General features: G+C 42.2%; 5 protein-coding genes and 1 long non-coding RNA gene across 10 annotated transcripts; 3 read left to right on the forward strand and 3 right to left on the reverse strand.

Moving 5' to 3' along the window:
• Window positions 1-3,343: 3,343 nt before the first annotated feature.
• On the reverse strand, window positions 3,344-7,640 carry GAR1 (GAR1 ribonucleoprotein). Of its 2 annotated transcripts, XM_010118546.2 has the most exons (6): window positions 7,433-7,640; window positions 7,198-7,352; window positions 5,548-5,607; window positions 5,012-5,147; window positions 4,345-4,440; window positions 3,344-3,989 (listed from the first exon to the last, which is right to left on the reverse strand). In XM_010118546.2, exons 1-6 carry the CDS (start codon window positions 7,629-7,631, stop codon window positions 3,976-3,978), a joined length of 660 nt encoding a protein of 219 aa, XP_010116848.1. In that variant the 5' UTR covers window positions 7,632-7,640; the 3' UTR covers window positions 3,344-3,975. The 2 variants fall into 2 exon arrangements, with proteins under 2 accessions (XP_010116848.1, XP_086603635.1); XM_086747509.1 differs by lacking the exons at window positions 3,344-3,989; window positions 4,345-4,440 and adding an exon at window positions 4,455-4,518.
• A 1,423-nt stretch (window positions 7,641-9,063) lies between these two features.
• On the forward strand, window positions 9,064-23,650 carry CFI (complement factor I). The gene is made up of 12 exons (XM_010121651.2): window positions 9,064-9,125; window positions 10,633-10,951; window positions 12,275-12,419; window positions 13,755-13,933; window positions 14,908-15,018; window positions 16,589-16,705; window positions 17,591-17,629; window positions 18,130-18,233; window positions 18,862-18,977; window positions 19,742-20,016; window positions 21,133-21,234; window positions 23,178-23,650. Exons 1-12 carry the CDS (start codon window positions 9,066-9,068, stop codon window positions 23,393-23,395), a joined length of 1,785 nt encoding a protein of 594 aa, XP_010119953.1. The 5' UTR covers window positions 9,064-9,065; the 3' UTR covers window positions 23,396-23,650.
• LOC147600860 (uncharacterized) lies at window positions 20,601-25,287 on the reverse strand. The gene is made up of 3 exons (XR_015258409.1): window positions 24,478-25,287; window positions 24,100-24,297; window positions 20,601-20,841 (listed from the first exon to the last, which is right to left on the reverse strand). It is a non-coding gene; the product is annotated as an uncharacterized LOC147600860 (long non-coding RNA).
• Window positions 25,288-25,421: 134 nt separating this feature from the next.
• Window positions 25,422-30,458, forward strand: PLA2G12A (phospholipase A2 group XIIA). 2 transcript variants are annotated; one of them, XM_086747361.1, is made up of 4 exons: window positions 25,422-25,732; window positions 26,879-26,955; window positions 28,107-28,272; window positions 29,121-30,458. In XM_086747361.1, exons 1-4 carry the CDS (start codon window positions 25,489-25,491, stop codon window positions 29,237-29,239), a joined length of 606 nt encoding a protein of 201 aa, XP_086603487.1. In that variant the 5' UTR covers window positions 25,422-25,488; the 3' UTR covers window positions 29,240-30,458. The 2 variants fall into 2 exon arrangements, with proteins under 2 accessions (XP_086603487.1, XP_086603488.1); XM_086747362.1 differs by having other exon boundaries at window positions 30,213-30,458.
• Window positions 30,459-31,309: 851 nt separating this feature from the next.
• CASP6 (caspase 6) lies at window positions 31,310-42,671 on the forward strand. Of its 2 annotated transcripts, none has more exons than XM_086747403.1 (8): window positions 31,310-31,455; window positions 34,981-35,022; window positions 35,749-35,791; window positions 37,766-37,912; window positions 38,359-38,435; window positions 38,885-39,060; window positions 41,257-41,413; window positions 42,030-42,671. In XM_086747403.1, the coding sequence occupies exons 4-8, from the start codon at window positions 37,797-37,799 to the stop codon at window positions 42,266-42,268; spliced, it is 765 nt and encodes a 254-aa protein (XP_086603529.1). In that variant the 5' UTR covers window positions 31,310-31,455; window positions 34,981-35,022; window positions 35,749-35,791; window positions 37,766-37,796; the 3' UTR covers window positions 42,269-42,671. The 2 variants fall into 2 exon arrangements, with proteins under 2 accessions (XP_086603529.1, XP_086603527.1); XM_086747401.1 differs by lacking the exon at window positions 31,310-31,455 and adding an exon at window positions 32,866-33,091.
• Window positions 42,672-48,172: 5,501 nt separating this feature from the next.
• On the reverse strand, window positions 48,173-104,570 carry MCUB (mitochondrial calcium uniporter dominant negative subunit beta). Of its 2 annotated transcripts, none has more exons than XM_086746610.1 (8): window positions 104,382-104,570; window positions 58,828-58,906; window positions 57,979-58,149; window positions 52,220-52,324; window positions 51,856-52,016; window positions 50,857-51,060; window positions 49,341-49,457; window positions 48,173-48,375 (listed from the first exon to the last, which is right to left on the reverse strand). In XM_086746610.1, exons 1-8 carry the CDS (start codon window positions 104,490-104,492, stop codon window positions 48,298-48,300), a joined length of 1,026 nt encoding a protein of 341 aa, XP_086602736.1. In that variant the 5' UTR covers window positions 104,493-104,570; the 3' UTR covers window positions 48,173-48,297. The 2 variants fall into 2 exon arrangements, with proteins under 2 accessions (XP_086602736.1, XP_086602738.1); XM_086746612.1 differs by lacking the exon at window positions 104,382-104,570 and adding an exon at window positions 62,679-62,781.
• Window positions 104,571-116,235: the final 11,665 nt, after the last annotated feature.

The raw sequence follows: 116,235 nt of genomic DNA on the forward strand, positions 1-116,235 counted from the left end.
GAAAAAAAAAATTACTTTTTTTCCTCCCTCACAGAGACTTCTACTAATTTAAAACTGTTGATTAGAAAAGTTTGACTCTAAAGAGATTTTCAGCTGACTGAAGAAAATGCCTTGAAAAATATGTGACTCCACAAAGCTTTTTACTTGCCATACTTCGTGCAGTAGCTGTTTTCTTTTAAAGGAAACATTGTTTCTTGCCAAGACAATGCACTGCACAACTGCAAATAACTTTGCACCAGCATATCTGTGACTATTCAGCATTGCTTTAGCCAAACATCCATAACTTTGTGTCACTGTCCCCATTATTTTCTGTACTTCATCAAATTTCTTGGTCAAACAGCAAATCTATGAACTATATTGAACCATCCTTTCCCAATAACTACAGAAAACACAAGGAGAAAAAAAAACATCCGTCCAAGAAGGAATGCAGGAGCACTAAAGCCATTCTCAGTGGGTAACAATTTAAGCTTTACAATACACCTCCATGTATTACCCTCTGTTTAGCGAGGATTTAGATCCCACATAAAAAAAAAATATAGAACCAGAATTTTAGTGTGGCAAGGACAAAAGGCTCAAGGTCTTCTAAATACCTTTAAGCAATCCCATCCTAGTGATTTACCAGCTGTCATTTTCAAAATCAGCTGAAATGACCCTATGTCTAGGTCAAATACTGCACTGGCTAACACATGCACTTGCAACTGTATTTTGAAAAAGGGACTTGGTCGTTAAATGCTCTGCCTCAGACAACAGTGAGCACATGCAGACACTGACAACTGGACAAGGACACAGGCAGGCGTCACCACTACTGCTGTGTCCTGTGTGGGAAGCCAAGCACTGTGGGGTGCACTGAAGCCTACCTTCTTCCTGCGCTTCAGAGGAATATGAGGGACAGCAACCCTCTTCGCACTGCTGGAGTGGGTAGCAGGTGAGAAGTTCTTTAGGTGGCCCAGCCATCTGCCTCAAAGGCTGCCACTGAGGGGAAACCGAGGGAACACCAAACTGTCATTGAGAGCCTACACCTTCCCCCCAACTCCCCTCACTTCAGACTGCACCATGACTTTTCCTCCGACACTGCAGCTACTTGAAACTTCCCATTTCTGACAACACACCTATTTCCATCAGGGTGCTGGTAAGCCCACCTTTCCTATTCTCTGCAGAAAAAGGCTAGGATATATGTAAGCATATATGTAAAACTCTTCACTTACAAGGATCAGGAACATGGAGACAGAATCACAAACAGCATTTGAATAAAATGTCAACGAAAGAGGCAAAGGTGTCATATAAAATTAGAGAACCTGTTCATTGCAGCATTACACTGCAGACAAGACACGTTGTCTTAATTTTTTTAAGACATTGAATTTTCATCTATTACAGTTAGCGACTACTTGCATTAGGAGGGCAGTCATGCCATAGCACAGAGAAGACAAGGCAGAACAGTGACTGGGTTGGCCTTGCCACAACCAAACACCAACCTTCCCCAGAATGGGGTAGGGGGGGGTGGAAAAAAAAAAAGCATCACCGCATGGCAGACATGTCCAGACACTGCTTCCTCGTTCGTTTCACACCCCATCACTAAGGACATTCTTCGATCAGCATCTAAATGATCTACAATTTCCACAACAACCTAAGATTATAAATTTTGTCTGGATATTTGTGTTAATCTCATCCAACATTGTTTGGACACGTAGGACATGTCATAATGCTCCTTGTGCACTTGTCAGCTGGGACTGCAATCCAGTTTCCTATAACCAAGAGGCCGATCTTCCCTTTAGAACTGCAATGGATATTGTTCTTCAACCTCTCCGCACACAGATGTAAAACTCTTTGCTTTGGCCTTGTAATGGATTCAGGCTGACTCATTGCTCCATCTGCTGTGAGATTCAAAGCATACGCTTCTTGTCCTAGGCTGCAGGACAGCAGGTACTTCATGCAATTGAAACACCTGCTGTCACATCACGCAATTTAAAGGTGATGGCAGTACAGTCTTCTGATATCCTGGGGAAAAGTACATCCCTAAAGCATGCAATGAGAATAGCAGAGCAGAGCATGAATTTGGGTGTAAGAGCGGGAACTGTGTTATGTTAGTCTTCCAAAGTCAGAAGAATAAGGAAAGATCTAAGTCAGCTGCCCACAACCAGCTACTGAAGCATCCGTGAAGAAATACAGCACAGCAGAGGATGCAATTACAAGCATGACAAAAGCAATGACAATTCCAGCTTCACTGCAGGTTGATATTGTTCAACTGCAATGTGGTACACCAGAGATATGTCTCGCATGGGATTTTGTCTAGATTAAGTGCAATTCTACAATGCCCCAAGTTGGAGGCCTAAATCACTTAGGCCTAGCAATATACAGCAAGAAAAGTCTAAATATTTTTAGAGGTCTGGATTTAACTGACCTGGTTAAGGCTAAGTCTGTAGCAATATCAGAAAAATAATCGGTATCCCTCAATTCCTGATTGTGCTGCGGTTGAACAGTAGACTCAGTTTCTTCTCACCTAAGCAGATCCAGCAGACATTCCAATGTTTTATGGTTTGTTTTTTTAACTTGAAGAACATTTTTATCTATTATCCTATGCAGCATCTGTTCAGACTTAAATTAATTCTTGAACATTTGCTTTGCTACCTTGTTTCAAGTTTTGCTCCAGAGACTATTCAAACTAACAGTCACATTTGTTAAAATGACCAGTAACTGTCCAATCCCGGTGATGACAAATTACCCATTTCTTTTTGTTAAGCAGAAGGGTAATATAACTCATTTGCCTGTTACTGCATTAATTAATGAAACAGTGTAACAGTAAGATCAATTCTGAAATGTACCTCTTTCCACATTGAACAAGATGTTCAAAATATCTTCACATAGATTATTCTACAGATCCCTTTTCAGAAGTGCTTGGTATGAGAGTCTGTGAATGGACTCCTGGCTCCGGATGAAATCCAGAGAGATCCTACTTTTCTACTCTAATTTTACTTCCAGAGTTAGAGAATCATTCTGTTCTCCTCGATCCTTAAAAATAGTTAGCTTTTTAACAACCCTCAGAATGCATCCCATTAAAGAGACCAAAGACTTGTGCATATTCTTCCATGTCTTTTTTAAGCAATACTTACCTGAAAGCACGGTGCGCAGAGGAGCCCTATGAAGGGCTAGCCTGAATCTTAGCCCTATGCAAGCTCAGAGCACCACAAAGGTGCAGTGCCAGGACATCAAAACCTCAAGAGAAACAGGCTAAAAGGGAGGTGCAGTCAGTTAAAAGCTCTTAGTGTCAGTGTAATCAGATACAATTAGGTGACTTAAGAATAGTATTAACTTTGACTTATTCATTAGACAGCAGCTTCTAAGAAGATGCCTTAATGCCTTTGGCTTTCATTGAGATTTACACAAAAGAAATCCACAAAATATCCTTTGCTATCTTTCTTTCCTTTTACACATTATTACATATAAAAAAAATACAACACAGAATTTTGAAGTTTAGTTTGTAAAAACAGGTTCACAAAGGTTGTTTAAACGCTATGTCCACTTTAGAGCAACCCAGAAGATTCAATACAAAGAGAGGATGAGAACTAGGGATCAGTCACACATAGGTAACGGGTTCGTACTGACAAATGGGCATGTAGTGAAACCCGTAGGGTTTTTGAAAAAAAAAAAAAAAAAAAACATTTCTATTGATTGTTTACTCCAAACTCCAACAGGAAGTCAAGTATTGACTACGCCACTTGTCAGAAATAGTTTAAAAATAACATTGAATCCTGACTTTTTAAAAAAGTTCAAAGTATACTCTGAGTAGTCTTCAGTTGTTCGCCTGGGGCTATGCTCTCTTCACATGTTGAGTCATTAAATGTAAAAATAACTTCATTATACAGCTTCAAGTTCTTCATAAAAAGAACTTTTTCAGGGTCCTTTACAAAAATTATTCCTTGTTCTTCATTTCTGAAGATGATATGGTAAGACAGCAGGGAGATACTGATGGCTCCATTTTTAATGTCCTCTTCCTATTCAAAGAGTGAAGAAAAACACACCGAACAATTCACATCTTAGATGCATTTAAAGCAAATAAATTGTATATATAACACTAAATGAGTTGACAGAATAAAATAATTTATCATCATTGTCTGTTCTCACAGTCCTTTTTGAATGCAAAAAACTAGCATGGTCTTACACAAGCATAAAGAAAATGCAGAATACTGCACTTCAGCTTAAGCTAGCTACTGTGATGCACAGAAACTTTTTGCATGAAACTATAAACATCTATAAGAGATTAAAAAAATAAAGCATTCTGTTTAACATTTAAAAACTTCAGATATCAGAAGCCATTCTTATTAATAAATGTAAAAACCGCACACTCACCCCGAAAGCCGCCTCCACCACCTCTTCCTCCTCTGAATCCTCCTCCTCCACCTCTTCCTCCTCTGAATCCTCCTCCTCTTCCTCCTCCAAAACCTCCTGAATATAGAAAAGAAATTACACTTGAGGAGATACAAATTCTTTGTTATGCATGACAACTTTTTTCATTGGCCGTTTCTGAAACAAAAAGAACAACAATAAACCAGAAACTGTCACTTGCTGGACAGTTACTAGGTCAATTATTACACTAGTGCCTTGTCTCTTCTAGGGATCATCTACAGCATTTTAAGTATTTTTTCATATCTGATACACAATGTCCAAAATTCTAAAGACACTAACAAAACTCTACAATAACCTTCTTTCATGAGAAAAATCAGCGTACTCTCCTCCCTATGCTTTGGAGCTATTGCTTAGCTAGCTACAGAAGCCTAGGTCTTGCCATTGGAAAGATATCCCTGTCTCTTCCATTGAGTCATCAAACAGAAACACGCATAACATTTTTCTTTCCAAGACAACTGTTGATATTCAAGTACTCAACTGCAGCTTTACAAAAAAAAAAAAAAAACAAAACACCAAACACAAATCCAAAACACAAACAAAAAAAACCCCAAACAACCCACCTCACACCGAAAAACCCAACATTCTGCATCTTTCATTTCTGAGATCTTACCTCTGCCACCGCCTCTTCCTCCTCCACGTCCACCACCACGTCCTCCTCGACCACCTCCTCTAGGAGCACCTTTTTCTCCAGGAGGCCTTGGCAAAAATCTCTGAAGGGGTAGCAGCTTTGCTGGATCAATGTAAAACTGCAGGAAGAGAGCTCCATTAGGCTTTGAAAATACCAAGGCTGAAGTGCACATTAGTATCTCCGTTTAACAAATATCCATAATTTGGTCTTAACCCTTTATATCAAATTGTCCTGTGCAAATAGCCAAATAAAGAAATACATGACTGTGTTACAAAGTTATTAAAATACAGATTATATTTGCATGAGTTTGATTTGTTACACCTTTTTTGTGGGGTGGGGAGAAGGAAGAACAAGGCAGATACAAAAAAGTGAAAAGGAAGAGGAAATTATGTTTACAAAGGTCAACTTACTTTTAAAAGTTAATAAAAACTTAATAAAGCTTTTATTATCTGATAACATAGAGTAGATTTACCTAACTGATGATATATAGTTGAATTCTATTATTGAGATTGGCTAACCTTTTGCATTTTTTTAAACGAAGAGGCTCTCATGTTCTCAGACAGTTTCACTGAAAAATACTGTTAGTTTCTTTAAGGAACATAGCAGGGATAAAACATTAGAAATAGTAATTTTGTTACTGTATGAAAGGCACATTCGGATATTTTCTAAATTAGTATTTTTATACTGAATTAGTATTTTTATATGTCAGGCTGGATGAGGCTCTGAGCAACCTGATCTAGTCGGGGATGTCCCTGCTCCTTGCAGGGGGGTTGGACTAGATGACCTTTATAGGTGCCTTCCAACTCTAACCATTCTATGATTCTACAATTTTATAAATGAAGCTAAACATAATCAGCACAAATTAAAAAATACAATTAAAAGATCAATTTTTCTCGGGGTTTTTTTCATAGTTAAAAATATGGTATTTTGTGGTAACATCGTTTTTCCTTCCATGTATTAAGGCATAAGGAAGAATATACCACTGGAAAGAGTACATAAAAAAGTAATTGTAAACAAACAAACTCACTATTTGTATAGCAAGTGTCTACCCCTTTGGCCCCAGGGTGACATCAAGGCATAGATGTTGCAGGGGGTCTGCTACTGCTGCTGCTGGGTAGTACAACTCCCTGGCTGTGAAAAGATAAGAGTCAGCAGGGGCTGCTGGGCCAACCACACGCCCATCCTCATCCTACAGTGAAGAGACAGACACTCTCTGTTTCCCCACATGCGGTCTTGTATGAATCCTTTAGCTCTCCAGCGTGCAAGGACTTTGGTATGCAGTTCCTAAGATCAAATAGAGCTGCTGGCCAACTCTTGCTTAATTAAAATTCAAGATTAAAATGGGGAAGCACGGAGCTACAAAATGCAGTAGCACATTTTCTTAATATGTTATTGTAAGAAAAAAAAAACAAGTTTCTGAAATTCAAATAATTCTGATACAAAAAGAAAATCTGTACATGAATATATTCAGAGCATGAGAGTGATTTAAAGTTGCACGTTTTACTTTACATTTAATGTGGGAGAGGAGAATGCATGCAGCTAGTTACAGATGCTCAACCAACCAACACAGGCTAAGTTGTACGGTCATGTTAAACGGTTACTCCCTGAGTTGTCCTGTTTTTGTCATGCATTCTGTCAATCTGGTAGCGACAACAGAACAGACTCAGCACCTCTGTCTCAACAAGCTTACTTTGCAAGAGGACAGTCTAGCATAAGCTCACTTTTATTGGCAGTTTAAGTAATAAGCTGGACAATGAGCAATATGACGTCCAAGCACTAACTCACTTTTATAATTAAGTCAGAGCATGAGCAAGGTCACCTAACGCACAAAAAAAGCCCCTCTCCCTTGATCCAACTTTGCTATAGGTGAGTAACTTACAGCAGAAAATTTGGTCAAGTAGCTAGAAAAACATCTGCTAGCACTGCTACTGACTGAAGACCTCTGCCTGACATAAGATACTGTGTCACGCTGAAAAAGCTTTAAGGTAGGCACTCAGCATGAATGAGGCACCTACTGACACCAGGAGTTGCAGCTACACTTATGACTGTTCACACCTAACTGGTAGTCAAGCCTTGAACTATTTTGAAATCCTAGAGAAATTACATTTAAAAACCAGTCAGCCTCTTAAAAACAAATATGGAACATCACACATTTTTTTGAAGGATACAAAATCTCTCAGCTGCCCGAAGATTTCATCCACTTTGCCAATCTGTTCCTTATTATCCAAGTAGACTGGGGCATTGAAATAAGGCACCTTGTTTTCTTCTGTTTTACATTTACAAACAAGGTCATCTTCACACGGATGCATGAACTCTCCCAATACTAAAATAAAGAACAAACAAGCTAAAGATCTGGAGCAGCCATTCTAAATTAAATAAACATAAACTTTTCATGTAACTTACAAACTACCCTTTCTGGAGGCCCCTGGTCATATCCGCCTCTGTTGAAGCCTCCTCTTCCACCTCCCCGTCCAAAGCCACCTCGTCCACCACGATTAAAGCCACCTCTGTCACCGCCACCTCCTCCACGATTGAAGCCACCTCCTCCACGATTGAAGCCACCTCCTCTTCCTCCTCCACCTCCTCGTCCACGAAAAGACATTGTCTACAACCTCCTAAATTGTGGGCAAAAATCACATGGAAAAGATATTTCACATTGGATTTGGTGTACGAGTTAAGGTGTCCTGACAGCCTTGTTTGTGAATTTAACGCTTAGCCGTTTCACTCCTCACTAAAAACATGCGGGCGCACGAAAAACCAAGTTTACACCTAAAAAGTCACCCACTGCAACGCCTGCCTGTAACAAGTGACTTAGCAGGGACGGCGCGTTTTTCACTCACATCTGGGGGGGCTGAACGTGGCGCTCTCCAGCCCCAGCCCCGCGAAGGAGCGGCACAAAGCGAGAGCACACCCGGCACCCCACGGGGCACCAGGGGGATCCCCGCGAAGGCCGCCCGCCCGCCCGCAGCCCCCGGCCCTCCCGCATGGCTGCCACCAGCCCTCGGGGCTGCGGGGCGGGAGGGGCGGCGCGGCCCCGCCGGCACCCGGGCGCTCAGGAACGGCCGCCAACGGCTCTGACCCCTTCCCGCCTCTCGAGCCCGACCTCCACGCGCACGCCGTCCCTGCCGCCGCCACACTGCCGCTGCCGGAAACGAAGCTGCCTGCCGTAAACGAGGCGGCACCTCCGCCCGGCACTGTCGCAAAAGGGGCCCAAGGGAGGCCGTCCCCCCGCCACGGCGCGATGCGGGCCGCCCGCAGGGACGGATTCCCCGTGGGAAAGGGGGTGCTGCCGCAGGGAGCCGGGGCTCCTGACCCCTGACCAGAGACCTGGTTCCGGTCCGAGCGCAGGGGGGTGATACCCAGAGCGAGTGCCTCTGCCTGCACTCCCCCCGCCCGGGTGTCGGGGAGCAGCTCTGCTGCCGCCCTCCGCACTGACCGGCGGTTTGGGGGGTAGGGGTAGCTCTGCTGGCTGTAATTAAAGGTTTCCTGGAAACCCACTTTGAGAAGAGTACTTCAAGCGTTTGTCAAATACTTGAAAATTCTCTATACAAATGGTGTGATACGAGCGTCTAATCCAGCTGAGTACATAATGGACATTACATGGATATGAGTGTTCCTCTCTCTCCATATACAGCATGACATATATATCTCATATAAAAACAGATTTATCTTTTACAGTAATCCGGCAAAGATAAATGGCTACAAGCAGAAGAACCAGTGTGATGATTCAATCAGTCTCCTCTGCAAAAGAAAGGATATGTGTACCCTTAATAAGTGCTTCCTTTTAATCATTTACTTTAAGGGCTCTAATTCTGTTATCTCATCTTGCATTTACAGTAAAACCAGTTAAATTAAGGCGGGATCCTTTTGGAGAGACCAGATTTATCAGTTAATAGTTGAGGCTCCTGAACTTTATTTCTAAACACACTTTAAAATATTTTACTAATGGTTAAAAATTAAACACAAATCTAACAACTGACATTCAAAAGAATCCCAGCCAGAGGAATTTGTCTACAAAGAGAGATAACATTTCATCATGCGAGTGGTCCCAGTTTTCTTGGTTTTCTTGTCTCTTTTATGTTTTTGTGGATTACAGGTAAGAATTTATTTTACTGTGGTAGCAGTAATTTATTTTTTTAAAAAGACAGTTTAAAAAGCAGTTTATTTTTACAGAAGTAAAGCCAGTTGATTTTTTTAAGTTTCCTTTCATGGTATTTGTGTTTCATACATTTGTTTTAGCCCAGGTTGAACATTAGAAGCGTGCTACTTCTCTTTAATGTATTGAATCTATATGGGGTTTATGCTAACAAGCTTCTGGAAAAGATTTTAGTCATGATCCTATCCTAAACCCAGTCTGCATGTGTGGTTGACCACAGAAAGGTGCTGCAATTTTCCTTGCCCCCCTTTTCTGAGAAATGAGATTACCATCTTCTAACATGGCAACATGGTATATTGTACTGCCTGAAGTTTTGCTGCGGAATCTGTTCTGGCAGAAGTGTCCCAGAAATCCCAGAAAACCCACCTCGGCTAAGCGTTCAGCATGCCCCAAGTCTTTTAGAGAAACCCTTAGATAAAAATCAGCACTTTTGTTCCGATTCAGGAGAAACTCCTAGCACAATACTGGAGTTACGCCAAGACGGATCTGGCTCCCAGTTTGGATTCTACTAACCTGAGAACAGCAGAAAGACTTTAGTAAGATTATACAACCATTAAAAGGGGTTTTGTTGGATTAAATTCTGCCCCAACATCACCCCCACTGACTTTACTGTGGCCAGGATTTCTTCCCAAGAACTTTAAACTTCAGCTCTATAGATTTAGTGGACACAGTCAAAGCTGATAAATCATATTTGAGGACTAACTTTTCTCTCCCATTTTTTTGTACAAAGTCTATCCATATATATTTTTTTTTATGTTTCAACATTCTTCCTACCCATATTTCTCAGTGAGCAAAAGCGTTCAGCCAGCAACAAAGTCACCACAGCGCTGCACGAACACAGGCGCAGAGTCACTGACCTAGACGGTCAGAATCTGTACTTGCAGTCCAGTGACAACCAGCAACCACACTGCAAATCCACTGCTATGCAAGATAGAGGAAAAAAGCTGATAAGGAAGTGCAATTAATTGCCAGATTTCTTTAAGATACTTATACGTGTTACTTCAGCAGTCACACAGTGAAACAAATAATTAATTTTAGATTTCTTTATTTTTCTGGTGTTTAAGTCCCCTTATGTTTTCATTTGTTTACAATCTCATTGCTGTGGTGTGTTACCATTGGCTTAAAAAAAAAAAAAGTTTATAATCTGCTGTGCACTTCAGCTGATGTTTGAAGAGTAAAAAGTATAGTTTGTGGGAGACCAGTAAGAGTGAAGATCACAGCAGGTGAATGATCTGAAAAGAAAAAAAAGTCCAGAACTGAGAAAGACGAGGTGACCCAAGACAAGGGAATAAAGACTATAAACGATATTCAGCACTTTTGTGCTCGTAAGATAGGAAAAGGCTTAAGAACAAACACTTTGTTAAGGTCAGTAAAGTGATCTGCAGTACTCTTGGTGCAATTCCTAATCTTGCTCCCTTTTTAAAAAAAAAAATTTTGTGCCTTGCAGAATGCAGCATCTAATGCTGAAGAAAACCAGTTTCAGCAGGTTGAGTCTGCCCAGCCAGCTAAGCAAGACACATACCTCATGGGAGAATGCTTAAGCAACCAATACACACACAAGTCCTGTGAGAAAGTTTTTTGTCACCCATGGGAACGATGTGTGGAGGGAAAATGCCTTTGTAAGCTTCCCTACCAGTGCCCAAAAAATGGCTCTTCAGTTTGTTCTACCAATGGAAAGTACTTCCATACTTACTGTCACCTAAAGAGCTATGAGTGTCAACGTCCTGAAGCAAAGTTTCTGCACAAGGGAAAATGCGTGCTTACAGGTATTAACACCTCCTTTTCCAAAATATATCAGTCAGTCATTTGTGGCCAAGGAGATGCTTACTATTTACAGCTCAGGAAGTCTGTTTATTTCCTTGTGCTAGTAAAAACATGAAACAGAAAATGAGAAGTCATTGAGAGTGGGCAGTATCTGTTGATTTTCGTAAAATTAAAGTGATTGACAGGGCCAGGACGCCCTGCTGCTGGTAGGTTGCTCAAATCATCAGGTAGAAAGGGAAGAAATAGACACAGGAAAGAGCCCAAAGGTTACCAAGCAGTGTTGATTACGGTGGGAGGCTCAGTGGGAGACAACAGTAGCAGAGAGGCTATCTTTCGGAGGGGGACAGACCTCACAAGAGCAAGAGTCCAAGAAATGAAGTCAAGCTGCTGAGGTGTGTCTGGGAGTGCATGGGGAGAAGGTGTGCCATGTTCACCTCAACTGTCTTGCACGCTGTGGCTTTCATCAAAATAGAACGCTATTGCCCTGCAAACCAGTGACAGTTTGTGCACTGACAAGGAGATGTTTGTTCTCGCCTGCTTTTCAGGCTGAACCAAGCTGCTTTGTCGGCTCAACCTCTGTCTGAGTGCGGGGAGAAATGGCTCCTAACTAGGCAGGTGGCCTCTCTTAGCAATAGGAGTGGCTATTCCTACCCGTCCACCAGTCCCACCTCCACCAAATGCAGCAGGAGCAGCAAGCTGGGCCCAGGGCTCCCCTGGCCAGTCTCTGTCCCAGTACCATCCCTCTCTTTCCCCACAGAAGCAGCAGTTCAGCTCATGACCCTCAAGGTGGCAAAATTCAGTTCTGCCTATCACACTGAAAGGGATCAGAGCCTCCATGTGTTCCTAGTGCACTCTCTATGCAGCTTCACTAAGTTAAGCTGAGAACCTTAGCTCCACCATAAACAGTGGAAGTTTTGCTGCACGGGTACCAGAAGCAGGATCTGGCTGTCACACTTGAAGTGTTACTGGTTGGTTATCAAAAGTCCTCTAGTGAAAGACATTATACTAAGATGCAACATTTCCTTGGTAGGCCTCCAGGTACTCTTAGCTGGTAGGAACCATCACCCTCATTTGTCCCGAAAGCGGTATATTTTGAAAAAGTGGCAGGCTCAAAGCCACAAAGTTAATCCTTAGAAAAATCAGGAATAATACCTGAAGCTTCAGATTCCCAATCTACTCTTCTTTTAATTTGAACTTTAGCTCTGTGGTAATTCGAGCTAAACCATCACAAGCTGTCAAATCCTGATTTGTTTCTGTGCTATCTTTCCACTAGACACATCTCTATAATATGATTTTATTTGGGATTTTTTTTTTTTTTTTTTTAGAAACGTTTGCAATCTCCGTGGGCCAAGGAAATTCAAGTTTGCTTCAAGTAAAACCTGTGAATCAAATGAACTATTTTTTTGTATGTGATAGTGAGTGGACTATGAATGAAGCAAACGTGGCTTGCAAGCACCTTGGCTTTGAATTGTAAGTTGTGGGTATTTATCTCTGCATAACTGCAAGGGATCTGAAAAAGTAGCGATGCTTCCATAAGCGTCAGTCACAGTCAGCCAACAGCTAAGACAGAAAACTAATGAACAATGTATTTGCTACAATATTCTGATAAAGCTTCTTAAATTTACATCCAATAGTGAACGCCAAAACATTGATTTCTGTGTTGTATAACAGATTACAACTATACAAATCATAATTGTTTTACTTTTAAAATAAAGCTGAAGACCAATGCACAGGTTTTCTCTCAGGTCTATGTAAGGGAAAGTGCATAGATGGACCACTCCCAGGTAGCTCTGAGCAATAACCTGCATGCAGAGAAAAGTTTCTTACGCTACCTGACAACAAGGTACAGCTCCGTTTTGCCACTGACACCAGGCAGACTAACATGAACCGGAACACAGCTGTTTGTTCTTCACCCATTGCCCCTGCTGCCATTGCTTGCTTTGTTCCCCAGGAACAGCTGAAGCCATGCAGAGCTTGTTCTTTTTTCTGTGACCACACTGATGACCTGAGTGGCACACCCAGCTCGCCCCAGAGTCAGCTCTATGTCCTGTACATAATAATTTTACACATACACAACTAATTCAACCTAGTCAGGTAGGGCTCCCTCCCAAACCCCACCTGAAGACTAAAAATGCTAGTGCAGTGCCCTCAGTTGTCCCCTCTAGATAAGAAGCAAGTATTTCCTAGTCTTGATCAGTATCTCTTTAGATAGCAGAGAAGGGTTTGTCCTGGGACAGAGCATTCAGCCCCGGAGTCCCATTGTAAGCCTCTCTAGTTACTTATTTACTTGATCTGTGTTTCTTTAAGGTAGGGTACACATACACTGTTAGGAGGATACCGCTCAGGTAAAACCAAGGGAGATAAAATTTATTCATTCCAACCTTGCAGTGGCCTGAGCTTCCTCAATATGCATTGGCTTTGACGACACCAAGGGTACTCAACCCTATGCAGGATGGTTTCCAAATTATGGCTCACGCAGAGAGAGATCTGAGCTTACAAGTTTTGCTACATAAGGAGACTTTTCTGTCCATCATGATACACAGTGACTGTCATAGAGCTACATATGGATTTAGAAACAGTTCTATGCAGCAACCTGCAAAAATCAGCATTTTGTTTTACTTTTCCTTGCAAAGCAAACATCTCCTACTTACCCCTAGACCATTCCATGGGAAGTTTGCTCTTTCTCTTAGCCATGACGAAAATCCTTTAACACTGAGGAAAATCATATAAATTCTAAACAATAGAAGCAGTAGACAATCCATTGTGAAATTATATAATTTGTTATTATTATTTATATCTTCACAGAGGTGCTGAACATTACCAAGCCAAGTCCAGCATTACTGATTCTGCCTTAAATTTGTTGCACTGTCTGCAAATAACTTGCAGGGGCCTAGAGACAAGTCTTGCTGAATGTCACATAGAGATGAAATCAAGATATAGTAATGTGGGATTTGTTAACCTCCAGTGCCAGGAAAAGCTCCGAGGTTAGTAGCTTTTTTTTAGTTTTATATCTGTTTGGAGTTCCTACATTTTAAGATTACCTTAAATAATTGTGACGTAGTTTGCTGAAATCTCCATCACAGCAAACCTGCACTGAAACCTTTTGATTTTTTTAAATAATCCTTTTGCAAACTTTAAGACAATGGAGGCACTCTTGAGTCAAGACAGTCTTGAGTTTATGAGTTTGGAAAATCACAGATTTTTACAGATATTTACTAAAAGCAAATATATTTCACCCACAGTTCTGTTTGTTCCCCCATTCCTTCCAAGGGTACTGAGGTATATTGTATCCCACAAGTCTTGTCTCTCACAGGTTAACTGGTGAGGAGACAGGTGACAAACTCCCACTAACCACTTTGTCTGTGAGGGAGATCAATTGGGACACTAGTAGCACTGTAGTCAGACAAGCATGACTATGGTGGAACTGCTCGTGTCTTCTGAAGAGTTTTGTGACTCCCCAATTTCTCACTGATATAAGGGGAATCAAGTCCTTGTTTTGACTTCTAATAGCTTTATTTTCTCTGTAGTGGGCTTTCTTTGGCACTGATAAACATCAGCCTGAGGCTAGGAGAGCTATGAATCATCTCAGGTTTTTCTTATGCCACAGACTCTTGATGACCTCCTTCTAGAGGGGGAACTTCCATCATCTTAATCACTTGAACCATTTACACTGGGTTTGAACTGATGTTTTCTGGTTTAGTCCTTGTCTGGAAAAAATTAAGTTCCCTTTTGCCAGGCTACTGCAAGTTGGAGGAGGAAAATAAGTGGTTACATAGCTTGATGAGAAGGCGATTAAGACAATAAAAGAGACTCCTATTTACATTACTGGGCCCCAGAATGCCTACTGTTGCTAGGCCAAACTGCTGATAGAATAAAATGCACAAGCAGAATATTTCTGTGGGCTGCTAGGAAGCTATAGACATTTCCACACTAACTGCATTTTCATCATGCTGCACAGCTTGTTCAGATGGTGAGTTTCATTGTGTCAACAAGAAATGCATTTCTCTGAATAAAACCTGTGATGGAATCAATGATTGTGGAGACCTAAGTGATGAACTGTGCTGTAGAGGTAATAATTTCCTTTCTCAGCTCTTTCAAAATAATTTCAGCAGAAAGCCACCCCAAAGAATTTTTATAGTAATGTAACAGCTAAAGTCCTAAAGTATCTCTTTTCCAGTAAGTGACTATATTAAAGCAATCAAACCATAGTCTATGTATACACAAGTGCAAAAGAAGTAGGCAAAATACAATTTTTTGAAGCAGGCAAGTGATCTCTGAGAATCTGGACTTCCTCAGAGGATGATGAAATACAATGAGATTATTTAGGAGGCTGTTAAACATTGATACAAAAAAAAAAGAGACATGTTAGAATAAAAATTTATTTTGAGCTGGGAAAAATCAATAGTAATTAAACAAAGGGACTGTTTTTCCAATGAACTATCTTTAAACCAAAATAAGATCTCTCTTAAATTTAATACTAATGCAAGATTATCCATAGAATATCTGTGAACAGTTCCCGTCACATTGCTTGTTCATGAGCAGTCATTCTTTCAGCATCTGCAATTTCAGCTGTAACAATTTTGATTAGAAACAAGGAAAGGATCTAGCATGACCTGAATGCAGAATACTTTCAGAAGTTGGGCTTCAGGTGCCAAATGGTAACATGGGTTACAAATCTCATCATTACCCCTAAATAACCTTAATTTCGTAGTTTTACAATTGTCAGTAAATTTAATCTGATAATAGTGGAAATACATTCACAGGCATTTTAGAAAAAAAATAATAAATACCCGTGGCTTCATACATTTTGAGGACATTTATTTAGATTTCACTCGACCAAAATAGTGCTGTTTCAGCTGTATGGGCTGAAAACAATGCTTCCTGGAATCAAAATAAGTCTTTCAACTGAGCTCATTGGTCTTTGGATCATATTGGGACATCTGGATACTTTTAGAGAACTATCTTATTTTCTATTAAAGACATGTCCTTAAATAGTAGATTGACATAAGATTATAAAGTAGCTCAAAAAACTCTGCCATAAATTCAAGCACTGCTTTGCTTTTAATAACAAACAAAGTGATCACAGGAATTGAAAGGAAGGAGGTTCTCAGGTTTATAATAATGTTTCATAGAATCGAGAATTTTAGAAGAACTTACTAAATCCAGTATCTTCAAAATAGGGCTCTTGATTCCTAACAATGCATTTAGGCATTTAGTTCATTCAACCAAAAGCCAGCTTGGACTCTGATTTTGAAGGGGAAATTGGACCCGAGCATCAAAAATTCCTCATTTAAGATGATCAGTAATGCTGGCAAAACTGGAGGTGCTTTAGCTGAGGTTAAATGTGTTGTAGATTAAACTGGTAAGGAGTGATACCAGGTCTAAAAGTACAGAACTGAACTGGTAACAGATCCAAATTTTTTAAGTCTTAAAATTTCAAGATTGTAAAATGAGGAGAGCCAAGTATTAATTTCGTGTTATACTTACAGAGCCTGCTTTTGTGATCTATTTGTGAACAGCCAAGTCCCATATAACACGGATATTATATTGTGTTTATATTTTAAAAAGCTCTCTGACTGTGTGAAGTTGCTGAATCATATGATCCTGTGATTTACACTTGTAATTTTGCTGTATTACAGAATGCAGAGACAACAGTTTCCACTGCCGGTCAAATATCTGTATTCCAAATAAGAATGTCTGTAACAAAGAAATTGACTGCCTCACAGGAGAGGATGAAGCTCGAGTTCTCTGTGCAGGTTTCCTTCTCAAAGATGTTTTTGTTTCTTTCCTTTCGTTCTGCTCTATTATAACCAGTGACTACACAATGCATATTATTAAAATATTTAACAGATTAGCAAAACCAAAATGCATGCAATAGTCTTCCCAATGTTATGTTATGCATAGTAGGAAGAAAAAGTTATGTAATTTTCCTCCTTTTCCTTCTAGAAAAGAATAGCAAGAAAACTAAAGGAAGGAAGAAACAGATGATGTTTTAGGAGGCTTAAGGCAGATTATGTCTTTTGCATACATGGCCATCTGTCAAACTGGTATCTCCTGTTTGTGAAGAAAGTGTAGACAGAGCAGGCAGGAATATTTCATTCACAGACGAGGAATTCAACTAGTTTGTCAAAATAATATTTCTTCTGTGCTGCTCCCCTCACTGTTGAAAATATTTTGCTTTGTTTTGAAATCAGAATGTTTTTTCTTGCTCAGATAAGAGACAAAGTCTAAAGCCAGAAAGTAAACACTATTGGTAAAAGGTAATTGGTAAAGGTAAACTGAACTCTAAAGGTAAACATTACTGTCAGTAACATGCAAACAGATCCAATCCTCAACCTCCATTTAGGAACTGAATTCAATGGGCATTTTTTTTTTAATAAAAGTTGACAAACCAGATTCAGGAAGCATTTAATTTACCTCTCATGTTTAATACCCTCTCTTACCCTGTTAAAGGAGGCACACACGACACAACAGCAGCATCTAAATTGGAAAAAAAAAAAATCCTGTTACTTAATGCTCCTTTGGGCTTTAGAAAGCTCCAAAAGGTTGATGGGGCAGGAGGAGGAATTTCTGTTTTTTCCTAGTGGAGGAGAATGGGATATATTTGCCAACATTTTTAGTATTTTGTTATTCTACTACAGGCAAAGACAAAGGTGCTGAAAATCACAGTATGGATGAAGGTAAGTGTAACTAACCCTCCAAAAACAACAGCATACCCTCTTATTAGTGACTTTCTAGCTACCAGCCAGCTGGCCAGATCCAGAGCACTCAGATATTTGGACTTAGTGATTTAGTAATATGCACACTGGGGCTTACTATTTGTCTCGCTTTCCAGTAATTTCAAGAATGCCAGAATAATTCATCCTAGCTGAGGACCCACATCTGCATGTTTTGGCAACTGGTGGACATAAACTCTCAGCAAAACTAGAGGAAGTGCTTTAAAATAATTTGCTTGAACGCAAGCAGCAGTGAAAAATGAAGAGAAGTAAAGTGGTGCTAAGACACAACCCATCTTGCAAAAAGCGAAAACAGATAGCAAAATTTTTGGTCTTTGCTTTCCTGCTACTTCAGCTACTGGCATATTCACAGCTCTCAGATTTTCAAGATAAAGATAAACCTGTCTCCAAATAGAGAGAATGGATACCTGAATTCTGAGGCACATTTTTCCTTTTTGTTAAAGAAAGAAAAAAGATAAAGACACTTCTTCCCCAAGTACACTGCGGTCTTACAAATCATACATTAATTCGACGGAAAAGAATCATAGGTGGAGAGATTGCAAGAAAGGTAAAAAAAAACCACCTTATGAGATATGAGTTAATTCAGCATCAATTTAAATGGGCATTATTGTCCTTCTGTTAAAATGTATGGGAATTACAAAATCAGCTACAAAACTGATTTCATGTTTTGCAGCAGTAGTGGCATTGCACTGAACAAAAATAAAAAGAAGCACAATTTATAAAGTAAAATATGGAGTTGCAAAATTGAGCGTTACAGTACAAGTACACATTGAAAATGATTCAGCAAAATAATTAATACTATATCTTTAAAATAACAATTCTGACAAAATGGAATTGAAAATGCGCCTTTGAAACAGAATACAGTCAAAAATGCTATACTTGATTATACCAGGTCAGATTCTATGGCTGTTCCTCTGGCTACAAGGGATTTCATGACAGAAAGCTGGAGGACCTCGCACACAGTCAGAAGATTGAACAAAACTACTGCATTTTAGAATAGATATCCTTTATATCAAATGGAGCCCAATTCACAATTTCTGGATAGCAGATTTTTTATTTTCAATCAGATCTAGTCAAGGAGTTGAGGTGATACCAAGAAGTGTGTTTCCCTTTATGCAGTAAGAATAGTACAATTATATAATTTCACATTATTTGCATGTTTGTTGTTTGAATAGGGTGAATTCCCTTGGCAAGTGGCAATTCGAGATACTAGCAGTGAAGGTGCAACAGTGTACTGTGGAGGAGTTTATATCGGTGGCTGTTGGGTTCTGACTGCTGCGCACTGTGTCAGGTAAAAACAACAAAATGGGAAATTATTTTTGTCTTGCAAGGCAGAAAGATTGATTTGGATATTATTGCCCTTCTTAGCTACCTGTTTGCTAATTCCTATTTGTCTATTGAATAAAGCAATTTAAAACACTAACTCACCCACATTAACGACAAGGAAGATTCAGAGAAAGTAGAATATTTTGTCAGTGAATAGAAAGCTGAAAAAGTAATGTTGAGTTTGAAAAGACGGGGGCATTCTTCAGTCAGATAGTAGGCAGGCAGCAAGGGTTCACCATAAACACTTTGCCTGAAAGGGAAGATCCAAGGGACCTCCTCTCTTCTCCATCTCTACCTTGGGGAAGTCCAGGATCTATTCCCTGAGAATGTCCCTGGGGTCATATGTTCTCCAGAACAAGCAAGAGCAGACAGGGAAGATTTGCCAGTCCCAGCATCCCATCCACATCTGCTCGCTCCTCTTTCTTTCACTTGAAATCGGAGAGGCATAAATGCCTGCTTTCTCTTTGCCACAGCACTAAACACAGAGGCTGGCCTTCAATTTTTTTTTTTTTTAATTAGTTGCAGTACTCAGCAGTGAGTTTCATCTGGCTTGTATTTGCTACGCTTCAGAAAAACCTGGACATCAACTCCAGAAAGAAACTATATGGATATAATATGATTTTTTTTTCTAGAGATACTTTGATAAAATGCAAAAGTTTACAGCTAGTTAAAATATACAGTGCTTGTGTTAAGTACCAAAACATATTTCATTTCACTATTTTTTTCCAGGGCAAATCGAGTTCATCTGTACCGTGTCTGGATTGGAATGCTGGATACAATACTGCACAACAAAGAGACAGATACTTTCAGACTAAAACAACTGATAATCCATGAAAATTATAATGCATCAACTTATGAAAATGACATTGCTCTGCTGGAACTAAGAGGTTCTGTGACAGGAGAATGCTCACTGCAATACAGCACACCTGCCTGTATCCCCTGGTCAAAGTATATGTTCAAAGATGGTGACAGATGTAAGGTTTCTGGATGGGGACTAGAGAAAGGTATTTACTTTACTGCTTACTGCAAGAATGTATTATTTGTATCACTCATTGTCTAATTGTGGTGAGCTTTCATTTTGAAAAGGCTAAACAGTAGTTGCGCACAAAGCACTCAGAAGAGGCTGAGTACAGAAAACACAGGCTGTGGTTTGGCATTCGGCTAGCACTACTGGTTCTCTGTACTGTTTCCTCTGCTGTTTCAGTCACTTAGTAAATTGATCTGGAGGACACCCCTGGCTGAAAACTACCCTGACAATAAGAAATGTTCTTTTTGCCAGTCTTAAGATTTATATTAGTTGTGGAGATACAGTAATGATATTTAGCAAGTGGAAGTGAGTAGCTCACAGTGGCCCATAGTCACAGCCCGTCCTCTGTCCCCTGCCCAAGAGGATCTGAGCTGCAGCCAACAGTTACAAAACTCAGCATGTCTTGTCTCACCTGCATTTGAGTTTAGCCTAGAGAAGGTTGCACACAGACAGATAAGACAAATGGAATCACGCTTTCAAAGATTTAGGAAGCATTTGTTTTGTACCATAGTGATTACAGTGTGGCATTGGAGCTACCGCATACTGGTTGTGAGGCTTCTCCTGTCCATACTCAGTAGCAGCTCATAAAGCAAATGCAAAGTTGGGAATTACTATCAAATGGACAGAAAACAAAACAGAGAATCTCCTTAGCATTGTGAATACATAGTTCACTTGTATCTTCACTATCTGGTCCACTTACCCCCAAAAAAATAGTAGAATTGGAAAAAAGGTAACAAAGATGAGCAGGGCCACATGTCCATTTCATAGAAAACAATATAACAGTTTCCCAGTGTCTGAAAACCTTGATATGGAAAACACAGAAAAAAAATGAGGAAAGCAAGGAAAGGGAAAGGGTGAAAATGTCACAACATGAAAGTACTATATTTAACACTCCAATTAACCACTCTGCTTTTATGGGCAATGTACTGCAATTCATATGGAGTGTTAGTAGAGTTTAAGGTATCTTGCTTATAATACTGAAAATTATATTCTGTAGATAAGCAAATACATAACTTTAACTTTATAATATTAAAAGTGTCTAATATGTACTTACCATTTTTAATTTAGAAAAGTTTATTCTTTTCTTTTCTAGGTTATACCAAACAATATGTCCTCAAGTGGGGCAATGTTAATTTATTTCAGAATTGTTCTGTATTGTATCCAGGACGATTTTTTAAAAAAATGGCATGTGCAGGTAAGCATCAGTTTTCTTACTATAACTTCTCTACCATCAAACACACTCTTTATAGGACATACTGGCTGGGAATCTTTTAGACTTGCGAAAGACATTAAACCAATTGCCAAAGTATCACCATTACCAAAATGCTAGCCATTGGAGCTTAGATGCATGCACCATCATATATCAATTTATAAACAGAATTAAGATGGCAGTATGCCAAGTTCCTATGATTATGTGGGCAAATTTCAGCATGCAATTTGATTTGTTTTCTAAATACATGTGCACTTTACAGCCCACTGAACTTCCTACCTTTACTATATTTGATTCTGATTTAGCAAGATATTTAAGCAAATGCCTGTCTTAGAGCACAGTAGTAGTGACTATTCATCTGCTTAGACATTTGCTACTACCACACTGCACCACAGGAAAAATACTATTAACTTTTCAAACTAAGATTAGTCTGGCCAGGAAACCAGTTGTCACTCCTAGTATGAAAATAAGGATTTTTAATACCCATTTTTTGCTTCTCAAGTAACAAAAGCTATCACCAAATACACAACTAAAAAAAAAAAAAAGAGTATTCAACTTACAGGGCTGATAGTTTCAACTGTTCTTTAAATAAAAAATTAAAGGTACTATTTAAATAAACTACTTAATGAGAAAAATAATAACTGACTACAAAAGCCAAATCATTTGTGATAAATTCAACATGACACCTGTAAGATACTGGGTTTGTCTACTGTGCATTTTCCATAACTTATCTTCTTATCTTCAATGTATTTCAACTGATGATACTTTACCATTAAGGAACAAAGACAGTATCACATGGGACAACATCAGAAAAGGGGTATCTGGGGTTAGCTTCCCCTCCCTGATGTAAATACAAACTTTGGAATTAAGGGCTAGTATCCATGTGAGTTAGTTATAGAAGCAAATATTAATTAAATGGAGTACAGGCAATAAAATCTTGTTTTACAGGATCAGTAATTCCAACTCTGAAAAGTTCACAAAACTCTCAGTAATGCAGAGATTCAAGAAAGACATTACATTTTGAAAAACTTGGAGACTCCTGCTTAGTATGGGTTCCTTCATGCTAGGTCAATCAACCGAGCAGAAAAATGTAGAGAGGGTGTTGTTAGAAATTAATAAACTTTTACTGACGATATAGGACAAAGCATAAACCATATTCTAGCTCTGTACCTGTGTTTCTATCACATCCATCACTCCATTTTTTCATTAGCATTCTATTTGCTGAACTGCAAACAAGTAGTTCTGTGAGCACTGAAAGAGCTCTGGATCCTACACACTTGTGCCGCAGGGCCGCTATCTGATGTTGCAGAAGTTTCACACTGTGAGCGAGATCTTGCAGTGAGGGCACTTACAGACAGTTGCTCTCCCTCCCATCCCAGCATTCACATGCTCTCCTTCTTGTACCTGCCCACCTATTTTCACAAAGCTGGTAGGGAAATTAATTTTGAGGCCTGTGCCTCTCTGTACAGCTCTGATGAAACTGGCCAGTGAATCACTGGGTAGAGAGGACATCAAAGGCAGACATGTAGGGATACACATATTATGATATGTCATTTCCATAGGAATCAGCCTACAAATCTTTTTACCTTTTTCATCCCACTTTTGTTAACTTTTTATGAGCTACTTCTAATTATATAGGCAATATGGCTGAATTATTCTCTGTTGCACAGGGCAAAACAAGACTTACATCACTGACATCAAAGCAAATGAGGAGAATTTGGGCCAGCCACAAATGCAAAGAGAGGCCCTGCACTTAAAAAGAAATGAGAAGTAATAGACTGAAGAGGTTAGGAACCTCCCTTACTGGTGACCATTAGGCAAACATCTGTCAGGAAGTGACATGGACCTTAAAAACCTCCTGAGCTCTGTTTTGTGTGCTAGCTTGTATATGAACTTGGTTTTGCTTTTTATTTCCTCTTCTGCTTCAGGTACTTACGATGGCTCCATAGACAGTTGCAAAGGTGATTCAGGAGGACCCCTGGTCTGTTTTGATGCAGAAAATGTGGCATACGTCTGGGGTATTGTGAGTTGGGGCGAGAACTGTGGGGAGGCTGGTCACCCTGGCGTGTATACCAAAGTTGCCAGCTATTATGATTGGATTAGCCATCACGTGACAAGGGGTCTCATTTCACGGTATAATATCTGAAGCTCAGAAAATTAAATACTTCCTTCATATCAACCGTGCAAAAATGAACACTAATCCTTTTCTACAATCAGCAGCCATGTAACTTAGCAACTATCAGTACAAATCTTTAAATAATATATTCTGAAAATTCTTAACACTCTATGAATACCACAGTTTTGCAGAAGCCTGTAGGAAGAGAATTTTACAGTCACAAGAGTCCGCAGCAAAAGTCTCTAATAAAAGCAGGTAAATTAAAATACCTTTTTGGTTTTGTTACTTTGGGGTTGTTTTTTTTCCCCACCTTTCACATTGTATTTCAGTTGTGGTTGTTTTTTCATTTGAAATGGACAACCATACTGAAAGCAGTGGTTGGAAAATGACTGCACTGGCAATATGTGAACTTCACAGAAGACAGCAACCAGAGTACTTTAAACTTCCATCATCTCAAGGTGTGGGTCACTAGAAACCCTCAGGATGCTACCTTGCTGAATCCCCACCGCCAAGATTTGCTATTTAGGAACGCATTTAAGCATATTCCTACACGGGAATTACTTTGCTGAATTAGGGCCTTTGTAATCCTAGGGAAAAGCTGGACAGGCTAGGAAGAGCTCCCTCTTTTGTTTGACTTAATTAGCTTCTGTAAAGAACTTTTCCCACCTATTTCTTCAGTTAACTACACGTAATTAAATTCTGAGGCTGAAAAGAAAAAACAGTAGAATATTTACCATGTATCTTTCTGCTCTGCCTGTTGATCTGGAGATCTCCCAGTTTTCTTTCCATTTCCTGCTCTTCTTTTCAGTTAACTTTATCCTGAAGCCTAATATTACTATGTCCTGAGGGATTCCACGTCTTAAAGCAAAGATTTCATTACAAAAATTAAAACAAATTCCACAGGGTTCCACTTCAGCTCATCCATGAAGCACCTAGAATTTAAACACAAAATTAATATATTTAAAAGAAAAAAACAACAGGGTGTTTTAGTAAGTGAGTTCATTTTGGTCAGATTTTTTTTTCCAGTGAATTAAGACTGAGCTTTTACTGTTTAACAGATATACTTTAATTCTGCCTTTTTTTACAACCCTATCTTGCACATTTGATGTTACCTGAAACTGAATCATTCACGTGTGTAAAGGTCACTGGATCAGTTTCCTTCACAGTGATCATCGTAAAATTAGGTTAAAATTTTAACACTTCAAGTACATATTCCCTACTGCACTTTTTTGGTGTCTAAACAAGCGTGCTTTCCAAAAGGTCGTGTTTTTTCTAGCTGTATTTATTAATACAAGCTCTGCCCCAGTGTGGTTTGGGGCACACTCCTCCCATAGAGCCACCGCGCTAAGCAAGCGGCTGGCACTAACCCTGCCGTGCCTTCCGCTCAGCCCCACGGCCGCAGTATCTCAGTGGCTGGCTAGAAAACTAGCCTTTCTGTCCTTCCTCCAAAATGCTATTGCCTTCACATTTAGCAATGCCAAGTTCACCACATCTAACGCAGTCATCAAATAGAGCTTTTCCAAATAAAAAAAGGCCTGGGGTTTCATATTATCGGATAGCACCGGCACCTGCCATGGCCCTGCGCGGCCAGCACCACCGGGCTCGTTCCCTACCTTACTGGCAGACAGTTGTTCTCCCGGTTTGTATCTGGACAGGTTTGGAAACGGTCCCCCGTGGAACCAGGGGCGCCGTGACCTGCTGGAGATGGCGGCATGGCTCTGACCAAACAGCCCGTGTTGTAACAGGGCAGGTGCTAGGCCGCGTCTTGCAATGCCTCCTCTCGCCGTCTGTGGGCGGGGGTGAAAGGCTCTGCTTCATTGTGCCCCCCTCAGAGCCATCACTGATCCTTCTCTCTCTAACCCACCCCCATCCTGTCTCTGACAGGTGACTCTCAGCATTAGCCCAGGGAAAGGCAGCCGGGATCCCCTTCGCCCCCAGGGCCCCTGCGGGACGGACGGACGGAGGCGCGGCAACGGAAGGCCCCTCCCCGCCGGGCGGCCGGGGGCGGTGCCCGCAGGGACGATGGCGACGGAGACGGCGGGCCAGGCTGGGCTGGCGAGGCGCCGAGGGAGCGGGCGGCCGGCGGGGGCTTAGCGGGGCGGCCGGCGGGGGCGCCGCTCGGCATGGCCCGCGCCCCGCTCCTGCCGCCGCCGCCGCCGCTGCTGCTGGTGGTGGTGCTGGTGCTGGTGGCTTGCGCCGGGCAGGGCCCGCGGGTGGCGGGGTGCCAGGAGGCGCCGCAGACGCCCGACTGGCGGATGACGCTGAAGACCATCCGCAACGGAGTGCACAAGATCGACGTGTACCTCAACGCGGCTCTCGACCTCCTCGGCGGCGAGGACGGCCTCTGCCAGTACAAGTGCAGCGACGGTGAGGCGGGCGACGGGGCGGGGGGCCGGCCGGCCCGCGGCGACCCTTGCCCTCCCTCCCGCCGGTCGGCCGGCTTCGGGCGGCCCGGTCCGGTCAGACCGGCCGGGGCTGCGAGGGCGGGTGGCCGGCCCGAGGCACCGCTCCCAGGGAAGCGGGGCGCAGCCGCAAAGGAAACCTCAGTGACAAGGTGTTACACCTATGTGTAAATATATATATATATGTGTGTGTGTGTACATAAAAGCCACCTGCCTGGAGGCGGCTCCCCTGTCGTCCCCGGCCACCGCAGAGGGGTGTCGGGGGAGCCGTGCTGTGGCAGGGGGTGGCTTCTTGCCCGGCTTTTCACCGGCGCTTCGGGAGCGCCCCAAAACGGAAGATTCACGTCGATCCTCTTGGTCTCTGTCTTACTGGGCTGGATTATTTCTTGAGTGTGGCGGTGGCACTCTGACTGGCTCCACAGGAGTGGCCGGGGCACGGTGACATTTCCGGTCTCTACCAGAATGTGCACTTTTCAAACACGTTTTTTCTTTACTGTTACTTTTAATTGTGGCCTCAGTTTGTTTCCAATACCGAAACAAGGTGAAGGGTCACTTTTCAAATTAACTCCTCAACCTTCTTCAACTTGGGATGCGGATTTCCCTGTCTTGCTGCACTAGTAAGTGTTCAAGGAGAGGCGACTTTGGCAGTCTCTACTAATTTAAATGTTATTAATGCAGTTATGTAATGTGTTATTAATGTCATGTATTAAAATCAGAGCACTACTCTTGCTTGCATATAAAGCATAGAAGTTTTAATGAACTTACTCTAAGTACTAAGTTCTCTAAAGTACTCTGTTTTTTAATGTAATCCTACATACTGCACACTTAAATGACACATCAATTTTAGTAACTCAAAACTTTTTTTTTTTTTAAACTTGGGAAACTAACATCAACCCTTGCCCAGATGTCCCCATTTAAAAAAAAAAAAATGCTTAATACTCCTAAGTTGTAATTCAGTAAGAATTATTGATACTCATGCCTGAATGTATGTTTAAGTTAAAAATAAAACTGACACTGTCTTAAGCCCAACAGATGCCTGTGGTAAGTTTTGACAGTACTAAAATTCTGTGAAAAAAAATCTATTTGAGGCATGATAAATTACCTTTTTCAGGATCAAAGCCCTTTCCTCGCTACGGATATAAACCTTCACCACCAAATGGCTGTGGATCCCCTCTATTTGGAGTTCAGGTAAGTATTTGCATTTTGGGGCTTGTGTGTCTTTCACACATCAGCTTTCCTCGATGTGGGCATGTTTTTCCCTCCCCCATTCTAAGGCTGAGGCAGCATGCATGTATAGCGTCCTTGCTTTTATCAGCTCCAACACATGCTTTGGTAACAACAGAGGGAAAATGTCAGTATTATAAACAAACATAGCATAAACATTTTCGTCATTGACATAAAATATTATAGGGATAAAATTGAATGTCAATGATTAATTTCCCGTTTTTTAATGTCTTGTTTTAGTGTTTTGTTCTCAGTCTTGAAAGTGATGAACAACCCAGCTGTAGCCCTGTGAGAGTGGAGGGTTTGGCTCTGACTCTTCCTGTCCTTACAGATGCTAATCCATTTTCCTCACTGCTAGAAAGAAAATATGGGTTAGCTTATGTACTGGATCTGGCTGGGATGGAGTTAACTTTCTTCATAGCAGGCTGCATGACACTGTGTTTGGGAATTTGAGCTAAAATAGTGTTGGTGGTTTTGGCTCTTGCTGAACAGTGATTGCACAGTTTTGTGACTTTATCTTTTTTTCCCACTCTGCCTGTCTGCCACCCCAGAGCATAGGCTGGAGCTGGGCAAAAGATGGGGAGGGGACACAGCTGACCCAAAGTGGCCAGAGGGATATTCTGTTCCACATACAGTCATGCTCAGTAATAAAAACTGGAGTAGTGGAAGGCGGCAGGGGGGTCATAGTGCGTGTGTTTGGCTTCCAAGGTGGCTGTTGCAGAGAGACTGGCTGGGCATCCATCTGCTTGTTGGATCTGGTGAATGATTGCTTTTGCACTGCTTATTTTGGGACACTTTTTTTTTTTTCCCTTTCATTCGTCTATTAAACTGCCTTTATCTCAACCCACATGTTTTCTTGCTTTTGCTCTTCCTATTTCTCCTCCATTCCAGGGAGGGGGGTGGAGGGTGAGCAAGCAGCTCTGTGGGTGCTTGGCTGCTGGCCAAGGCCAAACCACCACAGCTCACTAGAGGTGAACAGCAAAATAGGTAGTAAGTGAGTGACAGCTGGATTGATTGCATTAGTTTTTAATTTCAAACTGTCACAGTCCATTCATAGGCTATACCCTTCTTAACTTGAATACCAATGGAGTGTTGGGGGGGGGGTTTCTTCACAGTTTGACATCGGTATCCCTTCAATGACAAAGTGCTGCAATTACCACGACAGATGTTATGATACTTGTGGCAATAAAAAAAATGATTGTGATGAGCAGTTTCAGTCCTGCCTCTCCAAAATTTGCAGAGATGTGCAGAAAACACTTGGAATCTCAGAGAGTGTCTCAGGTAAATGTGAAAAGGCCTCTTTTTTTTTTTCCAAGTTTAACTGAGCTTATTTGGCAAAGAATCTTTGTGCAGTGCACTAATGACACATTTTCGTAAGCTGATGCTATTGCTGAAAGATGTCTTGTTTTGTCCCTGTGCAGCCCAGACACTTGTACAGCAGGGCAATGACACACCATAGGAAAATAATCAGGGTTAAAACTAACCTTGAGGGGAAAAAATAATACTTCCCATTTAGGAGTATAAATATGGGAATACAACTTGATCAAAATGCATGTATAATTCTTGCATTTATTGTAGTATAGCTGAGTATTCACTGTTCTGCTGGGTGATTTCTCAATGTCTATCTACTATGTGTGACTGCTAGTAAACTGTAGGAAAATACTGACTTGTTTCCTTTTATGAAATAAGATGTTAGAGTAATATATTGTCATAGTGGAAGTAGTTAATCCTATCCCTTAGTGAATACATTTTAAGTTCTTAAGTAACAGGCTGTATGATACTACTCCTGGTTGTTGGCCTGCATCTGATGGATATATGACATAACCACACTTTTTAACTTGGACAATGTCATTCTTACAGTAAGCAGTCCCACTGAGAGCAATACATTTTCAGAACAAGCCTGTGTTTGAACTTCTCAAATTAATTTAGTTTTGTTCAGCATATGAAAAATCTTTACTCACAATTTAAATAATTCTGTATTGGTTCAGTTTTTAATTTGACAATCTATTTGTTATGCCCAGTGAAGATTGCTTCTTTCTTAGAATCATTCTCAGTTTGCCAGAGTAATTTTTGGTAGTTTCATATTCCACTCAAAGAGTACTTTTAACTGAACTCTTCTTTGCTTGCAGCTTGTGAATCAACTGTTCAACTGTTGTTTGATGCGGTTATACATTTAGGATGTAAACCATACCTGGATAGCCAGAGAGCTGCATGTATGTGTCAATATGAGGATAAGACAGATCTCTGAAAGAAGATACTGAGATCTCATGGTGTAGAATAAAGTCAAAGACTCAGCTGAAGTGAAGCAAGTGTTTGGTTACAAAGCTTTACACTCTTCAGACAGTAATATATTGAACACCGACATGAACATACGGGTTTGAAAGTCACTATGATATTCTTCCCAATGTAAAAAAGAAAGCAAGTCTTCCTTCTCCTCCCCTTTATGCCAGAAGCTTGGAAACTGAAATTAGTTTCCTTTGATGTATGTACAATCAGGGCATGCTACTGTAAAACACTAGTGCCATTTTAAAGTTTTTAAGAAAACTCCATAATGGGGAAATCAGAGGCACAAAGAGTTGTATTGAATTATTTCTGATTTTTAATATAGGTCAAATTTTAGGTTTACTAGCAGTTGATGCATCTGATGGATCCAACAAGGAAGAACATTTTATGTGTATTAATACAGCATCTTAAATAGCCTGTACTTTCATGCGTGTTATTTTATAAATGAATCAAATGTTTATTTTTCAAATAAAACAGTTTGTGTTGTGTATTATATGCCCAGAAAGGATATATTGTTCAAAGAAGTTGATCTATATTTGTCTTATAGTAGAACTTGGTTACTGTACTCATCTTTGCTTTCATTTAGTCCATTCTGATGAAAACTAAGAGAAAGTTCCACAGTTAGGGTCAGTATGCCCAAAAACCTTTTTATTTAAAATGCCCTCTGTGAGGCTGGCAGATATTTGCACCTGTATTTCTGTCATCTGTTCCCATGACCTCTGTGAGGCTGAGAAACATCTGAGTTTGCACTTCTGTCATCTGTTCCCTCTCTGACTTCTCTAGCTGAAATCCCCTGATGTCTGAATTATTTGGGGTTTGTTCTCTTTACTGATTTTTCATTGCTTATCTGCAGTTGTCAGTCCTTAGTTAACTTTTACATTAGGTCCTCTGTCATAAAGATTTTTATTTGCTCTCCTGCTGTCCTGATTCTGCCTTAGAAGTCCACAGGAGGAGAGGACTGAAAATCAAAATACTCCATCTGTGAACAGGGAGCGGAAACCATGCTAAAAGCCTAAAGTTTACCAGACTTGTGGACTATAATGTAATTATCCCCTGGAAGTACTTTTATATGTTTTTTTTCTTTAACAGTTATTTGTGGTACTTTTGTTTTCTTTTTCACTGGAGCTTACTGTACCTGACAGTGAATGTGAGTGCCTCATAGAATAAAGTTCCTGCTAAAGTTCTTTGGCCATGCTCCGTGGTTTCTTTTTGTATTTCTGGATATGAAGTAGCACTGCAAGAGAAGTATTACTAATAGAGTTTTACAAAACTGTCCTTGAAGAACTTGTGGTTCCTCTAAATCTGGAGAAATTCATTTTCTGCCATAGAATTGGAACAACTCTGAATTACCCTGGAATTCCATGGTTGGAACCCTAAAAGTTTTTTAGTACCAAAGCAGGGAATGGTAATGGTGTTGCTTGTTTAAAGTTAAAAAAAAAAATAACACAATGAGTCCAAAATACTAGATGGCTGTTGAGTTGCATTGAAACAAGCTTAAACTAGATGCTTAAATGAAAAATTTTCACTGTTGGAAGGAGTTGGGTATTGTTCCTTCTGTACTGACTTGTAAGTACACCACAAACGCCTTCCAGAGTTTCCTTCAAACCATTTAACACCAAAAAGAGCTTTAATGCTTCTAGATAGTACAACAAATGACACTTTGATTAGTTCTGCTTGCAAAGCAGAGGAAGCATTTGACTTCTTCCAGGGAAACTTGACTTTGCAAAAGCAAAAGGATTTCTGTAGCAGAAATCCTTGATTATAGTTACCTGCAAACTATACAAAATGCATTTTACAGGCCACAGCCTCAAAATGAAGGCTAGCTGTCGCCCCCAGGATTTATCATACCATTTAACAACTTACATATTTTTAGATATATCTACATTAAAAAATAATACTATATACAGCAGCTCTTGGCATTTGACTCAGTACTGCATGCTTTTATGTAGTCAGTAATACTCTTTAAATATTGCAGTGAATTTTCTCTTTTTTACAGGTTAAAGTCTTAATACAATTGCCTTCCTTAGGTTATTTTGCTTTTCTGGATGATCTGAATAACAGCAGTGTGTCCACAATCAAACTTCCTTCTTTGAACTGCAGTTCTGATACATCTATAATGCTTTTTCCAAAAATATCCACTTATAGTGGAGCTACTGATGATCTGAAAGTGATTCAAAACAAGTACGTGCATGTATTACGAAAACTTTCATGTACTAAAATAAGCCGGAAATGCACAGCCGTCAAGCACTACCTTAGGCTTCACGCATGTGATCATGTTACTGGTTACTCATCTGAACACAGTGGCTGAGTATGTTCTTAACCTACAGCAAAACCAAGTGGAAAAGAGGTTTGATTGTCTTATTAGGACCTAAGCTAACTGTTAGACTGAGGAACATGGCTGATACAAGTTTAAACTGCTGAACAGAAAGCTGTTCCAGTCCTAGACTTAGGTTCTACAGCTGCCACCTCACGCAGGATTCTTGCTGCCACTGGTTTTAGTGGCAGCTCTAGTGTGAGCTGAGAGATCTGGGATTTGCAGTTTGCAAAAAAAAAAAAAGAATCTGCTTGATAAGAATCTAAATGTTTCACAGTGGAAGACACAAAACTCTTATAATAGTATCATATTCTAACTAAAGGGTATACAAAGACAATTTAAATGACAGTTTCATCTTGATCTAGCTGCCTACTGGCAGTCTGAGAATAACAAGTCCAAACAAGGGAAAAACAAGCAAAGACAATTAGAAATACCTATAGCTCCTCTAACCAAAAGAGAGACGTCTTGTCTAAAAGATGTAGTCACACCAGAAGCCTGTGTCAAAACAGGTCAAACAGACTGGGTAAAAATTCCTAAAAATCCCACTCTAAAGCCACCTCCTTTTGTGCTTGTAACAACAATCTCTGAAAGCATAGTCACACTTTAGTTTATCCTAGAGCCTTCCTAGAAATAGGCTGGATAGGAAATTCAGATCCATCCACTGTACAAATCTGCAAAGCTCTTCTCCAGAATGATGGTTTTAGTCACTGGCTTTGGTTTACAAACTGTTGTTTTTTATGCTGTCAGTGAACGGTAAGTGCCATATAATGAAAAGGCTGGGAATATCAGCATTTGTTAAGATAACCTGGCACTCTCTTCAATACCTTGGTGCTTTCTTCACAGTTCTAAGATAATAAAAAAGAACTGATGCAAGAATAGAACAAAGTTGTAAAATTATCTACATCCAGACCTCTCAGGGGTTTATTGTTGGGATGAATGAAGATGCATTTTGAGTAACAGTAATCTTACAGCAAAGGCAACAGTATGTGCTTTTAGGGGGACTTCTAGTACAGTTTTGAAAAATCTCAGTTCCATAAACACAGCAGCTTCTCATTATATTTCAGGATGATGCCTTTATATATGACAGTTCAGTTAATGAAACATGGTCACTAGAGCACCCATCACAGGAACACAGATAACTCCTGACAAACTTAAAAAGCAACAGGAGACGCCTACAGCCCCCGCAGCGGGCCGTCCCCCTGAGCGGCGGCGGCGGCCACCTCTCCGCTCGGTGCTGCTGCCGCCGCTGTCTCCCGCCTCGAGCACCAAGACCCCCGCGGCCCTCACGGCCCCGCAGCGTTTCCCCCCAGAGTCTGCCGCCCCGTTTTTGCAGAGGAGACGAAAAGGCGACAAGTTCTCTGTCCCCGAGGGAGTGCCTGGGCCGGGCCGGGCCGAGGAGGCGGGCCGACAGCGGGAAGGCTGGGCGCGCACGCACGGTGCGGCGCGGAGCCGGGTTGCCTCTGTCTGCGGTCATGTCGGGGTCGGAGCGGCGGCGGCCGGCAGGTAGGTGGGTGGGTGGGCAGGTGGGCGAGAACCGAGGGCGGCAGTGGGTAATGGCAGCCGCCCGCGCCGATGGGGGCGAGCCTCCGTTGTTGGGCGCGTGCCGGAGCTGAAGGGCGCGGCCTCTGTTAACGTGCGGAGCCGTTAACGGCCTCGGCGGCCCGCAGCCCCCTTCCCTCCCCCCACCCCCCCCCGCCGCGAGCTCTGGCGCCTGGGGCAGGCACGGTGCCGATCGACCTCGTAGGGGAAGAGCGGGGCAGGACGGGGGGTTGTCTTTGCGAAGGTAGCGCAGGGAGAAGGGCCTCCCCCCGCGGCTTGACCGAAGCGACGGAGCAGGGGCCGTGCCTGGAGGAGCGCTGCCCGGAGGCGGCTGCCGGCCCTTGAGAGAAGGAAGGGGAGCGGGGAAAGGCGTCAGGCCGGGAGGAGGCCGGCGCGGCGGCCGAGGCAGCCGACGCGGAAGTAGATTTGTAGATTTGCGCGGAAAATCCAGCGCGGGCCACTGAGGGGGAAAGTCCCCCGGCGTCCCGCCACAGCTGCGGGAAATGAGAGAGGGGGGTTAGCGACGGGGAGCCCGACCGCCCGGCCCCGCCGCCCCGGGACAGCGCGGCGGCTGGGGAGGGGGTGAGAGCGGGGAAACGGGGTTGCGTTGTCAACACAGAAGAGAAGCGGCTAGCATCATAAAAAGAGGGGGAAACACCGTGGATAGCCAGGGTTCACGTGCCCAGGAAGAACAGTGATGTGTAACAGAAGAACAAGAGAAGAGAGGAACAGCAAAACTCTGTGGGTTTGGTTCCCGAAGATGCTGTTACGCTTAAGTATACTACTTTTTTTTTTTTTCCCATTTGGTTACTGGTATTTTCTAAATGCCATGGCCTTTGGCCCAAATTATAGACCTATTGAGATTAAAATGTATCTAGGGAAACATGCTAGCAGGTCACAGTGTGATCCAGTGCATACCTGATCTTTGATTACTTTGAAAGGATCCATCTCCACACGATTTAAGACAAGTAGGTAGTCCCACTGAGAACAATCAGTTTTTAGAACAAGCCTCTGTAAGACAAGCAGAACGCTTTTCATAAATCATAATAATTTAAGTAGTGTTTACTTGAATGAAGCTGCAGTATGACGGTGGCAATGAAAAGTGAAAAACTGGGAACTGACTAAACAGGATTAAAAGAACAGGGAAACCATCTTTCCCTAGTTTCCTTTGGCCCAGGAATTCTATTCTTCTGGTGTCTACACAACACCATTTTGTGTCTAAAAGTTTGATGACTATAACGTCTTTATGGTCTGTTGGTTTTTTGGGAGGTAGATTTCCCCCTCCCCTCTTTAAGTTGAAACAAAAGCATCAGCCACATCTCACGTACACAAGCAAAAAAACACAGTGTAAATTTAAACATACACATGCACTCTTAAAGATGTTTCATATTATGAAGCCAGAGCCATAGGTATTGTTGCTGTATTTAATCTACACTGATTTTTCAGCATTTCTGTCATTAGTCTGACCTATATGTTATGTTTCATGCAAACTGAAATAGCTTTTTGGTGCATTCAGGTTAATAGTGGTAATTGTAAGACCCAACACCTGGAAAGCATGATCAGTATTCGCCAGTGGGAAGTTTATGTGTAAATAGTGACATGTGACTTCCTTTGAGCCACCTCCTCCTGTGTTATGGTGTTCAACATAAAAACTTCTAAAGCCAATTCTAGTTTTCTGCAAGTTTATTCTAATGTCTTTGTGAACTTTTCTCCTTTATCAGCACATAGCTATGTTAGTTTGTTTGCCAAAAGCCTTTAATGAGATGTGAAAAACAGATAGGAAAAGGTAATATCATATATACAAAATAGTTTCTAAAATATCTGTGTATGTGACCCATCTCTTGTAATTGCAGGCCACGTCCAGCTGGATAGCAGACCTACATTAGCCACCACAGGTATAGTATAGTACATAGTTTTCATAATGTGGTAGTTAGTCTCCACCAGTAGCAGCAGGAGCTGTGATTTTGTAGCCCTTTGAGATGTTTAAGCAAAAAGAATTAATATTTTGGCCTAACTCTCTTCAAGTCTTTAGTTCTGCACATTCCTAAGATGTGCGTGTTCCCTGTTATTCCCACAACCTTTGTGTGCGTTCTGTTACTGGAGAGACTTATTTCTATATAGTTTATCAGAAGACAATCTTGCACCTTCGCAGCTGTCCTTAGCTATACATACTGTTATACTGCCTGCTATGATTCATATGCTGCATCCAACCTCAAAGAGAACACTCAACTTTGCATTAGCAGCATTACTAAATAAAAGAAACACCAGTGTATTTTTAGATTATGTAAAATCGTTAAGACAGCTAGCTAATTAGTTATATAAAATGATGATCTCTGAATATGTCTATATAGATACAGATACACAGGCAGATATAAAATATGCCTGTCTTGACCACCTAAAATTCAGATTGTTGGAGTCAGAACGTTAAGAACAGCCTCCAGAAGCTATGGGTGCAGACAAATGCTAATAAAGCTGTTTAACTGCATGCTTACTTACCTAACGTGTGAATGAGCTTTTGGTTCACATTAACAGCTAAATTTTAAGGCTGGATGCAGAAGTTCAAATTGTTTCTTTTTAATGAATGATTTAATGGCTAAATCACTTTCTGATCTCTCTAACAGATGGAAATCAGAACATCACAGAAGTAGATGCACTTGATACAAGGTAAAGTTCTGATGGCAGTGACAGAGAGATGGCCCGTGGCACTGAGGTCAGTGCAGGGTTTTCTGATTTTTAAGAATGTGACTGGATTATTCAACTCAACTCCACCCACTTACAGAACATGTTTCTAGTTTTAGCTATACCAGATGTAGAGCCGCCCTTCTTATGAAGGCATGCAGAAGGGACTCTAATGAGTGGACTCCTTTGATGTTAGGCAATGTGCAGAGACTGTGGCAAAACTAACATCCCAATCTAAGGGACCACTGGGCAAAGTGGTAGAGTGTTGCACAGGAATATATTCCTCTAGAAGGAGAGTAAAGGAACCGTGGGACAGTGATTCCATGAATTTTTCCTTCTCGACCTTACAACATCATCTAGCCCTGGAAAAGGTAAACTACCTGCTCGATAACTTCCTTTGCCTCACCCAGGGAACCATCCTTTAATGGTCGTTCACAGGATCCAGGGACCTAACTGTCCAGAGTCCCTACTAGCCCTGTGTCTTGCCAAACCCTAAGCAAGATAAATTGCCAAAATCCAAATAAACTCTGGTACTGGTACAGGTGAAATATTATTCATAATTACAGGGCTAAAGTTTATAATCTTTGCATTTTATCATGCTAAGTACTCAAATTGGGGAGAGGGTAATAAAGCACCCCACTTCACTTTTCTTACTGGTTATCTAGCCAACATCATAGAAACCCCCAGACTTTGAACAGTTTGAATTCTTATGCAGACATTACAAAAAGATGTTTTATTAAGGAGCTGCCCATAATAAAGTGGAGAAGCAGCAATGGTTTATAGATAACTTTGGTCATTTTGTAGCGAAGCAAAAGCATTTTGCTGATTAAACTGTGATCTTTGAGTAACGAATGCAGGCAAATATTCTAAGCAACTTTTTCCACCAATTACACCAAAACTTAACATTCTATAGCAGGAAAAAAAACCAGTAACATGCCAAAAAATATGGTTCTGACTAGACCCAATCCCAGGGCAGCATGACCTGGACTGTCATTCTCTACATCTATAGCACTGGCCTTGGCTATTGCCAGAAGTGCTTTAGTTTCTATTCCCTGCACTGATACCTCTGTCTACAAAAGCAGTAAGATTGCTTTATCTCTTGAAGTACAGCCATGCCAACACTTGGAAACAATCTTTTGGGTCCAAGAGTGCAGCCCATAGTGTGCTATCACAGACTTCTCTGCTGTGTTTTGATCATAAAACAGTAAAATTGCTGAATGCTACCCCAAACACACAGGTGCTCCATACATTTGTTGCCATGATAGTTTAAAGTCCTCTACTTAGAAGCTGGGTCAGTCATTTGTTCTGTCCTTTAGACCAACATTGTCCTTCAGCTTTAGGATTTTGGTGGCTGGTTGCTAAAAACTTAGATGAATGGTTGTATTGTCACAGCTTTCATTTTGTTAGGATAAATAATACAAATTAGTTCTCCTTTTGCCACATACACTATGCATACCACCTCATCACCAGTTTATAGTCTACTGGTTATGATGCAGTGCTTGGTTTAGTTAGAAGAACTTGAAGCAAATCTCAGACAGCTACAATTCCAAATAAGTATATATGCACTATCCAATTATGTTACAATATTTAGCTAAACACATGACAGAATTGGAGCCAAGTCTAAAGTGCACTGTTAACATGCCCTACTGTTACTGAGACAGCCTTCTGGCAAGAGAAAACACAAATATGTTGTAGAAAAACTGTTCAACCTACCTAATAGAGCCTAGTACACACTAAATGCTTGTTTTTACCGAATTGCTTAACATGCCTAAGCTTTTCAAAAAGACAGCAATTTAGGCTCTTTCTAAAATATTGCATATTTTGAGGTCTTGTCTTCTGAAATTGGATCCTCAAGTCTCTAGTCAATTTAAAAAAAATCTCAGCTAGCAGCAATACAGGAAGGGAACTCAATTAGCCATTAACTCATTTATCATGAATGTTTTCTGTCTCTGGCAACAGACAAACACTTGATCCTGCATTGCAATACAAAATGAACCATCAAAGAAGAGGAGTTGCGTTAATCTTCAATCACGAGCACTTTTTTTGGCATTTGAGGCTGCCAGACAGACGTGGGACTCTTGCAGACAGAAACAATCTGAAATGCAGGTAAGAAACTTGGTTTCGCTACTCAAGCTGAAAAAGCTAAACTTCAAAAATCATGGTCAAATAAGCAGTTACCTAAATCTTACATGTAAATGTAAGAAGAACCTTTTGTAGAACAAAAGATTTTGCATGCATCAGCATTTATGCAACCTTGACAAAGAAAGCCGTAATAAAAAAGCTTCAAGGCATAGTCCTTTGAGTCACAGAAATGGCTGGCACAAGTCCTATAATTTCATTGTGTCCAGACCTCTCTTAGGACAAACTCTTTTAAATAACCTCAGGTATTACACCTGCACTTGACACCAGTTCAAAATCAAGTTTAGTAGTTTTTTCATAAATAATGCATAAACATGAATATTCATTCTCTCACAGGAAAAAAGAAATGAGTTGGTAGCAACTGACATAATTTGAGCAAGATTTTTACTGATACTGATGTGTTTTAACAATAGCTTGACAGACCTTGGATTTGAAGTCAGACATTTTGATGATCTGAAAGCAGAAGATGTGCTGCAGAAAATTTATGAAGGTAGGAGACTACCTATTGGTTATGTCTAACTATTTGTAACAAATTTCCATATATCTTTTCTTCCATTCTCTCTGTTCATCTACCTTAAAATAATTTTTGTGCACAAGGGAGTTGTTCAACATTAGAAGGACTTAAGGGTTAGACTTCACATTATTTTATTGCAATGTAAGTGAAGTTTCTGTGGAGAGAACTTATGAAGTCGCTAAGAGCTGAAAGAAAGTACCTGTAGCTGTGAGAAGTTAATAACCTTCTTTTTACTTGTCGTGGCCCTTATCTTATGCAGTGCTGAATCATTGCACCTTCAAATCTGTGCAGTGTTACGCTACCTGAAAATAGGGTTCATCTGAAAAAGAACTGATTGGAGATTAAATTATACAATACAAATGTGCAATGTTTTTTAAACCTGACAATCACTGTTTGCTCATCTAAACACCACATGACTATTTCAGCCTCTAAGGATGACCACAGCAGTGCTGACTGCTTTGTTTGTGTGTTCCTGAGTCATGGCGAGAATGACCATGTTTATGCATATGATGCCCAAATCAAAATTGAGACAATCACAGACATGTTCAGAGGAGACAAGTGCCAGAGTCTGGTAGGAAAACCAAAGATATTTATCATTCAGGTAAGATGTCTGTTTCTGAATTCAGTGGAGTTAACATCGACCTATGTCTTTTTTAATACAGAAGTCAGTTTTCCTGATACAGTTTTACACAAGGGGATGTTTTTGCATCTTTGGGAAAGAAAGTATGGAAAACTGTTATTTAAAGGCATTTCAGACAAGAATTCTTGTATTTTTTTAAAAAAATCTTTATGTACATAAGTTAATATTATTATTCTAACTGTATTTAATAAGAAGTAATTTTATGAAAAGCAACCCAAACTGTCAGTGTATATTTAATGAGAGACAAGACAGTATCAGTTGTTGTTTTTTTTTTTGAGAAAGTTGTGTACAGCCTCAGATCAGTTCCTGCTGTTCGCACCTCAGAGCCTTAGGCTAGGCTGTAGAAGGCTATGAAACCTCCTTACTTTCACTGTTTCCTTTCAGGGAAGTCCCTTTACTTGAACCTTACAGAAGTTGTTTTTTGTGGGAGTTTTTTGTGGTTTTTTTTGTTTGGTCAGTTTTGGTGGTGGTGGTGAAGTTTTTTCTGTTTTTCTTTTTTTTGTTCTGTTTCTTTTCTGTCCATGACCACTACTTGGCACCTCTGTAGAATTAAGAATCAATTTAAGGTTTTACTGTCTCAGAAATTCTGCTTGTGCTAAGTGGTCAGATAAAGCTTCTGCTTCACTTCTTGGTTCACTGGATAATGGAAGTTGGAAGGAACCTAAGGAGGTCTGTGGTCCAGCCTCCTGTTCAAAGCAGGGTCAGTTACAGGGTCAAACTAAGTTACACGGGGCTTTATCCCATCTTTGTCCAGATTACAGTTAGCAAATTCAAATGAGAACCTGGCCTTCAGTAGATTGTTACTGTAGTAGTTTATAGAGTAATTCTAAGAGTTACCTTTTTTTTTCAAATGAAAGCTTCCTTAGGCACAAGGCCACTGCAAGAATCAGCGCATTGTTAATTCATCTTTCATTAGGCCTCATTCAGGTTTGATTTTTTTTTTTTTTAAATCAGGTGCCAAAGATGGAAAAATATTTACATATTTCAATTTTAAGTTCTAAGTAATATTTGCAAATATTTACAATACATACTCATCAAAAAACAAATTAACTTGGTTCAGTTCATCAACTGAGTTCTTTTACAGCACAATTGGCATAGCATTTATCTTTGGAAATCAGAGGAAACACCAAGTATGGAACTTCATCACAATGAATGAAAGAAGATTTTCACATTTCTTTCTTTAGTTCTTAACCAATTCTCCTTACCTACTTTGTATCTTTTGAGTATGTTCTTACCTTTTTATTGTCCATGTGTAGCCTTTCTGCAACATTGACAATACTGGGCTCACTTACTGGCTTGTCACAAAAAAAAACCCCTCCCTCAACTAACACATTTGAGACTGAACTAAGAGCAGAAGTGTAACAGCATATAATGATGGCTGTGCTTCGGAGCATTTATTCAATGCTGCCTTGCCAACAGGTCTGAGGAATGTGATTCTTCCTCTCTACTCAGCACTGGCAAGGCTGCATCTGAAGTATTGTGTGCAGTTCTGGGTTCCCCAGTACAAGAAAGATATGGACTTACTGCAGTGAGTCCTGCAAAGGGCCACAATGATGGGGACTGAAGCATCTCCCAGATGAGGAAAGGCTGGGACTGTTCAGCTTGGAGGAGATGGCTCAGGGAAATCTTACCGATGTTAGAAACGCCTGGTGGAAGGGAATAAAGAAGAGGGAGCCAGGCTTTTTTCAGTGGTGCCCAGTGACAGGACGAGAGGCAACTAGCACAAATTAAAACACATGAAATTCCATCTCAACACAGAACAGGAAAACACCTTTTTACTGTGAGAGTGGTCAAACACTGGAAGAGGTCACCCAGAGAGGTTGTGTAATCTCTGTCTATGAAAATACTCCAAAGCTGATTGGACATAGTCCTGGACAACTGCTCTAGCTAACCTTGCTTGAGCCAGGGGGATTGGACTAGGTGATCTCTAGAGGTCCCTTCCAATCAGCAATTCTGTGATCATCTCAGAGCTTTCATTGGACTTTATCACCAATATTTTAATTGACAGAGAAGTAAATGGGTCTTTGTGAATCCAGACTCATAGTAATACGGAACACCTAGCCGAACAGAAGTCACCTCTGGTTAGTGTCAGAAGTATCATATTAACGTAGGTGAGCTTGGCAGAGATGAAAGCATAACAATACTTCTCACCAACAGGCATGTCGAGGTGATAAACATGACGATCCAGTTATTGCTCAGGATTCAATAGATGGTAGCAATGAATCCATTGTCAATGAGACTGAAGTGGATGCAGCTGGTGTCTATACCCTGCCTGCTGGTGCAGACTTTATCATGTGCTACTCTGTGGCACAAGGTAAGTTCTAACATTTTACATCTGGTGTCTGATACTTCACTGTAACAAGCTTGAACAATTCTTCACTTTGCAGTCAAAATAATGAGTACAGTTCCAGGTCATCTCGACATGTCTGATAAGTAACATCTCATCTGGGAAAGAGCCTCACATGTTATGGAAAAAGTGAAAGTAAACCATCAAGGTTGCAGTTAAGTTGTCAAGCAGAAACATTCTCATCATAATCTTGCTGCTGAGCTGTCTACTGACAGCAAGCATTCCCCTCTTTTCCAGTATTGTAGGATTCTGGTGACTTACAAATTTTCTTGCGCTACGTGGCTGTTCTCTCTAGTCCTCCACGTATCTTCTTCTCAGTCCCATCTGCTCTCTTGTAATGTGCAGATACAATCCTGTAAGCTATCGGTCCCTGAACCATGCTTCTCTTGGCTGAGGACTATAAGTGATCTCAAAGCCATTTCCCATCTACAGTTTCCAGCGAAATTATGTAATTGAGGAATAAGAGTTATACCCATTAGTAATCCCTTACGGATATAGCTAGCAAGCAGTAACTAATGAATATTTTTGAAGTGGCATCACTACTTACATTTGGATATAATTTTATGTTCCTGTTCTACAACAGGTTACTTTTCTCATCGTGAAACTGTAAATGGCTCCTGGTACATTCAAGATTTGTGTGAGGCGCTTAGGAAGCACGGCTCTTCCTTGGAGTTCACAGAACTTCTTACTGTCGTTAACAGGAAAGTATCTCATCGCAAAGTGGATATGTGCAGAGACATTAATGCTATAGGAAAAAAACAGATTCCCTGTTTTGCCTCAATGTTAACTAAAAAATTGTATTTTTACCCAAAATCTAAGTAGATTGTTATTTAACAGTGACAACCATTAACTAATACTCCATGCAGAAGTGAAAACTACACCACCTTAGTTCAGGAGACTAATATTCTACAAGATTGTTTGCAAAAAAGCTGAGATCAAACGTTATCGTTTGTATATATAATAGTTTCTAAAATCTTAAAGCAGTTTTAAAGCTCGTATTACAGCTCTGTTCATCTCAGGGAACTTGGGAAAATGTGACTCATGCAAAACTATTAAGAGGTGCTCAGATTTTATTGCAAGTAGTACTCTAGATTCCTTTTTTTCTTTTAAGTTTTTTGCTTGATTCCTAACTATGGCACATTTTACTATTTCCAAGACATTTCAAATGTTGCATTAGATTAGCTTTTCTTGCTTCAAGAGCATGGTTTACAGGGAATATGTTTGCAGGACACAGAATCATAGAATCATAGAATGGTTAGGGTTGGAAGGGACCTTCAAAGGTCATCTAGTCCAACCCCCCTGCAAGGAGCAGGGACATCCCTGACTAGGTCAGGTTGCTCAGAGCCTCATCCAACCTGCCCTTGAACGTTTCCAGGGATGGGGCCTCCACCACCTTTCTGGGCAACCTGTTCCAGTGTTCTATAACTCGCATCGTATAAAATTTTTTCCTAATTTCTAATCTAAATCTACGCCCCTCTATTTTAAAACCATTACCCCTCGTCCTATTGCAACAGGCCCTACTAAACAGCCTCTCCCCATCTTTCTTGTAGGCCCCCTTGAGGTACTGGAAGACCGCTATCAGGTCTCCCCGGAGCCTTCTCTTCTCCAGGCTGAACAGCCCCAACTCTCTCAGCCTGTCCTCATAAGAGAGGTGCTCCATCCCTTTTATCATCTTCGTGGCCCTCCTCTGGACCTTCTCCAACTGGTCCATGTCCTTCTCACGTTGGGGGCTCCAGAACTGGACACAGTACTCCAGATGGGGTCTCACCAGGGCAGAGTAGAGGGGGAGAATCACCTCGACCTGCTGGCCATGCTCCTCTTGATGCAGCCCAGGATGCGGTTGGCCTTCTGGGCCGCAAGGGCGCATTGCCTGCTCATGTTAAGCTTCTCATCCACCAGCACTCCCAAGTCCTTCTCCTCAGGGCTGCTCTCAATCCATTCCCCGCCCAGCCTGTATTTGTGCCTGGGATTGCCATGACCCAGGTGCAGGACCTTGCACTTGGCCTGGTTGAACTTCATGAGGTTGGCACAGGCCCACCTCTCCAGCCTGTCAAGGTCCCTCTGGATGGCATCCCTCCCTTCCAGCATGTTGACGGCACCACACAGCTTGGTGCTGTCGGCAAACTTGCTGAGGGTGCACTCTATCCCACTGTCCATGTTGCCGACAAAGATGTTGAACAGGGCCAGGCCCAACACGGACCCCTGCGGGATGCCACTGGTGACCGGTCTCCACATGGACATTGAGCCGTTGATCACCACTCTCTGAGTGCGGCCATCCAGCCAACTCCTTATCCACCAAGTGGTCCGTCCATCAAACCCGTGTCTCTCTAGTTTAGAGAGAAGGATGTCATGTGGGACAGTGTCAAAAGCTTTGCACAAGTCCAGGTAGATGATGTCAGTTGCTCGTCCCTTGTCCACCGATGCCATCACCCCGTCACAGAAGGCCTCCAAATTGGTCAGGCACGATCTGCCCTTGGTGAAGCCATGTTGGCTGTCACCAACCACCTCCTTGCTCTCCATGTGCCTTAGCATGGTTTCCAGGAGAATCTGCTCCATGACCTTGCCAGGCACAGAGGTGAGGCTGACCGGCCTGTAGTTACCTGGGTCTTCCTTATTTCCCTTTTTAAAAATGGGGGTTATGTTCCCTCTCTTCCAGTCATCGGGGACCTCACCAGACCGCCACGACTTCTCAAATACGATAGCCAGTGGCTTGGCAACTTCATCCGCCAGTTCCCTTAGGACCCGCGGATGGATCTCATCAGGTCCCATGGACTTGTGCACCTTTAGGTTCCTCAGATGATCCCGAACCTGCTCTTCGAGTACAATGGGCGGTTCTTCATTCTCGCAGTCCCTGCTTGTACCTTCTACAGCTTGGGTGGTGGGACAAGAACTCTTGTTGGTGAAGACTGAGGCAAAAAAGTCATTGAGTACCTCAGCCTTCTCCATGTCCTGGGTAACGAGGACACCAGTTCCCTTCTGGAGGGGGCCTACATTTTCCCTGGACTTTCTTTTGTCCCCTACGTACCTATAAAAGCTTTTCTTGTTGCATTTTATATCCCTGGCCAGATTCAGTTCTGCCAGGGCTTTGGCCTTCCTTACCTTATTCCTGGCCACTCGCGCAGCCTCTTTGTAGTCCTCCCAGGCTACCTGTCCCCACTTCCACCCTCTATAGGCTTCCTTTTTCACTTTCAGTTGCCAGGAGCTCCTTGCTCATCCACGCTGGCCTCCTCGCCTTTTTGCCCGACTTGTTTTTCATCGGGATGCACCTCTGCTGAGCTTGGAGGAGGTGTTCCTTGAATATAGACCAACTTTCCTGGGCCCCTCTTCCCTCCGGGGCCGCCTCCCATGGCACTTGGCCCATCAGGTCCCTGAAGAGGCCGAAGTCCGCCTTCCTGAAGTCTAGGGCAGAGAGCTTGCCATGTAGTTTCCTTGCTGCCCCGTGGATCTTGAACTCCACCATGTCATGGTCGCTGCAGCCAAGGCTGTCCTTTAGTTTCACATCCCCCACCAGCCCCTCCCTGTTGGTGAGCACAAGGTCGAGCATGGCACCCCTCCTCATTGGCTCCTCTATCGCCTGCAGGAGGAAGTTGTCATCCATGCATTCCAGGAACCTCCTGGACTGCCTGTGCCCTGAGGTGTTGTCTCTCCAACAGATGTCAGGGTGGTTCAAGTCCCCCATGAGGACCAGGGCCTGTGACCGTGAGGCTGCTCCTATCTGCCTATAGAGCACTTCATCTGCTCTGTCCTCCTGGCCAGGCGGCCTGTAACAGACCCCCACCGTAACATCCCCTGTCCGTCCCCATCCTCTAATCTTGACCCATAAGCTCTCTGTCAGCTCCTCCTCCATCGCCAGGCGGAGCTCCACACACTCCAGCCGGTTGCTGACGTAGAGAGCAACACCCCCTCCTTGTCTCCCCTGCGTGTCTTTTCTAAAAAGCCTATACCCTTCCATGTTGACGCTCCAGTCGTATGTGTCATCCCACCACGTCTCTGTGATGCCAATGAGGTCGTAGCCCTGCTCGTGTGCAAGCATCTCCAGCTCTTCCTGTTTATTCCCCATGCTGCGTGCATTGGTATAGAGACACTTCAGCTGGGCCCCCGACAAAGCCGACTTGCTGGCTGGAGCGACAGGGGTGCTATTGGACCGCAGTTTAGGTTCATTTGCACTTATCTGTGATCCTTCCTCAGCTTCTGGACCCTCGGTGCTGGCACTGGCGCCATGCTGACAGCAGTGGGCTGAACTGTGCTTCCCTTCCCCCAGCAACACTAGTTTAAAGCCCTCCGGATGAGCCTGGCAAGTCTTTGTCCAAGCACACTCTTCCCCTCTTGGTTAGGTGCACGCCATCCAGCCCTAGCATCCTGGGCTTCTCAAAGCACGCCCCGTGGTCTAGATACCCAAAGCCCTGGCTGTAGCACCACTCCCTGAGCCACGAGTTAACCTGCCAGATACGTCTGGCCCTTTCAGGTCCCTGCCCTTTGACTGGGAGGATTGACGAGAAGACCACCTGCACCCCAGAGCCTTTGACTGTTGAACCCAGAGCCCTGAAATCCCTTTTCATGTTTCTCAGACTGCTGCCAGCTCTGTCACTGGCCCCCACATGAAACACCAGCAGTGGATAATAGTCTGTGGGCCATATGAGGCTAGGTAGTCTCTCGGTGACATCCCTGATTCGAGCCCCCGGGAGACAGCATACCTCCCGAGAGAGCGCATCGGGGCGGCAGATGGGTGCCTCCGTACCTGTCAGGAGGGAGTCACCCACTACTACCACTCCTCTCTTTTTCTTGGTAGTGCTAGTTATTACACGAGCCAGGTGTGCTACCTCGCACAGCTCCCGTGCCTCCCCCGAAGTGCTGGGTCTCACTTCCTCAGTCTGCAGAGCAGCAAAGCGGTTCTGCAGGGGCACCTCGGGGTTCTGGGGAAGCTGCTTCTTCCTCCTGCGCCTTGCCCTTGCAGCTTTCCATTCAGTGGCATCTTCTGCCTGCTTGCTTACGTCGTGTGTCACTGGGGGGGGGTTGATTGGTTCACTGGGTGCTGTGGTTCCGGTGCAGAGTGTGCCTGGAACCAAGCATCCAGCTCCCTCTCTGCCTCCCTGATGTCCCGCAGCCTCCTGACCGCCTCCTGCAGCTCAGCCACCTGCCGCAGGAGCTCCTCCACCCGGGGACACCTTCTGCAGCCAGGGCTGCCGCCTGCCCCTGCCCCGGGAGTAGGGTCCAGGCTCTGCCTGCAGCCCGAGGTCTGCACCGCAGCCTCCCCCCTCGGCTGCTCCGTCTGCACGGAGGCATCGACCGCCGCAGGGGGTGCCGGTGCAGGCCTCCCGGCCGGAGGGGCAGCCTTTGTTCTCAGGCGGGTGTTGGCCATGTCGCCCTGAGCGGCGTGAATCACCAAGTGCCCCGGGGCAGCGCCCTCGCTGAGCGCCCTTCCTGAGCAAACTGCCGCGCAAACTGCCGCGCCACGCCCTGTTTGCCCGTCCTGTTCGCTCAGGAACAGGATCTGTGGACAGCAGTATCCACCTCTCAATTTTTGTGGATTTATAGCTTTTTAGACATTTTTTTTTAAATTTTCTCTCAACACTAAAAAGGAACTTAATTCCTTGAGTACAACTGTAGCATTAATATAGATAAAAGTCGTCTTTTTGCTTGCACATCATTTATGTTTGGGGCACAATTAAAGCTTGCTGGTGCTTTGCATCCTTAGGAGAAAAGCAAGCAGTAGTGAAATGAGACCATGTACAGCTAGCTTAGCATGACTTTGGGTAAGCTCACCTTGTACATCTCTCTAAAGCTAAAGCAAATCACTTTAAGGTTTCAGGCTCACTTACAAGTGCTGGACATCTCTAGGCAGCTCTGCAAAATACAACATATGCAAACCTTCATACTTCAGGCCTTGGTGTTGGATCAGCCTCTTCCTCCCCTTGGCCCCAGAGGAGATCAGCCATACACTGTCACGGTGCATATAAAAGCAATAGTCCTTTTTCACCACAGGATGTCTCAGCATCTTAGGATTGTTACTACTGCAGCATCACTACTTCAAATGATACTTACCAGATAGAAGCGAATATTTGTTTTTTTTTTTTAATTTTTACATTATTGGTGCATATGCTTAACTCCCGGGGACAATGGGGAACTCAAGCTGAGAAAAGTGTCTTAATACACTTTCCTGGGTATAAAATAATTGATTTATTGTCTCTGCTTTAGTTAAGTCTTTCCATATACCATGTTATGAGTTACAGCTGTTAAGTCTTACTATGTCTACTTTTAAGCTTTGTATAAATCATGAATGTATAAATTTGAATGTTTTGATAAAGTCTTTCAATAAAATGCAACAGTGAAACATAAATGATTTTACAGTAAATGAGTTTGATATATCTTACTTTCTCAGCAATATCTACTAAAAAAGCTTACTTGCAGTGCAAGTCTAACTTCCACCAATGATGTTATATCAGAATCAAAGCACAGAGCTAGGGAAAGGAAAACATTAATTTCAGGAAAAAAAATCCTTAATACTCAATGCAGAAAATTATTCTATGAGCTACTGCTGTGCTATAGTAAACAGTCGTAAAAGGACAGCCCTTGTTCTATAAATCATCCCTGTCATTTTACCAGCAGGCAGAACGCCTCCATTTTACTAACAAGATTTGACAAATACCTTGAAGAACTTTGCTTCAGCAGCTTCTTGACAGTATTTAAAAAAAAAACCACACCAACCTAAACCGTCAAGTGACCATATCATTTTTGTAGATGTTTATTGCAACTTTCAAAACGGTACCGGTCAAAAATATCCAGTTTCTATAGAGTAACTAAATGTTGGTATCAGCTTTGAAAGGGCAATTCTAATACATACAAAAGCAAAGTCAGTCCTTGTCATTGATCTCCTGGATTGGAAGCCTCAGGTGCAGAGGTTGGCGCAGACGCCTCAGGGATTCTTCTGCCTGCCAGAGCAAGAAAGAGTGAGAATTCATCCTTCTGCAGCCCACCGTCCTCTCCTTCTCTTTCACATATCCAGTATTTTGCCCTTCTCAGAAGGTACTGGTCTTACGTAAGAAACCAAGCTAATCAGATGGAGGACACTGAACATTTACAGACCTGCTCAGGTCACTCAGCCAGTCTCCAGAGAAGCACGTGCTGTGCCTGACCACCCACTCACCCACACCCCAAAGCATTATTTTCCTGAAATTACAGTTACAAAATTCACACTCAAAGACTATTGAAAAAGCATCAAACTAGCCTTATGCCAAATGTGGCTCATGAAATGATACCCTGAACCACAGATCTTGAACTAAAATTAGGAGTAGTTTCTACTTTCTTTTATGAGACATTGAACACAGGGCTGGGGAGATGGAACAGGGGAGTAAGATTTGAGGAGTGGGATCTCCTACGTTTTTTCATGAAGATAACAAAAGTTTCTCACAGGCACCTTTTAGAGAATACAGGTGACTGGATGGCAAACTGAGTGGTTTATTTGAGGTACAGGATTAAGTTGTCAAATGCTGAACTCTGCAAGACAGTTTCCTTCCAAGGAACGGAGAAGACTGTGTTACCACAGCAGTGCAGCAAACACACTGTCTCCGAAGGCCATGCAGCTATTCTATTAAAATGGCTGAAAATGCAACATATTTGAATATGCAAAAAATTGATGTGTAAGGCTGATAAACTGAGTTATTTGGTTTAAATTAGATTTATGAAGGTCTCCCTTTCTGATGACTTACTGAAGGACTTTTTACATCAATGGCAAACATTGTATGGTTATTTAAACGGCTCAAACTGGCTGAAAAAGCAATACACTGTTTCGAATGTAAGTAACAAACCTTGAGGTCAATTTTCTGTTAGCTGAGAGTTTACTGAAAAAGTCTTAAACAGTGAGGTAGCCTCTCGGTTAAGGACTGTATTTAAATACCTCTGCTAGGTCATCTTTGAGTTTGTTATATCGTTCCACGTTAAAATGCTGGGTTTTGGATTTTCGATAGAAGTAGTGGAGGAGCTGCCTGTCTTTAGCGTCCGGGTAAACGTAATCCTGGTGAAGAAAGCAAGGGTTAGCAAGAAAACTGGGTAGAGGTCAGATTATCTGCACAAATGAGTTTTCAATAGAAATTCAGCCTGTTTCAGGAAGATTCATCTAGGTCAACACACACACATATTGTGTTAAGAGGCCACATATGAAGTTATGCCCTTACAGGTCACATAAGGTCACCCTTCTAAACACATGGTAGAAATCATTTCTATCACATCTAGTGATCATAATAAAGTCATAGGGTGATTTTCATGACTGTAGCCACCTGAGTTAACGGACATGACTTCTAAGGAGTCAGAGAAAGTTTAACTACTATTTCTCAAAGACCTATTTGAAAGTATCAAGCAATGGTGCCAGCAGCTGTTCAAAAAAGCCAAATAATAATCTCTTTATCTACTTATATACAAAAAGCAGGAATGTCTTAGCTCTTCTTAAAAATCAGTGAGAAGGAGTAAAATTCGCATTCAGAGCCAGCTGTTCATAAAAAGGCACATCTCCCCTTTTCACTAAAGGAACCTGACGTCTTACGGGGTCTATAGGTTCATTATGGAAGGAAGTGTTGGCTACCCTTCCACATACCTCCATAACAAAAAGAGTTTTGCATCACAGAAAGTTCGACATTGAGATGTCCACTTTGGGAGTAAGGTACAGAGCTAAAACAGAAAAAAAAAACAAAAAACCAAACAACAATATTCCTTGAGGTCTTACAGGATTTCAGGACAGGTCTGTATTATGCAGCTCAGTTAAGATGTTTTTTTGTCACCCAGCAGAACTTTTTTTCCTTCCAAATAAAGCCTGTTTCTTGCCCCATTTAGCTGCCTAGATTTACCTCTATTCATTCAAAGTCAAGGAAAAGCAGTCAGATTATGAAGAACAAACCAATAATATTTTTTTTCAGGCACTAAATTAGGCATATTTCAATAATGCAACTGCCAGATTTCCAAACTGTTTGGCACCCTGCACTATTTATATGTAAACTCCAGCAAATAAAAGCTACTGTTCAGTGATTTGCTTCCTGGCCTGCTGTAAGGCAGTGTTCACAAGCTGGCACAGCACTGTCCTTTACAGCAATGACTGACGTGCTGTTTACTATTCAAAGTGATCTGCAAAAATTTAAAATGAAAGAAGAGACTTCTTTCATCACTTTTCCTTCCCTAGGTCATGAAATCTTACAGATAATAGTTCTGCTCAGCAGCTGGTCTGCATTCATGTGTAACAGTACCTAGCTTGACTTCGCATAATGTAATGTTCATATCCAGCCCTATTAGGGATCAAACAAGTCCCTATCTAATGGCAAGGCTACTTACTGAATTATATTTTCATCAGAGCCCAAACATTGTGATTTTCAGAGTCAGTTTTCCTCCTTTACAATACTCCAGACTTTTACAAAATGAGGGCTTACCTGTTTAGTAAGAACAAAGTAGGCATAGAAAGCCATGGCACTCCCATAAGTGATGAAGTATGTGACTGGCTCCATGATGTCCCACGAATAGACCCACCACGTGAGCCATGCCAATGCTCCCCCTTGTGTTGACATCAGAGCTAAGCCAACCCACAGAAGCCTGGAGGTCTTTGCATCTGCACTGTGCGTGATTCTGGCTTTCATCTAAGGAAAAGAAATATAGATCAATGAGCAACTGATGAGTGGCTCCTCAATTCTTTTTCAGGATCTTTTACTGATTTCTCTTATTGACTTACCCTGCCAAGAAAGAAAAGGACTGAAATTCAAGGGCAAGCAGATCTCTTGGCTGTTGTGCACCAAGAAATGCTGCTTGTAATCTCCCCTTCCCACTACTAGGGATTTTTGCCTACTGGATTCCCATTTACCATTCAAGGCAGCTCTGGTTAACACTGAGGCTGGTCCTCACAAAGCAGATCTGAAGCCAAGGAAAAGTTTGTCCACTTGGTCAGGCTGTTTCTGACTTCCTTAACCTCTGCTGCATTAGCTTAGCCTGCCCTAGATCAACATACCTTCCCTTTGTGGATTATGGTAACCATTAGTTCAAAGAATTTGCCTTGCTGCCTTGGTGATACAGAAAACCCTAGTCTAAGCCACAGATTATTTCCACCTCATTATTGCTTTTTCTGTAATGTTTATTTGCTCATAGCAACAGGTGAGTAAGAGAAATTTCAATCCCAATACTAGCCATGCTGAGGCTTGTTCACGACAACTTTCTCCAGATGTTGTGGTTTCTACCCAGGGCATGTGTATAACAGGAGGGAAAATAACTGAATTGAAAATAATTTTAGTTATATTTGAATTGACTGTCATTTGTGTAGCAAACAAACCAGACATAACCTAGCCATTCATACTGATTTTTTTTTTCTATCACAGGACTTACTCTTGATGAGAGGAAATACTTTTGAGTTTAAAAAAAAAAAAGCAACCCCACTTTCCAACCTGTTCAAGAGGGAGCAGCTCTTCTTTCAGATGGTCCAGCTTCCGTAGCAATTCTCTCTCTTTCCTAATCTGATGATCTTCTAAATGCAGAGCCACAAACAGCCTGTGAACCAAGGATTTGATGTCTTCCATTTCAGTAGCATGCTCACTACTCAGCTTATCTGAAAATGTTTGTCATATAAAACATTTCAAGAACCTACCCTTCTTCATTCTCTCCCTACCCCCAACCCCCAAAAGCAGGACTATCCAGTGGTAAAAAAAAAAGATAAATTCCTTTCTCCAGACAGGTGCCAGTTTTCTGAGACCTGCTATGCCCTTCACTAGGTGAAGTAAGATAATCAGAGTTATTAAGCATCGCTCTTACCTTTTACAGGAGGTGACACACTGTATGCTGTGTTGTTGATAACAAGCTTAAAGTCATTCATCAATAAGATCTCCATCAAGGTTGCATCAGAGACCTTGCTACCATCTGCAGAAGAAAGATTTAAGTTCTAAATCATTTATCATATGGAATCTTAAACATTAGCCGATATCCCTTTGGAAAGTGCTAGAGTTCTTTATTAATAATGTTTGGAAGGGAACTGTACTTCTAGTAAAACTGGTAACTGATACTAAAAAGTAAGGAGGAACACATCAACGCGGAGTGTGCATCTGAATCCATTCTCTAGCAATGTCATTCAGACTCGCCACTAGTATCAGCAGACTTGCATTTTCTTGTGTTACAATTATGACCCACTGGCAAGGGGAGGGCAGAAGAAAAGTATTGCATAAACCATAATGAATTGCAACATAAAGATCTGCACTTTTGTTTCTTCATCCACACGCAAGTTTGCATCTTCACTAGGACAAAGCATTTTGGGAAATTAAAAGACCTTCAAAGCCTCATGTTCAGTTATAGATTTATGTATTTCTTTAAACAAGCTCTTCTAGTCAAAAGGAGCAATTCTTCTGAGTAGCGATATTCAGATGTTTATTAGTGGTACTTGCAATCACTCTGTTTCAATATCAGTTGTGACTGGAAGTTAAAAAGTAGATAGCTAGACTGTCCAGTAGAAGGCAGACCAGGAGCCAAAGAGGCATTAGTCTAAAAAGCTCTGGAGAACCCTTTTCTACTTTTCTTTTTTATGCAAAAATGTACATGAATGCTACCCCATAGGCAACACAGAGAAAAAAAAAATATTTTTTTAATATCAGAGACAAGGGGGCAACGGTGATGTTCAATCAGGAAAGCTGGTTGTTGAAGATTTTATCCTGCTTTTATATTTATTCCTTCTTTTAATTCTCTCTCTACCATTTTTCTTTGCCAAAGGCCCTTTCACCAAATAGGCAGTATCTGTGTCTGCCTAGGGCTTAGAAAAGATTTGCCACTGGTAGACAGACCACAACTTCAATATATGAAGAAGCTCTCATCCAACAGCATGGACACATTGCAGCTCTTCCCAGCGCGTTCTTAACACAGCAGATCTTACAAGATTAGTACTGTGGCAACATTGCTGATTTCCTGAACAAAAGAAAAAATAGCTGCATCCAGATGAGAAATGGATTCCTTCCTATGTTTCTTTAGATTCAGATTACAAATTAGGTAAAATTTTTTTACAGTGAGGGTGGTAGAACACCAGAACAGGTTGCCCAGAGAGGTTCTTGATGTCCCATATTTGGAAACATTCAAGGCCAGGTTGGATGGGGCTCTGAGCAACCTGATCTGGTTGGAGATGTCCCTGTTCTTTGCAGGGGATTTGGACTAGATGACCTTTAAAGGTCCCTTCCAACCCTAACTCTTCTACGATTCTATTTTACATTCAATACACAAAGGCAGATGTAATCTAAAATCTCTGCTGAAATGTAAAAGATCTGTTTTGTCCCATCTCTGCTTTTTCTTTCCCTGTTTAAAGGGGCTTGAAGTTTGTAAATAAATTCTTTTCTTCAGTATATCACTATTCTTCCTGCCTGCTGGCTTTCATGTCTCCATTTCACCATCCACCACACCTCACCGCAGCTAAGACACAAAGGAACACATCACATCCCACAGCAAGCTGAAGACACTAAAAAGGAGCTCCCAAGAGTCATTAGCAGCAACATGTAATGGTGGATCCTCAGAGCTCTCACTGGCCCAAGTCCAGCAGATCCTAGAGCCATCCAGTAAAACCAGCCCACACAGGGGGTTCAGGTGGCCCAAGAACCCCTGGAGCTGCACACCATTGCTACCGGACACATTGCTGTGGCATGGGGGGTTCAAAAGCCACAAAGCAGCTGCTCCATGGTAGCTGTTTGACCTGGTCTCCATTTCCTCTGCACAAAAAACCGGGCATCTTCCCCTGCCCCTGCCAAGAGGTGGGCAGCAGCAGAAAACAGCAGCTTTACTGCCGAGATGAATAATGATCAGGCTACAAAATATGAAGGTTTTTGTATGCAAATATTTGTCACAGTGCTACTGCCCCAGCTCCTCCATTTGTCCCCACATGCCCACTACAGAAAGGCACTCCACACCTGCAATTATTTATTCACTGGAGCTCTGTTCTCAGGCCCCATCTGCTGAGGCTGAAACTACTGAACCCCATGAGCTAACACACCAGCTGGCTCCCCGACCCACTCTCTGTGGGTAGCAAAGCAAATCTTCAATCCACTTTAAATCCACTTTCAACCCAAAATCTGAAATTTTAATGTGCCCATCCACTCCTTTCTTTTTTTCTCTTTTTTTTTTTTCTTTTCCACAGTGTAATAAAACATCAAAGCTCATTTGCATTTAAATTATTAAGGTGACGTTTATAAAGTGACATTTAAGGAAAAAATGCTTTTCAAAAGAAGTACCAGACAGGCTTTTTGTTCTGGATCTGATAAAACACCGATTTATTAACCTGTCCAACCTTTAATTAACTGGAAAGCAGAAAAGTTTCAGGGGAAGGGAGGTGTTTTGTTTTAGAAAATTTCACACAGGCTTTCAGCAAAAGGCTACTTTCCTTCCTATACCTAAGCACAAGTGTTCAAATGCGGACTAAGGGCCATTTTCTATCTACAAAAGTTTTGCAGGACCAAAATCAAATCCACAGAAAAATAAAGTGAGTCATCATACATAGCACTAATGCTCCCAATTAAAGGTTGGGTTTCATTTAATGGCTAAATGACACAGAAGAAGTGACTGCACTAAATCAGGGCTTCGTAATTTTTCTTTAATAATAAATGTTTAAATTCAACACCCAGTACTTGACCAATAGTTTCTCCTTCCAGTATCAGTTTCCTAATAAATTAAACATCTAAGCTGTTCTCTAACACTACAATTACCCAGCATTTGAAAAATACAGAGCAGAGAACTGTTTAACAGTCATTGTTTTAATCAAAGTGGACCATGTTTCTATTTCTAAGTGGAGAGGGCAGTGTTAAACAGATGAGGTGAGGTGAAAACGACCCAAATTCCTTTCCACTTTGGAACCTGCTGCTGGTCCAAAAATGCCAGACTTGTAGGTTTCTTATAGAAATTATCTTATGCTTCACAAGTGACCGATATTTGCACTGAAGCAGAATGAGTAGTTAGCTTTTGCTGACATACCACAGAAGAATGGAATTCAGCAATGAATCACAAATATCTGTCATGGATGTCTCTGCACAGACAGCAGTACTCAGAGGCTGACTGTTTGCTACTGCATCTTCTTGGCTAGCCCTGCCCCTCCCCACTAAAAAATCTTTTCTAGGGAAAACTTCCATGTTAAGGGGAATACAAACTGCTGACAGCAACCATTTGTTACAGTGGCTTCTGAAGATCTAAGAGTCTCTTGCAAAATTTACTTTCTCAAGAGAATTTTCTACCTTTTCTGCCTAACAGACATAGCATTAAAAAAAAACCAAACAAACAAAAACAAAAAAAAAACCAAACCAATCAACCCCAATGTTCCTGTGTACATGAAGCTCATACACACACTGGGATCCACACAGATCACAATCTCCATTGCTCTAGAAAGTATAAATATATTGTTCTGTGGGGTAGAGCTCCTTCTATCACAAGGTGACCTGCTTAGTGGATGGGGGAAAGGCTGTGGATGTTGTTTACCTGGACTTTAGTAAAGCCTTTGACACAGTTTCCCACAGCATTCTCCTGGAGAAACTGTCTGCTCATGGCCTGGACTGGTGTACTCTTTGCTGGGTAAAAAACTGGCTGGATGGCCGGGCCCAGAGAGTTGTGGTGAATGGAGCTAAATCCAGCTGGCGGCCGATCACAAGCGGTGTTCCCCAGGGCTCAGTGCTGGGACCAGTTCTGTTTAATCTCTCTGTCAATGATCTGGATGAGGGGATCGAGTGCACCCTCAGTGAGTTTACAGAACACCACCAAGTTGGGTGGGAGTGTCAATTTGCTCAAGAGCAGGAAGGCCCTGCAGAGGGATCTGGACAGGCTGAATCAATGGGCTGAGGTGAACTGCATGGGATTCAAATGGCCAAGTGCCAGGTCCTGCACTTGGGTCACAAAAACCCCATGCAACACTACAGGCTTGGGGAAGAGCGCCTGGAAAGCTGCCCAGCAGAAGAGGTCCTGGGAGTGTTGGTCACTTGATCACTTCCCTAGCCAGCAGGACCAGGGAAGTGACTGTGCCCCCATACTCAGCACTGGTGAGGCTGCACCTCAAATACTGTGTTCAGTTTTGGGCCCCTCAGTACAAGAAAGACATCGAGATGCTGGAGCATGTCCAGAGAAGGGCAATGAAGTTGGTGAAGGGTCTGGAGCACAAGTCTTCTGAGGAGTGGCTGAGGGAACTGAGGTTGTTCAGTCTGGAGAAGAGAAGGCTGAGGGGAGACCTCATTGCTCTCTACAACTACCTGAGAGGAAGCTGTAGCGAGGTGGATGTTGGTCTCTTCTCCCAAGTAACAAGGGGCAGGACGAGAGAAAATGGCCTCAAGTTGCACCAGGGGATGTCTAGATTGGATATTGGGAAAAAATTATTCACTGAAAGGTTGTCAAGCATTGAAACAGGCTGCCCAGAGAAGTGGTTGAGTCACCATCCCTGGTGATATTTAAAAGAGGTGTAGATGTGGTGCTTAGGGAAATGGTTTAGTGGTGTGCTAAGTTAATGGTTGGACTTGATGATATTAAAGATTTTTTACAACCTAAATGATTCTATGATTCTACTATTCTAGGGGGATGAGAGGGGAAAGGAAGAAATATATGCTTTTAATTAGCCAAATTCAAGTACCTATTCTACCAGATTCAGACAAGAAAGCTACGTCTCAGTTCTACTTTTGAGACCAAGTCCTTCTCTAGGACCAGGAAAGGGGTTGCAAGACTATTCAGAGTTGCTGTGGAAAAACTACAAAGCACCGCCAAAATACAAACGAAGTTGTCTTGGAAATAAAATGAAAAACCAGTTTGACTAACTGTTAGCTTTTATCAACCAGCAGACCAAAGAGACAAAACGCATGAAAACAGTGAGCAGAGCTTGAGAAAATTACCTGAAGACTTGGAACAATGGGATAAACAGTATGCTACAAGGAGGAAAGACCACATCAGTGCTAACATATCAGTATAGCTTTTTCTTTTCAACCAAAGGGCCCCGAAGTACTGTACTTCAGCTGATGAATGAAACCTCCCAAAAAGCTGCACACAGTGTATTACTGTGTTTCAGAGAGTGCAGTGTGTACCACTGCACACACTATCTGGTTGCTTAGGTCTTAGTAAATTTTCCATATGGGTTCAAGTTTGTAGTGAGGCAAATGGATTCTTCCAGCTCTGGGTGACACTGAACAACTGGCAGACACCACATTCAAAAGCCCCACTGGTTGTCTTCAAAGAATGATCATGAAGGACAAGGAAAGAAAAAGATATCAAGGAAATCAGAAGAGAGATACTTATTTAAAGATAGCACCACAAAGAGAAGCTACCTGAAAAAGATAATAGAGGACACTACTGGGATATAGGGAAGGTTACAGTACTATGTTCAATTTTGCATTTTTGATCAGCCTTTCCAAGAGGACTCAGATATTAAATCTGAAACACCAATAAACCCCAGAAGCATTCAGGAACTACCTGAACAGCAACAATGTTAAATCTGACAGAGAACTGAACTCATACTTGAGGAGATAAGTACAGTCCATTTGAAAAGGAATGTGTTCATTTTGAGTAACAACAGAAATATAAGATACCTGTTGTAAAGACTTCCGCCCTCTCAATTCCTTTATCTTCCTTCTGCACATCCTGCAGGAATGCCCCTACGGTGGTCACCATAGGCTTAACAGTGAACCAACAGCGTTCACTTCTTGTGGGCAGCGTCAGAGTTATCACAGGAAGACCATGTCTGTAATTAATAGTTACTCCTGGGAGGGGAAGGGGAGAAAGACTAAATGAAAAAGTCATACTGTAAGTTGTAGTTTAATTTTAAAGCTGTTTTTTTTAAAACACAAAGTCATAGTATCATAGAATCATAGAACAGTTAGGGTTGGAAGGGACCTTTAAAAGTCATCTAGTCCAACCCCCCTGCAAGGAGCAGGGACATCTCCAACCAGATCAGGTTGCTCAGAGCTTCATCTAACCTGGCCTGGAATATTTCCAGGGATGGGGCATCCACCACCTCTCTGGGCAACCTGTGCCAGTGTTACACCACCGTCATTGTAAAAACATATTTTCCTTATATTCAGTCTGAATCTGCTTCCTTCTATTTTACAACTGGCCCTCCTAAAGACTTTCTCCCCATCTTTCCTGTAGGCCCTCTTTAGGTACTGGAAAGCTGCTATAAGGTCTCCCCAGAGTGTTCTCTTCACCAGGCTGAACAGCCCCAACTCTCTCAGCCTGTCCTCATAGAAGATGAATAAACAAAACCATTTAAAGCATTCTAGATTTCTTTAATGAATATAGTACTTCTATTTCTGGGGGGGAAAATAAATAAATAAATAAATAGAACATGCAACTAATGTCATCTGACTGTACTCCCACAAAATAAATGAAAAGCTTGTTGACATTAATGGGAAGGGTGAAAACCTGCTGGGATCACTTACCATCAGATGGAACGGGCATGCTGTAAGGCGCTGCTCCTCCCTGGCCTCCCTGCACATGGGCAGGTCCCCACAGCCGCACCTGCAGCAGACAGACAGGGAGCTTGCTGTAGAGAGGTTAGGATGCAAAGTCCACCTGGCAGCAGGACCGAGCCTGTCACAGGGATCTGCTTCCGTGTGATCTGATAGCAGAGGTGTCCTCCTGAAGAAAAACCCCTTGCTTACCGATTTCTGTTTAGAAGATGGAACCATCCTTATAGAAAGCATAAATGTTGCCAGCAGTATTAAGATACTGCCTATAGTCTAACTTTTAAATAACTCAAGGGAAAATGGAAAGTGGAAGGAAAGAAAGGAAAAAAAAATGCAGTGTTTCTGAAGTGCTTCATTCAACTCTTACAATAAACCCTCTCCTCTACCCTCAAAGCAGCAGCTTGAAAGATCTCTGCATCATGGTGCCTGAAGGCAGAGGTGTTCTGCATCAGTTCAGAGTCCACAGTGTAACTTAAAACAGTGTGCATGGTTTCAGTGACGTCTTTTACTGCTAATCATAAACAGAATGGCACTCTTCATAATCTCAAATAAAATAAAAGCCAAATGCAGACTGAGGTCGCTCCTCTTTGCTTCATAATTATATATCATAGTCCAAAAGTTAACTGTTGACATTCATGGTGTTAAAAGACAATAACAACAACGTGGCTTGCCAAAATATGGAAGATATTTTATCTTTTAAATCTGAATATCTGTTTCAATTTCAGCTGAGATGCTGCTGCAACTAAGAACAGCACCAGCCTCTGGTCCGACATCGAAGGAGACAGACCCAGATGCAAGAAGTATGCCCTACACCCTTGGGACAGTGCTGACAGTGGGTTTTTGAACCTGCATGGTTCATGCTCCCAAGCCCATCCCTTCCAGGGGCATTGGTGAGAACCATCAAGATGCTTCAACATGGCCATGTCAAAACAGAAGACAAACTGCTCTGATTACACCCATGTACTTAAAGCAGGCCAGCCATGCTGTGGAAGATGCAATTACTCCAACACAAAAGTACTCTGCCTTGTGCCTCTCTGCACAAGGAGAGGAACAATTTTATTGCAGTGACTCCCTCAAAGCAGGCATTACTGCTATAAATTAAGCGTAATAGGCAGGAGTGGGAAGGGAAATCACATCCCTGACTAAGCTGGTTACAAAAATTGTGTGTGGGCTGGATCAAGGCATGGGGTTTGAAATATGATATCTGGGGGAAGTGGAAAACAATATGGGGAGAGATGACAAGGACTGGTTCTCCCTCTAGTGAGCTTTATAGCTCACCTTTCTGAAGGCCACAACATTTCACAGTCTGCAAGCTGATCTCCTTCAACAAGGCAGGAAAGGAAAGCGACAAATGCAAGAGGCCTCTGCCCATTCACTACGCCAACCACTGCTCACCACATTCATGTGATTTACTTGTTTTTAAAGAATCATAAGCTTGATCGTCTGGATAGGAATATCCTAATATCCTAATAGGTTAAATAAAGAATTCACCTATGTTTCAAAGATGCTGATCTTGCCCCAGCTTTCTACCTGGAACAAGCACTTTTCAGGATTTGAAGAAATTAAAACAAATCACACTGGTAGTTTCCAACACTGAGAAATTTGTGTATTGTAATCTTCAGGCATCAAAGGCACTCAGAAAGCTAGACTAAATAGCAAAATACCTTAAACACAAGAGCACTGTCAAAAAAAAAAAAAAAAAAAAGTAGACACTAGGAGTGGAGGAACGCCAAATGGCCACCCAGAGCTAGGACACGAGTGGTAACTTGCTTGTTTCTCCAGCAGAGCAAGAGACTTGCCCTGGAGCAGAGCAGGGCACACAGCGCAGCTCACCAGTTCTCACCCCATCTACGGCAGGCATCTACAGCCACAAACATTCAGAAATACACAGCCCAGCAGTAAGGAGACAACATTCAACATGCGATCTGTTTTTCCACAATCACAGAATTGTTTATGTTGGAAGAGATCTCAAAGTTCATCTAGTTCCAACTCCCCTGCCATGGGCAGAGATACTGTCCAGTAGATCAGGTTGCTCATAGCCCTCTTTTGGTGAATTTGAGTATCTACTTTGCTTATGAAAGAAACAATGTATTCAACAATTAACACATACTAATATATTAAAATATTTAGATCTATTAAATATATTAAGTTAAAAATATTTATTATATTAAATTCCATTTATTGGAATAAGATCTTTAAGATATTTGATTGGATTGTTCTTTAGACTTTGACATTTATCATTCATGATCCATGGAAAAGAATCTCTATATACTGAAGCTTTTTTTTTTTTTAGACTGTCTGTTAATGCAGGCCACCCATAAAATCACCTGCAAAGAATATGTGAAGTAGAAGAGAAGCAAAAGCCACTGAGCCATGGAGTTGAACTGAGTTCCAAGTAATAAATTCTTTCTATACAAGTTCTAGGTTGATTAGCTGGGAAGCATGAAGGGACGAGTTACCTTTCTCCCTATGTTTCCAGTTATATCTCCAGTTATAGTGATGTTATTAAACCATTATCTTGTGCCCTACAGCCAAATCCCTGTGCCCCTTTTGAGGCACTTGGAACAACCCCTACCCTGCCACTGCAACAGAAATGAAGTCGGCGACCACCACAGCTAAAAGGAAGACTTGAACTACGGGACCAAACCAATGAGATTGCCCTCATAGTAACATCAGTGAGAGCCAGAACAGCAGGAATGTACCCTGAATTAACTGCATCACAACTTTAACTTTGAGATACTGTAAGGAGAGACGCATACTACTAACTCTAATAGCAGAGAAGTTGCCACTGTTGAAGTCAGAGTGGAAATTTCAACGATCTGGTTTACAGCACAGCTTTAATGTAGCAGCATAACTGAGCTGGAAAACTAAGCAGCCAGACATTGGGGTGGGAGAGACAGAAATAGCAATACTGCATTTTTCACTTTTGACAGTGGCAAACCACTGAACCTACCTAGGTTGTGTTTTCTGGAGTTAGCTGTTGCAAACAAGCAATCTCTTACAATGTGGAGTGGCTGTTGCTGCAAACTTAAACTCAAATTTATGTGTGACCAGTTATGTGCAAAAATTGATATCATCACCAGTAGACGAGGTGGCATGAAAGCCTCTGATCTTCCTCAGCACTGCATATGCAAATAGAAACCTCATCAGGAATCATAATTTCTGTTTGGTGGAAAACTGTGATGTGGGTGGGAAGGGAGAGAGCAAGAAGTAAAAATATTTTTCTCATGAAAAAGTGATCTTGAAGAAGGAAATCCACAAAAAGATGTCATTAGGAGACTTTCTGAATTATTATATTTGACATTTAGTTGATTTATTTCATTTTGACTTGCCATACAAAAAATGTTGTAAAAAATCTGAATCAAAACACAGCTAGCCAACAATCATATATTTGAAACTTTGCTTATATAAATCTCAGAAGATTCGGCAGTCTTGGTTTGTAATTTCAACAGCAAAAATAATGTTATACTCCTTCAACATTCAAGTCCCTATTAATTTGCATTTGTGCAGTGGAAAGCTTTTCATTTCAGCTAAAAGATACAGTCAGCTCAACTCTGCACTCTGTCTGTGCTCTTCTTGAAGTGTTATGCAATACTGGAACTGAAGTATTATATTCCTCCAGTGTGGGATGCTGTCGATAATGCCTCATGTCAAACTCATAAGCAGCCTTCACAAAAAACTATTACCACAGACTCTTACTATGAATGCTATGGTCTCCCATACTTCCTCCCATATAATTTCCTTCCTTCCAATACAATGATAAGAATCTGAAAAAAAACCCATAGCAATAAAACACACTACTCCACTAAGCACAAGCTTTTTACCTGTATTTAATTACACTGCAGCACACACTCTAATTAAAATGTATCTTGCAACGTGCTTTTCAACAGTCACGCAATGTTCCAGTTTTTCCCTCAGCAAGAGAGGAGAGCTCAGTCCTGAAGTCCTCATCCAACACCTCCCTTCGCACGGCTGCAGCAGAGGGACTGGGAGAAAGGAACAGAAGGGAGAAAAATAATTGGGGAAACTAGTACTTGCAATGCCTAAAAATAAATTTTGGGACCTCTGTTTCTAAGTGTTACTAGACAAGCCAACATCACTGGTATGCATCGCTCTCCCCATGTGCTGATCTTGCCCAGTCTGTGAAGGATAGGGCAAGACACTAGCTAAATAGCTTTTTATATTTTCCATATTGACATATATGTTTTTCTATCTCTAATAAACACACCTAGAAGTTCTCTGCATATGAATGATGTTGACTCATGTTTGATTCTTCAAGGGAAACAAACCAAGCAATTAATTAGTTATGGAGTAACAAACTGCAATTTCAGAATAAACCATCTACAGACATTTCATTTAAAACCAAGGGAAGAAGGAAAAAAAAGCAGGTGCTGTCATAGTCTACTAAGTTTGCAGAACTCACACAACCAAGATTACCAAAAATGAATGAGTATTTAGACCAAGTTTACAATAACTACACGTAAGATATTTCCCTTTTTAAAACGAGTCACCAAGGCCATTTTGTAGATACCTGCTGTTAAATTTCTGTGCTGTTTTTATAAGCAATCCCACATGAGCAGGAAAATAAGAAATCAGGAGCCCTAATATCCATCTAGAACCATCTTACAAGCTCCCATTTGAGCTACAGAAACACTGTCTCTCTCATTAACTTTTCAGTAATTTGTCTTGGTTACACTGAAAGGATTTTCATTGCTTCTTCACTGGTCTGAGAATGGATTTAGACGATCATGCAACAACAGCCTCAACACAAACAGCAGTTTCAAGGCACAGTGCTCAGATTTAGCAACATCCTCTGGAAACCCAGCTTAAACAAACAAAAACCCTGCAATAGACACATCACTCATTCTGCCGTAATACCCCTTTATCCAGAAAAGGGTTTCAGCCAGGGAAGATACTTCTGACACTTGGGAGTATTCCAGATATATTTCCCTTTCCTTCGGGGGAGGGGGAGAGAGAGAGAGAGAACAGATCTTCATATCTTCCTGAGACACAGCTTTCCTGTCTCAATACAGACCATGTGCTGAATACCTTCTCCCAGCTCCTCCACAGGGCGCTAGAAGAACTGCACTGCAACATTTACATTTCAACCCTGCAGCTTATTCAAAATCCACAGTATTTTTAACACCTTCCTCAGTACAAATCAAAGTTTAAAAAAAGTAATCAAGAGGTTTCTTGCAGCAAAGCAGCAGTTTCAACATGAGTATGCATGTTCCAGTCATCTTGAAGAAGCAAGAGCAATACAGCATTCACGTGGCTTTCCTTCAAAACTCACTTGTCTTACAGCACTGAAAAAAAAAAAAAAGTTTGGTTTCCCATGCCTGTTGTTTTTTGGGTCTTTATCATCCCTGATGACTTTTCATTCCCTGCCTCTGCTCAAGTTCCAAGAACAGTTGGCACTAAATTTAAGCAGCCAAACACTACCAATGATCAAAGTGACAGCTGTGATGAGAAGCACATCTTGACGACTAGCCACCAAGAACCCCTTTTACGAAGGCTGGTCAAATCCACCACTGCAGCATGGCTTCACCAGGGAGACCTTCCACCCAGCCTCTGCTGAGCAAGCACACACCCTCCGCTTGACTTCTGCTCACTGTTCCTTTGTGCTATCTCGCCCACTCCTTGCCCAAACTCTTCCTCCACCCACACACATGCACACTCCCCTTCCACTCAGCGTACGCAGGTAGGGGAGAGAAGCTGTTACACAGCCCCTGCAAGTCATGGATGATCACAGGGGGCAAAGTCCCTCTTCTCACATCGTATGCCACTGAGGTCATCTGAACCTCCACCTGGCAGATGAGGATGCAGAGCTCCAAGTATTTAGGGAAACACCTGGATTTGCATTCATAATGGTTTTATAAGCCATAAAATAGATGCAGAAAACACTGACATCTAAAGCAGGCTGAAACTAAGCCTCACCCTCCTCTATCCAACAGCATGATTTCAGTAACAGTGACCCTCACTGGAAAGAAGCAACACCACAAAACGCGGAGGAGATGAGAAGGATGAACGCCAGCTGACGTCTTCTGCCTGCAGTGTCATCTGGGCACTACTCTGACGGTACAGATAATCCTCACTTCTCAAAGCAAGCAAACTTCCAAGCAAGCATAAGAACAGGCCTAAAAAACCAAGACAAATACACAAGCCAAGTGCATTGTTAGGAGGAACACCAAGAACTGTGTCATTATTTTATCAAACCTTCTTCTCCTTCCCTTCCTACAAAGAGAAGCAGATCTAAAGTCTCCTGTGAGTCTAAGGTTTTAAAGTACTGGAAGTATCGCATCTTCACCCCGTTTCAATAAAGCCTAGCTGTCTGAAAGTTGCTGTTATTCCCAACCTACTTTATTTTCAGAATGGAAGATGGGATGCAACTAGAAGGAAGTTTGCAAATCAAAGAGGGAGGTATTATAGCATAAAAATGTATTTGTGCTTTATCAAAAGCAAAAGCAAGCCTACATTTGAGAGATGTGCTATCTGTTCCCCAATGACAGTCTTGGTCACGACATCCTTCTCTCTAAACTAGAGAGACATGGGTTTGATGGACGGACCACTTGGTGGATAAGGAGTTGGCTGGACGGCCGCACTCAGAGAGTGGTGGTCAACGGCTCAATGTCCATGTGGAGACCAGTCACGAGTGGCGTCCCTCAGGGGTCCGTGCTGGGCCCGGCCCTGTTCAACATCTTTGTCGGCAACATGGACAGTGGGATAGAGTGCACCCTCAGCAAGTTCACCAACGACACCAAGTTGTGTGGTGCCGTCGACACGCTGGAAGGGAGGGATGCCATCCAGAGGGACCTTGACAGGCTGGAGAGGTGGGCCCATGCCAACCTCATGAAGTTCAACCAGGCCAAGTGCAAGGTCCTGCACCTGGGTCATGGCAATCCCAGGCACAAATACAGGCTGGGCGGGGAATGGATTGAGAGCAGCCCTGAGGAGAAGGACTTGGGAGTGCTGGTGGACGAGAAGCTTAACATGAGCAGGCAATGCGCCCTTGCAGCCCAGAAGGCCAACAGCATCCTGGGCTGCATCAAGAGGAGTGTGGCCAGCAGGTCGAGGGAGGTGATTCTCCCCCTCTACTCTGCCCTGGAGAGACCCCACCTGGAGTACTGTGTCCAGTTCTGGAGCCCCCAACACAAGAAGGACATGGACCAGTTGGAGAAGGTCCAGAGGGGGGCCACGAAGACGATAAAAGGGATGGAGCACCTCTCTTATGAGGACAGTCTGAGAGAGTTGGGGCTGTTCAGCCTGGAGAAGAGAAGGCTCCAGGGAGACCTGATAGCGGTCTTCCAGTACCTCAAGGGGGCCTACAAGAAAGATGGGGAAAGGCTGTTTAGTAGGGCCTGTTACGATAGGACAAGAGGTAATGGTTTTAAAATAGAGGGGGGTAGATTTAGATTAGAAATTAGGAAAAAATTTTATACGATGCGAGTTATAGAACACTGGAACAGGTTGCCCAGAAAGGTGTTGGAGGCCCCATCCCTGGAAACGTTCAAGGGCAGGCTGGATGAGGCTCTGAGCAACCTGACCTAGTCAGGGATGTCCCTGCTCCTTGCAGGGGGGTTGGACTAGATGACCTTTGAGGGTCCCTTCCAACCCTAACCATTCTATGATTCTATGATTCTATGATTAATTTGTCAGCACAGACAGGATTTTTAATTTGTCCCACAGAATGGATCTTTGCTTTTGTGCTGTGCCTTCTTGGACATTGCAAAATTTTCCTTTAAAGGTAACAAGAGTGACTTTGCTTTTGAAAATATGCTTATAGTGTATCTCATTAGATAAGAAAATGGGCTTCTTTTCATATGCAGGTCTTAGAAAGAGTTATCTTAATGTATGCAGTTGCTTTCGTATCTCTCTCAAAAGAAAACCACTCAAATGCATCTGTAGGAATAACACTAATTTTTCAAATTGTCAGCCAAGAAAAAGCTTGTTTAAATTTCAGCTGAAACGAGATAACAAAAGAGAGATAAGGATTCAAAGTCAGATGAATGCACTTACAGGTTTACCAAAGTTACAACCAACTATAGCTTGTGTCTCACTGAGCTTCTCAGATTGAAAGCAGTGGGCAGATTGTGGCATGCAGGAAAAAGATGATGTAACTCAGAAAATAGAACTGCTTGTCAACATTTTCATTTAGAATGGACACTTCTATTTACAATATCAATAACCCCACCCTCCCAACAACAACCACCACCGCTCAGGTTTCTTTTACATCTGCAAGGATGCACTTTGTAATTTTTATGATTCTTGTTTTCCCAGGCTTTTCTTTACTCAACTGTGCAAATTTCAAATGCCTTAAGGTATTTACAGCCTGGCTATAAAAAAAGAGTGCACCTGGGAAATTTGATTGACTCAGGACTTAGAATTAGTAGCTGCACCGCTGCTGAAACATGCTGGGCAGGGAAAGCTGGCTCTTCTCCACAGCATCCCCTCCATCCCCTGCTTAGCTACCTCTCCAGCAAATTGTTTCCATCTCGTCTCTGCTGAGTGCATTTCCCACCTTGTCCCCATTCAGACCTCTCTAGGGTCTGACCACAAGCGATGAGGAACCCCAGTACCCTGCAAAATCAAAGCAACCACCTCTGCTGTTGCATTGCTCCATCTTTTTTTCCCCCTCCCTAAAAACATAACTGCACTATTCCTATGTAGTAGTAGTGAAATTTTGCTATCTCTTGATGAGCATTTCCCCACAGCTAGGAATTTCTGCTACCCAAACACCATCATCCCAAAAGTAGAATGTTTCTTGGCAATGCAGACTGTTAGCTGCAGATCCAGAGCCACCTGTGCCAGCCTCAGGCCAGCTCTGTGGGCCCATCTTTGAGACCGGCAGAGCGGCAGGCAGAGCCCTTCGCCTTTCGTTCGCTCTCAAACACTCCCGCAGTCACCTTAGAGCAGAGGATGCCGCCCCAGCAAGAAAAAGCAGATCAAGAAATCTTGCACTGGATTCATTCCATTTCCCCACCCATACTGAGCAAACAGGCTTTTTAATTAAATAATCAATTTGGAGGGGCAGGAAAATGTTAAGGATCAAATCTAAGGCAAGAGAGGACAGTAAAAGGAGAGTACATGCTTGGTCTTATGTCCGTATCTGGCTTAGTCCCAGTATAATTTAGAGCAAATCTAGGTGCAAGTATCTGAATGCTGCACTCTCGGGGAGGAGGTTTCTCCTTTTCGCCATGACATTCTACAATAATTATTTGTCTATATAATTATTTTAACATAGTAGACCATAAAAAGATGTTTTTAGAAACATCTCCATATCTCTGTTACTTCTTTTTTGTCGTTGTTCTGGTTTTTTTTAAAAAGGACTGCAGTTAGATCAGCCCAAATACTTAGGAACCAGTGTTTTGTGCAGGCAGCTGTAAACAGGTACTTTTTCAAAGGGAAAAACAAATTTATTTTGATTGCATAAAGAAAAAAAAAGAAAAAAGATAGGAAGAGAAAAATTGACAGATTAGACAAAACCAAAACCTTTTCTCTGTTAGCGGTAGGTATTACTATGTAGGTACAATGATTTACATCCCTTGTAACAGACAGTTAGAGAGTAATTCCCAAAAGGAACTTAGTATTTATATTCCAGCTGTATATGCTGTTACACTCCTGTGGATGCTCAAATTACTTCCCAGGGAGTGCAAAATATACTTTTTCAGCCTTGTTAGAAAGTAAACAAGAAAACAAAGGCATAAACAGCCAAGTAAACAGAGAATCCTTTCCCTTTCTATAGCTCCTGATGAACAACAACAATAAAAATTTCTAGGGCAGATAGCATAAGAACATCTATAGCCAGTAACCAACAGCAAACTTAAGATCACAATTTAATAGAAACTTCAACAGGTTTTGTCAGCAACTGTAAAGCTGCCATTAACTAGATCCTGGCAGCAGGAAAATAGAAAATACATTTTTAACAAAATCAGACAAAAGCAAAGAAAGTAAACATTTCTAAGCAACAAGATCAAAGGGGCCACTACAAACACATCACTACCAACGTGTTCAAGAGCTTCCATCCCTTATGCACACTTACTTCACAGAATGGTTGCAACAAGCTGGGTTTAGCAACACTGTCGTAGCAACAGCAACACTTCACCTGAGAAGACAACTTTGTTCAAAGTCCCTTATTAGAGGTCTACCTAGATGTTTTTAAAACCACGAAGGTCATCTAAGTAGGCAAACTTAAACCATCTATTTGTTTTCCTGGAAAAGAGCTTTGCTGGGAGAAGTATCCTCAACGATGTTCTTACTAAAAGGGTAGCTACAACAGAGATGCCTAGAAAATCCAACCACTGTTCTGGCATGAAACAAAACACAGCCATGCTGTTGAGTGTGCAGAGGCTTCATTAACCCAAGAGTTCAGCAAAGGTCCTGATGAGCACGTTCTGGCACTTTAAGACTTTTGTCTAAGGACTTATCACTCTCAAACACTTTTGGACAGAGGTCTCAAACATTGCTGTAGCCCAATGAGACACACCGAAGTGTTGCCAGATGTCAAGAAATAAGCATTTTTTGTTTATTTTCTATTTTTCTTTGGGAAATCTATCTCCTCCTGTTGCTGTTCAAGAAGCTATTTTAATCTAAAAACATCAAACGGCTGTCACTTTGCTGATGCTGCCCACTTCCATGTTTCATCTGTTGACATCAGTGTTTTTAAAACACACCTTAGCTGAAATAGTGACTCAGTGCATTCATTTGCAACATTTCTTATCAAATCTAGCATAGTCTGATTTTCACCTTCTTCCTTCCTATGTACAAAGCATACAGACAGCAATGATATTTGGAAATCAGCAACCAATACTGGCTGTGACACACTGAACTATCACTCTGCCCTTCAGTCTTTACTCTGTACAACAAGCCTGTAGACTTGTACCTTTCTATAAAGCAGGTAAAGCAAACAGAAAAACTAAAGATTTCCTTTAGAGGTTTCTAATGGCTTTTTCTAAGGCTTATTATCATGAGAAAAACAATTAAAATCAGTACAAGAAGATGAAAGGCTCTGTATGCCCCGCACGGCCAGCATCTATGTTCCGATGTGCCTGCTGTGCCTTCCAGGGGCGCTGGCAAATCTGCATGTTAGCTGTACACTTCTCACCCCAAAGCCCTTGAACTCCAGCCAATTAAGAGTTTTTTTATTTCCTCTTCCTCTATTCATTCACTTAGGAAATGCATTTGAAAGACTGATGCAACAAACAGGGCAAGAACATGCATTCTCTAAATGCAGGGTTTACCATATGTTTTTAGGAACCCCTTTGAACACTAAAGCAAATAAGAATTTAATGCCACACAGAACAAGCAATCAACATGCAAAAGCTCCTGCTCTTCTCCTCAGGCCCACAGTAACATCAATACATACTGGATGTAGTCATCTGGTCTTCCAACACAAGCAGATTGCTATAATGCAGTGACTGTAAGGCAGAACCTCTTAATCAGCTCCGTAATTTGGGACACATTTAAATGAAGCTGTCACCAATGAATCAGACTCAAGTGGACACCAACACCAACAAAAGTCTGTTTTCTGCTAGCAAGTTATCTCCAACAAATCCTCTCACCTTCTTCATTAATGAAGTTTGCTGTTAAAGCCTAGTTTCGTCCCCAGACTTGCTCGTAACTGAATGGAAGCATATCATTTGGGGAAAGTGTTACTAAAATAAAACTCTAAAATAAGGTAAAGAAATCCTGCAGTGTTCCATGTCAGGTTGCTGTGTTTATAGCCTGTACTCCAGAGCAAGCCACAACACTGGCCCAGAAAATTAATAGTCTGTGGTCATACTATTCACTCCACCCTCAATGTGCACCCAAATCCATACATGAATTCTATTTAAAGTCAAATTTCAAATAACTTGTTATAATTATTTTGAGTTTGACATATTAATCATTAATGCTGTACTACTCAGAGCAAGCAGTGAAACATATGAACTTCTCACATTCAAAGGACCTGAAAACTGTTTAGTTCTTAAGCTTGGAATTTTAACACAGGATCACTACAAAATTAATCATAGAATCATAGAATGGTTACAGTTGGAAGGCACCTATAAAGGTCATCTAGTCCAACCCCCCTGCAAGGAGCAGGGACATCCCCGACTAGATCAGGTTGCTCAGAGCCTCATCCAGCCTGGCCTTGAACGTTTCCAGGGATGGGGCTTCCACCACCTCTCTGGGCAACCTGTTCCAGTGTTCTACAACTCTCAGTGTAAAAAAAATTTTTCCTAATATCCAATCTAAATCTACCTCCCTCTATTTTAAAACCATTACCTCTCGTCCTATTGCAACAGGCCCTACTAAACAGCCTCTCCCCATCTTTCTTGTAGGCCCCCTTGAGGTACTGGAAGACTGCTATCAGGTCTCCCCGGAGCCTCCTCTTCTCCAGGCTGAACAGCCCCAACTCTCTCAGCCTGTCCTCATAGGAGAGGTGCTCCAGCCCTCTTATCATCTTCGTGGCCCTCCTCTGGACCTTCTCCAACTGGTCCATGTCCTTCTTGTGTTGGGGGCTCCAGAACTGGACACAGTACTCCAGGTGGGGTCTCACCAGGGCAGAGCAGAGGGGCAGAATCACCTCCCTCGACCTGCTGGCTACACTCCTCCTGATGCAGCCCAGGATGCGGTTGGCCTTCTGGGCCGCAAGGGCGCATTGCCTGCTCATGTTAAGCTTCTCATCCACCAGCACTCCCAAGTCCTTCTCCTCAGGGCTGCTCTCGATCCATTCTCCACCCAGCCTGGATTTGTGCCTGGGATTGCCATGACCCAGGTGCAGGACTTGGCCTGGTTGAACTTCATGAGGTTGGCACAGGCCCACCTCTCCAGCCTGTTGAGGTCCCTCTGGATGGCATCCCTCCCTTCCAGTGTGTCGATGGCACCACACAGCTTGGTGTCATCAGCGAACTGGCTGAGGGTGCACAAATGAATGCATTCAATTTATGTTGAAGACAGCAAAGAAATTAATCCTCAAAACACTAACACAGACGGACGGTCTATATTTTTCATACACAATCTAAGCCATTTACTGGAAAGCTATTAATTGTAAAGTGACCTTGTGTAAGGTGCACAAATTGAATGCAACATGTTAGAATACCTGTTGGCGTGTGTCCGTCCATCCCCTCCAACCCCCTCCCCCAAATTTTTTTCTGCATATATATAATGTTTTACAAAAGATGACAAATTTGATATTCTTTGATTCTTAATATCAAAACATAGTGGCAGAATATTTTCCTGGTAGGAAATCTCTTTGCATGCACACACTTACATAACGGAAAAGGAGTGCACCCTTCCTGGCAGCAAGCTTGCCACTCCATACCACCAAAACAACAGAGAAGAGCAATGCTGCTGAGGAGCAAGGGTGAGCATATTCACCCAGTACCCTTCTAGCAACAATAAATTTGTTTTCAGAATAGTTTTAAGATGTTATTCTGCACATATGGACAAAAGCACCCCCAACTAACCAAAAAATTAAATTCTGCCTCTAACAACGTGTAAAGACTGTCATCCTCCACAAGTAGCTTTAGCTCCACAGCGAGCACTGGAGCACTGCAACGCTGCTCTTCAGAGCCTGGCATCACTGCCAAAGCCTGAATGCTGGCAAGGTAAGAGCACTGAGGGCACCATATTCAAAGACATGTTTTTTAGTGCCTTTCTTAGGAACAACCAAATTATAACAAAGGTGTTGTCAGAAGCATGGAAGAGATGTGCAATCTATGGTGAGAAATAACTGTTCTGTAGGAAAATGACTTTATAAACTGCTTAATGCATACGCAGGTACTTCCTCTCCATTTTTGATGCGCTTTTCAGTTTTTTTTTCCCTGAGTCCTTTTGCAAGCTCTTCCCAATCCAGTCTGCCCTCAGCCAGAGACAGCACAGACTGTTCCTGGAGTCTATTGTAGGAGCATATCTATCTTATCTCAGTAAAGGTACCAATTTTAACATCCATAAAAGCAAAAGAACCACACTGATGTATTCTCTGCTGCTTTACAGTGCAGCAATTTTCTTCCTGCTGGCAATGTGAGCAGGTGACCTGGAAGCCAGACCAGCTGGTAATTCGGCTTCTGACTCACTGCGCAGACTTGGCAAAGTCACTCATGTCCAAGTTTTCAGACAGAGCACTAACATCAAAGTTTTTTACACCTGAGGTATTTAAGTCTGGCATCAAGCATCCAAAAGTTACCACAGACTTCAACCTCAGTCACATCTGCCTTCCCAACGAGCACCCCAAATCCATGTGCATGTCATAAAATGTTGGGTTATTCAGCCTCTAAACTTCAGCTTTACAGCAGAAGTACACTCTAAGACTTTCATCAGACCATGGAGCCAATCATAAATCGCTGTGATCTATACCATTAGAGGTCAACACAAATCCACTTCCACATGAGGATGAGATTTAAGGAGACCTGTCCCATGGATTTCTATCCAGCACACAGAGTGCTGTAGTAATCAGAAATGGAGATTTCCATATGGACACCTACAGGGATTTGTAAGACATTAATCACTTACAATGTTTATTGCAAGTGGGATGAAGAGATTCATTGAAAACATACATTTGTGCATGTTTTTATATCGGTGCGACATTACAGTGTAATATCTTCCTTAAAGTCATATTGATGTACTCTTCTAAAACCTTTCCTTTTGTCTCAAAATGTGTGTGTATGGAAAAAAAAAATACTAACCTCAATGTTACTGTAAGATATTTTAAGAACTTTCTCCAGAAATAAAACCAATCTGATTTTGTGCTACAGGTCATTACAGTCGTCTAGATTTACATCTTCATTAACGGATACCCTCACTGATAATACTCTGTATACTCAGCTTTGCAGGAAAGTGTAACTGTTTGATGTATACATGACAAATTGTAGGGAAAACAGGCAAGACAACATTCTTGGGTTTTTATGAGACGTAATCAGCCATCTTCATATTTTTGGTAATAATATTCTTCAAACTACAAATGTTGATGTTCAAGATTTACTTTTTGAAAAAGATAAAGCAGATAACTTACTCAGTACGCTAATGGCTAGCTGAGAGGAACTTCAGGATGCAAAACAATGAAAAGTCTAGTCATAAATGCCTATCACAAATGAAAAGTTGGTGAATTTAGAGGAGAAACCAGAGAGCAGAGGAGAAATAACATACAGATCCACTGGTACCGCTCAGTGTGGCTGAGAGTGACAGAACACCGCTAACAATATGTGAATTATTTTTTTTTTTCTCTCCACATTTAAAATGCCATGAATAAAACTTATTTTTTAAATTAAGGTTGAATGCTCAACACCAAAGAGATGCACCAATGAATTTGTTCAGGTAGTGCCCAAACACGATATCCTATATATAAGTAAATTAAAGTTCATGTAAACAACCACACAAAAATCAATCCATGTCTTTACAGCAATAAAAACTGAATACAATCAAACATCTGGTTTGATCAGCTAAACAACACATGAGGAGAGTAAATAACTGGTTGTTTTTAGCTTGTATCTTCCCACATTTTAATTAGAAAGAGACTTGCGTAAGTGTCACGATATATTAATACTGTTTATGTATTTCTGATACACAAGCAGCCAAGAGTGCAACCTTATGTAAACTGCCTCAATGCTATTTCAGCTCAGGGACCTCACAAGCAATCAAACAGAGCACAGAAAGGCAGGGACTCTTATTTCCACAAAAACATACTTGTTTGGGGGAGGCAGAACAGAGAAACGCATGGGTAACGCTGCACGTCAGAAAGGAGCCGAGCAGCGCCCAAGCCACAGAACGAGCGCTCACTTCCCAGGTCTCTGCAGCACACACTGGGATGTTACGTTGCAGGGCCCATGTCTTCTGCACAGGTAAACAACCTGCTGCTCTCACCAGAAAATACACCTCTACCACCTAATCACAAGCCTAAATTCCAGGGAGATGTTTTCTTAGTGCTGGCTGTCAAACAAGACAAACTCCCTAAATTCTTGCTCTGTTTAGCCCTGTATATATTTTCACACAGAGCATTCCCATACATCACTGAACCTTTATATTGGCAACTGCATCATATTGAAAGGAGAAGAGAAAGAGTCTTAGCAGCTTTTTGTTTGGTTTGGTTTGTTGTTGTTTGGGGTTGGTTTGTTTGGTTTTTTTTTTTGCTATTCAGTTCAGTTATTAAAAATAGCTAGGGAATCAAAATAGCAACAGTACGGATCAGAAAACACACCCAGAGATATTAAGGAGGGAATGGACCAACAACATGAATCCTGTCTGATATGCCGCATGATACAACACAGCAATTTCTCAGCAAAGCTCAGCCTAAGGTGAAATGCATTTTATCAGAAAATGTCTTTGGCTTGATTTAAAATATTTTAATAGATGGATGTTGTAGATTTTCCATAAATCAGAGGTGACAATTATAAACTAGCATAGTAAAAAAGAAACAACCTGGGTACCTCTAGAAGACTGAAGCAACAAATCAAGGAATACTTACTAGTCAGAGTTTCATGTTAACTGGCAAAGGCAAATGACAGGTCACTCTGTAGAGACTCATACTCCTATTCTGCCTAGAGCAGAGATAAGCACCCCAAGCCCTGAGCTATGGGAAAATGACATCAGGGCACCATCATGATCTTCAACTAGCTATTTGGCAGATATATTCTTCCTGTGCTTGGCCTGAATTAGAAAAGATTGAAAACCAGGTGGATGTGGTCAGTGAACTCCCCAGTTCATTTAAAAATTCTCTTCTGGTAAAGAACAGCAATATTATTTCAGGTTAATCCAACTTGATTCTATTTCTGTTTTGCTTCCTAACAGTGCTCATTACTTGCAGAACCTTAACATTTGCATTCCAGCCTTACTATCTGGAATCATCCCAAAGCCCACAGCAAGGGGGAAATCCTGTGTGTTGTTTCAAGTCCACTAAGAGCGAGGCAGCCAGGGCAGAGCCACCCACGCGGCTGCACGGGGCTGCTGATCCTCGCCAGCCAGAAAGAGCAGCTGATTCCCTAGCAAGACTTCCTGAATTTCCAGTAGCCTTGCATGGAAGTTTGTTAGATGAGAATAAAATTGAGAAGTATCAAAAGAGGACTTGTAAGCAAGCTAAGAGCTTAGAAGTTTGGGGATTTGTTTTTAACCAGCTGAACACCTACTCTGGTAGTAATGGTAAGCAGCTCTCCTCCCTCTCAGCCTCCCAGGTTTCCGAGGCGGTCCTCCAGTGCCTGTCACAACTGCAGAAGATCCTCACATTCCTATCATTTGTGTTATCTCCACAATGTACTGAACCATGTAGCTTTTTCTCTGGTGTTGACAAATTGTACTTTACACTGTATTTTTGTTAAACTTTCTGTAACACAGTTCTCAAAAACTAGCACAGTATTTATACATACCAACCATGAATACAAACACAGGCATGGAGACCACCTTCATGGAGTTCACAAAGTGCTTTAGTAGACTAAAGAGAACTTTTTTTTCTTTAAAGGAAGTCTCTTACACTCTTATCAGCATGCTGAACAGCTGCACATGGGGACAGAACCATCATGTATCCCAGTACTCCTGACCAAAGTGGTCAAAACAGTAACAAATAAATTGAAAAATGGAAGAAAATAATCTAAACATAGAATTAAAAAGATTTCCATTTGCCATCTGTTCTTTTTCTCCAGCATGCTGCTGCACTGAGCAAAATAGATTGTCCTTGCTGCCTATGAGATGAAAAACAAACAAAAAACCCTCTGGCTAATGAAGTTTTCTTCTAAAATCAACAACACAATTTACATCCATGTAAAGATACACTGGAGAAAAGACTTGAGCCCATGGTTTTAAGGGCACAGAATTGTTTGTGCCAAGCCAAAAATTATATTTGAAGCATATGCAGAAGCGGAGACATCGCTCTTCCTCCCACCTTAGCCACTCTCTACATGAGATCACAGTGTCTAATCCCCTCCAACAGTACTTCTTAAGATAAATTATCCACTTTCTCCACTCATTCCACTGTACCTATGCACTGTGATCACAGCACAGGTTTATAGGAAGCAATACTTCTGCAAGAAAGAGTTGCCTGTTCTCCTTACCCTAAAAGTTTCTGGACATGCTAGCAAATTTCAATTCAGTCTTGAGAGGTAGTAGAGGTCTCAAGGTTATTATGTTCTTGCATGTTGCATGGAAAAATTGGAGGCTAAATGGAAGAGAGAGATGCAAATTTACAGTCCCAGGGGTGAAAAGGTAAGGACTCACCCATTCCCAGAGGCAAGCACACAGACAGCCCTTGCGTTACCTGCCGGGGACCTGCCAACACCTCCCACTCCCTGCCTGACAATGCAAGTCTTGTGGGCAAGGTCAAGGATGACTGGGGGAATATTTGTCACACGTCTGCAAAAACCAGGCTCATTAGGTCTATGAGCCATGTAACTATGACAGCTCGTCCTGTGCAACCTGTAATCACATCACTACAGGCTACCTGCATATAAACATCAAGGAAGGCTGTTAAGGGATCTTTAACTCTGCATCAGTTCTGCACATCAAATTTACAGAGAACAGAGAGTTCCCACAAAGCGACACTCACATTTCCTGGTGTTCCAGAGCAATTCAGCCCAAAACAAAGGAGATATTTAACAGAAAGCATGATAACCAACTACTCTCCCATTTTAATTTAAATAAGGAAAATCACACTTCCTCATACTCCAAAGAGTTAATCCAAACCACCTGTAGATTTAACAAAACATTCTGCAAATCCAGGAAGGAAGGGGGTTGCTGTAGTTATAAAATGGATCAAGCTTTCACAGTATGTTGCAGGCCTAAAGGTATAAAATCGAAGTACATTAGCTGTAAAGCTGTTTTCAGCAATGATGTATGTATTTTCTGTACTGTTATAATTCTATCAGAGGGGAGCTCAGCAGGGAAGACGTGATCAGCATCACAACACTGAGCTATGGCACCAGAGACTCGCTGCTTTTCTATCCACAACTCCTTACGTACCTCAACCATTCGTCCTGCGCCAGAGACACCGTGGTGACACCTCCCTCTGACTCTCAATTTGCATTTTAATCCATCCCTAAGATCTCACCTATATTTTGCTATTACCACCTCAATTTTACAGGTATTAAGTACAGCCTGTGTTTTCTCTAAGAGAGCCTGAGATGTTAAAAAAAAATAAACTGCAAATTAAGGGTTTAGTTTCTTTGTTTCTAGACTTAATGTTTGACTATTGAGAGCAACCCAGGGTGGGCAGACCCTCCCCTCCATAGTAAGGATAAACAACCTTTCTGCTGCAGCTCTGCAGGGCAGGAAGGACAGACGCCCAGGGGAGGACAAGAAAGGCTTCGAGGAATCTCTGTTGGAAGCACCGCTCTCCATCTCCAGTACTTCTGCAACTCCCTCCGCTAGCCTGGAGGTGCATGCAAAGATATTTCCTCAGCTGAGCATTCAGGAATATCAGGACAATTTTGTTATTATCTTAAGGAGATACAGAGTGCAGGTCACAGCAAAATGGCTTGTCCCAGCTTCGTCACTACAACCAGCTGATCAGGAAACTGAGCCAACTGAAAATCATCCCAAAAAGAGAGGAAAAACAATAAAAGGACAGAGTAGGAAGAGGAGAAGCAGGAGATTAAAGCAGATTCACTCTGTAATCTGAGCCCAAAGGAACAGGCAGAAAAAAAGTAACCAGAGGAGGAGTGTCTTAGGCTAAATTAATCTTGAATAAGTTGTCTACAGGAAACTGTATCTTAAACTGGATCAGAAAACAAACAAACCAAAACAACCAAGTAGGAAGTCAGTTGTCTTCTGATGGAAAAAAAAACAAAAACAAAAACAACCAAAAAAACCCAGTCTGTGTCCTAAAAAGAAAGTCACAAGAATAGCTGAATTTTGCTGCAGTGGTAACTACATTGTATTCTAAATAGATTATATGGAAAGCATTGACTTTTATCTGAAACACTGAGGCTGACAGCAATTTAGTGGTTGCTAGCAATGTAACAGCAAAGCTGTGGAACAGGAGCTCACCTAAGGAGGGACTGAGGTGCCCACACAGCTCACACAGATGGTGCAAGAAGGCCAGGGGATGGCAGGGTGCAGAGCAGGTACTCAGAGCTCTGCTTCATTCTTCTCTGCCTGAAATCTTCCTCTGCCACTGGAATTGCACACTGTAAAAGATGTCCCTAGTGACCATAATCCTGTCTGGTGACCTCGGACAGGTGACCAGCTGACCCATCAGTTCCCCAAAAGTCAGGCCAAATATCAGAGTGGCCCAAATGAAGATTTGCAGACATGGATTTAGCAGGCTGGGACACGCACAAATGCAGGAAACTCCAGCAAAATCCCAGAGCAGCAGAACCGACCACCATCTGCATGCTGCAGGGAACAGAGACTGCCTGCTCCTTTCTCATCTGACGCATCTGCTTCCTCATGAGCTGGGCTTTCTCCCTAGTGTCTCTGCCCCTTACTTCTCTCATCTTTATGGCTTTCATTCAAAGCTATAGAGAAAAAGAATGGCCTGGAAAGAACAGGCAAAGGAAATTAAAACTACTGCAACAGAGAAAAGCAGTCAGCAGCTATTTTAGAGGTAGATACTGCATAGTGGCAAAACCACAATATCCTCATCCCTCCTACACAGAAGGGTGATGTTCCGTTTGCAGCTTTGGCATATTTCTCTAAGTTGCTGTAAGGGTCGGTCAGAAAATCAGTATTGTCTCAACCTTGTCATCGAGGACTTCCAGGTGGACTATGGACTTGATCTGGCCTAAAAGTTAGGCTCACAACTTGACATGAGTTGCTGTGAGCAGCCTGCCTGAGATGCAGTTGGTTTTTTTTCCTCCTGGGAACAGAACAGAACTGTTATGGACAAGGCCGACTCTGTCCTAACAACAAAATGTACAACATCCTTGAAATGGCGGACAGAGTGGCGCAGAGGTGCCATGGTTCATCCCTGTTGTCAGAACTGGCAGAGATAACCGTGCAGCTGCTATCTAGGAGGATGAATCACAACTGCTGTCTCAAAAACAACGGTGAGAAAGTGCCCTTTAACGGAACTTTGCTAATTATAATGTACAAAAAACACACTTCTATCCCAAGGGCCGAGAGCAGGCGGAGATCCCCGAAGTAAGGAGGAGCAAGGTTTGCCACTTGGCATAAAAGGTCGACCCCTAACAACGAGACCCCCGAAGAGCTCTCCCCACCAAGGATCGACATCGACATCGATCGTGAGGACCGGTGGGACGCTGCCTGGACCTGGGACCATAGGGACGCCTTGGACCCGCGGTGGTAGCTATTATCTTCTTTTCCCCTTCCCTATCCTTACTTTTCCTTTTCACTCCCTTTCACCTATTGCACGCCGCTTTACGGGCAAAATAATAAAGTTTGTGCTGTTTGATTGAAACCAACCCCTTTGGCGTGTTCGCCGTAATTTTGCACTTCGAGATCGCATTAAAAGAACCATCACGAGTCCCGAGTGGGCCGTGACAGTTGCCCTCTTTTTCAGTCTGCGCTTAATTTCATAATATACCCTCTCTGAGATCCCAGATGAGACTATTTCCACATCCCATTCCTATTTTCCTTAGGGAGTGAAAGGAAGACCTTCCACACAGAGCCAAGCAGCCCCATACAGTAGCACTATTTCCTTTTATTTCCTCCATCTGAAAAGTAGAACTGTGTTTAAGAAATCAGATGGGAAATAGCTGACCTCAACTGCTGCATATCTACCCGTGGGTACTTAACCCATACTACTATTAATATGACAGTCTCTTTTGAAAACTTTAAAACAATAAGCTTCAACCACTTGCCTGCAGACAATGCGGTCAGGCAGTTAAGCTGTATAAATTCATCCATCACTCTGTATTTTTTTTGCAACCCACATACTGAGTCATTCATCTATTTCCTCTTTCTCTCTTCCTTCGCAAGGAAAAATAGTTAAAACTCACTAAAAATCATAGACAGATTACAAGTTTGGACATTTCAAGATCCTTTAAAAAATACAAATGAGAAAGAATTTTTATTTATGCATTTCTTGAAAATGATACAAAAAACAAATAGTGCTGAAATTTATGAAGTGGAACACTCCAGCCTGGAAGCCACCTGACACTTCTCTGATAGCTATTTCTTTATCATTATCAGGCCGGTTGTTTTGACAGCTTCACTTCTGAGCTGACTGTAAATCTGCGAATTTTTCACTGATAATTGAACTGGAACAACTACCAACAATACCCATTGGCTTGGAGTGTGAAGATTTAGCCAGGCTCCAGCAGGCAATAACATACCTGTATATGAGTCAAAGTGCTGAAAACCTGTATTTACTTTGCACTGTGCAGTTCACTGGGATTTTATAAAGTAATTATTAACTATCTGATTAAATTAACAATGTGCTTCATGAGTTCAACCCTTCAAGAGACAGCAGCATTTACACAATAACAAAACAGCTTAAATTTAGGAAAGAACAAAAGCTTTCTTTTAATTTGAAGATTAAACTGGCAACAACAGCAAACATCTTTATAGGGCTGCAGGATTCCTAGGTCTCTGTGGGGTGCTGCTTCTTTACACCACACCGTTAGCTTTAGTTCATATTACTGTTTAGCTCCTATCGTGCACAGTCATGCTCCTATCTCACTACAGCTGATCCCTGAGAAGAAGTTGCTCCAGTAAGTCCTGCTCTTTCAGCCTGTGACAGTCAGGAGCTGACTGACACCTGCCAAGAAAGAAGGGGGTGCCCCAAGACAGCCAACCCTTTGCAGCTCCTCGCTTCACCTTCTCTGAAGGATGCCCCTACTTCAACAGCCTGAACCCTACACAGTTGGCATCCTAATCACAGCTGGCTTCCTAAATATGAAACAGAATGAACATTTGGCATCTTAATCCTTTCCAGTGTTTTATTTTCAATTGCTTGGTGTTCAGGCACAGATAGTAAAGAGCACCTTGTCCCAGAGCATAACAGCTGTTAGTATTCACTGCTTAACAACAAAGCAGTGAGACTGGCAAAATATTTTCTTGAAAAAAATCACTTTGGAAAAGAGGGAAAGGTTGGAGACAGGAAACATGTTCTTATCTTTTAGAGCACTTCCAGCTAATTTGATTATAAGTCTCTTCTCCACACTATAACTGAGCATCTCTCTCTCTCTGATCCTCAGACAACTGCTGCAGGCTGGGAGGTACAGTTACTTCTTTATCCAGACTGAAAAAAGAACAGAGTCTAAGTGACTTGCCAAAGGTAACACACAAAGCTTATGGTGGAACAAATAACAAAACCTGTGTATAAATACGATCTCTGCATCACATATGAAAGAGTACCATGTGAAGAGTACTTGGCAGAAAAAAACCCCTACCAAGATAAACATTACATTGTAAACTATCTACCTACAACTTTTTAATTTTAACTCTACAATGTGTAAATCCTACTTTTTTAATAAGTGCACATTTTTTTCTGATTTAACTTTTTTTTTTACCAAAGGACCTTGGGTTTTTTGGGGTGCTGTCCCATCTGCTGCCATACTTTGGGGGCATAGCACATCAGATGTCAAGAACCACAGTGAAACCAAGACCTGATCTCAGACCCTACAAATGGCCATCATGGTCCAGACAAGAGTCCAGCTAGGTCAACATCCCACCCCCGACAACTGTCAGTGGGCATATCCTTTAGGGATGCTGAGGGAGGAGTGAAAACAGGGCAAAAATGTTTTCATTCCCTTTCACAGCATGTCTCCTCTTTGAAATAGCAAAATACAAGTGCATTTAACATGGGTTTCACAAAGTATGGCAGCTTGATGTCCTTGTCACATTATGATTCTGCTTTGTGTCACAAATATAACTGTAAAGATCTTATGTATTAAAGACACTCAGCAATTTGGGTTTAGGAGATCCAATTTCATAGCCTTCAGCTATTTTGCTAAATACAGAAAACAGCTGCAACAAGTGGAAGCAACAAGTGCAGCACACAGCAGCTGTACAACAGCCAACTCTATTAGACTCCGGCTCGTTTCAGGAAGGCTTCTGTGTTGCCTGCATACCTCGGTGATTGTAAGTAGCAGAAAATACAACTGGCACGTTCTCAAAAGGTGAATCCCAAGGAAGAGCAGCAAAGTTTCAAGAACAAGCCTCTGGCAAAGGAGGAGTTGTTACCATTTAGCTTCAGCCTAACCATCAGATGGGTAGGCAAGTCTGAGAGTCTCTCTGTGCCTGTTCACTTAGCTCCTGCTCAGATTTTGGCTAACATGCAGCCCATCCCAAGGCCTGATGTATGCTGGGAACAGTGGGATTAGGTTAAAGTGAGAGCAATGCACTGGCAGGACACAATGGGCAGGAAGGGCTAAAGGTCATCACTCAGCTGTTATCACCTCACATGTTATGGCATGCAGCCATCATCCTTGCATTTCAATTGTCTGACATTTTTTTCAGAATCCAGTAACCTATGGAAACCGTACAGACCCAACTTCCTCAGCTTACCTACCCCAAAAGCTTTTGAAGCAGATCCAGCAGCAGCCGGACTGATGAGGTTTTTTTGCTGCCCAGTATGACACAGGGGATGCCCGCACCATGCGGGAGGAAGAAGGATGAGCACTCTCACCCCCACCGAGGTAACTGCTTTGCTTGCAGGTGCAAAAGTTACAAATCAGAGAACTTGGGAGTCAGAACCCTCGTGAATTAAGTGATGAATTAGTGAATTCACATATTAAACTAGTCTGTATAAAGGAGATTAAGCTTGTTCAACGTGTTCATTTGTTTTCCTTCGTAATGAGCTCACTGAATAGTTTAATTTACAGAGTACATGGTCTTGTAAATTTGAAAGGACATTGACACTCCCCCTCCCTCAATCAGGTGTTCAAGGATGAAAACCGAGTGAGGTATTTTTCAGGTTTATAAATCCACATTCGTCTGTAGGATTCAAGACAGTATGGTTAACTTTTGTTGTGTTGCATGTCCTTCGCCATAGATTCAAATAATGCTGACAGCTAACATGACTAATGTCACAAGATGACACCAGACTCAATACATACCTCTAATCACCCTAAAAGGACAGGATTTTTCTCAGTACATATTTATTAGATTTCCCTCTAGCGTAGCTCTGTGTACGTCAAGTAATGAATTCCTGCCCTGGGGTTTTAATATCTCAGATCATTTCACTCTCAGGAAGTCACACGTAGGATACTCAAAAAGTTTCCACTTCAGTCTTATCCCTAACTATAGACATAGTTCTTTACTTTTTTTCTGTGCTTGCACCTCTCATGCTTGTTAGATTTATGAACCCCTGCAGTCACTGCTTAGGCAAGTAATGAATATTTAATTCTTAATTTTTTCCTCATAAATGAATTTCTACTGCTTCTACCCATTTACTGCTTTCAAATTTCCTTCAGTGATCAATATCTTTATGGAAATAGGAGCACTGAAGTCTAAGCACCTTTCAGGTACTGTCATAGCAGTACTTTTATTCTCTTGTCCCCTGAAACAATCCCTCCCACACATACAACACAAAATTACACTGGTCTTTCCTACCACCCCAGCATATTCACATGATTTCCTCAATATTAAAACCTTTTTTTTCAGGAGTGCCAAAATCCAGTGAGTTTTCTCCCAAATAGCTATTATATTTGCTCTTTTCATCTACCAATTTTTTGTGTAGCACTAGAGAGGGCGGCTGTAAACTGCAATATCAAGCAACTTAAAATTTACTTTACTACAGCAAAAATTATAAAATAAGTAGTACCTCAATCCCTCTAAAGCCTGTCACTTTTATGTTACTCTTCAGATGCCTTTCAGATTCTCTCTCAACATCCATGCCAATGGATTTAACTGGGACACAAGAGGAATTTATAGTTATTCATTCCTTTTATCAAATGGCTCTATTTTTTCAGCACCAGTGAGACAGCAAGGCCTAGAAAAAAACACACCAGCCACTTCAGAACTTCATCTTGTATTCTGCATGTGCAAAACACAGAGTACACATAAGCACAGTCTCTATTCAGTGGCAGCAGCTGCAGGGTGATGTTAGCAGCTGTGTTAAGACACAGCAGGCATTGCCATAGTGCCACTGCTCTTCCCCTCCCATGTAACACGGACTCTGGACCTCTGCAGGAGGATTAAAGATTTCAGGCCAGAGAGAGAAACCAGGGTGAACATGATGGGGGCTGTGAAGGAAGACAACACCAAATCAAGCCAGCAAACTCCTGACTGTGCCTGCAAAAGTGATTTATGATAAGGAGAAATGCCTTGCATAATCACTGCACCCATTGATACAACACTAACACAAACCACCATTGAGACGGCAGGCTTGAAAATGCCTTCCTTTACAAACAGCAGGCTAAAAAGAGGTAAGACTGGCTACTGAACTTGCAGCTGATAAACAGCAAAATCCAACCCCATCAAAACACTAAATTCATCTCCAGTTTAACAGCCACCCTTTTACAGCCAGCACCTGTCCTCATACTCGCAGAAGTGAACTCCCTTACGCTGTGCTACACCAACCCTACAGCTCAAGCAGAAACTTTGTTTTCCAGTAACTCTCAGCAAATACCTACCACATTCTAGTTTGTTTTTCTAAAGGAACCAGACACTAATGCTGGTGACAGCATCGGTGGATAAGGGACGAGCAACAGACATCATCTACCTGGACTTGTGCAAAGCTTTTGACGCTGTCCCACATGACATCCTTCTCTCTAAACTAGAGAGACACGGGTTTGATGGACGGACCACTTGGTGGATAAGGAGTTGGCTGGACGGCCGCACTCAGAGAGTGGTGGTCAACGGCTCAATGTCCATGTGGAGACCAGTCACGAGTGGCGTCCCTCAGGGGTCCGTGCTGGGCCCGGCCCTGTTCAACATCTTTGTCGGCAACATGGACAGTGGCATAGAGTGCACCCTCAGCAAGTTTGCCGACAGCACCAAGCTGTGTGGTGCCGTCGACACGCTGGAAGGGAGGGATGCCATCCAGAGGGACCTCAACAGGCTGGAGAGGTGGGCCCGTGCCAACCTCATGAAGTTCAACCAGGCCAAGTGCAAGGTCCTGCACCTGGGTCATGGCAATCCCAGGCACAAATACAGGCTGGGCGGGGAATGCATCGAGAGCAGCCCTGAGGAGAAGGACTTGGGAGTGCTGGTGGATGAGAAGCTCAACATGAGCAGGCAATGTGCTCTTGCGGCCCAGAAGGCCAACTGCATCCTAGGCTGCATCAAGAGGAGTGTGGCCAGCAGGTGGAGGGAGGTGATTCTGCCCCTCTACTCTGCCCTGGTGAGACCCCACCTGGAGTACTGTGTCCAGTTCTGAAGGCCCCAGCATAAGAAGGACATGGACCAGTTGGAGAAGGTCCAGAGGAGGGCCACGAAGATGATAAGAGGGCTGGAGCACCTCTCCTATGAGGACAGGCTGAGAGAGCTGGGACTGTTCAGCCTGGAGAAGAGGAGGCTCTGGGAGACCTGATAGCGGTCTTCCAATGCCTAAAGGGGGCAAGAAAGATGGGGAGAGACTCTTCAGTAGGGCCTTTTGTGATAGGATGAGGGGTAATGGTTTTAAAATAGAGGGGGGTAGATTTAGATTAGAAATTAGGAAAAAATTTTTTACAATGAGAGTTGTAGAACACTGGAACAGGTTGCCCAGAGAGGTGGTGGAAGCCCCATCCCTGGAAACGTTCAAGGGCAGGCTGGATGAGGCTCTGTGCAACCTGATCTAGTCGGGGATGTCCCTGCTCCTTGCAGGGGGGTTGGACTAGAAGACCTTTATAGGTGCCTTCCAACTCTAACCATTCTATGATTCTAATTGTCCTTGCTCAAGAAACAGGACCATTTGCAGCCATCTCGCCGGAGAACAATGATCTGTGCATGGTTTATTACCACATTACATTGATGGGTGAAGAAAAATGAGACTCTAAGAACAGTCTGCTTCTGGTAAATATTTAACTACTAGAATCATGCTAACATGATTCTCAGCTTGATTCTCCTTAACTATACTTCAGCATCACGCTTTCACCTTCCCCTATGGTCTGAAGCTGATAGTGTATCATGTTAGGAACATAATCGTACCCCACCTCCCCCACCGTGATGTGAACAGATGCTACTAATAGATTACAACAGTGTTTAATCTGAAGCGAACTTCAGTCACTTCTCTTATCTGTTCAGATAAGGAATAATCTGAATGTTTGTTGTACGCTTGTTGCATTATGAGCTTCAGCTTCACAAGTTAGAAAAACTTGCTCTTTTCTCAACTATTAGCAGAGGGGGAGAACAATTCTTATTCTCTAAAATTATTTGGAGGAGACAGAGGGATGGCATTTCACAGCTGTGGATCCACTGTTCTCCAGCTGGGTATAAACCAGGGCAGGGAAGCGCAGACATGGAAAAAGTCGTCGGCCAATTCCAGGGCCGAGCAGCTACAAGGAAAGCTCAGTATCAAGAGCAGAGCAGCCCAATTTATTGCACGTCCCTGAGGATGCCAAACGAGTCCCGGCCACTGACTGTTCCAGTCAGAGAGTGAGTGCCCACAGCTCCACACACCAAAAATTACAGCACCTGAGCATCCCCTTCCCTAGGGAGTTTTGAAGAAGGGAGTAGCTGGAGTTATAACTCTCACTTCTGCCTCTCCTTTGGCTCTTTCCTTCTGTCCTGAGCCTGTTAAAATTATACTTAGAGTAGCCAGTGCATTCAGATCTTCCTAGGAAAAAAGAGTCAACTGAATCATCTAAAGTTCTGCTCCTTCTGTCAGCGTTCAAAACTGAAAAAGGATCACGGGAGCAGCTTGCAGAAAAGAGCAGGCTCTACCTAAAAGAGCTGGAGTTACAGGATCCCAATCTGTAAATCTTCTTGCTAAGAAAATCATGTGCATTCATACTGATTAAAATGCTACACAGGTATCAAATCCAAAGGGCCAGTCTGAAGAGCAGTTCTGGACACATCTAAGAGTCTAAGCAACACTGCAATTTCTTTTTATGTCTTTCAGGTGCCACTACAAAGACAGGACAAAGCAGCTTTCATTCATATCTCTGATCTGCAGAAAAGGCTCTTGCTAGACCATTTTCAGCAGAAGAAATGGTTTTTTAATGAGAATTCTGAACATCACATTTCTGTAACTCCAGCTCTACTGTCACCAGCACCATTAGAAGAGTAATGCCAGGACTGTACTCCCAAATATACCTTCGGATCCACAGCAAGCAGCAGGTCTCATTATTATACCACCTGTTTCATTTCTATATTCCACTAAGAATGCAGGACTCACTCTGCAGGCATTTTATTAGCATGCGTTAAATTTACTTCAGCATTAGTAGCAACAGAAGAGATTATTATGTTGCATTTGGCAGTGGGCAAGAAAAAACAGCTTCCAGTTTGGCCTCTCTCCTTTCTACAAAGGAGAAATCAGCATCCCATGGTGCTGGTGCAAAACGATGCACCTTGGCTAATGCTGAAGACCATGCTGGCAGGCTGGCACAGGACCAACGTCCCAGTGTTTTGAGAGTTGTTAGATCCCAGCTCCTGACTCCCACAGAGCTCTACACTGAACAGCAACTGAGAGTCGCCGCCTTGCTTAGAGGAAAGATATCACCAATTAACTGGCTGGCACCATCTTGCTTCTTTGACAGTTAGTACTTCTGGCTTCTGCTGAGTACCAGTCAGCATGCTTAACCTCTGCTCTAGCAGAGAAAAAAGACAATTTGACGTGTTATTCTTGACAAGCTGCTCACCTTGATTCACAGCATCACTGGATAGATGTGATTAGTGTCCAGCTGCCTCAGCACTGGATTTAGCTCTTGCCTCACTATAATTAAGACCTTAAAGATAGTTACATATTTTTTAAATGTTTCCACATTAGGTGGAAACTTCTCATTGTCAACATGAGAAGGAGGGTATTGATATAGCTATCATCAGGAAACATCTCAACAAAGACACAAGAGATAAATAAATAAATAAATAAATACATATATATATATATGGGAGGGTCCTTTAGCTACTGCTACTAGCTCTGAAGTGTCTAATAAAAATCACTAATCCACTCAGCTTTTCTTCCCTATTAATTATCAAAGCTATCAGCTGCAATATAGAAAAAAAATCAATGAACAGCAAAACCTAGTGACAACTACACAGCTAGATACTGGGTTGAGACTTCCCTGTACATTTATCAGAGCATCACTCCTCACACTCTTTCATCTTCCTTATAATTTTAAATATCCAACTCCAAATTAAATGTGTATGTTAATATTATGATAGCATGCTATTCAAGGTATTTTGAGTTTAGAATTTTCAAAGTAAACAGAATACAGCTGACTAGTAAATGCTGTAAATTAAACACAAAAACTGTGGTTACAATATTATGTCTCCTGTTACGGAAAATTCAAAGTGTCCACGAAAAAGACTATGTCACTTCTACGGAGAAAGATTTGTAGCATAGTTATACCAACAAACCTCTCAGTATAGAAGCATCTCATGTATGCAAAACAGGTAAATAATTACACTGATTCTTTTTCCTTCAGAGATATTATACTAGGATTAACATCTGTTCCTTGGCTTTCACCAACTCTAGGACTTCTGCTAGAAAATACCTGCTGGTTACATGGTTCAAAGGGCAGAATTCCTACTACAGATGGAGCTATACCAGCAAAAGTAGTCCTTTGACTGGTACATCTTTCTTAATTTGAGCATTTTGTAAATTCCACTAGCAACACAATGTCTGCTCAAGCAGACTTTGTGTTAAATCATGCTACTACAAATTAACTGACTCTTTCCTTATGCAGGAGAGGCTGAACACTAAAGCTGAAAGTATTTTCAGCTTTTGAAAGAGATAAAAAAATATTTTGATATAAAATACCTGAAACATTATCAGGCTTCCTTCATTGGTAAAATCAGTTTGATGCTGAAACTCATTCCCTTGTGGAACAATACCCTTCACATTCAACCTTCAAGCCAACCTTTAACTTAGGTCAATACTGCTGACCAAGTTAAAAAAACAAATTAAGAAAGTCCAGTCCCAGACAGCAAAACATATTCATCAGCTACTCACAGACATACACACGCTCCAAATCCTTGTGCTATTTTTTTCAGATCTTCTGTAATTACTTGTCTACAGAATAAGAATCTGTTTTCATAAAAGAATGTATTATCCTCTTGCCTATGAAAGAGCTTGAAAAAAATCCCAGCTATTCAAATAGACTTCTTAAAGGCTCAAATCCCAATGGAAGGCAAGTACACAGAACCATAATAACTGTTTAGAAAATAGGTGCCTAACATTTCTGAGAAGTTATGACATTAAGAAAAATACATACTCAAACAAAATATTCAAGGACTGCTTGCTGTCCAGCAACTGAACGTGGACACAGAAGGCATTGCTAGAAATACAGAGGGAAAAAGTCTTCTGTACCCTATAACCTACTTTGGCTAAGGATTTTTTTTTTTTTGTGTTATCTTGTGAATTTGACACTCATAAAAAGCTGCATCCTGAAGCAAGAGCCTGAAACAAGCTCTGGCACCACCACTCCTTTCCCAGCACAGTGAAAAGATGCATGCTAGATGTACACTGCACAATACAGAAGGGCTTTCTGGTCCAGGTGCACCAACACACTGAGCAGCTACATGCCGCTTCCAGGATCCCAGCTAGTCTCTCCATATGGACAGCATTTTCTGGATATAACAGCCCACTCAGAACAAGCTGCAGTGAAAAGCATAATCATGTCCACAGAGCCCAATCTGCATCAGCAGTCAGCCATCTGCAATATGAAATGCAGATACCCAGGGCTATCAACTCACCATTCTCCTCACTAAAATGGAGAAAATTGAATCAGCAGTGCTCTCAGACTGTCTGTCACTTTGTTGTGAGGAAGAAAGTGGGAGTTGAGCCGAGTTCCCCACAAATACACAGTAAAAGAATTCTTGTAAAGCTTTCTCACATTATAAAACTTTCATCTTCTTGATAAAACTGCAGTCTGGAGAAGCTGCAGTAGCTTATAGAAAATGCCTTGAGGGCTCAGTAAGAGTTTTCCTGGAGTGCAAAATAGTGTCTGAGTTTTTTCAGTGATGGCTTACTAAAAGCCTAGCAAATTAGAAAAAATATCTGATTAACAACAAGTGAGCAATAGAGACTGATAACCATGTTTGCAATATGTCATTCTGGAAGAAAGTACATGGGAAAATACAGTCAGAATCTCTGACACCACCATATTTTGCTGCAATATGCTTTTTCAGTGTGCCAGTTACAAGAGCGAGGATTTGACATGGATTAATAAATGTACTGAAAAAAACCTTTCCTCACTTATTTTGTGGCTACACAGAGTATAAAGAGACTGATCAGTCTCTGTAGGTTGTTTCCCCATACCTTTATTTTCTTTCACTCTCAGAATAAGATGATTGAAGTTCAGTTAAAAACTTACCATCTGCCATATTTACCTCTTCCGTGTTGCTTCAGAGACTTCAGCTGCAAACTACTCAAATTTAAACAGAGGCATTAATTAACACTATCAAATAATAATTTAAACAAAAAGGGATAGTCTGACTAGCTTTGCACTGATGATGGGATACAAATACCACTGAGCCCATGTTACACCAGGGAGAGCATGCTACAACGAACCAGTAACAACAATGCAGACAAACTACCCACTAAATATTGATAGTCTGGGCTAAACGCAAGTCCAGCAATTCTGTACTTTCACCATTTCCTTTCAATAAACGTTGCTGTTCAACATTTCCCTCCCTCCAAATACGTGCAGTTGAGGTTCAACTGTACTTTCCTGAACTCACACATCGGATTTTTCTGCTTTCATCAACGGCGGGGGGACATGGACAGAGCATGAAAGCAGGGAACGAAACAAAACAAATTCCTCCAACTATGTCTTCTCCCTGAAGTGGATTCCCTGAGAACGCTGAAAATCACATCACGACCCAATACTGGCTGAGAAAGCAGCACGGCAGCAGCACGACCCTCACCGCTCCGCAGGGATTCGGGCTACACCGTGCAGTGACCCCTCCAGTGAAAGGGCACTGAGGTGCCTGGAGCAGGAGCTGGAGACAGACTGAAGGTCAACTGCACTGGGCTGGGCTACGCGGGGTGTCAGCAACACTAAGAGAGGTAAACTGGGCTTTTTTCACTTTCAGTGACAAATACTAGTGAATTTCTAACTGCAGCAAGGAAGCAACATTTCAACCACCTGATTTAAATACGTCTGACTTGCCATCCCAGTTTTGAGTTTGGCTACAAATTAATTAAAAAAAAAAAACAGCAGAGAAGATAGCTTTGCTCTCAGCGCCAGGCCTAGGAATATTTGCTGGTTGACTATTTTTTATGATGGCCACACCCAGAACTTTGTATTGCTTGTACGTATGGACTATTTCAAATTTGCATCGTGGAAAGACATTATTTTTCTCTTGCATGCTTGCAGATAAGATTAACCTGTGCCATAGGAGCATGCACTGCCTTGTGAACCAGCACATTGCCACTGGCTTCTAGTGGATCTTGCTGGTCTGATTGCTGCCACAAGGTGCTGTGTATTTTTCTTAAAGCTCAAGTCCTTGAGTCGTGGGATTATGGAACAGGCTGACCCACCGTTGCAGAGTCTCAGCCGAAATTAGAAACTACTGGGAACACCACAAAGCCCAAGAGCAGTATCTAAGGGTTTGAATTCTAAATGTTATACAACATTCAAAATTACTAACACCATACGAATAATCAACATCAGCATTTTTCTTTAAGCCTGTTAATAACTTTTGACAGCATCTACCTTACTATGTAACTTCATATATTACTTCTTGTACTGCTTGTGAATATTCATAACTTACACAAAAGCTTTTGTAATATGTCAAGAAAACTATTAACTACTTGTAATTAGTGCCAAGTAAGACAAGATGTGCTATAATTGTTAGCAGTAAACAGTTACAAAATCTTACTTCCCAGCAACCTAAAACTGTATTTATATTTGAATGCCAATGAGATCACAGCTTTAATCAGCTGGCTCAGGGGAATCCCCAAAAACAGTTACATCCTCATTCATGAGAAAAACAACACGGCCACTGCAGAAGGAAAGGTAACCAACTCAGAAGCTACAGTATGTACAGCATTATGAAATGCTGGAGCATGGCAGCACTATGATGGTTCGCCCAGATTAAAGTCATATCAGGGTCTGATCTATAGCAAAATATACTTACTTTACACTTCCACTGCCATGAAGAACAGCTTGGGGTTACTACTCCAGGGAGCATGCATGGTTTAACAGCTATAATTCAGTTTTAGGGCCTGGGCTATTTGATATCTCTTTACCGCACTCCAACTCAGTCACAATTCCAGTGGGCTTATCATTACATGGCACTGCAAGACCAAGCCTGACACGTCAGCCTTCAACTGCAATCTTCTAAGCACACCTGATTTTATTACACCAGAAAGGCTACAGGCACTGAGTACACACCTTTGGCTTCTGACTAAAGAACACAGACCTAAATATGAACCATAGTTTCACATCCTACAGCATGTCAAACTTTTTTGCTTCAGATAAATAATAATGTTATTTCTAATAACTACAATAAAGAATGCTGGAGAATGCTCTCACAACCAACAAATTAAAATGAGAAAAAAAAGTTGTAGAAAACTCAGTGCAGAAATTTCAGTGCCTGCACATTAAATCAGGACTAGCCCCAGCTCTGCAAAAAACAGTGTTACCTGCTTCACAAGAAACTGCTTTTGACCAAAAGCCACTGCAGCTAGTTGAGAAACTGTACCAGTCAGAACTGATGGCAAGACAGCTGTGCTGCCAATGCCTGGGAACACATTCTGGCAGGAATCTTGTCTCAAGATTTTCATTAGATTTTTCTTGGTTTAAATGAGTTGCAACTCATTCTGTAGTAGGTCATGTCCCAAGTCAACTGAGGGCAAAACCCCCAGGAATCTCCCTATTCTGAACCTTCACTGTCCCTTTGTGTCACGCCTTTAGCAAGTCTCATGTTTTGGGGTATTACAGGGAACACACTCTGGCTTCAAAAACTTTTCCAAACCAACAAGCAAATTGCCAAAAGGTATGCCACAAACACAAGTAACATGATGCCTGAGTAGTCCAGGACTCATTTAAAAACAGCCTTTGGGAAGGGGCTAATAAGAATCCAGGATACCACCAGCAGTATGTGAGCTTAAAAGGGAACATGAAAAGTAAAAACAAGTCTCATCTAACACAGATACAGGGCAGGGTTGAATCATAGCATTTAGTTACTGAGCACAAAAGCTCCTCACAGAAGAGTTCCAAGGACTTGGTTCAGTTTTCCTGCTTAAACACAGTTCGGGGCCATCCAGCAGTCAAATCAAAGCAGAGGAAGGCAAAAGAGACAGCTCACCCCCTCGCCTCTGGCAGCAGAAGAAAACAGATTGCTCAAGATCACTAATTGCTGTGTCTCCATTCCCTCCTTCCTCAAATTTCAGAGACTTCCTGCCTTTAGTTAAAAATATTAGCATGAGTAGTGCTCTGAAAAAAACAGTATTATTTACAGAGCTGGGGAACTCATCTCCCTCAGTTCTGTCAATTCACGAGCACAGTGTAAAATTTTAAAACTGTTGCTGTATTTAAGAAGCTGGTGAGTTGTTAACATCTTCCTGGTAGTTTTATCTGGAATTTTAAAATAGTGAAAAATCTGCAGGGAGAGGGAGGGAGGGAGGGGAAAGGGCCAGTAAATTGAAGCTGATCTACTGAGAAGCTTAGAGAAACTCCTAACCTTGCCAGTTAACAGGAATTCATTCTACTTAAACCACATAAAATATACAAATCAGATACACAGCTCTTACAATATAGTTGTGAAAGACTACTGCCTTTAAGTTTCAACTATTTTATCTATGTAAACAGCATCAAGTATTTACCTGAGCCACGGATCAAGATCTTTGACTTCCAACATCCATTTGCTTCAGAATTGCTAGCCTTCGGGTATAGCATTCAGGACAGCAAGACCATAACTTCAACTTCTCACATAGTATTTTTTATTTTATTACAGGTATATTTTTTTCCAGTGGGGTTATATCTTTGTGATTGTTTTCATTTTGCTGTTTACAAGCACTTCTTTCAGCTTCTTTCCTTGTCTAGGACAAGGCAGAAACAGTAGCTGCATAAAAGGAAGCTGAACGATCTTGTGGTTATGCAGTGGATTTGCCATCTTCTCAAACACTTTTAGACAGTTTAATCCATCTTAATTTATTGCAATTAACTTAAAACTTGATTACTTGCTAACATACTTATTCAACCACATACCCTCGGCTGGCCAAAATCTATGCCCCACTGCCAGCTGAACTGTCACCTCAGTACCCAGCCTCTAGCTCAGCCTGGTGATTAGCCCACTGCTGCACCAGCCCTCCATCCGTCACTGCAGCCCTCAGAGGCGCCCCAGTCGCAAACCCGCATTTGTGCCAGCTTTGCTCCTTGGATCAGGAACCCTGCCTCAGGTGACCGTGTTTCACATGAGGGACTCCAGCCTAGATGGGGCCAGATGAGGAGCAGCTGGGGCCACAGAAGTACCTAGGAGTGTAGGTACTGCTGCACCTCAGGGGCCTGGTGCCTTTTTATTTCTCTTTAAAACAAACACGTGAAGGTAAGGAATATGTTTTATTAAAAAAAAAGATATTTCTTCCACAGATAGCACCATAGCACATATTCACAGCTGGGCTGTCACAGGCAGAGAGAGGCCAATTCAAAAAGAAAGTTCAGAACATCAAATAATGAATAGTTTGCAAGAGAAGGTACAGGGAAGGTCAGGTCAGGCCCTAGAAAAAAGAAACCTCAAACAAAACTATAGGAATGTTCTGCGAACGGCATGGCATAAGCACTTTAAGTAAAAGAGGCGACTGCACCATATGCGGAGAGCACTCATCATTTCCCTGGCACAGCAGTCTGACCAAAGTGATGTCCTCATGATACACTGTTTGATTTGCCTAGAAGAAGAACAACGTAATTTTTCCTTCACTCTGGCAAACATATAAGACATTTAAAGATGCTTTTGTGATCTCTAAATCAACTTCGTGGTCTCTTACTAAACTTCTAAGTACCCATGGGGAGATACTAAGAAGATGAAATAGCTGCCTACTTCACAGATAAACAAACCATTTTTTAAAAGAAGATAATTTATTTCTCTCCATCTGACTAGAATGTGAAGACTGAAGTAGTTTTGATCTAAAATGACCAGACTGTAAATGTGAAGATAATTGGTTCAAAATTATTTATCTGAAATAGGAAAAAAAAAGTAAATTACATCTTGCCTGTGTATAATGTATTTTTCTGTCCTTTTGAAGATGTACTGCCTGTGTTCATCATGATAAAAGCAGCTTTTAAAATTTCCCATTTTTACAGTAAACATCTTTTTTCCATTTCAGTCTGAGGGAGTACTGAATGTTTCCTCATCAGTAAGGGGAGGTTGTGCTTGCCAGTCATCACCAAACAAGCGCAAAGCTGCTTTTTATTCATTGTGCTGGGTTGACCCTGGCTGAACACCAAGTGCCCACCAAAGCTGCTCTGTCACTCCCCTCCCCAGCACAGGGGACAGAAAATATACCAAAAGGCTTGTGGATCAAGATAAGGACAGGGAGAGATCACTCACCAATTACTGTCACAGGCAAAACAGGCTTGACTTGGGGAAAAATCAAATTAATTTATTACCAATCAAACCAGAGTAGGATAATGAGGAAGGTGGATCTCTGCTCCTCTGTGGACCTCCATGGGCTGCAGGGGGACAGCCTGCCTCACCATGGTCTTCACCACAGACTGCAGGGGAATCTCTGCACTTGGAGCAACATTACTTCTCCCTCTCCTTCTTCACTGATCTTGGTATCTGCAGGGCTGTTTCTCTCACATATTCTCACTCCTCTCTTCAGCTGAGGTTGCCTTTGCACAGGTTTTTTTTCTCCCCCTTCTCAACTATGCTATCCCAGAGATGCTACCACTGTCACTGATGGGCTCAGCCTTGGCCAGCAGTGGGTCCGTCTTGGAGCAGGCTGGCATTGGCTCTGTCAGATGTGGGGGAAGCTTCTAGCAGTTTCTTGCAGAAGCCAGTTTCTTGTAGTCACCCCTGATATCACAACCTGGGCATGCAAACCCAATACATCCACACACCAACTGCTGACACCTGACACTTCTGCAGAGACAGTAGTAAGCCACTTACCCCGGCCAGCCCCACTTGGATGAAGGAGAATTGGTTTATGGACTACAAAAGTTAGCAGTTTTAGTGGGCAGGCAGCCGACCAATGTTTGAGTTTAACTTCTGTTCCCTTCTCCAGCTGTTGTGTTACAGTAAATAGAGTCACTCTGACACGAGGGATTTTACTAGTGATGGACCTGTCCTTCCAGGTCTAGATCCCCACTTTCGTAACACTTGGGGATCAGGGACTTTGGGTCAAGCATTCCCCATAAGCCACCTATCCTCACCATGATCATGCCACAGATTCCTCATACGCTGTATCAGTTACAAATGAGTGTACAGCAGTACTTTTATAAACCAAGTCACTCGCCTCTTATCACAGGAATTGAAGAGCAGCCTGCCTGGCAATCACAAAGTATAGCAGGGACAGCATGTCAGAATACAAGCACTGAAAGCAATTTCAAGATGATCCAGGACCCTTCGGTCAGCTGAGGATGGAAAAAGTCACAGCAAATAACTTGCAGGCCTGAAAACTGTCCTCCTCCTAACCTCCCTGTGCAAGTTTATGGAACAAATGGCTTAATTTAATTGTTCATTGGGCTCCTCAGATTAGCTTGGGATACCAGAAACAACACAGTGAGCAGTCATAAGAGTAGCAGAAATGGCCGTGTAAAAAGCCACCTCATCTCCACACAAACCTAATCACCAAGTTATTGCTCAATATTTGACAGCAAGACAGAGGACAAGGCAGCAACACACAGAACCTGTCTCTCCTTTTCATCTTTCTGGAAGAGAGCAAAAAAGAAAATAAACTAATCCAGAGCAAGAGCCGCTGTTACATGCCCTTAACAGACACTTAATTAACATCCTATCATAACGAAGCCCAGAAGCGACTGTGAAACACCTCCAGGCTCAAAAGAGCTTACTGCCTTCTCATCTCGCTGTAGGAATCTCTCCCCTCACCACTGAGGAACCCAATGAAAAATCTACCTTTGCTGCTAACTTGCAAGTATGCTGTCAGGGTAAAGAAAATTCTAGAGAAAGCAAGCCTAGCTCAAGCCCAGCTATTCTGTTTGTTTTCCTTTAGCTCATTTCCCCTCAAGGGGAAGGGAGGAAATAAAGATTTTAATGTTTAACTAGATGTTGAGAACAAGTGTGCTGTTTGCTTCCTCTCTGATGTGAAAAATCTTACTGTGTAATAAGGACTTCAGAACACAAAGTCCTCACCACAAAAACAAAAAACAACCAAACAAAAAACTCCTAAAACTCCCTTTCCTTCCTCTCCCACTCTTTCAGAAATTAAGAAATTATAAGCTCTAGAATAAAGTCTATGTTTTTACCCTGTAAGTTTTAAAATATTATTTTAAAATATAAAAACATAAAAAGAAAAAAAAATCATCATCAGAAGAGACTCATATTCTTAAAGCATGCACTAGGTTTGTAAATAGCATTAAGTACTCAGCACTTCAGTGATTTGTGGTAAATCTTCAGAGCATCTAAGACATTTGCAAAGCAATTTTTTCAGACATCCTCTAGAGGTTTAATGTTAGTGTCTTTGCAGGTACACAGAATCTGAGAGTAAAGGCCCTGCCCAGAGTGCTAGAAGGAACAGCACCAGGCTTAGATGTTCCTTATCTCATGAGCAACAAAAAAAAAAACAAAACTTGTACTCACAGCACTGTTTGTATGACCATAGCATCCACTTCAAATGAAATCACAGCATCATTTTCTGCTTATTAACCACAGTGCACCCAATAAAGGTATCACTTCATGGTATGACTATTCCACTTTCTGAATTTAAAAAAAATAAGTAAAATAAACAATATCACTATGGTTATCGACAGGAAGTTAAACAAGCATTTATTTTCCTTTATGATAAGCCTGTTGCATATATTTGAAGTAATTTACTTCCCAACCTTTGTGAAGCACAGCCTACTACTCCTCTGTCACGTATGAGAAAGCTCTTCGGGAAGTTTGCTAAAATATTATACAGATTCTGCTATAGATAGTAACGGTATACCAGCATTTCAGTTTTAGGGTTTCTTTAAATTTTCTGCAGTACCACACAGCCTCTACTTAGCACACAAAAGCTCCCACTTCTTTAAGCTTGTGATCCTGAAGAGCATGACTGCGCTCTTTCCAGCCTTGCAGGAGCTGGTTTTCATTTTCTTTCTTAGAAATTGCCGTATTCACACAAAGACCAAAGACACTTATTCAGAATAGGCAACAAACCATCCTAATATTCTGTGCAAGGAGAGCTGATTGCATCTACACATCCCAATTTGCTGTTTTTCTGTCATCTGTCCCGTTGTAAAAAAAACACCAACAATTTGAGGAAGTCACACTGCTGATGCCAGTTTCAAACACTGAGTGAAGCTGGTTATTAGACATTTCCTAAACCTCCAAGGAAACTAGTGTTTTGCAGGTAATTATACACGCACATACAACAGTAACTCACAACCCACAGTTACTACAGAATCTGTACTGGAAAAAGACAACACAGAAGAGTAGTATATGAGAGTAAGTATATGGTGAATTTCTGTGCTACGTATCACATCTCTCTGCAAAAGTGTATTTCTCTGAGCAAACATAGCCATGTCCCAGCTGCCAGATGACAAAAGACAACAGCAAACCGCTAGCAGTCCTTCCCAGTGTCATCCTGTTATTCTGGCATAGATGCAGTATCAAAGGCAAATAAATGAACTTGCTGAGACAGGCACATTTCCCACAGCCCATGCTAGATGGAGATCTTCTAAATGGCCTTTTAAGGCGTTTCCAAATTAGTATTCGTAAGAGCGAACAGTACTTACATACACAAACAGTTTAGGGGGTTGTATGTTTTTGTTGACGTGTCAGTATAAGCACATGGTTTCTGTTTAGAAAACGTTACTTGATCAACAAGCTATTTTTTTTTTTGTGCAAGGCTTTCAAAGTGAAGGAAAGATGGGGGGAAATCGGCCCAGCAGCTACAAATTACTCCCAGTTTTTGGCTCCATAAGGACTCGAGCAGGCTGAAAATACAAAGTAGGGACTTAAACCACATTCACGTCTAGCTGCACAAGACACTCAAAGATAATCCACTTCCCTGTAGATGCCTGGGATGTCCTGGGGTTGCTGCTTTGACAGAGCATTTTAGAAAACCCGACAGCAGGGTATGTGCAAAAGAGAAAGGGGTAAAATTAAAAACCCAAACCCAAATGAATGAACACATTTCAAATTATCCTGTGGTTATTTGGATACATTTAGACCTTTGCTTATAAGACTATATAAAACTGGAGGACAAACTGGATAGGTATAATAATGGGATATACAGTAATTTGGGAGTGAGAAGAATAACTATAAAAACTAATAGGAAGGACAGGAAAAAAGTTCAAGCCAGTCTGAGGAACTGGGTAATCAAGAGCTTCTCAGCTGAAAGCATTAAAAGAAACATTTTTGACAGATATGGAAGACACTGGAAACTGACAAAAACAACCCCAAAAATAAACCCCTCTCCACTCTGCTTTCTGCAGATAAACAAAACCAGTGACTCTCCTACTGGCTGCAATTTGCAACTGGGAAGAAAATTCCCCTCAGCAACAAGCATATGTGATGTCCTGATTAAGGAAGAAAACAAATCTGTGATGTTTTTCACCAAAGCCTTTGCAATTTGATCTTCCCAGCTTACACACAAACTTTCCCCTCGCCAATGTATTTCAGAGGCACAATTTTGAGAGAACTTTGCATACAAAAATGGAATGCGTTCGGAATTAATGATGTTAAATAAATTCATATTTTAAATAAAATAAAGTTTTAGTTCCCTCACTCACAGTTGTTTACAGCAAGCCTTGCCTTTTCCAAGAGACAATGTCACCATTCCAGCATCTTCATACAGGATAGAAACAGCTAGAATGGGGCTGTGCAACTGCAAAGCTAGTTTTAAGCTAAGAGAAACTGCATAACCCAGGCTTCATTTTCCACAGTTGCCACCCATCCCCAGTAACGTAGGCATGCTGGTACAGATTTCCGTAGTATGGACTAAACTGGGAATCTCATGTATATGAATGGCCATAACAAGCAACATAATTTGAAATCAGCTGGATTCAGCACTACAGAGAAACTAACTAGGATAATCTAAAAAATAATTGAAATTAAATCCAGCCCCTTCATCTTTCCTGGTTCATGAATATACACAAAAACCGCCAGTGATTTTAAGCTTTGATTCCACGTTACCGCTTCTGTTCTCTGCGGTGATATGGTGAGGGGAGCCTTTCCTCCCAGAGAGCAGTGCAAGCAGGGCATTTCTCTCAGGAAGAGCTGCAGGAGTTAAAACACACAACTGAAGAGGAAGCAAAAGAGCTGGCAAACTTTAGGTTTCAGCACATGCAAAATAACTGCAGCATTACAAATCCAGTTCTAGCAAAATGAACTGCACCCTTTTGGGAACAAAATTATGTGTAGTAAGAAAGCCTGTCCAAAGAACAAAATGTAACATGCTTCAGTTAGTTTGAAAAACTGTGTAAGTACTAGCCACTTCTTAAAAACAAAACATACAAAAACCCCTCACATAACAAAAACCTCAGCTTTAAAAAATCAAGAGTAATTTGTATAAGCATTGCTCCAAAGGTAAAGCAGCTAATCGCAATTGCCAGAAGAGTTGTGGATTTCATCTAAAAGCAGAGCTGAGAAGATAATAATTAAGGATAGAGTTCTTTAGGACAGCAATCCCTGCTTTTACAGAGGAAATACAGCAAATTATCCTTTGCTAAAATGGTTTGTCTCTACAGCAGTGTATTTATTAGCCTAAAACATAGCACACAAACACACCTCATACTTACACATCTCCCCATCAATACTTTAATATTTCGCCATACGTGATGTAGGGACACGTACTACAACCCCGTGCAGCCACTGAAGTATCACCTCCAGCTTTCGAAACAGAAACCTACAGTCAAGACCCCAAAAAAGGCATTTGAGCAAACTGATTCCCATCACCAAACAAGCTGGAGATCATGGCCTGTGATGACACCAGACCACATCAAGCACAAAGGCAACACGCTACCGAGCCCTGCTTTCCTCAGACCGACACAAGCACTCCAACCTCTCCTTCCAGAGCTAGAGGCAAAAAATTTGTTCATCCAAATAGGAAACAGCAGAGCTAGCAATACACAACAGCAACGGTAACAACAACAACAAAAAGCTAAACCAAAAAATACTGCTGAAAAAAAATCAAATAACCACAACAGTGTTTGCACTGGACAAGAGGTACACGATCTGATATTCCGCATTACATGGAAATCTAAAGAGCTAAACAACTGCAATAACAATTGGGACACTTTTTATTTTCACCAGCCATTCATTTAGTGTTTACGACAACAAATATTTTAACTGCCTGAACTCTTCTGCAGACACATAGTCAAAAAACTGAAAGGTACTTAAAGATGAAAACAGAAAGGGGGAAATCAGTAAACATGCTTCATTATCTGTCATGCTAGCAACTCTGCAGGAAAACTGGAACTACGGATTGCATGTATAAAAAGCATTTTATATTAATTTATTCCAAAAATTTCCACTTAAGAAATAAAAAAAAAACCCCTTGCATTAAACACTTTCCCAAATAGAATTTTCCTCAACAACAACCGTCTCCTTAACCTATTTGGTGCAAGAATTTAATTCCTGAGTCACATCACTGCCTTGTTCCAACCCACAAAGTAACAGGGTCAATCATTTTTCTGCCAAAGCAAGAGCTTTTCCTCCTCCTCCTCTCCTTTTTGGTGTCTCTTCTTGAACCTTTATCAGCTTTCAATCTCATTTTAGAGCCTTAGAAAAGCACAAATCTTGTCTGCAAAGCAGTACCCCAGAGAAGTTAGAGGTGACAAACTGAATTATGTAGTATCAGCGTGTGCTGAATTACAGTGTAAATGCTCTCAGTAAGGCGCAAGATGTTTTTAGCAGATTGCATTTGAATGTTAGAATGCATGGCCAGCAGGTCGAGGGAGGTGATTCTCCCCCTCTACTCTGCCCTGGTGAGATCCCACCTGGAGTACTGCGTCCAGTTCTGGAGCCCCCAACATAAGAAGGACATGGACCTGTTGGAGAAGGTCCAGAGGAGGCCACAAAGATGATAAAAGGGCTGGAGCACCTTTCCTATGAGGACAGGCTGAGAGAATTGGGGCTGTTCAGCCTGGACAAGAGAAGGCTCCGGGGAGACCCGATAGCGGTCTTCCAGTACCTCAAGGGGGCCTACAAGAAAGATGGGGAGAGCCTGTTCAGTAGGGCATGTTGTAATAGGATGAGGGGCAATGGTTTTAAAATAGAGGGAGGTAGATTCAGATTGGATATTAGGAAAAAATCTTTTACAATGAGGGTTGTACAACACTGGAACAGGTTGCCCAGAGAGGTGGTGGAGGCCCCATCCCTGGAAACGTTCAAGGGCAGGTTGGATGAGGCTCTGAGCAACCTGATCTGGTTGGAGATGTCCCTGCTTCTTGCAGGGGGGTTGGACTAGATGGCCTTTGAAGGTCCCTTCCAACTCTAACCATTCTATGATTCTATGATTAGGGAGGCCAAGCCAATATTTATCTTAAATTCCTTTCTGAAGTGTACTCATATACACACGTGATAAAGAAAAGAAGGGCCACTCACATTAACAGAGGTGGGGCAATTCAATACCGTGGAACCGCGCAAAAGGGTTTTTGAATAGTTTGCAAAAATTCTTAGCAAAAACCACAGTGTGCATTCTTCACAGCTCCTCAACTCCAAGTGCCACTGCAGGTTTTGAGATCTGAGCTGCTCAGTAATGGGCCCCAGAACGCCCTGCGCCTCCTTATGTGGGTGTCACCCCGTTCCCCGGCCATTTCCTCGCTAGGAACATGCCCCAGACGCAGGGACAGAGTTTTATTGTGTTCCATCTCAGCCACCTTTGCAAGTGTATATAGCATCTCTGCTACTAAAACCAATAATCAAGGACTAAACCTCCTCCTCTCCCAGCTCAGGACTCTACAACCACGTTGCCCTACATCCCAGCAGATCTTTACTTTTAAAGTCATTGTGCCTTCTTGTTTTCTGTCATCCTTCCTGACACTTCTTCAAGCCAAGCGAAGCTCAGAGGCAGATGGACTTCATTATTCTTTATAGGCACAAGACACTTTCAGGAGAGGACGTAAGGAAAACTTTTTCTTGCGCTCCCATTTGGTTCCTCGCACTTCACAGCCGTAACCCCTGATTCACCCACCGCTCTCCGACCAGCCCGGAGTCGGAAAAGCAACGCCACGCCTGGAAAGTTACTCCCGGGGCGGAGCGGGCCGAGGCCCCCGCCCAGCCCGCCAGCCAGGCCCTGGCCCCAAACCGCCCCCGCCAACAGCCGCCCCGCCCGGGAGACACCGGGCTGCAACCTGGCCCCGTTCCCCAGGCCGCGGGGAAGGGAGGCAGCAGCGGGACGGCCCCGCGGCGGGTCCCGGCAGCTCCTCCGGCTCCAGCCCGCCCCGGGTAACGCCGCCATGGGGCCGGACTTCCCTCAAGGTTTCTCCCCCCGCGCCCGGCCCGCGCCCCCGCCGTCCCCTTACCTGCGGCGCTGAGGGCGGCAGGCAGCCCTGCCGCCCGCCCCGCGCTGCTCGGCCGCCCAGCAGCACCGGCGCCCAGCCGCTCCGCACCGCCCGCCCCAACCCCGCCAGCATCCTCCCGGACCCCCTCCTCCTCCTCCTCCTCCTCCTCCGGCGGGGACCGGGCCGCCTCCGGGCGCGCTCGGCTCGGGGCGGGCGGCGCTGGCTGCCGGGGCGGGCGTGGGCGAGCCCAAGCGGAGGGCGTCTCCTCCTTCGGCGGCCGGGGCGGTTTTGTTTATTTTCCCTCTTCTCCTTCCCGCCAGCCGCCGAGGAGGGGCCGGGCCGAGCTGCTCGCTCCGTCCCGCGGGGCGAGGCGATGCCGGGGCGGCAGCTGCTCTGTGTCCGTACTGCCGGCCGGTAGCCGTGAGCGCGGGGGGCGGGGGACGGCCCCGGTCCCGGTGGGCGCGACCCAGCGCATAGCGCTGCTGTTCCCGTCTTCTGCTTCTTTCTTCTTCTGGCACTTGAAAATGTTTTCAGTAACTATATTTGTAAGTCAGAGTAAGGGAATCGTAAATTCCTGTCTTACCTGAAGACCTGCCTCTCATGGAGCCGAGTATTAGACGAGTTACGTTCCAACTCGCCTGCTTTCCAGGAACACGACTAACGCTACTCCCCCTGTTTCAGTGGAATAAACACATCCCGGTACTACAAAAATGAACAGCAAAGCACAAAAGGAAAACACTGATCTCAGAGTTCCTTATTTTACACTAAAGTTTTGCTTGCATGCTTGCAACGGTAGAGCAAGCAGCAAGGCTTAACCCTTTTCGAGTCAGTCATTTGTCTGATATCGCCTTATCCTGCAGAAACCCCACGCTCACGAATTTAGGTTTTTGTGTTCAGTACAAACCACCGAAGCACATCAGACCCACGGCGTTACATCAGGGAACCACGGGGGAAAGCATTATATTCCTCCGCTTTCTCTGCCGTTTATTATATTCTTCCAAAGCAACACTGCACAAAACAAAAGCAGCTTCACCCAATAACGACAGAAGGATCTTAGAAACTGTGCTGTTCCAGATCTGAAAGACTGTCACTATCATGGAAAACTCCACAACTAATTGCATGCTTGATGGCTCTGGGGGCCTAAATAAAACTCCACTTGTGTCCATCTTCTGAGCTCTGGAAGGGAAACCTGACACAGCTGAGGTCATTGAGATGCTCATTCCCGTTTCAGGGTCTCTCCCTTCTATTAAAGTGAATTTGGTCCCAGGGAACAGCAGAAGTTGCACTGTTAACAGGCAGTGAGTCCCAAAGGCAATAATGTGTGATACAATCACAACTAATATTTGTCATAGCAAAAAAAAAAGCCCTAAATTTTATTGCAGTAGTTTTGCTTTAGCCAAAGTAAGAATTAATTTCTGGACTTATGTACCTTATTAAGTAAATCATATTAATATCCAGGAAGGTGAAATAAAGGATTAAAGAGTTAAATATATTAATTCAAGATGGAATATTTATAGATTCATAAGCAAAGGTAACTATGTCATGGTAACTGGCTTTTTTTTTTTTTTTCTTTCACTACTCCTACCAAATAGTGATGGTCATCTTGGGGAGGAAAAATCAGTATCAGGACTAGAAAAGAGATCATTTAGATTTGGTCATTGTGCAGTGCTACACTTAATTTCTGTACTCTGCTTTACAAGATCAATAAGGAGCAAGGAAGCACCGCCACTCACAGTGACTTGTGGATGTTAGCTTCTACAGAGGACTGGGAATGGAAAAACTCATGTTTTTTTTTTCTATAGGCCAGGAGAAACAAGAGAACATTTTACTAGTTGGGCCTTGAGTCACTGCCAAGTTTAAAATGATGACTTAGACTTTTTGAAAAACCTATCCTATATCTACCTTTCACACCCTTCAGATTGCCTCATGAGGCAACTCCTGCTTTGTTCGCCAAGCAACCTCTTTTGTGTCTTACAATTTCCAGGGTAAGTACTCACTGTTCCCTGTACCTTAGTTTTTTTTTCAAAACATACCTCAAAATGTATCTATAACATACTTCGCTTCTAAAGTAACCTCATACATAATTAACACTTGACAAAGAAAATTCTACATAAAACTGTCATCTGTTCATATCTTTTGAATAGAGCAAATATTAAAGAAATCCTGTAAAACATAACTACAGTCACAGATACCATTAAAATAGCTTTAAAATGCAGTGAATAGTGTTTATTCAGTGCAATCACAAAAACAAGGTCTGGACCTGAAGGCTGTTCAAGGGGGATAGCTTTTAGGATGACTTGCTAGTTCCCAAATTTTTGCCTTCTTTCCCCACTCCTGTGCTCACAATGTAGTTGGGAACAAGGAGCTGAAGTATGTTAACTTGAAACAAGCTTTGAATGAGCTTCTTTCTTCCGTGAGACACAAATACATCTCTTCCCTTCTTGTATCTATGTGCTCTGCCAATAGGAAATGGCACTTCAAGGAAAGTGGTTTGTGCACGTGGAGCATTCGGGCTCTTGTCTTCATATCATACGTACATGACTGACTTCAGTTCCAATAAGAAAATGGTTAGGAAAACAAGCAGATCATTACAGACTTGAGACTTACGTTTCAAGTTGTATTCTCAGGGACATTTCTTAAAGAGGAAACTATTTACTAAAATAAAACCAGATGGAGTTCTGGGGAAGCATGAAACTAAGGGGGAATAAGAGGGACCCTGGCCACAGTGTTTCCAAGAGGCAAATGGTCTGTCTCATAAATCTCAGGGCATTCGTTTCAAATCTTTGTTAGGGTGAAAAAACAAAACAAAACAAAACAAACTTTAAGGTAGGACAGAAGGACACAGATGAGCTTCTGAATTAAAAACTTTTTCCCTGGCCAAAGTATCAAGCCCTAGGAGAGCACCCTAACTCCAGACATGTCTCACCAACTCAACTGTCAGAGGCACAAAACTGCAAGAGCAGAGATCTCTACCCTCACCATAGAGAGGAACGTGACCAAAGAAAGGTGCTGTGCTTTGTATTCCAAATACGCTCAGAAGGGGAATGTACACAGCCTAATTACAGGGTAATCCTCTTCATTAGCCAGCCATAGAAGTCTGATGACAGAATGAATCAGGACTCTGATTACCAGATGACGTTCCCATCACTCAAGGAAACAAATATGTTTAGATGTGTCGTAGTTCAGCCCCGATCAGGACCAGACTACGCTCCCCCCCACCCTCCGAGAGAATAGGAGGAGATGATATAAGAAAAACAGCTCAAGGTTTGAGATAAGGACGGGGAGAAATCCTTAAAGTTACCGTCACAGGCAAAACAGACTTGACTTGGGGAAAACTATTCATTTATTTCTAAAATTAGCAGGAGAATGAGACGGGGAACAAGATAACCTCCCCCCACCCCTCCCTCTTCCTGGGCTTAACATTATCTCTACTACCTTCCCCTCCCAAGCGGCACGGGGGGGGGGAAAGGGAATGGGGGTCGCGGTCAGTTCATCACGCGTTGTTTTACGCCACTGTATCATCGTCAGGGGAAGAACTCCTCGCATTCCTCCTCTGCTCCAGCGTGGGGTCCCTCCCACGGGCCACAGTCCTTCGTGAAACTGCTCCAGCGTGGGTCATCTCTTCCACAGGGTGCAGTCCCTCTAGAACAGCTGTCCCAGCGGGCCCTCCATGGGCCACAGCCTACTTCAGGCCTCCCCCTGCTCCGGCGTGGGGTCCTCCACGGGCTGCAGGTGGATCTCTGCCCCTCCGTGGACCTCCATGGGCTGCAGGGGGACAACCCGCTCCACCATGGTCTTCACCACGAGTTGCAGAGGAATCTTGGCCAGGAGCCGCATTACTCCTCCCCCTCCTTCTTCACTGACCTTGGCGTCTGCAGCCGTTCCTCACAACAGGCTGGCAGACGCCTCTCAGGATCCTTTTTACATCTTATTCACTTCTCATCTCCTCTCCACTTCTTGCAGCCAGGCCGGGCCGAGTTGGGCCCAGTCGGCTGCCCGGCAGGAGGCCAGAGGGTGAGGCCTGCAAGGCCCATGAGGCTCGCGCCTCCTCCTCTCTGCCCCCCCGCTCAGCTGCTTCACATCTTCTCCTCCCCTTTTTCCTGTTTTCCCCTTCTTAAAAACGTTATCGCAGAGGCATTATCACGGGACATTCTGCTACCAATTGGCTTGGCCTTGGCCAGCAGCGGGTCCGCCCTAGGCCCGGCCGAGTCCACTGAACAAAGGGGAGCGACTTCTAGCAGTTTCCTACAGAAGCTGCCACCTTAGGCCCCCCCTCACTAACAAAACCAGAACAAGATGTAACATCATTACATGGAAGCCAGAGCCCTTTTCCCCATCCTCTGTCTTGTTTCCTTCATCACAGTTCTGTGGTGGTTTAGCCCTCGTCACCACACAGTTTCTCACTCACCCTCCCCCTACCCAGTGGGATGGGGGAGAGAAACTGGGAAGAAAGGAAAACTCATGGGTTGAGATAAAAACAGTTTACTAAATTAGCAAAGGAAAACTACAAAAATAACAGAATATAGGGATATTAATATATACAAAACATGCAAAATGAACAAAATACGATTCCTCACCACCCGATGTCCAAACGACCGACACAGCCCGTCCTGAGCAGCAATCACGGAAATGACACCAAGCAGCAAGCAAAGAGGGGGAGAGCGAGCCAGCAAGGTAGAGGGAATGATGCCAGCAAGCAAGCGAGATGGAAAGAAGATGGATGCCAAGGATGCATGCCAAGGAGGTCAGAATGGATGCTCCCTCCCATAGGCAACCCCCACTTATATACTGAGCATGACGTTTATGGCATGGAATACTCCCTTTGGCCATTTTGGGTCAATTATTCTGTCTGTCTTTCTCCCAGCTCCCTGCATCTGCACGTTAACGAGACTTTAATGAGACTTGGAAAGCCAGACAGTGTCCTTGGTCTCATTAACAACAACTCGTATCATCAGAGTGTTTTTATCAACATTCTTCACACACGAAATCCAAAACACACTGGCTACTGAGAGGAAAATTAACTCCTTGTTTGTTCATGAGTACCTTTCCAGAGTTGGCGAGTAAAGAAAAGAGAGCATAAAAAACACAATGACAAAATTCCAAGTACCCATCTATCCAACAATACCAAACCCACAGCAGATAGCTGGAAGCTCTCCCCCTAAGGCAGTTCTATGCTGTCCTCCTTCAGCAAGCAGGATCTCCTCCCACTTCCAGCATTCCCCTGGAACAAAACTTTCCAATATCTTACTTAAAAACCAACAGCTAGAGGTTTTTCTTCTAACTATTGCATACTACAGTTCAAAACAGAAAATATAATGGAATGGAATAAAATTACGTGATACATCTTCCAAAACCCATGTCTCTACTGAGAGATATCTCTCACATCTGATGATGAGAAGCTGCTGCGAAATGTTTCCTCTTCAGCAGCAAATATGAGCTAAGATCTCAAGCCTTGCTTGCAGAATTCCAGGTAAGGCCATTACAAGTCGTTACTAAACGCTCTGAATTTCCCCAACAGTCACAAGGACGAAACCCAAACTCCCATGTTTTCATGAAGTGGAGAGCATATAGAGCTCTTTCTCTCCGTCTGGACATGGTAACAGCACTGGCTGTTCAATGTAAAGAAAAACTTTTTCACTGGGGAAAGCTATCTTCCCTCCCAGTGCACAGAGAGCAAAAGTCTCTCTTCAAAGTATAAAAGATGAGGTCATTGCAAAATTTTAGGTCTGCCGGTACTAATACAGTAATCCTCCTGCTCTAATAAAGGAAGAATGAGATGAGACCTATCAATGACTTGCATAGAACACAGACAAAAGCTCTCTATTTTCTATGAAGTGGTGGATCATGCCCAGAAGATTTCCTTAATAAACTGCTGGAAGGCATGATACCACATGGGAAAAGACCTGGACTCCAATTACAGAGACAAATTCTTACTCAAGGAATGAAAAGTGCTGAGCCTATGCAGAGGATTGTAAATTACACTCTTATTGCAGAGTTGCCAGGCTGTCTAAATGGCACTGGAGCTTTAAGTCAGGAGAAGAGAGACCTGAGTCGTGATTTATAAGGAGGATGCACCATCCACAGTCATCATTTTTTTCTGCCTCTTCTGAGACTTTTATTGTGTCTCCTTGTTTGCTTAGACTTTTTTGTGTGCTTTCTCTTGCTTGTAAATTTATCTTTGACACACCGTACGCAAAAAATTTACAAAAATAATTCTTGCATTTAGGAACTTAAAGCAGGACTGAGGATCATCTGATAGGCACAAAAGTTTCAAAAAACTATCACAGCTAAGCAGCAACTGATTATTCAGATCAAGATTGCATGCACAAACATGGCTTGCACTGAGCAGGCAATGAGCGCACAGAAATGTGGTTCAGAGCCTATCTCCAAAAAAAAGTTCAGATGAAGAAAGAACTGGCCCAAGAGGGAAAGACTCCAGCTGGACATCTAAATTCACCCCAGTGTGGTAACACAGGCCAATTCACTAGGAATTCACTTAGAATAGCATCTACGGCAAAGAATGTTGTTTGAGTACATTAATTAATATTACAAGTCACAAGCTCAGTGTTAAGTTTGTTCTAGTTGTGGAAGCAGCATATCAGTCTTCAGTTTCATGTTCCCAGTAAAATTTTAGCAGCTCATTAGGCCTTTGTGCAGGAGGTACCAACACCAGCACACCTCTTCAGTGAAGAGCCTTCCTTATGATCCCAGGGGTGCAGGTCCCAGGGAGAAGAATCCTGCTAGTTCCTAGGTCCCTATCACTAGCATCTTTTCTGGAGGATAAATAGAAGTTCATATTCCCCATCCCTCAAGGTGCTGAGCACATAGGACCTTGCAAGAACAGTCAGCTGAAACAATAGGAATGGTTCATACAGGGCAATATGAACAGCACATGAGTCTTTGCAGAGTTTATTTGGCTGCTCAGTTGTGAATACCTGTGTCTCAGGACAAGCAGTCACACTATCTTTGCTGCTGGCACAAGGGAGGCAGCAGGAGCATGTGGGGACAGGGCAGAGATTCCCCTTTTACCACCCTCACACAGGGCAATGATCCCAAGCTGTCACTGGAGCCACAGCTCCGGGGAAAATACACAACCAACACACTGGAAAAATATGGGTAGAGATGTCTTGTTTAGGGTTTCCTAATTCTGGAGCCATTCCAGCTCCTGCTTAAGTCAGGACAATCTGTCATCAGAGAGCAGGAGGACGATGGAGCAGTTCAGCTGTTCCCTCTTCCCTTGATACACCACCTGCATCAGCCCGAGCTTCAGCCAGTTTCAGGCTCTGGCTCTGTTTGCACCAGTTTGCCTCAGAGACAGAGCTCAAGTCTTTAGCCTGGCACCTGCAGCATTAAAAAGAGTTTGGAAACTCTATAATACATAAGTAGTTTTCCTCACTCAGGCAGTCTTAATGACCTGCACTACACTTCTGAATGACTCATAGCTTAAAATGTGAGAACCTGTAAATTTAATGTCATCGATGTGGGACATGAAGCAACGGCTGTTCAGAACACAGCCCAGCGCAATCCTTCTGGTCAGGCGTCCTCGGGGAAACCCCTGCACAAGCACTCAGTGCTAGTAACTTAGAGTTCATACAGCCATGCACAGCTCGACACATTTCACTCAAATACACGAAAGAGACTGTGGGATCAAAGTAAAAGACTGGAACTGAAATAAATACTTTACAGTCCAAAAACTGCAAATAGCAATAACAAATGTCTCCTGAAACAAGCATAAACATTAATTACACCAGAGGAAGCCATGCACACCTAGATACACGGGTTCTTTTTGTCTAAGTCATTTCACATTAGTCCTTACAAATGAACACCAGAGCTGAACACAAAATCACAACTATATCCGTTCTAAAAACTCTGACGTACCGTTTTATGCAAATATTCAGGGACCTGAGCAGCCACTCCAACTCCACTCACTTCCAGGAAATTATACTCCATTCACCTGTTCCGCAGAGCACATTTGTGCAAGGGTTTGTGGTAATATTCTTTGGCTGGGTAACAGTTCTCTGTCCCTTTGAGGTGGCATCATGTTGTCTGTCCTGTAACTGTTTTAGGCTAAGGAAGAGAGACTGCCAGGAGCATGGCAACCTGTTGGAGAAAAGGCTGGGTTCTAAGCCATCTTATATTTGATTCATGTAAAATTCACAAGTTACAGCTGAAGGACGTTCCTAGAAGTCCTGACTTTTGCTTCTGTAAGTCCTGCAGTTCTGCCTAGACCTTTTCCACAACATGCATGGTTTCTGAAAGATTTTGGTTACTTCTAGTTGTTTTTTAAGACAAGTCCTAAACTCTGAAGTAAGGAGCTGAAAGATTCTTCCTGCTACCTTGGAAACTGCCATTGAGGAAGGAAGATAGTTCACAGGGTTTGTTTCTTTTTTTTAAACTTATGCGAGAAGCCATGTAACAGAACTTATTTTTTTTTTTTAGAACATACTTATTTAAAGAACTAGGTATCAGTGTCAAAGTTCACTGTCACAACAAATTTGGATAAAAAAAAAAGAGTAGAAAAGGAAAAAAGCTAGTAATACTCACCTTTATATAAATCAATTCACGCAACACTGTTTGTGATACCTTGTGATACCAGTCACCCTATCTCAAGTATAGCCTTAGCAAGTGGCATGAGAAGACAGATGAGCACCATCAAAAATTTAAACATACTGAGAAACTGAAAGCCTTAGAAAACAAATTAAGGAGAGGAAGCATTCCGCAACTTTGAGAAATAAGAAAAAAAAAAAATCTCCGCCCCCCCCCCCCCCCCCGGTCATTAGATTGCAAACCTTTTCATTAGAAGAAATGACTCAATCTAAGGTCAACAATACTCAGTTATTCTCATTAGCAAAAATACCAACAGGCTTTCAAATGTCAAGTTGATCTCTAAATAGGTAAGGTAGGAGAGGCAACTCAGGGTGGGACAACCTGCACACTGGGGATTTCTCATGTTTCACCCCAGACCGCCCGATACCAGCCACTCTTAAAGGAGACAGGATACCAGAGCACCTGTACGGGCAACATCACCAAAGATTTAGCTGCAGTTTGACAGTAATGGAGCACCTGAGAGACCCCTTGCGTGCCGCTTTTCTTAACGGCTGCATTCCTCCTGCAGAACCAACCCACCCCATCTGCACTGGTAGAGATGCCACAGTCATGGATGCAGAGGCACTTTCCACTCTTTTCCCAGGAGCTTAAACTTTCAAAATACATGTTTGGAAGGCTGAAAGATTTTGTGCTTGCTCTCCAAGAATAAATTACACTTTTGTGTAAACAAAGTATGTTTGGTAATTAGAAATAATAGTTTCAATGGGGGAAAGGGGAGAGCTTGGAAACTCAAATGGCTTTTTATTTTGGATAAAAATATAAGGCACTTAGAAGTACAGCCATATCACAAGAAATTGCTGAACTCCAATATTTGGATAGACAGCCAAAGCACCAGTCTTTCAGAAGCTATGCACATGCTCAGCAAGCTAGATTAAGACATCCAGCACACATACCAGTGGTTCCAGTTCTACTTTTACTCCTGGCTTTCCCTAAGCTCTGCTCTGGGTAATGAAGGCAGCATATTCAGCTGCCAAAGAGACAACAAAAAGCAGAAAGAATTCCTCAGCTACAGATGATTGCTACACTTTTTATTCTTTTTTCTTTGCTTCAGCATTAGGTCATCAGGTAACTTTTAGTAACATTTTGTATTCAGAAAAGCTGGGATTTACAGCCTGTAGAATTTTTTGAAGCATCCTATCTACAGAGTTATTAACAAAAGACAGTATTTTCCTAAATTATGTTCTAAGATTAAAATAAAATCTTCTGTTAATTTTTTAAACATCTTTTCAAACAATTTATGACAATAACATTTCCTGTGGCTAGCAGATTACCAAGATGGTTAATTATCACCAACTCTTCCTTATGCTTGAGGATTCTTGTGCCAGTAAACATCTCACTCAAGAATCCCACAAAAACTCAGTGTCTCACAAGCAGAGACTTTCTACTCATGTTGTTAGACATAAGAAAAGAAATATTACTACTTGCTAGCCAAACAGTACTTCCTTCAAACACTCTTGACCTTTTTAAAACCGTCACTTTTCTTTTAATGGTAACATGATTAAGAGTGTAATTGGAGATCTGTATTTGCTGATGCCTCAAGCACGGTATTCTCTTAGCATGTGAAAAATCAAATACAACCCACATAAATAGCAGGTGCAAGAAAAAAAACAGATTAAAAACTCATTCTCCTTTTCCAAATATTTTTTTTGACATGTTCTGAAATATTTCCAGGAGCTTTGCCATGTCTTCTATTTATCTTCTCTAGAAGCATGCATGATTGATAGTCCGAATTAGGCAGCTCCATCACTTTTGCTAAGGACTTTCAGAGGAAAATAAGATGAAATTCTGTGAAGTACTTTCTAGTTATCAAAATTGTAAAGGAAAAGACATCAAAGGCTCTGCAAGTGGAAATCAGTAAGAATTCAAATTTGGAGCATAAATTGAAGCAGCACCTATAATGTGGTTATTTGAATTTTCATTCTCTTGTAATAATGTCTTTTACACAGCACTAATAATGTGAGAATTCTCTTGATACACTCAAACAAGTACGATGCCTTTGGATTTTTCATAAAAAGGCATCGTCAATAGCCTGCAAGTAAAACCAAAAGGTTCTCAGGAGACTTCAAATCCCAGTTATTTGCAACAGTTGTAACCACACTTTGCAGATTCCTGCATTTGAATACAACATAATGTCAGTTTAAGTAAAGGCATGCAAGGCTGCTAGAAATGTGGTTTTTTAAATTGTAGGAACTGACAGGTAAAGAAAAATACATCAATAAATCATTACAGTCTGCTCTCCCCCTTTAAAATTCCCCAAAAAATGTACAAAAAAGGCCATTGTGCCAAATCTCTGAATTATCTGGGTCGAACAGCATTAGTATTACATTCTTCTAGTTAGAACTTAGTCTTTGTGATTCTGAAAGAATGACTACATTCTACCTCATTTACGAAAAACTGAGAAGCAATAGTGTATGTAGATCCCTCTCCACTATTTTTTTTAAACAGAGTAAACTCCAGGAAGAATTACGTAAAAGATTTAACATGTATTAAAATCTGAAGAACTGCTTTTAAACAAAAAGACACTTTGACACATGTTTGGGGTATTCCATAAATTCATTGCCAGTTAGAGCCTCTGACCGCCAAACTCACTATTACTAAAACTGGCTGCTAAGCTTTTGCAGGGTTACATCCTGCCTGTGATCAGAATGCAGCACTGAGACAAAATATACTCTAAAACTGAAATCAAAATGAGATATTTCAGGACTCTCACACATTAGTTAATACTTCTAACTACAGAAATCAGTGATTGCGGTTGTAATTATTTTCTCATAAATCTACTTCTGTTTCATACCTTGAAAAATTTTGCATAAAAATCCTAAAATGTATTTGGCCTGAAGAAATGTAAGGCTCTAGATTTAAAATTACTGAAGAGCTCTTGACTTTCAGGATTACTAACAACTGATTGTGGCTTTTTAAAAACAACAGTAATGACAAAACCATATTTTCAGTATCTGACAATACATACAGAAAACCAAAGCCAAACAAAGTCACCTGCATTTGGCCATCTTTTCTCCATTGCCATGAAGCTCTACATCAAGATTAATGAATAGGCTTATTTCTAATAAGCTCAAGAACATAATACAGAATCAAGTTTAGTAATAATTCTCCGAGAGCTGCATCAAGCATCCTACCATTGTAAGAGCTTCCTGGACTGTAATTTCTCCAACAAGAACTCCCATACTACTTAGTTGGTAGAAGAGGTGTAAGATGTTGCTTTTGGAACTAAGATATGGAAAGGGAAGCCCGCTGTCAGTATTTAAAATGCTGA

The sequence above is a fragment of the Chlamydotis macqueenii genome, chromosome 4 (assembly GCF_036417535.1).
Source record: "Chlamydotis macqueenii isolate bChlMac1 chromosome 4, bChlMac1.mat, whole genome shotgun sequence".
Taxonomy (NCBI): domain Eukaryota; kingdom Metazoa; phylum Chordata; class Aves; order Otidiformes; family Otididae; genus Chlamydotis; species Chlamydotis macqueenii.

Bases quoted from the DNA above. Each gene is read 5' to 3' on its own strand.
- CASP6 (XM_086747401.1), top strand. From the start codon at position 33,061: ATGTCGGGGTCGGAGCGGCGGCGGCCGGCAG. The intron at 33,092-34,980 runs GTAGGTGGGTGG...TTGTAATTGCAG, and splicing joins GGAGCGGCGGCGGCCGGCAG to GCCACGTCCAGCTGGATAGC. The intron at 38,436-38,884 runs GTAGGAGACTAC...TGACTATTTCAG, and splicing joins GCTGCAGAAAATTTATGAAG to CCTCTAAGGATGACCACAGC.
- CFI (XM_010121651.2), top strand. From the start codon at position 9,066: ATGCGAGTGGTCCCAGTTTTCTTGGTTTTCTTGTCTCTTTTATGTTTT. The intron at 13,934-14,907 runs GTTAGTAGCTTT...CATGCTGCACAG, and splicing joins GTGCCAGGAAAAGCTCCGAG to CTTGTTCAGATGGTGAGTTT. The intron at 18,978-19,741 runs GTAAAAACAACA...ATTTTTTTCCAG, and splicing joins ACTGCTGCGCACTGTGTCAG to GGCAAATCGAGTTCATCTGT.
- PLA2G12A (XM_086747361.1), top strand. From the start codon at position 25,489: ATGGCCCGCGCCCCGCTCCTGCCGCCGCCGCCGCCGCTGCTGCTGGTG. The intron at 25,733-26,878 runs GTGAGGCGGGCG...TACCTTTTTCAG, and splicing joins CCAGTACAAGTGCAGCGACG to GATCAAAGCCCTTTCCTCGC. The intron at 28,273-29,120 runs GTAAATGTGAAA...CTTTGCTTGCAG, and splicing joins AATCTCAGAGAGTGTCTCAG to CTTGTGAATCAACTGTTCAA.
- GAR1 (XM_010118546.2), bottom strand. From the start codon at position 7,631: ATGTCTTTTCGTGGACGAGGAGGTGGAGGAGGAAGAGGAGGTGGCTTC. The intron at 5,608-7,197 runs GTATCCTTCAAA...AGAAACTAACAG, and splicing joins TCGGGCAGCTGAGAGATTTT to TATTTTTCAGTGAAACTGTC. The intron at 5,148-5,547 runs GTTAGCCAATCT...CTCTTCCTGCAG, and splicing joins CGTTTAAAAAAATGCAAAAG to TTTTACATTGATCCAGCAAA.
- MCUB (XM_086746610.1), bottom strand. From the start codon at position 104,492: ATGCTGGCGGGGTTGGGGCGGGCGGTGCGGAGCGGCTGGGCGCCGGTG. The intron at 58,150-58,827 runs GTAAGTGATCCC...TTCCCCTCCCAG, and splicing joins CATGCCCGTTCCATCTGATG to GAGTAACTATTAATTACAGA. The intron at 52,325-57,978 runs GTATCTTATATT...TTTCTTCTGCAG, and splicing joins GGCGGAAGTCTTTACAACAG to ATGGTAGCAAGGTCTCTGAT.